The 144,179-nt window shown below is 37.4% G+C and overlaps 1 protein-coding gene across 5 annotated transcripts; it reads left to right on the top strand.

Annotated features, from left to right (window-relative positions):
* Nucleotides 1-36,644: 36,644 nt before the first annotated feature.
* OPA1 (OPA1 mitochondrial dynamin like GTPase) lies at nucleotides 36,645-131,845 on the top strand. Of its 5 annotated transcripts, XM_082393157.1 has the most exons (31): nucleotides 36,657-36,884; nucleotides 40,485-40,803; nucleotides 41,464-41,560; nucleotides 44,268-44,375; nucleotides 45,423-45,476; nucleotides 46,163-46,230; nucleotides 55,526-55,636; nucleotides 60,857-60,910; nucleotides 63,684-63,788; nucleotides 64,959-65,045; nucleotides 65,694-65,807; nucleotides 67,727-67,807; nucleotides 67,931-68,005; nucleotides 68,334-68,405; nucleotides 68,489-68,588; nucleotides 69,302-69,432; nucleotides 72,071-72,143; nucleotides 72,236-72,308; nucleotides 73,585-73,700; nucleotides 74,611-74,675; nucleotides 75,448-75,524; nucleotides 89,172-89,337; nucleotides 92,007-92,159; nucleotides 93,538-93,646; nucleotides 94,148-94,227; nucleotides 97,331-97,471; nucleotides 99,294-99,410; nucleotides 106,172-106,265; nucleotides 106,777-106,887; nucleotides 127,572-127,646; nucleotides 129,699-131,845. In XM_082393157.1, the coding sequence occupies exons 1-30, from the start codon at nucleotides 36,853-36,855 to the stop codon at nucleotides 127,634-127,636; spliced, it is 3,048 nt and encodes a 1,015-aa protein (XP_082249283.1). In that variant the 5' UTR covers nucleotides 36,657-36,852; the 3' UTR covers nucleotides 127,637-127,646; nucleotides 129,699-131,845. The 5 variants fall into 5 exon arrangements, with proteins under 5 accessions (XP_082249284.1, XP_082249287.1, XP_082249283.1 ...); XM_082393158.1 differs by lacking the exon at nucleotides 45,423-45,476 and having other exon boundaries at nucleotides 36,645-36,884; XM_082393159.1 differs by lacking the exon at nucleotides 67,931-68,005.
* The last annotated feature ends 12,334 nt before the right edge of the window (nucleotides 131,846-144,179 follow it).

Genomic DNA, 144,179 nt, shown 5'->3' with positions numbered 1-144,179 from the left:
AACATTGTTTGAAAGTTAATTATTATTTATCAAATAAATGTTAATATAAAATAAATTTCAATAGACTTTTTTTAGAGCACTTTTAGGTTCACACCAAAATTGAGCAAATGGTACAGAGATTTTCCATATACTCTTTAGAAACACACATCCTTCCTACCCCATTGGCATCCCCCACCAGAATGGTATATTTGTCACCAATTGAACCTACATTGATTGACGCATCATTTTTACTCAAAGTCCACAGTTTACGATGGAGTTCACTTTTCATGTTGTCCATTCTGTGGGTTTTAACCATTGTAGTATCGTATAGGGTAGTTTCACTGCCCTAAAAATTCTCTCTGCTCCCGCATTCATCCCTAACCCTCCCATGACCCATGGCAATCGCTGATTCTTTTACTGTCTCCATATATTGTTGCCTTTTAGAATGTCATATAGTTGGAATCATACAGCATGTTGCCTTTTCAGATTGACTTATTTCGCTTAATAATATGCACTTAAGTTTCTCCTTGTCTTTTCCTTGCTTGATAGCTCATTTCTTTTTAGAGTTGAATAATATTCCATTGTCCGGATGCACCACAGTTTATTTATCCATTCACCTACTGAAAGACATCTTGGTTGCTTCCAAGTTTTGAGCACTATGAAAAAGGATGCTATAAACATTCACGTGCAGGTTTTTGTGTGGACAAACGTTTAGGAACAAAAAATTTAATAATCAGGGCTAAAGCAATTAACCAAGAAAACAATTTAGGTAAATATCTTTTGGGTTTGTTATTTATAATCAACTCATTGGATTATGTCATCAGGGACTTGTAAATTAAAATAACAATGAGCAATCACTACACACGTATTAAAAATGATCGAAATCTGGAACACTGACAATATCAAATACCAGCAAGGATGTGGAGCAACAGGAATTCTCATTGCTGATAGGAATGCAAAATGGTACAGTTACTTTGGAAGACAGGTTGGGAATATTTCACAAGATTAAACCTCTTACCATATGATTCAGTGATCACGTTCCTTGGAATTTACCCAAAGGAGTTGAAAGTTTATTATTTAAATCAGTCTCTCTTTCCCTTAATTTTGCCTGTTCAAAATTTCTATTCTACACTATATGTGCCTCACAGGGTGTGATATGACATGGTGAGAGTAGCAGATGTGGATTTGGTGTGGTCTAAATTCGAACCTTGGGCTTCCCTGGTGGCGCAGTGATTGAGAATCTGCCTGTCAATGCAGGGGACATGGGTTTGAGCCCTGGTCTGAGAAGATCCCACATGCCGCGGAGCAACTGGGCCCGTGAGCCACAACTACTGAGCCTGCGCGTCTGGAGCCTGTGCTCCGCAACAAGAGAGGCCGCGATAGTGAGACGCCCGCGAACCACGATGAAGAGTGGCCCCTGCTCGCCGCAACTAGAGAAAGTCCTCACACAGAAACGAAGACCCAACACAGCCAAAAATAAAAATAAATAAATTCGAACCTTGACATTTTGCTGAGAGAGACCATTCATTCATTTAACACTTATTTGATTAACTTCAGTGTGCCAAGACTTGTACTAGATGAAGAACGTAAATTAATAAAATACACCCTGGAAGAGCTAAGTCTATTAAGAAGCAAGACAAACACCAAAATATGAATTCCAAAAGAAGTGCTAATCACAAAGGAGTGGCAGAGGAAGTTCAGGTAGAAAGTTAGGCCAGGAAGACTCTATGGATGTGGGAAGTTCTATGCCAGCCTAGATAAATGGAGATGGATGGAGGAAACGTTTCTAACAAAGAAGACTGAAAACAAAGGCCCAGGGGAGGACCTGCAAGTGAGCCCATTCTTGGGAATCTGAATAATATGCATATATTGATAACTTAGAATTGAGAGGAATGCCCAAGAGGAAATGTTGCTTCAGCCATTCCCTCTCAAATATTCCATCTCAAATAAGAATGGAAAAGAAAAAAAGAGAAGAAAACTAAAAATTAGCTACCTCTTTTCTGATCTGGTATCTCAACTTGCTTTCATTTATCCCAGGAGCATCTCTGCTGCCCTGAGCACCTCTCACCCTCTTTGGGTGTATATAATAAATGCTAAATGGAAATAATGGCATTTCTGGTTTCTGCTGGGACTGTGGGGATGCGGCTACTTCACATACTTAACCCATTTAGATAGTGTGAAGATAAGTGGTGATAATGTTTCATCATATGTTAATTTCCACCTTTCATCTGAGAACTCCACAGCCTGTTACAAACACTATTCCTTGAAACATTTCTATGGAGTATGAAGATGAGTAGTATTATTGTCCCCACTTGAGAGCTGTAGGAACTGAGTCACAAAGGAGTCACAAAGACCTGTCCAAGGTCATGTGTCCTCAACATGGAGTGGAACCCGAAATGAGCACAATGTCTCTGCTTGTCGTCATTGGCAATGAGCTGCCTCAAACTTCCTCTTCAGTCCTCCTTCCTCAAATCTGGTTATTTGCCAAGTGCTTGAGATCTTTAGTTCCAGAGCTTTATCTAAACTCAAGGTTTTATTATGAATTATCCTAATCTGCATTCATGCATAATCTGTGGATGACACTGGAGCAAGCAAAGATGTGATGTGTCGAAGAGGACTTACCTGCCTCAAGGTGGCGATGTGAAGTTTCATTGAATTAATTAACATTTGTGAAACATTTAGCAACCCTTAGGTGAAAGGGTCTAATATAAAGATACAGGGCCTCCCCATTAATTACAGAAGAAAAGAGCAGGTTACCACTGTCTCTACTGCTCAGACGCATTGCTCTCAACTATCCCTGCTTGGCACTGGGTTCTGACCTTCTTTAGGGTGACTTGGGGGGGCCCATTGGTCCACCTTCAGAAGAGCCCCCCTTTTGTAAAAAAAAGCTTTTTGTAAATAGCTTTCTGTTATTTACAAAAATAAAAAATATAAAGCTCTTCTCCGGAGGTAAGGCAGCTTCCCTTCTGTGAAGCGTATTTTAGTCAGCAACTATTATGACAATCCCAGATCATTAAGGACAGTCTACAAAAACAAAAGCCAAAGAGTAAATTCTCAGGCAGAAACTTCATGCCAGTGTACTTAATTTTGAGAACTTCTAACCTGAATTTTTTTTTTTTTTTTTTGGCCACACTGCAGTGCATGTGGGATCTTAGCTCCCCGACCAGGGATCAAACACACGTCCCCTGCATTGGAAGTGCGGAGTCTTAACCACTGGACTGCCAGGGAGTCCCCTAACCCGAAATTTTGAATGTACAAAACAATGCATGTTAAGGTATAACTATTAAGAATCACAGACTGTTACAGCTAGACTGGACCTAAGAAATTACTAAATTACCTTCACTGTTTCTCAGGTGAAGAAAAAGTTCCAGGAAGACTGTATAATGATTTTCCGAGTTCACAGTCTATGAGAGGTGGGCCTCAAATAAAGAACTCGTCTTATATAAGGTACTTTACACTGCACCATATTTCTACCCACTTTTTGTAAAGGAATCAGAATAGGATTCTTTGAACAGTCTCTCTAGCATATTTAAAAGAGGATTTCATTTGGAATGTTCTATTTAAATAGAATGTTTGCAGAATCCACTAATTGTGTAAAGTCAGAGCCATATCACAGAATTGTAGGGTGTATCCAACTACTTAGGCAAGATAGAGAGGACGTGGAGAGGATGTGGACACACCCAATGGAGTAAATATCTGTACTTGGGGAACTGATGGAATTACAGGTGCTAACAAAGTAAGTTCAGTCTAGCAGTTGAACTTTATGGCAATCTTTGCTTACAGCTCAGGAGAGCAGTTGGCCAGGAGAAGGGAGGCCATAAGACAGAAGTGGAAGGGACTCTGTGCTTCCAATGCAGGGGGATTGGGTTCGATCCCTGGTCAGGGAACTAAGATCCCACATGCTGCATGGCACGGCCAAAAAAAAAAAAAAAAGACAGAAGTGGAAACATTTCCAACAAGCAGTTAAGTCCAGCCATGAGGAATATGGGGCAGGTGATATTTGGAAATCCAAACAGGAAGCTGGCTCTGGAGTCTGTCCTCTAGTGGCCAAGCCCAGCCAGAGACTTTGGGCCTGGGGCAGTGTTCCAATTCCGGGTAGGAGCCTGGCAAGAGAAAGGCTAGTCCTTACTCCTAGGAAGGATCTGGGGGTCGAGGCAGGCTGCCAGACAGGAACTTGGGAACAGTAGTACCCACAGGGGATCTTATGTTTGGGAATTAGGCAGAAGCCCAATTTGCAGAATCAGGACACTCCCTCCAGTCAGACTGGTGGGGAGTGTGACTTAGGGCTGAGCGGTGGAGAGTGAGGCTGGGCTGGGTTTGGTACCCCTGCCATAGGATGACCCAGGAACAGGGCTGAGCCTCCTAGTGGGAATCAAGAACAGGTCCTTGCTGGAGATGGAGAGAGAGAGGCAAAACTGGGACTGGCTATTGGGGCTCCCTGTTTACCATCCTCCCTTATGTCCACTTTAGGATGACTTATGCTAGTCATCACTTTCATCATTCATCAGCAACTAAGACCCAGCACAGATGGGAGGACACTCTCAAGTGGATCAACCAGTGATATCTGGGGAGGGAGAAGAGACTGAAATGAACGCCTCATGAAGTTCAGAGCTTTAATTTGTTCATCTTGCATATGTCTTCCAATGCACTAAGCAAATGGGTGATGGAAAGTGTTATTTCCTGATGGGAACACGAGTGGAAATTGGAATTGATGCACTCCCAGTACTCAGACCCGCCCCTGCATGGCACGGCATCAAAGGAGGCTCGCTGAGGTCTTTAGCTCTCCCAAACCCTCCACTAACACTGCCCAAGCATCTCAAGTTAACAATCTAAGGAAAAAGTGAGTTTGCCATGCAAATGCAACTTTAAAATAAGTCGCCCAGCTTCCAGCTCGATCTCTGTTCTAATACAGGTGTTTAGGGGCTGTCACTGTCTTGTCACTGCCCTCCTGTGCAATGCCCCATGAAACAGCACTTTCTTCCCACGTCTGCCACAGGAACGTCCCTATACCTCTTCTCACACTGGGAACTGAGTGGCTTTTTCTCCCTTTAGTCTTTCTCTGGCCCCAGGACACTTGTCATTGGCTGCCTGCTTTGTTGTTGCTATGTTTGTTTATATACCATTCACTCTACAGGGGGCACCTAGAAGAGCAGAAGTTCTATACCAGGGGTGCCTGTCAGTTAACTGGGAACACTTCTAGACTCCATGCAGCCTCCCAGGCCAGACCTACCGAATCAGAATCCTTGGGAGTGGAAACACAGCATCTACACTTTTGGCAAGTAGGGTTTTGTTGTGCTTGTACTACTTATTTTTAAAAAGGAAAATAAAAAATAAGATAGATCTATTGTCATGGCAAGCTGTCTATGATACATAAACTGCCAAGTTAAGTTATAGAACACTGTGTGGAACATAATCCTGTTTTTGTAAAAGCAGAAAATATATATATTTGTGTGTGTGATGTGATGTATTCGAAGGTATTTAATCAAAGAAATCCTTGGACCTGGGATTTTAGCCACTGTTTCCTGTTCCCCTCGGCCACTCACCTCCCAAATCCTTAATGCACTGAAATTAGTTTCAGCCATAGAATCAGATAACTTATATTACGAGTTTACCATGTAATAGTGATGGAAAATTTGACAAGTTACTGAATTACCTTAAGCTTCAGTTTTTCATCTGTGAAATAGAATGCTACTACTACTCTATTCTAGGGGGCGCTTGTTAGGATAAATAAGATAAAGTATACATGCCCAGTCTAGTGTCAGACAAATTATAAGAATATTTTTAAAGGAAAGATTAGTAGAAGTTGAAGATAACTGTACTTGGGAATTTTTTCTTCCCTAAAAACATTTTTATATGGAATACATGCATATATAAATACAAAACATATTTATAAATATTATTTGTATATTTATTCCATATACATACATAAAATTGGAAAAAAGACAATTGAATAATTTTATTTTAGCAGGGAAGGGCAAGATAGGGGTACAGGATTAAGAGATACAAACTGCAATGTATAAAGTAGATAAGCAACAAGGATATGTTGCACAGCACAGGAAAATACAGCCATTATTCTGTAACAACTTTAAATGGAATATAATCTATAAAAATACTGAATCACTATGCTAGACAGCTGAAACTAATATAATATTGTAAATCAACCATACTTCGATAAGAATAAATAAATAATAAAATAATTTTATTAATCTTTCTAAAATAAACACAAACAAATTGATTGTTTGGTTGAAGGATATCAGTCTATTAGGACGAGAGCATTCAGAGCAGGCCAGGCTAAGCCAGAGACATCTGAACCCTGGCCACTGAACCTGCCTACCTGGGCCTTGCTGTGGGCACTGCTACCTGCCACCTACAGGACTGGTCCCAGACTGTGTACTCTGTAACAATAGCTGCATGGCTTTTGGCAGATTGAAGAATCATCCAAATATCCAATTACCTGGGCAAAATACATATGGGAGGGTTAACAAGCTGATAAGAGAAACTCAGCTATGTCCCATGAAATGCATTTGCAGAAACTCATAAAGGTGCTTGAAGAAGCACGAGTTGGTCATTTTCAAGTATCTGACTGCTTGTCATATAGGATGGGAATGACACTGATCTAGTGAAGCCAAGGGAAGGACTAGTATTAACAGGGAGAAGCTGCTGCCTAGTGGTTACAAGTTAGGGCTTCAGTCCTCTTGATTGTGGTGATGGTTTCACAGGTATACACTTGACATATTTTATACTTTATATGCGCTCAGTTTATTGTAATCCAATTATACGTCAATAAAGTAAAAAGCATATGAGCTTTTATGTCCAGTGGTTTGGCTCCAATTATTGCCTTGCCACTTACTATCAGTGTAATCTAAAACAAATTCCTTAACCTCAGGACCTTCAAGATGGCAGAGGAGTAAGACGTGGAGATCACCTTCCTCCCCACAAATACAACAAAAATGCATCTACACGTGAAACACCTCCTACAGAACACCTACTGAATGCTGGCAGAAGACCTCAAACTTCCCAAAAGGCAAGAAAATCCCCACATACCTGGGTAGGGCAAAAGAAAAAACAGAGACAAAAGAATAGGGACAGGACCTGAATCTCTGGGAGGGAGCTGTGAAGGAGGAAAAGTTTCCACACACTAGGAAGTCCCTTCACTGGCGGGGACAGGGAGTAGGCAGGGGGAAGCTTCGGAGCCACAGAGGAGTGTACAGCAACAGGAGTGCAGAGGGCAAAGCAGAGAGATTCCCGCACAGAGGATCAGTGCCGACCAGAACTCACCAGCCTAAGAGGCTTGTCTGCTCACCCGCCGGGGCGGGTGGGGGCTGCGAGCTGAGGCTCAGGCTTTGGAGGTCAGATCCCAGGGAGAGGACAGGGGTTGGCTGCCTGAACACAGCCAGAAAGGGTCTAGTGTGGCACAGCTAGCCGGGAAGGAGTCTGGGAAAAAGTCTGGATCTGCCTAAGAGGCAAGACACCAATGTTTTGGAGTATGTGAGGAGAGGGGATTCCTTCCCCATCTGCCCACAGAAGGCAGAGCACCACCTAAAGGAGCTCCAAAGACGGGCACAAGCCATAGCTATCAGCTCGGACCCCAGAGACGGGGGTGAAACGCTAACACTGCTGCTGCAGCCACCAAGAATCCTGTGTGCAAGCACAGGTCACTATCTACACCACCCCCTCCCCGTGAGCCTGTGCAACCTGCCACTGCCAGGTTCCCGTGATCCAAGGACAACTTCCCCAGGAGAACACACAGCATGCCTCAGGCTGTTGCAACATCACACCAGTCTCTGCCGCCACAGGCTCACCCTGCATTCCAATTATGACTACCGTACCCCTCCCTCTTTGTGATCTGAGTGAGCAAGGGCCCCATGATCAGCCGCTGCTTTAACCCCCTCCTGTCTGGGCAGGGAATAGATGTCTGAGGACAACCTACGCACAGAAGTGGGGCCAAAACCAAAGCTGAACCTCAGGAGCCGTGCAAACAAAGAAGAGAAAGGGAAATCTCTCCCAGCAGCCTCAGGAGCAGCGGATTAAATCTCCACAATCAACTTGATATACCCTGCATCTGTGGAATACCTGAATAGACAACGAATCATCCCAAAATTTAGGCGGTGGACTTTGGGAGCAACTGTAGACTTGGGATTTTTTTGTCTGCGACTGATTTGTTTCTGATTTTTATGTTTTAGTTTCGTTTTCAGTGCTTGTTATCATTGGTGGATTTGTTTATTGGTTTGGTTGCTCTCTTCTTTTTCTTTTCATTATTATTATTATTATTATTTTTACTTATTATTTTAATAATTTTTTTATTCATTATTTTTGTAATTTTTTTTCCTTTCTTTTTTCCTCCATTTTCTTCTGAGCCACGTGGCTGACAGGGTCTTGGTGCTCTGGCCTGGTTCAGGCCTGAACCTCCGAGGTGGGAGAGCCGAGTTCAGGACATTGGACTACCGGAGACCTCCCAGCCCAACATAATATTAGTCAACGAGAGCTCTCCCAGAGATCTCTGTCTCAGTGCTAAAACCCAGCTCCACCCAATGGCCAGCAAGCTGTGGTGCTGGATGCCCAACGCCAAACAACTAGCAAGACAGGAACACAACCCCACCCATTAGCAGAGAAGCTGCCTAAAATCATACTAAGTTCACAGACACCCCAAAACACACCACCAGACGCAGTCCTGCCCACCAGAAAAACAAGATCCAGCCCCACCCACCAGAACACAGGCACCAGTCCCCTCCACCAGGAAGCCTACACAAGCCACTGAACCAACCTCACCCACTGGGGGCAGACACCAAAAACAACGGGAACTATGAACCTGCAGCCTGTGAAAAGGAGACCCCAAACACGGTAACTTAAACAAAACGAGAAGACAGAGAAATATGCAGCCGATGAAGGAACAAAGTAAAAACCCACCAGACCAAACCAGTCTCAGACACCTCTGGGACAACACTAAACACACCAACATTTGAATTATAGGGGTCCCAGAACAAGAAGAGAAAAAGAAAGGGTCTGAGAAAATATTTGAAGAGATTATAGTTGAAAACTTCCCTAACATGGGAAGGGAAATAGTCAAGTCCAGGAAAGACAGAGAGTCCCATACAGGATAAATCCAAGGAGAAACACACCAAGATTCATATTAATCAAACTATCAAAAATTAAATACAAAGAAAAAATATTAAAAGCAACAAGGGAAAAGCAACAAATAACATACAAGGGAATCCCCATAAGGTTAACAGCTGATCTTTCAACAGAAACTCTGAAAGCCAGAAGGGAGTGGCAGGACATATTTAAAGTGATGAAAGGGGAAAACCTACACCCAAGATTACTCTACTCAACAAGGATCTCATTCAGATTTGACAGAGAAATTAAAACCTTTACAGACAAGCAAAAGCTAAGCGAATTCAGCACCACCAAACCAGCTTTACAACAAATGCTAAAGCAACTTCTCTAAGCAGGAAACACAAGAGAAGGAAGAGACCTACAAACACAAACCCAAAACAATTAAGAAAATGGTAATAGGAACATACATATCGATAATTACCTTAAATGTAAATGGATTAAATGCTCCAACCAAAAGACATAGACTGGCTGAAAGGATACAAAAACAAGACCAGTATATATGCTGTCTACAAGAGACCCACTTCAGACCTAGGGACACGTACAGACTGAAACTGAGGGGATGGAAAAAGATATTCCATGCAAATGGAAATCAAAAGAAAGCTGGAGTAGCAATTCTCATATCAGACAAAATAGACTTTAAAATAAGGACTACTACAACAGACAAAGAAGGACACTACATAATGATCATGGGATCAACCCAAGGAGAAGATATAACAATTGTAAATATTTATGCACCCAACATAGGAGTACTTCAATACATAAGACAAATGCTAACAGCCATAAAATGGGAAATCGACAGTAACAAAATAATAGTAGGAGACTTAAACACCCCACTTTCACCAATGGAAAGATCATCCAAAATGAAAATAAATAAGGAAACACAAGCTTTAAATGACATATTAGACAAGATGAACTTAATTGATATTTATAGGACATTGCATCCAAAAACAACAGAATACACTTTCTTCTCAAGTGCTCATGGAACATTCTCCAGGATAGATCACATCTTGGGTCACAAATCAAGCCTTGTTAAATTTAAGAAAAGTGAAATCATATCAAGTATCTTTTCTGACCACAACGCTATGAGACTAGATATCAATGACAGGGAAAAAAGTGTAAAAACTACAAACACATGGAGGCTAAACAATACGCTACTAAATAACCAGGAGATCACTGAAGAAATCAAAGAAGAAATAAAAAAATACCGAGAAACAAATGACAATGAAAACACAATGACCCAAAACCTATGGGATGCAGCAAAAGCTGTTCTAAGAGGGAAGTTTATAGCAATACAATCCTACCTCAAGAAACAAGAAACAGCTCAAATAAACAACCTAAGCTTACACCTAAAGCAATTAGAGAAAGAAGAACCAAAAAACCCCAAAGTTAGCAGAAGGAAAGAAATCATAAAGATCAGATCAGAAATAAATGAAAAAGAAATGAAGGAACCAGTAGCAAAGATCAATAAAATTAAAAGCTGGTTATTTGAGAAGACAAACAAAATTGATAAATCATTAGCCAGACTCATCAAGAAAAAAAGGGAGAAAACTCAAATCAACAGAATAAGAAATGAAAACGGAGAAGTAACAACTGGCGCTGCAAAATACAAAGGATCATGAGAGATTACTACAAGAAACTATATGCCAATAAAATGGACAACTTGGAAGAAATGGACAAATTCTTAGAAAAGCACAACCTTCCGAGACCGAACCAGGAAGAAATAGAAAATATGAACGACCAATTACAGCACTGAAATAGAATTGTGATTAAAAATCTTCCAACATGGGCTTCCCTGGTGGCTCAGCAGTTAAGAATACGCCTGCCAATGCAGGGGACACAGGTTCAAGCCCTGGTCCAGGAGGATCCCACATGCCATGGAGCAACTAAGCCCATGCGCCACAACTACTGAGCCTGTGCTCTAGAGCTCACAAGCCACAACTACTGAAATCCACGTGTCTAGAGCCCATGCTCCGCAGCAAGAGAGACCACCAGAATGTGAATCCTGCACACTGCAAGGAAGAGTAGCCCCCACTTGCCGCAACTGGAGAAACCCCACATGCAGCAACAAAGACTCAACCCAGCTTAAATAATAAAAAGGTTAATTTACTGTATATAAATTATACCTCAATAAACCTGACTTAAAAAAAAGAAATCTTCCAACAAACAAAAGCCCAGGACCAGATGGCTTCACAGGTGAATTCTATCAAAACACATAGAGAAGAGCTAACACCTATCCTTCTCAAACTCTTCCAAAATATAGCAGAGGGAGGAACACTCCCAAACTCATTCTTTGAGGCCACCATCACCCTGATACCAAAACCAGGCAAAGATGTCACAAAAAAAGAAAACTACAGGCCAATGTCACTGATGAAAATAAATGCAAAAATCCTCAACAAAATACTAGCAAACAGAATCCAACAACACATTAAAAGGATCATACACCATGATCAAGTGGGGTTTATCCCAGGAATGCAAGGATTCTTCAATATACACAAATCAATCAATGTGTTATGCCATATTAACAAATTGAAGGATAAAAACCATATGATAATCTCAATAGATGCAGAAAAAGCTTTCAACAAAATTCAACAGCCATTTATGATAAAAACCCTCCAGAAAGTAGGCAGAGAGGGAACTTACTTCAACATAATAAAGGCAAACCCACAGCCAACATCATTCTCAACGATGAAAAACTGAAGTCATTTCCTTTAAGATCAGGAACAAGACAAGGTTGCCCACTCTCACCACTGTTATTCCACATAGTTTTGGAACTTTTAGCCACTGCAATCAGAGAAGAAAAAGAAACAAAAGGAATCTAAATCAGAATAGAAGAAGTAAAACTGTCACTGTTTGCAGATGACATGATACTATACATAGTCCTAAAAATGCTACCAGAAAACTACTAGAGCTGATCAATGAATTTGGTAATGTAGCAGGATACAAAATTACTGCACAGAAATCTCTTGTATTCCTATACACTAACAACAAAAGATCAGAAAGAGAAATTAAGGAAACACTCCCATTTACCCATTTACCATTGCAACAAAAAGAATAAAATACCTAGGAGTAAACCTACCTAAGGAGACAAAAGACCTGTACTCAGAAAACTATAAGACACTGATGAAAGAAATTAAAGATGATACAAACAGATGGAGAGATATACCATATTCTTGGATTGGAAGAATCAACATTGTGAAAATGACTATACTACCCAAAGTAAACTACAGATTCAATGCAATCCCTATCAAACTACCAACGCATTTTTCACAGAACTAGAACAAAAAATTTCACAAATTGGAAACACAAAAGACCCCGAATAGCCAAAGCAATCTTGAGAAAGAAAAATGGAGCTGGAGGAGTCAGGCTCCCTGGCTTCAGACTATACTACAAAGCTACAGTAATCAAGAAAATATGATACTGGCACAAAAATAGAAATATAGATCAATGGAACAGGATAGGAAGTCCAGAGATAAACCCATGCACATATGGTTACCTTATCTTTGGTAAAGGAGGCAAGAATATACAATGGAGAAAAGAAGCCTCTTCAGTAAGTGGTGCTGGGAAAGCTGGACAGCAACATGTAAAAGAATGAAATTAGAACACTCCCTGACACCATACACAAAAATAAACTCAAAATGGATTAAAGACCTAAATGTAAGGCCAGACGCTATAAAACTCTTAGAGTAAAACATAGGCAGAACACTCTATGACATAAATCACAGCAAGATCCTTTTTGACCCACCTCCTAGAGAAATGGAAATAAAAACAAAAATAAACAAATGGGACCTAATGAAACTTCAAAGCTTTTACACAGCAAAGGAAACTATAAACAAGACGAAAAGACAACCTTCAGAATGGGAGAAAATATTTGCAAACAAAGCAACTGACAAAGGATTAATCTCCAAAATATACAAGCAGCTCATGCAGTTCAATATCAAAAAAAAAACAACCCAATCCAAAAATGGCCAGAAGACCTAAATAGACATTTCTCAAAAGAAGATTGCCAACAAACACATGAAAGGATGCTCAACATCACTAATCATTTGAGAAATGCAAATCAAAACTACAATGAGGGGCTTCCCTGGTGGCGTGGTGGTTGAGAATCTGCTTGCCAATGCAGGGGATACGGGTTTGAGCCCTGGCCTGGGAAGATCCCACATGCTGCGGAGCAACTAGGCCCGTGAGCCACAACTACTGAGCCTGCGCGTCTGGAGCCTGTGCCCTGCAACAAGAGAGGCCGCGATAGTGAAAGGCCCGCGCACCGCGATGAAGAGTGGCCCCGCTTGCCGCAGCTAGAGAAAGCCCTCGCACGAAACGAAGACCCAACACAGCCAAAAATAAATAAATAAATAAATAATCCTTCCCTCTACTTTAAAAAAAAAACAAAAAACTACAATGAGGTATCCCCTCACTCCAGTAAGAATAGCCATCATCAAAAAATCTACAAACAACAAATGCTGGAGAGGGTGTGGAGAAAAGGGAACCCTCTTGCACTGTTGGTGGGAATGTAAATTGATACAGCCACTATGGAGAACAGTATGGAGGTTCCTTAAAAAACTAAAAATAGAACTACCATACAACCCAGCAATCCCACTACTGGGCATATACTCTGAGAAAACCATAATTCAAAAAGAGTTATGTACCACAATGTTCATTGCAGCTCTATTTACAATAGCCAGGACAAGGAAGCAACCTAAATGTCCATCGACAGATGAATGGTTAAAGAAGATGTGGCACATATATATAATGGTATATTACTCAGCCATAAAAGGAAATGAAATTGAGTTATTTGTAGTGAGGTGGATGGACCTAGGGTCTGTCATATAGAGTGAAGTAAGTCAGAAAGAGAAAAACAAATACCGTATGCTAACACATATATATGGAATGTAAAAAAAAAAAATTGTCCTGAAGAACCTAGGGGCAGGACAGGAATAAAGACGCAGACGTAATGAATGGACTTGAGGACAAGGGGAGGGGGAAGGGTAAGCTGGGACGAAGTGAGAGAGTGGCATGGACATATATTCACTACCAAATGTAAAAGAGCTAGCTAGTGGGAAGCAGCCACATAGCACAGGGAGATCAGCTCGGTGCTTTTTGTACACCTAGAGGGGTGGGATAGGGAGGATGGGAGGGAGACGCAAGAAGGAGGGGATATGGGGATATATGTATACATATAGCTGATTCACTTTGCTATACAGCAGAAATAAACACACCATGTAAAGCAGTTATACTCCAATAAAGACGTTAAAAAAAATTTCCTTAACCTCTAATAAATCTCTTGTAGTTGATAAGAAGTCAGGTGAGATAATGCATATAAAGTGCTTAGCACAGAGTCAATGTGGCAAAAATTTGCGTAGGAGCCCCCTAGGGACTTCACAGAAGGCCTCCTGCCAGACCTAGGAGGGCAGATTCAGGGTGGTGGGTTTTCAGGGACTTTGGAAAGGCCATCAGAGAGCACTGCAGAGAGGGAGGATCCCAACCGACTTTTGTCAGCCTCACTGTATAAAGTGGGCAACCCCAGCTTTTTTTTTTTTTTTTGGCTGTATGGCATGTGGGATCTAGTTCCCTGGTCAGGGATCAAACCCGTGCCTCCTGCTTTGGGAGTGCAGAGTCTTAACTCTTGGACCACCGGGGAAGTCCAACCCCAGCTTTTTAAATGAGCAGAATTCAGAGTCAGATGATCTTGCCAGGATTTTCTTTGCTTTGATCTTTTTAACCCTTATGATAGAATAGATGGTCTCCAGCTTACACCTTCTCCACAACAGAATATTCCATCCCAATCTGGACAGCAGCTGGCCTACCTCCTTCCTCAAAGCACTGGTGACCCCACTCAGCCTGTATTCTGCCCTCAATAATCTGTGACTGCTCCTGGGTCCACAGCCCCACACTTGATCTGCTGGGGATTCCAGCCCCAGGAAGACATTAGGCATCACAAGAGCCTTGTATCTCTTTCCCTCTAGCCCCACAATGTCACACACGCATATACACACACATGCACGCGTACCGACACACTATCGCAGCGTGAGCCCTGGTCATACTTCCATCAGATGCAGTGGTGACATTTGCCTCACCATTTCTTTCCACGGTATTTCTCACCCCTTTAACCCACTCTTTGGAAGGCCTATTGCTAATTTTTTCAATTCCCTTATGCCAAAACCCTATCTCTTACCCCAGATGTCATCACAAAGCTTAGAGTTGTGGTTCACAATATTTTCAATTCCTATTAAAATATTTAATGACCTGCTTATGTTAAGAATGAAAAGGAGTCTTCTGGAAGATTATTTGTTAATATTTATCAAGTAGAATATATTTTCAACAATCATACCTAACATTCATTGAATGCTTGCCATGTACCAAACACTGTTGTGAGTGGTTTAATTCATCTGATCTCATTTTCCTGACATCAGCTCTCTGGAACACATATTTTTATTATCACCACTTTATTCTACTTCCAGAAATTTTTCCTAAGGGAATAATCTTGGCTATATTCAAAATGTACATATACAAAAATTTATCACAGTATATTTCAAACTGAATATATCCAATATGATGTAATATTACATATCCATGAGATATCAGATTTTTCAGGAATACTTAATAAGATGAAACAGGTAATCAAATATTAAGTGAAAAACAAGATGTAAATTTTTACATGCAACATGAGCCTGATATTATCCATGGATGCATAGACAGACAAGAAAACATAAAGGAGAAATACAACAAAAATCTAAGAGTAAATATCTCTAAGTTGGAGAATTCGTTCCTTTATTTGCTTGTCTGTATCATCTAATTTTCCACAGTAAACACGTTTTAATGTCATAATCAGAAAAAGTAAATGTTATTAAAAATATTTTTGGCTATAGCATAATTTCTTCAAGTTCTAGTTAACTGCTACTAGAGTCCAAGTCTCTTGCTTGTCCCCAATGAGAACTTTACAGTGTCAACCTCTTTGATGGGGCCCATCTGCTAGCAGTTAATATTATTACCAAAGATAAGGAACTGGAAATGTAATGCAAGTTTGTTCCAATTACACAGAAGATATCCAAATAAAAAACCTGTGCGCCTCACATGGTGGCAGGAAATTTATCCTCATTAAGGAGCTACCGAAGCTCCTAAACTGCCCAGAGAAATGGAAATGTAGCTACCATGCATTAGGCCTTCTCTTTCCCACCAGAATATTTCCTTCTTACAGTATTTTTCATCTCAGTGATGTTCTTTGTTTCTTTCCTCCCCACCAGCCCCTGCCTCTCCAAATCAGATTGGCTCCGGTCCTGTTCAAAGCCTGCCCAGGGTCCTCCAGGAAGACTTCCCTCCCTCTAATCTTGTGAGCCAGGTCAGGACAGCCCATCTGAGGTTCTGGGTCCATGGTGGCTTCCTCAGTAAATTAGGGGCACCAGAAGGATCACCACTTTCCTTTGACTGCCAGAGAGCTTCAGCAAACAATTGACTCCAAGACAAATTCTTTCTCTGGTGGGAAACAAAAGTAAAGGCAAAATCTTTCATCCAATTGCAGGGAATAATGTATACTCCTCTTCCACTTTAGCCATTATTTCTGGGCATATTGAAAGGAACGTGAATTTGTAGTCACCTCAAATCTGGACGTGAGGCCAGGGTCTACTACTAGCTGGGGGAGATTTTTCATGGCTGTGAAGAAAGCTCATCCATAAAATAGGACTAATAACTTTACAGGACAGTTGGAAGAATAAAATTATACAAAATGTATAGCTAAGTGAACATAAAGCTAGCACCCTGATCTTTGTTTCTAATACCATTCTCCAACAAAAGGGACCAGGGCTCCTTGGGAAAAAAAAAAAAAAAGGCTGATTCCAGGACTAGGGCAGCAAATATGAAAGACGAGCTTGGAGCCTCTTTTAGGGCCAGAAAGGTAAGAAATGTTCACAAAAACAAAACAAAAACAAAGACAAAAAGAACAATGATGGGGGTATATCAAAAGGGCACTGGAGAAAATGAAAGAGTTCTCAAGGGCCAAAACAGTCTGAGCAACAAAATTTTAAAATTGGATTTGGAGTATAACCCAAAGTGTAAAATGACTATCCATGAGTCCACACTGATATAAACAAAGGATCGAGTAAATAAATAACTGGAGAAGAGACAAATCTCCTAAGCAGAAGAATCCAAATAATGTATGTAGATACTGCCCCCTCCAGGAGGGTTTCATAACTCCCTACTCCTTAAGTGTGGGCTGCTCATAGGGACTGCCTTCCACAAAGCACCGCATGGGAAGGGGTCGAAAGAGTAACTTCGCACTGGAGAAGCCTGACAAACACTAGCCCAGCCAGGTGATCAAGGTCAACATCAACAGTCCTAAATCATGGTGCTAGTACATAACCTTAATGATGAGATAAGAATAGCACTTTACCTCTGTGATATTCTTCTCTCAAACTCATAATACCAGTCTAATAATGAGAAAAAAAGTTAGCCAGATCCCCGTAGAGGGATAATGTACGAAATACCTGACCAGTAGTCCTCAAAACTGCCCAGGTCATCAAAACAAAGAAAGTTTGAGAAACTGTCACAGCCAAGAGGAACCTAAGGAGCCATGACAACTACATGTAATGTGGTATCCTGGAACAAATAAAGAACATTTGGTTAAAACTAAGAAAACTTGAATAAATTACAGACTTTAGTTACTAATAATGTGTCAGTACTGGTTCATTAGTTGTGATAAATGTACCATACTAATGCCAGATGTTAACAATAGGGGAAGCTGGGTTTGGGACATATGGGAACTCTATAGGATTTTCACAATTTTCCTGCAAATCTAAAACTATTCTAAAATTAAAAGTTCATTCTTCAAAAAGCAGTGTGAATACAATGTGTTTGTTAGAGTAACTGGAAGCTGCTTATTTTAAATATATATCAGCCCAGCCTTTATCACCTCATTAAAATAATTGAAGCCACCTTGATGACAATGTCGGGATTTAGATCTAAATTGATGGTATAAACTGGCTTGGATTTTCCCAAAAAACCTTGGTTTAGTGGGATAGCTCTGCCCTCTAGTGGATTAATATTTAATCTATATTTTGTGTCAAACAAAGGAAAGCCTTCACGCTCCAAGTTTGACGTTTCAAAGCCTAGATAAGAATCACACTATACTCAGAGCCCTTAACCTGTTGGACCGTACCCCACTTTGTTCATATACATAGAACTTTACCCTCCTGAGCTGTCTCTGAAAAAAGGGACATCCACATGAAGGAATCAGCTGATGGGAATGTAAATGGTATGGCTAAGTGGGAAGGCTGTTGGACGATGTGAATAGGAAGGCTTAAAAATATTTATATACCTTTACCCAGTAATTTCACTTTTGGAAATTGTTCCCCAAAAAGTAATTAAAGTTATAGGAAAAGATTTAAACTGTTAAAAAAATGTTTCATATAACAGTAAAAAATTAGAAACAAAGTAAGTATCTAACAATCAGGGAATTATGGAAGGAAGGAAGGAAAGAAGGAAGGAGGGAAAGAAGGAAGGAAGGAAGGGACGGAGGAAGGAAGGAAGGAAAGAAGGATAGAAGAAATGAAGAAATGGAGGAAAGAAGGAAGGGGAAGGAAAACTATACCCATACAATGGATTTATTATGCAGTCAGTAAAAACATGTCCAAGAATATTTAATGACATGGTTAAACTGCTCATGATAGAATGTTTAGTAAAACTCTATAACAGTGTCATCAAAACTTTAGGGAATAACGTAGATGACCGTATATACACATACACACGTAAACAACAATACGTATTTCTTAGGTCACAGCGTGCAGAAAATGTAACTTTATTTTTTTTATATCTCAACTTGATTTTTCTTTTATTCCCTCATTTTGCCTGATGGCAGGAAATGAATCTAGTCAACTGAGAAGTAGCTAAGTCACCCTGGGGTATTCCCAAGTACTTTGTATTTAAACAGTTAGTTAAGTTTCCCCCTTCCCTCTTACTTCCGTTAGATTCCATTCCCCGGATGTTGTTGTCACAGAGTGCAGAAAGACTGGCCCTTTCGCTGTCCTCTGTCCCTCACTGGCATCTGCTGAGTCATCATTTATTTACTTGGTCGTCTGCATTTACTAGGCTTGCCTCCGTTGAGACATCTGTGGCTCCACCACGGTTTGTACCTCAGCCTCCTCTCAGCCCTTCTCCACACTTTGGGGCAAATGAAACTCTAGGATATTTTCCCAAGCCTCCTGGGCCACAGGCAACGTGGGGTCCCTGACTAGACTTTTCCTGCTTCATCCACTTCTCCACGACTGCTGTGACGTGTCAGTACGCAGGACTTCTCTGTCAATGTCACTGTCCCTTCAGATTTCCCCAGGAGTCAGGATCCAGGTCTCTGCTTGAGGTCCCCAACAGCACTGCTCTGAGACATCTATCAACTCACAAGGTATGGGAGTGTCTCCGGGACCTACACCACACCGAACTCAATCATACTTCCCAAATCTGTCCTTCCTCAGCTGTGAAATGTTTAGCAAATCCATGATAAAGTGGATTTGAAAACTGGATCTTACATCATTCATTCTTCCAAAGTCTATTATTTATAAAATGAAATTTAGCTTTTGTACCCAAAAGTCAGACTTTAAGACTCAGAAATCCTTGTTTGTCTAAGTAAAATATTTTCTGGGAATTTCAAGTCTGTTTTGAAAACTTAAGTACTGATAATTGTCTCGTTTCTTTCTCTTTGCTTTCCTATTGTAACCTTACACTGAGTGCCCATAGAGAAGTTTTGCTGGTGACTGAACAATCGAAGAAAGGATGGGAGGAAAAAGGAATGAATATATGTACACATAGACACACATATATGCGTGCACAGAAGCATACGTATTTATATAAAGAATAGAAAAATCAATTCAACAAAAGGTTTTAGTGGTTGTCTATACATTTTCCCCCATATTTCCTAAATGCCTAGAAGGAACATGTTTCATGTCATCAGAAAAAGAAAATGATATATAAAAATAAATCTGTGAACAAGGTCTCTGACGCCCATCATCACCACCCACAGTGAAGGAGGTAGAGGAAGGGACCCAAGCCTTCTGCTGGCCTCACTCAAGAATCTCCTCTCCTCAGCCTCTGTGTTACATGATCTTTGACCCTATTGACCACTCTCTTCTTGAAACCATCTCCTTTCCTCGGCTTTCAGAGCACCAAGCTCTCTTAGCTCTTTTCCTAGTTCTCTCATCTATCTAAAACCTAGACCTCAAGTCTGAGTCTGATGCTGTAATAAGATGAGACATTTGGGGGTCCTGGGAGGGAAACAGGGTAATTTGCATGAAGGAGTAATGTCAAAATTTGTGGCCAGAGGATTGACTATGGTAATAAAGATGACGACACATTTACTTGAATCTGACAGGCTCTGTGACTACTTTGACAGATATGGCAGAAGTGACACTGAGGGGTGAGGCTTTAAAACACTGGCAGCTTCCATTTCTGTCAGGAGGAGCCGTTTCTCTAGGAGCCCTGAGCCACAATGAGAAAGGTGAACTAGTCTGAGAATAAATACTCTGCTGCAAGGAGCCCAAACTAACCACAGAGTATGCCATTTGGAGAGAGATAGTAAGAAATGGTGGTTATTTTAAGCCACTAAATTTTGGGTAGTTTTTATGCTGTAATGGATAATTATAACAGATTCCCCCCAATAAAAAGGACCTAATACTACTGTAGCTCACTAGGAGGAGCTATAGTAGGAATTATCTTCATAACATGTTGCAGAATTTCTGTGAGGGAGGGGGCTTTTTTGTTTAGGAAAATACCTTGATAAGCCTGTTAGGACTAGAAGGTGAGAACCTAAGGGGATGAGTTGGTACAGAGAAATAAAAAGATATAACTAAACCTCTTTGAAATGAAAATGGACAGGAATTTGGAGGCAGGGAAGAGCAAGAATAGAGAAGTACATAGTGATAAGGGAAGAGAAATAGAAGAGGGGCGAGTAATGTGGCTGGAAGTTAGAATCCAAGTTGCAGAAATGACTGAAAGACTTTAAAAACATGAGCATCTAAGAAATTTGATTTGGTTCCATATTTGTGATGAAAATCTCTCCATTTCTGCAGAACTTCCATCAAATGTGCTACCAGTATTAGATACCTTTTGTTACATTTTTTTTTTTTAATGGTGGAAATTGAGAAAAATGTCTGAGTGCCACACTCAGACAGACTTGGTGAGAACAGAGACAACAGGGACCAGTTCCTACACTGAATTACTTTAGGATAGTGGTTCCCAACAGGGAGTGATTTTGCCCCCCAGGGAACATTTAGTATTGTCCAGAGACACTTTTAATTGTCATGACTGGGGACAGGGCAGTCATAAGATTCAGACTGGCATTGGGTGGGCAGATTCTGGGGATGCTGCCAAAAATTCCTACAATTCCGCCTAAAATGTCAATAGTCCCAGGGTTGAGAAATCTTGATTTAGGCGACACAAAAGCTCTGAGTCAGATGTGTCCGTGAGAACCCGAGTCTCCCACAGAATTTATAGAAATGTTGGAGAAGATGTTAGACTTTCTACAATCCATGGAATATAATTTGAATCAGTCTTATCTAAATTATCAGGGCAGGATTGTTCTATTCAACATCTGGGTTATGGCATCAAATAAGAAAACTGAATTAGTTATGATTCTTATTTGCAAGTAACAGAAACTAACTCTGGGGAAATTGAGCAGGAAAGGAATGTATCGAGCAATAGTGAGCAGCTCATAGAATCTCTGGAAGAGCTGGGGAACATGGCTTGTTCTTTTCTGAAAAGCATACTGCAGAGCTGTTCCGTGCAAACAGTGGGGCTCCCATCAGTGGCACAGACACTGCTGGAATGAAGGAAGTATGGATGCACTAGAAATTATGATAGGACGGATGCTTCAAAAGAGGAAGGGAAAAAGAAACAACAAAGAAGTTTATTTTAAAAATATATAAATGTCTTTCAGCCTTAACATTTAAAAAATGAAAACTCAGCCATTTGGGCTTAAAGCTTCATTGCCATCTTTGACCCCATAATCATAATCCAAGTCAGAACACATTTGGATAATTACACTTCCTCCTAACCGGCTCTCTGTTTTCAGTTTCCCATCTTTAACGAATCTTACTCTCCACTGGAAGATTAACCTCCATAGAGCACCATTTGGATCATGGTGCTTCCCCACAAAGAAATTACACGTAAGTCCTTTTGCCAAAATAAAAATATCCAATATAATTTGACATCTTCAAAACACTCTGTGATCTCCTCTAAACCTACTTTTCAGTTTTCTCTTCCATTACTCTTCCAAGCAAATGGTTTGCAAATTGAGCCCTTAATATACCATACATTTCCAAATTACTGTGTGACCTGGAGAAAATTAACATATTTCTCTGAACTCATAAGAATAGAACATGAAAATCATATAGTCTACACTGCTCATTGGTAGAACAGAACATGGAAGTCATACGGTCTTCACTGCTCATTGGTAGCACTGGTAGCTGTAAACCCAGTGTCCTGAGGTAACTGGAAGGTAAGCACTAAAGCACAGTCTTTCTCATGTCTTTTTGGCTGATGCAGTGCGATTAATTTCCAAGTCCAACCCTTTATCAAACAGATCTCGAAGATGCAACCCAGCATGTAGAAGGCTGCACTTCACAATAACCTTTCTTCCAGGGCTCTTAAAAGAGCCAGCCCTGATTAACAGCCATAGAACAATCCTAAAAGTTAAAAATACTTCAATCTATTTCAGTCTCTCTACATAGAATGTATATTTTAATGGAGCAGGTATGAATCTCAGAATGTAAACTTAGCTGTGTGATAAATATTGCATTTCTTTAAATCAACTGAATTTTAACTCTGAGCCCGCATTTAGCTGGTGTCTGGGAAATTCTATCTCTGCCAGTATGGTGGTTCTCCTGTTATGGAGATTAAAATTAGGTTACTCTCCCATTATGGAGAATAAAATAAAAATAAGGGGACTTCCCTGGTGGTCCAGTGGGTAAGTCTCCACACTCCCAATGAAGGGGGCCAGGATTCAATCCCTGGTCGGGGAACTAGATCCCACACGCACACTGCAACTAAGAGTCCACATGCCGCAACTAAAAGATCCCGCATGCCACAACTAACAGATCCCACATGCTGCAGTGAAGATCCCACATGCCACAACTAAGACCCAGTGCAGCCAAAATAAATAAATAATAAAATAAATAAATATTTTTTAAAATAAATAAATAAAATAAAAGTAGGTTTCATGGTGTTTTAGAAACAGATGGACATAAGAAGTAAGCTAAAACTGTAAGTTCAATGGAAATATAGATAGTAATACTTAAATAGAAGAAAATATCTCATTCTTAGAGAATAATAACATTGTTATCGTTATAGCTAATGCTTATAACTGGAGAGACAGGCAGTCAGAATAACTGTCCGCCTTCTCCTCTGTAGTTCTCAGCTTTACTGGTGGTTATATTGGCTGTAAGACCAGGTTCTGGCCAATAGAATGTGAGCAGAAGTGAACCTTGACCCTATTGACCACTAGTGGTCACACTCTCAAGTCATTTCTAGCCCTTAAAAATCATACCAGACAATCCTCCATGCTCACCAAAGTGACCTTGAAGGTAGCATGTTTCAGATGGTATAGGCTCAGGTGGGAAGCACCCTGGGTGTCAGTCAGCTGCCTTCAGGAGAGACACCCACCCAACCAGTGCACATCAGACTGTCATGTGAGAAGGGAATAACTCTATTGTGATTAAGTCCTTGAGATGTGGGAGTTTATCTTCTAGAGCAGCCTATCCCATCCTATCTCAACTAATAGAATTATTAAGTGCTTACTATGTACCAGGCACTGCTTTAAATGCTTCATACGTATTAACTCATTTTGTGATGAGATAGACGTATTAACAGGTATGGTAACGTCATGGTAGTAGAATGATGCAGAAGTACAAACCTAAAATGGCCACTGACCCCCATATTCATCACACACATCCTTACAGTATTTCTTCCCCCATCCTTTCTGCTCATCTAAATCTCACCCATCCCCAAGGAGGGAACAAAATGGCAAGCTGGGTAGAGTAAAGGAAACAAAGGAAGAAGAGGTTCTAATTTGTGTTTCTTTAATACAAATAGGTAAATCTAATCCTGCTTGTTAAGAACTTATTGGGGGCTGTGCATTCCTATCATCTCTCCTCCTGGTGTACCCCTGTAAATGAATCACTGTGTGCAGATTCTTTTTGCCTTCTCTAAATGCAAGCACCATTGCTGCTAACGTGGGTCTCCAGACTGGGAGACGGTGGATCTCACTCTTCTGGTGGTGTTTGTAAACCAGATCAGGATTATAGCAGTTGTAGCGGGCTGCTGTGTCAACTGCTCATCTTGGCCCTTCCCACTACAAAAGAAACTAAGACCACCCAAGGTATGAGGGAGTCAGGAGGCTGTCAACAGCAAGAAGGATGTGAGAGCTAGTTCCTCTTCAAGGCACACAGTTCAATCTTCTCCTGCTGAGGAAGATGCCAGCAAGCTGGAAAGGCATCTGGTGCAGATACTACAAGAATGGATTACCATGCAGTGTTACTTAAAGGCAAGTAAATGTTTTATTTCTTGAACAGGCCACACTTGGGAATAGGGTGTTGGTAGAGGACATGTTATTGATCTAAAAGGGAAGCAAGGTGGAAATGTTCCAAAGTGTAGAGAAAAATACCTCTAAGCAGGGGTAAGAAACCTCAGAACCTGAAGAGTGGAGAAAGGGATATTCTGCAGGCTTTGGACATGACATTGGGCCAAAAGAGGACATGGCCAGGGACTTCCCTGGTGGCACAGTGGTTAAGAATCTGCCTGCCAATGCAGGGGACACGGGTTCGAGCCATGGTCCAGGAAGATCCCACATGCCGCGGAGCAACTAAGCCCGTGCACAACAACTACTGAGCCTGTGCTCTAGAGCCTGCGAGCCACAACTACTGAGCCTGCATGGCACAACTACTGAAGCCTACATGCCTAGAGCCTGTGCTCCACAACAAAGAGAAGCCACAGCAATGAGAAGCCCACGCACCGCAACAAAGAGTAGCCCCCACTCGCCGCAACTAGAGAAAGCCCGTGAGCAGCAACAAAGACCCAACACAGCCAAAAATAAATAAATTTATTATTAAAAAAAAAAAAGAGGACATGGCCATATAAGTGGTCAGAGATATAGGAAACTTCAAAACAAAGAAAAAAACTAAATGGCACAAGTTTTCAACTATGGAAAGGTAGAAGAAGAGAAGTAGTGTGTTACTCAAGCATACATGTGCACACCAGTGCTGTCCTGGGAAATGTTTAGCAACTAGCTCTACCAAAAAAGTATGCATCCATATGCATAGTATCAGTATAAACTTTACTAGGAATAAGTGCTTGATTATTTTGATTACTATCGATACTAAAGAACTTACTATCAATTACTAAATATACTAAAGAAGTTGCTCACATCACTGGCCTATGAGTTTACATCTGACATGAATATAAGTTGATATTCTCTATACATTAACAAGTAAGAGAAATGTGAAACAACAAAAACGTATGTCAGAACTTGAATCATCCATGATGATGTGCAAGACTTCTTTCCTGAATCAGATAACAGATTTTTAAATACTGGAAGAATATTTCCTCAATGTTCTGTGCTATTCACAATGAAACAGGCACAGATACAACACACTTTTAAATTGAACCTACAGTATTACCATTTCTCCATCACTTTCTTAAGACTAAACAGTCAACAAAATAATAAATCAAGCCTTGATTGGTAGAGTTTGCTGATTTCTGTGGTGGTAGTAGTAGTATTTTTTATTAGGGGTAAACTAATTACAAACTACCAACGAGATGTCACTGAATGCAGAGTGGGAAGAGATACACAGTAGCACACTATTATATAGTATTTCTACCAGACAGATGTAATAGACATAATAAATAACTATATGTGTAGAAAATAATTCTTTACAATTAATGGTCATAGGTAATTTCTGGAGTTCACCCAAATTCCTAGTCTTCATGATCCTTTTGAATCTGATGGATCTGCTGTTTCTGATCATGCTTAGGTGGAATTTTACGGCGGCTGAGACCCCTCAGAGGTCTTAACCTCTCCCAAGTACAGGACAGGGAGTTAGGGGAGAACATTCTCCTCTGTCTGGCCTCTAGGATCTCTACCCTCCAACTTTTGCTTCAACTCTAGGAATCTCTACCGTCCAACTTTTGCTTTTCCAAGGCCCTTTCTCTACTCCATGCCTCCTCGCAAAATCCTAACACTAGACTTAAGCTTTCACAGAAAGCTTTCACCAGGAGAGCCTTTGAATTCCCCATACTTCCTTCCTCCTAATATATGTGAGGCAAGGAAATTACAAAAGCTGCCTGCCTTTTCAATGGCAGAAGAGAAATAGAAGTCTGGGAAAAACAGTATAAATTCAATTTTCAAAAATGTATTCCACCTCACAGTTTGTCCAACTAAAGCAAGGCTTCAGTTTGAATATCTGCAAGGGAGCCACATTTTCTCAGCCAGTAAGGTCTATATTCGACTATCCGTCCTTGGTGCAGTTTATTTCTAATTAATTACTAAAATACCTGTGAAAATGCAACAAAAATATGAAAATTTATAACAGTGACAAAAAAAAAAACCTGTAGCCAGAATTATGGAGGAATAACCACTAAGTACAAGATATATGCAGCAGAATTAGAGATTTTAGTCATTGGTTAATACACACTTTGTGATAGAAAACAAAGTAAACCCGCTGGCCTAGAAGAGCAAGGAAGAAAAGAAAAAATGAAGCCTGTGAAAAAAATATTGTAGAAAAGAATGGAGGGAGATATATGTAAGGAGGGAGCATGGTGCCTAACACATTCGATGAGTGTCCACTGGTGATAGTAATCACAGTAGTCGTAATAGAAAATCCAGAGGAAGATCATATCCATGATTTTACTGCGTATGAGTTTATTTACTACAGGGACAAGAAAAAAATTTAGACAATAATTTTGCATCTTTAAGATAATGAAAAAACTTGACCTCTAAGGTACAGGCAGAGAAAGCAATAAAGATAAGTGAGGGAAATATAACAAGATTTACAAGGCAGAAGAATATTAAAAAGTACTTAGAAGGCAGGAAAGGCAACGGTACCACTGCAGAAAATGACATTTGTGGACACAGAATGCAAGTTTGAGATTTCTTTTTAGACCGCAGGAAAAAAACGACAAATGTATAAAAATCATTAAAAATAAGAAAATGATAAATATGAAAACAAAGATTAGAAGTACAATTTTAAAACTACAGTTATTTCCAGGTGTGGCTGGGTGGGATAAACCTGATACTTCAGACACACACACACACACACACACACACACACACTCACACACCTTAGTATCAGAGAGAGATCAGTCAAAAGAATTTAAATAGAGCTGTCTAGTAGGCAGGATAATGCCTCCCACAAAGAAGTCCACATCCTAATCCCTGGAACTAGTGAATATGGCAAAGGGGAATTAAGGATGCAGTTGAAATTAAGGTTGTTAATCATTTGACTTTAAAATAGGAAGATAATTCTAGATTATATGGGTGGACCAATGTAATCACAAGGGTCCCTAAATGTGGAAGAGGGAGAAGAGTTAGTGTCAGAGTGATGCTGTTAGGAAGATTCAGGCAGCTATTGCTGGCTTTAAAGGCAGAAATGAGCCAGAGCCAAGGAATGCGGGCAGCCGCTAAAAGCTGGAAAAGGCGAAACAAACAGGCAAAACGGATTCTTCCCTAGATCCCCCAGAAAGAATCCAGCACTATAGACATTTTTTTTTTTAGCCCAGTGAGACCCATTTCTTACTTCTGACCTCCAGAATTGTTTGGAGTAATTTATTACAGCAGCCACAGGAAACTAATGCACCTGGAATAACTTCTGCACAGCACATAGGCTATTTGCCTTTCATAGTCATTCTCTGCTCTTCATTTTTACACTGATGAGACTGCCTGTCAAATGCATTTCATTTCCCTTCTTGTATTATTTTTACAAGAATCATATGATACAGTTTAAAACTTTTATAATGAAAACTTTTAAACACATACAAAGTGAACAGAAAAGTATATAAATGAATTGTGTGTATATATAATGACTCATATCCACCACCCAGCTTCCACAATTATCAACATTTTGTTATTCTTGTTGCATTTAATCTCCCTGCTTCAACCTTCCTCACTCGATTATTTTTTATAGATTTATGCAAAATGTAAATGTGCATATCTGAAATTTGAAATGCACAAATCTTAGCTGTACATTTTGATAAATGGATACATCCAGGTCATCCAGACTCCTATCATATGAACATTTCCATCTCCCTAGAAAGTACCCTAATATTCCTTTCCCACTCCCAACACCCATTTTCCATGTTCTAGAACATCACATGAACGAAACATCCTCTTTTGAGTTCAGCATGTCTGTTAGACTCATTCATGTTGTTACCTGTATTGATAATTCATTCCTGTTTGTTGTTGAGTAGTATTTCCTTGTATAAATTTGCTTATCCATTTTCTTGTTGATGAACATTTGGTTTGGTTCCAGTTCTTGGCTACTGTAAATAAAGCTGCTGGGACATTTTTATACAAACCTTTTTTGCATACATGTGTTTTTATTTCTCTTAGGTAAATCCCTAAGAGTGGAATTGTTGGACCAAAGGGGAAGTGTATGTTTAGCTTTGTAAGAAACTGTCAAATATTTTTCCAAAGTGGTTTTACCATTTTACATACCCATCAGCAGTGCCTGAGAGTTCTTCATCAAACTTGGTATTGTCATTCTTTTTCATTTTAGCAGCTTAGTGGAGATATATTGGGATCTTGTGGTTTAAATTTGCATTTCCCTGATGACTAATAACATTGTGCACTTCATTTATGTGTTCTTTAGTTATTTATGTATATCTTCCTTTGTTCAGTGTTTGTTTGGATTTTTTTTGCCCATTTTTAATTGGGTTGTGCCTTAGTCAATTAGGGCTGCTATAACAAAATGCCATAAACTGGGTAGCTTATAAAGAACAGAAATTTATTTTTCATAGTTCTGGAGGCTGGACAGTCCAAGATCAAGGTGCCAGCATGGTCTCTTTCTAGTTGGTGAGATCCTCCAACCTCTGCCTCCGTCTTCACATTGCCTTCTCCTCTGTGTGTACCTGTGACATCTTCCTCTTGTAAGGATACATGTACTGGCATTTAGGGCCCACCTGGATAATCTAAAATATTGTACTATTCACGTCTCAAGATCCTTAATATAACATCTGCAAAGGCCCTTTTTCCAAATAAGGTAACAATTACAAGTTCCAATGATTAAGACCTGATATCTGCACAGGTGTTTTTGCAAGTATATAGCACCACAATTATTTTTTTATATTCACCTTGTATTCTGAGACTCTTCTTACCTCATTAATTATATCTAGTAGCTTATTTTTTCTTATTGATTTCTTAAGGTTTTCAATGTGAACAATCATTTGAAAATGTTATGCTTTATATTTCTTTTTTTAATTAATTAATTAATTTATTTATTTATTTTTGGCTGTGTTTGGTCTTCGTTTCTGTGCGAGGGCTTTCTCTAGTTGCGGCGAGTGGGGACCACTCTTCATCGCGGTGCGCGGGCCTCTTACTATCGCGGCCTCTCTTGCTGTGGAGCACAGGCTCCAGACGCGCAGGCTCAGTAGTTGTGGCTCATGGGCCTAGTTGCTCTGCGGCATGTGGGATCTTCCCAGACCAGGGCTCGAACCCGTGTCCCCTGCATTGGCAGGCAGATTCTCAACCACTGCGCCACCAGGGAAGCCCTATATTTCTTCTTCTTGCATTATTTCACTGCATGTAATACTTTTAGTCTTAAAATATAAACATTATAAAATAATGTGGATTTAATCATTTGTAAACAATTTCAAGTTCTTGCACAGTTTCCCAAAGGTTAATGTGATTCAGTTTGGGACTTCCCTGGAGGTCCAATGGTTAAGACTCCACGCTTCCATTGCAGGGGAATTAAGATCCCACATGCAGCAGCCAAGAAATAAAAAAGTTTTTAAAAAAGTGATTCAGTTTCACCTTTATAAAGACAATTCTCAAATCTGTATTGCAAGCCTTACCTCCTTCTGGAATTCCAGGACTTGATTTCTAAGAGCCTCATAGATTTTTCAACCTAGATAACTCATTAATGCCTCAGCATTAATCATCAATCCAAAACCAGCATTATCATATCTCCACTCCAAATAAGCTTGCCTATATCTGTGACTGTCACTAGCGCTGTTGATTCACTACAGCTTGATATACTAGTCATCTTTGATTCCTGTCCCTAGTTTCTGCATTTAGTTTTCCATTGCTTTAACTATTCAAAAATATCCTTTTAAATGATCTCTCACCTCTATTCCATTGCTGTACTTAGCTCAGACCCCTCACACTTGACTTTCTCATCTAGCCTTCCCAACCTTCAGTCTCTGTCTTTACAAATTCATCTTTTTCTTTTTTTTTTTTTCCCAGAATTATCTTCCTTAAGCCCACTTGATTAAGCTATAGTTCTGCCCTGTAGCAGAACTTCCACCCCTTACTAGGTCCTCAGTATGTACTCAATCATTGTTTACCTTTGTAAACATTGTTTACCTTTTTAGGTATGTGTCTCCCTAGCCAGACCATGGTTACTTGAGAGCAGGGCTGGGTTTTACTCTTTTTAAAAAATATATCCATATATATATGTGTGTGTGTGCGTGTATATATATATATATATATATATATATATATATATACACACATATATATATGTATGTATATATATATATATAATCCAAATGAGGATTTTTAGGAAATCATTTATAATGTTTGTTGAGGAGGATTATGACATGCTTTTCTGAAGGGTGGGAAGAGTTTGATAACCCTGATGGTGCAGTTATTTGTGACTTAGCTAGTTTCCCTCTCCAGGAAACCACAGAGGAAGAGTGCAGTGTCAGGGAACTTGGGCATCTCCCAGGAAGAACTTGGCAAAAACTTCTATTGTAACAATTTTAACACAAAACTTAAAAAAACAAATGCAAATATTTCAGTTTCCATTAACATCTCCCTTTCTGAAGATCCCTGATTCTCTGAAAAATGTCTTTTTGCAAATAAATATATTAATAAATGTTTTGGGAATTTTAATTGGTGCACTGTTCAATTTCCATCTGAACCTGAAAGTTTAAAATAGTAAAATTATTTCATGACTTCTGGACCAGAAAAACATTTTTAACATCTATTTCCTTAAGTAAATAATACAGATGTTAACAAATTCAGAGTATAAAAGGATTTACAGTGAAAGTAAGTCTCCTTTCCACTCACGACTCACCATCCTCAAGTCCTTCCCCAGACCCTTCCTGTAAAGGATAAAGAGTCCTCCTGTGTCTACTCCTGATACCCTCTGAATCCTCTGCTTTACTTCTGACACTTCTAGTCACCAAAAGTCATTGAGGGTGGTGGGGATTGGGATGGTTCCCTCCCATCAAGCAATTTTCAGATTCTCCAGACACCAGCTGGGTGTTCTATAATTTAATTCAATTGTGACACTATCTACTTGGAGATAGCATCAGATCCTACAGGTTAGGGGCTCAGCTCCACAAGACCGGTTCCCTAAGCCCTCACTTCAGATCCAATCACAAGTCCAGGTTGTTACTGTTACCAAACAAAATTTGGGTCCACATGCCCGCAGTGCAACAAAGCCAATCTACTGACACCAGGTTGTGGTGAAGGAAAGTACAGCATTTATTTGCAGGGTGCCAAGCAAGGAGAACAGGCAGCTCATGCTCAAAAGACCCAAACTCCCTGATGGCTTCCAGGAAGGTTTTTAAAAGCAACATCTGGGTTGAGGGTTGCAGCTCGTGAACTTTAATCTGATTGGTGGTGAGGTAACAAGATGATGTTTCAGGAATCTTATTCATCAACCTTCTGGTTGCAACGAGTCTGGGGTTCACTGCTTGTGGTCAGCATGTAGTCACCATTTTCCACCTGGGTGAGGGTCTTAGTTTCTGCAGAACAACTCAAAGATATGCATCAGATGGTTATGTGTATCCCTTGAGTATGAAATATGACTCTGTTTTATCATTGAACTATTTGCTTTTCCTTTGTTTCTGTATTCCCTCACTTCCCTAATTAGTAATTGCTTGAGTCTACAAAGTGGAACTCAGAGAAGGCCAGGAGACTAAAGCCTTTTTCTATAAACAAGGAACAGGGGCACAGAGAGGCTTTTGTACCCAGGAGGGCCTCATTGGGTTAAGTGTTAAATCTAGGTTTGGTATAATGGGCTTTAGCATAAGTGACACTGTTTGGGGCCTGTGGTTTTTCCCTTTAACAGCAACAAGTTCAATATTATTTTTAAAACACCAAATAGGCTAACACAAGCCAAACAAAACAGGTCAGGGGGATGAATTTAGACCAATGGTGGCATTTTGATTACACAATATTCTGCCCCTTTATTCTCATGTGATACTATATATTGGAAATTGTTCCTTATCAGGACAAAGAGATCTAACTCATAGATTTTCATGGCTAGTATGAATATAATTTATTTAACTATTTCTATTTCTGGCTATTTTTCTTATTAAATTAATTAACAGAAAGGTCATTAGACAAGATGGTTCTAATGTCTTGGCAGTGTCGAGGAGGAAGAAATTTTCCTCTACCCTTCTAGGTTCTTCTGTCTGGCCTTGAAATGGAGCAGGACGCTGTGGGGCGCTCCTTGTACAAAAGCCTTTCTATATCCCCCATTTCTTGTTTGTAGGAAAAAAACTTCAGCCTCCTAGACCTCCTGAGTTCCAAGTGGCAGATTCAAACAGTTTCTAATTAGAGAAGGAAGGGAATGCAGAAACAAAGAAGGAGCAATCAAGAGACAAGAGTGCAGCCATAAAGCAAGGTCCTGGTTCCTCCTCAAGGGATATACATAACTTTGAGTTCTTCTGTAGAAACTAAGGCCCCCACTCAGGTGGAGAACGGTAATTACAGGCTGAGTACAAGATTCCTGGAACAGGGTCCTGTTACCTCACCACCAACCAATCAGAAAAAAGTCATATATCCTGCAGCCTTCATCCTAAATCTTGTTTATAAAACTTCTTCCTCCAAAACCATCTGGGAGTTTGGGTTTTCTGAGCACAAGCTGCCCATTCTCCTTTCATGGCCCTTTCAAGAAACCTTTCTCTACTCCAAACCTCTAGGTTTGTTTGGCATCACTGTGTGTTGGGCACGTGAACTTGTGCTCAGCAATAGTCTAATAATTAAGTTGACATGAGACAATCAAACAAAAGTTTAATAACATGTATACATGGGAGAGACCCGGAAAAACTGTGAATCGCCAAAATGACTGAAGCCTTACCTTAAATATCAGTACCATCCTCAGCTAAAGACAAAAGAAGATGTTGGGGATAGGGGCTTGGGACTTCAAAGGGGAGAAAGGAAATTCACATGGAATTGGAAAAGTAAATATTTCCTAAATAAATGCTGGGCCATTCAGAGACAATTGGATGGAGAGTGGATTCTGATCACTAAGAGTTTTCCCCCACTGCACTTAGTCCATATCTTTTACAGATATCTCTGGTGATAGCTCTGTTCCTACAACAGGGCCTCTGTCTAAATTCCTTAGGCAGCTAAGGGGGAGGTAAAAAGAAACACTTCCTAAGTCTTCTGTTTCTTAAAAATAATCCACTTAAATTAACCTCATGCCAAAGAGAAACATTTTGTGACGGCAAATTTTGTTCCCCTATAGCAGCCTACTAAGCAAAACAAAACCTAAGCCTCAAGGTTAAGAAATCAAAACCTAAAACAACCAATCAGAAACAGCCAACTAGGCTTTCCCAAATAAGGTAACCACTTAAAGTACAGCCAACCAAATAATTTCCTTTCTTCACTTCTGTGTCTTCTCCATAAAAGTGTCAATGGATGGATCACTTCTAACCAATTCTAGCTTTGTTACCGAATCCAATCTCACTCTGCTCACCACAGGACAGGCCAATAAATTGGGAGACGAGGTGTTGAGGCAAGGAATAACGACTTTATTCGGAAAGCTGGCAGGCTGAGAAGATGGCGGACTAGGGTCCCCAAAAACCATCTTATCGGGGTCTGGATGCCAGTCTCTTTTATAGAATCAGAGAGGGAGAGGCGGTGAGGAAGTAAAGTAAAAAGGGCCATGAGTCTTGCAAAACATCTCCCATGGCCTGCATTGAGGAGGGGATATGTTAATTTCTTCTTTCTGCAGCCATTCACAGGTGGGCAGGGTCAGATTGTCTCCCTGTGAGCTGAACAAAGAAAGGCACTTTAGTTTAACATTCAGGCAGAGGGGCAGGGTTCCCTGAGGCAGGCCATCATATATGATTATAATAACAAAGGCAATGAAAAGCAAAGGTTAAAGTCAAAGAAACAGATCCAGCATGGAGTCAAAATTGGCTCTTCCCTGTTACAGCTCGGTACTGCTTGATTTGAATAATTTTTGATCAAGTAAACTCTTAAAATTTTTATTAAGTCAGTTTATCTTTTAATGATGTTGATTCCGATCTTTTGTTATTTCATACAATGCAGAAAGAAACAGCATGTATACATCTTTGCATGACTTGTAAGCAGATGAAGTAGAGGGCCTGGAGAAAGAAAACTACGTATGGCTTTCATGGCATTAGAGAAGGCATTTTGGGCCAAAGCCATTGTGTGAGCTCAGCCTGGCCACAATGCTTCCCCTCAGGTCTCAGTAATTAACGATCTTAAGGTAACAAAAGAATACAGAAACAAACAACTGTTATCAGGCAAGAGAAGCAACAGTAGCAAAGAGAATGTATCAGTTGTAAAGACTCCCAGTTCTGTTTCACTGGTAAAGATTAGCCTGAAGCCTCAACCACCAGATCAACTGGCACCTAAGGGATGATGATGTTGACCTTTTCTGACCTGTGTGACTCCAATCAACTCAAGCTTGGACTCTGTTGACGGCCCAACCCCTTCATGAACATGCACGTTCCCTTAGCTTGCAACTTCCCAAATTTTGCTGTTGGAGGAATCACTGCTTTGGGAGATTCCCAGTTTTCTCCTCACTTGCTGCAAGGAATAAATCCTTTCTTCTCCTGAACTTTGGCTTAGTTGTGTCTTTTGGCTTGACACGCACCAAGAGGAGAACCCAGTTTTTCGGAGAACAGATTCAGTAGGCTAAATGCCTAGAAGTAGAATCACAAAACAAGGACTTTGTAAGATGTAAAGATAACCCATATATGAAAGGAGTTGCCATTATTTGGTTTCCACTTTTTTTCCCATAAAACAACTGGAATTAACAGTAACAAAGGAATTTTTGCATAAATCTACAATCCTGGGAAACCTACATTTTGTACAGATCAGTATAGCAAGTTCCCATTTGTACTTGCCATTAAAACAGTCACCACACTAAATATAATAAAGAAAAGCCCAGAGTCCTTCATTTGGGAAGTTTACTACCATAGGCTGGGTCTATATTTGGTGTTACTGTGAATGGATGCACACTGACTTATGAGTCTGATGATTACGGGGAAAGGAATTTTGTGTGTAGCATGTGCCGGGGGTGGAGTTCTTAAAATGAAGGGGGCATACCCGGCTCTCTGATATTGGGCCACTAATTGACTTCACTACCTTCCACAGGTCACATCCCTTGTATGGGCCCGTTTCCACATAAAACATAAAATGATAAGAGTTGGAATGGGAAAAGGGCATTTAAAGTCATAGAACTGACTTAGAGTACTTAGAGAGATAATGAAGACAGAGAAGAGAAGGGGTCCAGGATCTCAAGAGATCCTACGTTGAGAGGCTGGGAGGAGGAAATGGCAAAGGAGACGGGGGAGTAGCAGGTCCTTGAGAAAAGGTGAATGTGATGTCCTGAAAGCCAGGAGAGGGAAGCCGATTAAGGAGTGTGCTGAGATCCAATATTCTGAGCTGAACGCGGAGCGGTCCAGTGACCACTGGCAATATGGAGTTGTTGGAGGCTTTGACAACAGCAATTTCAACAAATTAGTGTGATTAAAAGCCAGATGAAAGCCGGTTAAGGAGTAAATGAACAAAAGCATTTTTGACGCCTTTATAAACTGCACAAGCTTGTACCAAGCTCTTAGGTCTCCTAATTCATGACCCCTCTTAGATCTGACCTTCAGAGATTCTAAAGCATTTAACTTGTCCAGTACTTCTCCAGCCTCCGGAGATTGCTCTAAGGATATGAAAGTACTTCGTAAACAAAGAGGCCAAACAAAGGAGAAGGGCAAAGGGGCAGCCGTGGATTTTCATTACTCTATTCTATTACTCTATCTGTGTACTGTATTCATTTTGTATTCCCTAGCCGCCTCTATGCTCCTGCAATACCAAATTTTCTAAAAGGTAGCCACCCAGTAAGAATTTATCACTCCGTATTTCTCGCCCTTCAGCCCCTGGCCCCGCACCTCGACCCCTCCCCTCCCCAAGTCTTTAACCAGAGAGGCACGAGTTCACCATGCCACTCTGGAAACAAAAAGGGAGGGGCGGGGCGGGGCGGGGCGGGGCGGGGTGGGGAGAGGGGAGGGGAGGGGAAAATACTGTGGTTTCTACAGAGGCTTTGAGCGCATGCGTGAGTCCTCCCCCGGACCGTTTGTGCTGCCCTCCTAGGAAGGGGCGGGGGGTGGAGGTTTGCCGGACGGACCGAGTACGGGTGCCGAGCAGGCTCTCACGGAAGTCCATTCGCCATTGGGAGGTCCGCAGTGGGTGCTCTGTGCCCTTGTTGCCGAGGGCCTCTTCTTGGGTCATTCCTGGAGTAGGAGCCGGACTGGGGCTGAACCGGAGCTCCCCCCTGGCCGCCTCGGCGCCTGTGTGACCTCCTCGCCGGCGGGATGTGGCGACTACGCCGGGCTGCCGTGGCCTGGTAAGTGCGGGCTCCGACCTGGCCCCGTTATTTCTGGGGCCTCCAGAAAACGAGGTTGTCCCATCACTACATCCAGAATGTGCAGGTAACTCTCAGGCCAAGCAGAGAGCAGTTGGAGGATTCCGGGATATTTTTGAGGACCCGGAGTGACAAGAGCCCTGACTAGGCTTACCTAGGTGCTGGCCCCCGTACTGGCCCCTGTCCGTGTTCCTATGCCCCTCGGAAGATTCTGGGCGCTTTTCAGTCTTGGCCTTTTCTATGTCCTTTTGTGCCTGCCCCTTTCACCCTTCTATCCTCGCTGTTATCTCTGTCTCTGGTGGCTTCTTCTGTCCGGGCTCTATGACTCTAACCATGTGTCACCCTTGCCGCGTCTCTTAATTCTCACTGTCTTTTTCTTCTACCTGCACGCCAGCTTACATTGCTTTTGCAGGTACCTGAGCTCTTCTCTCGGGGTGAAGGGGACTCTGCCTCTTTCCTTAGTACGCTGAGTGAACATGATTTGGAGTCAGATCTGGAGCGGTGACGCATACATGTAGTGTCAGAGATGGTGATCAGAGATGGTGATTAGAGATATTCTCTTAATAGCAGCTCTTTTCAGTGTTTAGGAAGGGAGACTTGCTTTTTGGATGTGAGGTGGTGAATGTAGCACCATCTTTCTAATCACTGTGTTATTGTTGCCCTGGTCTGTGTTAATCCTAAACCGAAAATCATAGAAGTATTTACATTTCTATGGGTTACTATGTGCATTTTAATGAAATTAAATTTGACTTTAATCTTTACACGTAGCTGTGTTCTAGTATCCTTAGATATCTTCAGGTTTAACTCATTGTTGCAGGCATTTGATGAGAAGTAACATACATCAAGCAAGGTTGGAAAAACTTGGTTTTCCTGAATTAACTCAGTCTCTAAACACCTGTCTTGAATTTTTTTCGGAATGTTTTAAGTGGTGTAATTTATAGTGTTTATAAGTGATGGGATCCATTTGTTTTATGAAGGTTAATTTGAGTCTAAATTTAGAACTGAATGGCATACAATAGTTGAAGTTTCAGTCCATTAGAATAATTGAATAAGTTACTTCTAATGTCATGGAATTTTAATTTCTGAGTAAATCCCCAGCCCTTGGTACTGAACTAAGTTATTTACAACCTTTTTATTTCTACTCAGTATTTACTGGGGAAATATATCTAATTTTCTTTAAATAAGAAAAGACTTTGCAGAAAATAGCGTACTTTGTTGGAGCAATTAAGATATGTAGGAAAAACTTTAAAAATTGAGTTTCCAATCGACTAATTATCAACTGATAATTGTTTATTCAATTGGATGCTGTCAGCTAAATTGTTTCTAAAGTTACTGTTGACTCTGTAGTCATGGCTTAAAATGTCTTATGTTGATAGCACAGTTTAGCTGCCTGCAGAAGTAGAGATGCGGACGGTCAGATGCCCCAAGTTCTGGAGTTTGTCTTTTGATGTAGCTCCTATGCATGTTATGAAGGAGTACATTTAAATTCTTACTCTTTAATAAATAAACATTCTTTGACATATATATCTAAATATGTGCTCATAGACATGTCAGAAAACCAATGACCAACATTTATTTAGGTGCAATAAATATTTGCATAAAATTGTTGAAAAAATAATAACATGCTAGGAAACAGTGCATAGGTTAAAAGCAGATGATGGATGAGTGTGAATAGATGATTTCTGGGGTTGGGGTCGGGGAGCCTTGTTTTGCATCACATTTGATTTTTAGTTTGGCCTAATATAGAAGTATATATTCAAATTCCTTTTCCACCATTCACTAGTCATTCTACCTTAGGCAAGACACAGTTAAAAAAAGCAAGTTGGTAAAATAAGGATACTTACCTTACTGGGTTTTTCTAAGAGTTAACAGTAGCATTTGTGTAAACATCTGACATAATGCCTGGCAGTTAGATACCCCTTTCCCCTCACTGTCGTTCGTCACAACATTATTTCAATGTTCCTTGATTCCTATTCCTTAAGATATTTCTACTCCCGTGTAATTAAATGAATTACAAATTTATTCTTTAGTATGGGGCCTGGCCCATAGTAAGCACTATGACTGTGTGTTGAATAAGATAATCAGGCGTATGTTTGTTGGTAGGAGACTTTCATTCTCTGCCAGGAAAGACAGGAGGAAAGAGCTCAGGTAGTAACATGTGCATTTAGATTTTTTTCTCTTTGGGGTGTTTTCCCCCCCCTTTCTTTCTTTCTTTTTCTGGGGAGCCATGAGGTGTTAATAATTTTTCCTTGATTTCCATTCCTGGACCGTCTCAGGATTGTGAAACATAGATGAGAGGGCAAAGAATAGATGTTATAAGCTACTGGAACTTTTGTGCTTAAAAGTAAAAGTTTACACGCCTTTTTTTGTATAGGTGCATCCATAATTCACATTTATTTTCATACCACCATTTTAGCCTAACATTACATGAAATCTTTTCGTACATCTACATGGTCTTCGTATTTATCACTTTAATGGCTATACACAGTATTCTCTTTTGTTTATGTACCATAGTTTATAAATTTATGTTCTTAATGTTAGATATTTAAGTGGTAACATTTTTTGCTATTACAGCACATCTTTTTTTAACAGTTTTATTGAGGTATAATTGACATACAGCACTGTATAGGTTTAAGGCGTACAGCATAGTGATTTGACTTATATGCATCATGAAATGATGACCACAGTAAGTTTAGTGAACAGCCATCGTCTCACATAGATACAAAATTAAAGAAATAGAAAAAAATATTTTTTATGATGCGAATTCTTAGGATTTACTGTCTTAACAACTTTCATATATAACATACAGCCTGTTAATTGTATTTATCATATTGTACATTACAGTCTTAGTATTTATTTCTCTTAGAACTCTAAATTTGTACCTTTTGACTGCCTTCATTCAATTCCCCCTTCTGCCACCCCCTTCCTCTGGTAACCACAAATCTGATCTTTTTTCTATGTGTGTTTGTTTGTTTGTTTGTTTGTGAAGTATAATTGACCTACAACACTGTGTTAGTTCCTATTACACAACATGGTGATTTGGTATTTCTGTACCATTTCAAAATGATTACCATGATGAGTTTAGTTCGGATATGTCACTCTACAAAGATATTTTGTTTTCAACTTTACTGACAGCAAATAGCTGTCAGTAGTTAATAAAATAAGTCTCTACCTTTTTTGTTTTCAGTTTTGATTTCTTGGACCAGGATCATAGCCCACATATAGTAAATTAGGGGACAGGCTCTGGAGTCCCACTGCCTAGGTTTGAATCCCTCCTTTACTCCTTATGTCAGTGGGGACTTCAGCAACTTACTTATGTCTGTCCGCCTTTTCCTCGTTGGTAAAATGGGGACGATACTAGTACTTTTATCATAGGATTATCAGCAGGATCAAATGAGTTAGTTCCTGCTGCAGGAGTGCCTGGCACACAGTAAATGGTTAGTAACTGTGGGCTATCGTAAGGCACAGTGTGATTGGTCATGTGTGCCTGTGTGTTTTCACTTTTGCATATTGCTCTTTTATATCGTTTCCTTTGCATTGTTTCCCCATCTGATCTTTCTCCCACACCTATTTTTCTTTCAGTGAGGTCTGCCAGTCCTTAGTGAAACACAGCTCTGGAACAAAAGGAAGCTTACCACTACAAAAACTGCATCTGGTTTCACGAAGTATTTATTATTCGCATCATCCTATCTTAAAGCTTCAAAGACCCCACTTCAGGACCTCATTTCAGCAGTTCTCCTCTCTAACTAACCTTCCTTTACGTAAACTGAAACTTTCTCCAATTAAATATGGTTACCAGCCCCGCAGAAATTTTTGGCCAGCGAGATTAGCTGCAAGACTCTTAAAACTTCGGTATCTCATACTCGGATCTGCTGTTGGGGGTGGCTATACCGCCAAAAAGGTGAGTTTAACTTTCCTACTGCTTTTCCAATTATTCCAGCATGATTGTTTTAAGGTTTCTTAGCATATGTCATTTTTCTTTAGTGCAGTAGAATGTAATTAGATGTTTAAACATTTATTGTGTGCCTCTGTTATGTGCTAAATTGTTTTAATGGTGCTAATAGGAAAACGCTCTCTGAATCTTAGTTATTATAAGAGATGAAAATGGCCTAGTGGAAGGAGCACTGGTCTGGGAGTAAGAACACTTAGGTTTGATTTTCAGCTTTGCCATTTAGTAGCACAGGCAGGGAAGTAAGTGGCATGCTCATGCAACTACTTCGTAGCAGCTCTGGGACCAAAGGTGGGGTATCCTGATCCCTGGTCTGTCTTCCTTGTATTCCTCAGTGTTGTTTAAAGCCAAATCATGAAACCCATTTGAAATAGGAGTACATTTTGAATTTTTCCGTTTTCTGTATTTAGTAGAGGAACATTTACATGTTTTATATGCTTGTCTGCTAATTTATTTTCAGAAGAGCAGAGGCCACTTTGTTTCTAAAAATTTTGAACATAATACATTGCTCTTAGTAGCTTAGCATGTTTTAACAAAATAAATGTAAATCGTTTTTTTTATCTTTTATATGGCATTCAGATCATTTGATTGGCATACTTTCTTATCTTTCAGACTTTTGATCAGTGGAAAGATATGATACCTGACCTTAGTGACTATAAATGGATTGTGCCCGACATTGTATGGGAGATTGATGAGTATATCGATTTGGGTTTGTATCAACATTAAAATACTTCTCTTGGTTGTATCTTTAGGAAAGAGAAATAGTTGTACTGAGATAGCTCCTTAACTCTAAGTTTAAGATTGTAGCAGTTGTTTGTTTGTTTTTTTGACATCTTTATTGGAGTATAATTGCTTTACAATGGTGTGTTAGTTTCTGCTGTATAACAAAGTGAATCAGCTATACGTATACATATATCCCCATATCTCCTCCCTCTTGCGTCTCCCTCCCACCCTCCCTATCCCACCCCTCCAGGTGGTCACAAAGCAGCGAGCTGATCTCCCTGTGCCATGCAGCTGCTTCCCACTAGCTATCTATTTTACATTTGGGAGTGTATATATGTTAGTACTACTCTCTCACTTCATCCCAGCTTACCCTTCCCCCTCCCCGTGTCCTCAAGTCCATTCTCTACATCTGCGTCTTTATTCCTGTCCTGCCCCTAGGTTCATTAGAAGCTTTTTTTTTTTTTTTTTAGATTCCATATATATGTATTAGCATACAGTATTTGTTTTTCTCTTTCTGACTTACTTCACTGTGTATGACAGACTCTAGGTCCATCCACCTCACTACAAATAACTAGTTTCATTTCTTTTTATGGCTGAGTAATATTCCATTGTATATATGTGCCACATCTTCTTTATCCATTCATCTGTCGATGGACACTTAGGTTGCTTCCATGTCCTGGCTATTGTAAATAGAGCTGCAATGAACATTGTGGTACATGACTCTTTTTGAATTATGGTTTTCTCAGGGTATATGTCCAGTAGTGGGATTGCTGGGTCATATGGTAATTCTATTTTTAGTTTTTTAAGGAACCTCTATACTGTTCTCCATAGTGGCTGTATCAATTTACATTCCCACCAACAGTGCAAGAGGGTTCCCTTTTCTCCACACCCTCTCCAGCATTTATTGTTTGTAGATTTTTTTTTTTTATACAGCAGGTTCTTATTAGTTATCCATTTTATACGCATTAGTGTATATATGTCAATCCCAATCTCCCAATTCATCACACCACCATGTTTGTAGATTTTTTGATGATGGCCTGTTGTAGCAGTTTTATTTTAATGATAAAAGTAATAGAATAGCAGAAAAAAAATTATCCACTAGTTCATCAGTTTAACACAGCTGCCACGATCCTTAGGGATCAGTTTCTTTTAATTGTACCTATTTTGTGTATGTGGTTAATATTTTACTTTCCTTTTTAAGAATTATATAGTCATAGTGAACATACACTTTGCTATCTTGTCTTTTGCTACCTAACACATTTGTCAGCATTTTCTACTCTACTGAGCAGCCTTCTTGAATATCATTTTCAATGTTGTATGATGTTACCCAGAACAGATGCACTGTACTTCACCTAACTAGCTCCCTTTGATTGAGTACCTTGGTTACCTCTACTTTTTGTAACCAGGTTCCTTAAAAGCCTGCTAGTGTCCAGAGTAATTTCTCCTGTTAGTCTTTCATTGTTCCCTTTTTCACATAACAGATGAGAAAAAAAGTATATTTGATAGTTATGATTGCCAGTAACTCATGGTGATCTTTAGAAAAAGATTTTTTCTGATGAAATTATTTTCCTCAGGTCTCTTTTTTAAGACTTTGTGTAGACATTTTTTTAGACTTTAGCTTAGGTGTATACGGGGGTGGATTTAATCTCTGCATGCACTATTCACAGCACTGTCTTAAAGATCAAATTGTTACATAGACAAAGATATTTACAGGAAAAGCACTCCTTCGAATTATTTTTCTAACGTTTATGAGAAGAGCTTTTAACGTTATGCATTCACTAGTCCCACGCTGTAGTGACTGCAAGCCTGGGTTCTGAAGCTAGACTGTCTAGGCTTAAACCTGACTCCCCCACTTTGCTGTATGTGCAGGTCCTATTACTTAACCTCTGTGCCTCATTCCTTGTCTGTAAAATGGGGTTGATGAGAACTGTTTTGTAGCATTGACATGAAGATTAAACAAGTTAATGCTTTTATAGCACTTAGAATAAGACCTAATACATATTCTTATTTTGAGAAACTTTGTGTTTTATCTTCTCCAGAGAAAATTAGAAAAGCCCTTCCTAATTCAGAAGACACCGTAAAGTTGTACCAAACTTTGACAAAATTGTTGAGTATTTGTAAACAAAAATAAATACTTGATCACTTTATAAATAAAGCTAGCAATAATAAAGTAATGGCTTGTCTTGGGTTCAGAGACAGTTTTTTTGAAGTGGTAACAAGTGTAAGTCTTCCTAGGGAATACAAAAGGAGAGAGAAAAGTAATGGAATTCTGTTCTTAAACTTGAACTGGGATTTCATCACTTTTTTTTGAATTCAGGTCAGGTGCTACGAAAGATATTTTTTCTTTTTTCTTTGATTCATTGCCTTTCTGCTGTGACTTCCTCCCAAAAAATACTTCTGATTCCAATCCAGTGTTAACATTTATACAGTGCTTCTGTCTCAAGGCATTTAACTTATAAATCAAAGTTAACCCTCTAAACCATATGTTTGGTGAGTCTTTTTTAAAAATTTTCATGGCTTGTAGAAGATCATCAGAATAACACATTGTTTCAGATATACGTAGCAGTTGTAGTTGGAATAGGGAGAAAAATGGAAAAATATTTAAATTTAAGTTTATATATGATTATTTAAATTGTATGAATGTTTCAATAGTCAAATTCTTATTTTGAGACTATTTCTTTTCTCTTCTCCAGAGAAAATTAGAAAAGCCCTTCCTGATTCAGAGGACCTTGCAAAATTGGCACCCGACTTTGACAAGATTGTTGAAAGCCTCAGCTTATTGAAGGACTTTTTCACCACAGGTAAGGAAGGACGTGTGTTTGATCTCGTTTAAAATGTCGGGAAACACAGAGGAAAAATACTTAAAATGTATTCATTTGTTTATTTCCATCTTTTGTTTATTTATTTATTATTTTAAATTAACATTTTTTAAAATAAATTTATTTATTTTGTTTATTTATTTTTGGCTGCGTTGGGTCTTCATTGCTGCACGCGGGCTTCCTCTAGTTGCGGCGGGCGGGGGCTACTCTTCCTTGCAGCAGGCGGGCTTTTCATTGCGCTGGCTTCTTTTGTTGCGGAGCACAGGCTCTAGGCACGCGGGCTTCAGTAGTTGTGGCACGTGGGCTCAGTAGTTGTGGCTCGCGGGCTCTAGAGCGTAGGCTCAGTAGTTGTGGCTCACGGGCTTAGTTGCTCCACGGCATGTGGGATCTTCCCGGACCAGGGCTCGAACCTGTGTCCCCTGCATTGGTAGGCAGATTCTCAGCCACTGCACCACCAGGGAAGTCCCTATTTCCATCTTTTAAATGAAGATATTTAGTACAAATAAAAGCCAGGTTTTTGATAAAAGGATAAACACGTTTTGTTGCTCTGTGGTTTTACTATTTTTTTAATTTATTTTTATTTTTTGGCCGCGCCATGCGGCACACGGGATCTTAGTTCCCTGATCAGGGATCAAACCTGTGCCCCCTGCAGTGGAAGCACAGAGTCTTAACCACTGGACCACCAGGGAAGTCCCCGTGGTTTTAATTTTTGTTTAGCCCAACAAAATGAAAATTTGCAAGAACTTAAACATGCTTGGCTTTAGTCAGTGAGGGAAAAATAAATCACTTGTTCTTGACAAGTAGATGATACTTCCTATGTGTTTGCTGTTCATAATTGCTTAGAGCCGATTTGGTGATTTTAAAACATTTAATTATAACGGACCATAATGAGTAGAATTTACTAAGGTTAGTCCTGGTGTATTTGCCCAATTCTGCCCTATCATGATATAAATCTGAGGTCTCAGACATCTTTGTTTGCTCATTGTTAAATTTTACATTTCTATTTCCCCCTTTGCTGATTTTTCACAGGTCACAAATTGGTTAGTGAAGTCATAGAAGCTTCTGACCTACTTCTCTTGTTAGGTGTGTAAACAGATATTTTTGCTGATCTTAACATGCCTTTTAAATGCATCTAATAAACTAGCTGCAAATAAAATTGCAGACCAAATTTATAATATTGCTTATGCTGAATTTTAAAGTGTCAGAATTATATTGGGCAAATTCATTATCCTTTAGGTGGAAATAATAAAATAATTTTTTGTGGTAAAACTAAAATTCCTAAATATGTATGTCTATATTATAAGATTAAAGCTATTAAAAAGAAAGTTTGCTTAACCAAAATATTTTCTTGAACCTGATCTGATTGTTTCTGATAATTGAAACGAAAGTCATTTTAGTTTGTCTCATCTGTCTTGTCACAGTTGACATTTTTAATTTAATTTTTTTTACTGTATATGGTCTGTAATGGCAGTAGTGTATGGCTGAACTGTAAGTACTCTCATGTAAAATAATCCTTATCAAAGACTGCCTTATTTTTTATTGTAATTTTCAGTGATATTTTAAAAAATCAGTTAAACATGTCCTATAATGGTTTTGAAAATTTTTTTCTTAGGTTACCACTGCATTCCTTAAAATAAGAATAGCTTCCCAAAAAGTGATTTTTGCTCTAAAAATCCTTTTATCTTTCAACCGACTAAACATAATTTGGAATTTAGTTTAGGCTATTGACTTCACTGGAGAATTTAAAGGACTGCATATTTATCTTTAAGGTTCACCTGGAGAAACGGCATTTAGAGCGACAGATCCCGGGTCTGAAAGTGACAAGCGTTATAGAAAGGTACGTATAAAGGAGCATTCTTCACATAGATAGTCTTGAAAGATTTTTAAAAGTTTTTACCTACCCTGGAAGATCTGAAAATGGTAACATCCAAGAAGCAAACATAAAAGCATCCGGTGGAGGTACTGTTATTATTCTTGGTACAAAATGCAAGGTATTATTCAGCAGTTCTGGAAATATAATTGGAGAAGCCAGTTTCCCTCAAATATGTCTGTGAAATATTAGTTTCCAGGGTTGTCCCCAACAAAGGGTTTTGTTGTTAAATATGTGTGGGGGAAAGCTGGTATAAATAAAACAAGCAGGCTTCTTTTCTTTTCTCTAGGATTTCTCAGACCTTAATATATGCATGTGCATTGTGAATCTCTAAGAGAAGTCAAAGTGTGCAGGGTTTTCCAGATTTATTTAGCAACAAAACCCTTTTTCCATGAATACCTTTTAGGGACTAATGTTTCACGATATACAGTTAGGGGAAATATTAAGGGAATAGCAAGTTTGTTACTAAGGGATAAATAGACTTCTGTTACATTGATAGTCAACAGAATTACGTACGGGGTTATTTAGGATATGTTAATTTCAATTCATGCATTAAAACCCATATGAAACTTTTAGGAGAATTGCTGATGTAGAATAACATGCATTGTTGTGTATTTATATTCATATGTTAACCTGATATTGTCTTACTCTTCACTTTTTTCATCTTTTGAAATTAGTAAGATAACTGATTCCTTGGAAGTTTTTTTTTTTTTTAATAATAACCTAGATAAATAAATATCTGGAAGAAATACTCCATGAACATTTAAAAATTCAATATGAACATTTAAAAATTAAATGATGAAGGTTATTATGGTTTTAAATCATTGAGGTAAATAATCTTATGTTTTTTGGGGAAGCAGGAAGAAAGTAATTCCTATGTGTAGATTTCCATCTTGTTTCCTGTCCTTCAACTTTGAGCTTTTTACATGATATTCCAAGTTTTAATTATATTTCAAAAGATTTTTTTTCTTTTGTCTTTTAACTTGATCTTTTGGAGAAAACATTTTTCAAAATGTGTGTATATATGTGTGTGTGTGTTTGCCTTTTAACTTGATCATTTTTGATACCTTTTCCACTGGCATTATTTTAACCAAGAGATACCCTTGACTATACATGCTACTGGGAAGAAAAATTTGAATAGAAATTAGCCTATGATGCACAGCTTATTTTGAGCCAAGGCCTTGGCCCTTAATGCAGATAGACTTAATGTGCAGAGAAAAGCTAATCTAACTGGGGAGAAGGAACCCCTGTTACAAGTATGGTAGTATGGTTTTTGAGCGACAGGATATCTTGTTGCCTAGATTGGTTAGGGGAGGCTTGCATCTCTGTTCTTTTCTGATATGGCCTAGGATTGTTTTGGTAAATGAGAATCCTGTTTAGGACCTGACAGATAATTCCCTTAAAATCCTGTTAAGGTGATAAATGAGTAGTAACTGATAAATGATCAAGAGCTCTGCAGTATAGAAGAAACAAGAGAACTGATCTCTGGGAATTTATTTATATTTACAGATTTTATTTTATACAGTAGACATGAGAGCAAATTTATTGCTTTATTTTATAATTTACTTTGCTTGAAGACAAGTGCTGTTGTAGACTATTTCTTCTTAACTTTTCCATAATTTATGGTGATTATCTTGCCCATTAAAAACGCACCAATTATTTACAACTATTTGTTATAAATTAAGCCGTTTTCATTATAGGTTAAATCAGATAGTATTAAATGCTAGTCTAAATGTTTACTATACAGAAAAAGTATTTTCAACCTCAACTAGTGGTTTTAAATTTTATTAATATGCAGCATTATGTTTTCAAGGCTTGACTGTTACCTGTGATATTTGAAAATAATGAACTACTCAGACAAGACGCAGATAAACTGACTGTAAGAGACTTGTCTGTAAATTGATGGTTGAATGTAAGCATGGAAAGGGAGACCTTAGCAGAAGCCTTTTTGAAATTATTCTAAAGCATCAAGTTTGAAAATTTGGGCAATAATCAGAGGTGGTAGGATGGCATCCAGAGTTCAGGTGATACCTTTTTGATTGGTTCAGTCTGGTGTCTGAGAGCCCCAAGATTTAAAATGGTGCTCATGCCTTAGCTTAATGATTGTTGGGTTTATACCAAAGTTTCTGGCTAGACTTCTATTAGAAATGTAAAAGTAAATGTGAATCAGATTTTTTTTTATGTGGTAATAAATTAAAAACATTTCGACTAGAAGTAAAAAGAAAAACTTGTTCTTTCTAATAAGAGAACACATCTGGAAAAGTGCTGGCAAGTAGAGGGACAATTAGGAACCTTTCTAAGTCAACTGAAGTGAAAGTGACAGGGAGTTGCAGGAACACAGATGCCAGATTGACTTGAGTCAGGCAGAATGAACCACACAATAGACAGATTACCTGCGGTTCGCAGTCTGGGGTCACTAGACTTTTAGGTGTTCTGGAAAGTTGTGATTGAGGTCTTCAAGAAGTCAAAAAGCATGTATTCCCACATAATGCTACACAGGCTAACTAAACATCAAGTTTCTTTGATTTTGCCTGGATTTATATCTGTTCAGTTTGTGGACAGTAGTTATGTTTATCAAAAGTTCTTGTACGTATTTTTGATAAATAAAAAAGGGAAAAATACTGAAACCACATTTTAGTAAATGCTTTTAGTTAATCAAAAATTTTTAAACTTGTGTTCACTATAGAAAAATATTAGAAAGAGCCCTTAGTGTGACATGAATAATATTCTTGAGACCTGGAGACCTTTAGAACTACCTGAAGACAAATTCGGAATTGGAGTGGCAAGCCTTTTTTAGTGAATTAATGGACTCACCTGGTTTGTAAGTCAGTAGATTTCTGTATATCGGTCATAGTATATATAGGTGACAGGACCACTTAGTGTATCTCCTTTTTTTAGATTCAGTAGCATTGTTGTGTTCTAATGAAAATTAATTTGCTAAATGAGACATTATCTGTGCTTTTGTTCTATCATGTTTCTGATTTCTCATAAACTTCTCATAGAAGTAAGGAGTATGGTCATTCTGAAGGTTACAAGCCCATTTATAATTTATAGAAAATATTTGAAGTCCAAATCATAAAAAGTATTGTTACTCTTTAAAAATAATCATTAAATAGTAATGCTCTTCCTTTCCACGTTACTGTAATTCTTATTTGTGTGGCTTTACTTATTTTATACCTACCCTCTGAAATATCTCTCTTCCCTTTTCTCTGCCTAATTTCCACTCATCCTGAAAGCCCAGTTCAGTTGTCACCTTTGTGAAGGCTTCCATAACCATTTTAGTCCCAATAATTATTCTCTTAACAATTTAAAACATTTGACAGATGAAACAGTATTTACTTTGGCTTTCATTCTTACTGTTTAATAGGCTATTTCTATCACAAAATCTCTGTTCTCAGAGCACCTAGGATAATGCTGAACTCTTAACACAATTTGTCCGTTGATTTAACTCAGTAAAAGTCTAATTTAAAGTAAGCAAATTTGATTAATGCTAACAAGAGTGGGCCCAAAGATTTTATGTAATGTGTCTTTTTGCTCTGATTACCTTTGAATTTCTCCTGGCCTTCAATATTTGACAACTGTTGAGGAGAGCAAGAATGTGAAGGTAGCACTTATACTCGGAATTCTGAGTTGTAACAAAGCAGTGTTGCTTAAGTAGGACTTACATTTCTGGGATTCCTCATGCAACAAATAATGTAAACTGTGGCAAAATGAAATTCTCACAACCAGCACCATGAAGTAGCCGCAGATTCAGGAAACTTAGGTTTCCTGAGCAACTAACAATTGGCAACTATACTTGGTTAGATACTTGTTTTATTCCTTAATAATAAGCATATTGCATTTTTATGTCATTTAAAAAACATTTAATATATACTGTGTACATAACATTGTTTTTAGGCAATAATTTAGAACAAAGGGGATTTGGTAGAAATTGTAATATCGCTAAAAACTATTGGTAATAGACTGATTTGTTCATCTCTTAAAATTATTATTTTTAGAAATTGTCCAAATAGTAAAATAGGATACGATATTTCTCAATTGGAGCAAATTAAACAATTCAAGTAGAAAGACATACTTCTTTCTGATATCCAATAATAAACATATTTTAGTTGGCTCTAAATATCTTGAGCTGAATTATATATTACTGGGAGGGAGAAAAATAGATCTTTTTAGCTAATGAAATAGAACTATTCAAACTTTGAAAAGTAGTTTAGTGCCTAGGAATATTTTTTTTTTTTTTTTTTTTTACACTTTAAGATTTATTTGTTGATTGATTGATTGCTATGTTGAGTCTTAGTTTCTGTGCGAGGGCTTTCTCTAGTTGCGGCAAGCGGGGGCCATTCTTCATCGCGGTGCGCGGGCCCCTCACTATCGCGGCCTCTCTTATTGCGGAGCACAGGCTCCAGACGCGCAGGCTCAGTAGTTGTGGCGCACGGGATTAGTTGCTCCGCGGCATGTGGGATCTTCCCAGACCAGGGCTCGAACCTGTGTACCCTGCATTGGCAGGCAGACTCTCAACCACTGCGCCACCAGGGAAGCCCCATAGAAATATTTATTTTTTTTTATTTTTATTTTTTATTTTTTTTATTTTTTTTAAAATAGATTCCATCCTAATTGTGATTTTTTTTTTTAAATTTATTTATTTATTTATGGCTGTGTTGGGTCTTCGTTTCTGTGCGAGGGCTTTCTCTAGTTGCGGCGAGCGGGGGCCACTCTTCATCGCGGTGCGCGCAGGCCTCTCACTACCGCGGCCTCTCTTGTTGTGGAGCACAGGCTCCAGATGCGCAGGCTCAGTAATTGTGGCTCACGGGCCCAGTCGCTCCGCGGCATGTGGGATCCTCCCCGACCAGGGCTCAAACCCGTGTCCCCTGCATTGGCAGGCAGATTCTCAACCACTGTGCCACCAGGGAAGCCCAGAAATATTTTTTAAATGGAAGGGGAAAGAAGTCTTCACTTTCATGAAGTTCTTTTCTGGCCCCAAGTTACTTCTAAAACTAATAAAGCAGGAGTTGGCAAGCTTTTCCTTAGAGGCCAGATGGTAAATATTTTAGGTTTGCAAGCCCTATGGTCTCTAGGACTACTCAAGTAGCCCACTGTACTTTGTCAACTCCTTCTCTAAAGAGTAATTTACATTTGCCCTCCAAAATATTGTAGTTTTACCATTTTCCTCATTTAAATGTAAGTTGAACGTGAGGGATCAAAGGCACTTTGAAAATAGTGAGACTGTAGAGCTAACAGGTATCAGGTGCAGACTTTGGAGTCACACTGCCTGTATTCAGACTCTCTCCTTCCTATTTTCTGAGCTGTGTGACCTTGGATAAGTTCCTTAGCTTCTCTGAATTTCTGGTTTCCTCTTCAGTAATAGAGGGAACCCTACCTGATAAGGGTTATTGTGAGCATTTCGTAAAGCCCTTTAGCACAAGATCTTGGCACATGATAAAACTAAATAAATATTAATATGATGATAATAACAATGATGATTATTACCATCTAACACTTTGAATTATTCCATGAGTTAGCATATTAACATTATTTGATTAATTTCCTCCCCTTTTCTTAATTCCTGTTGAATCTGTTCTGGGAATTGTGATAAGTGGGAAAATGGACTGTAGGGTTGATGTGTAGCTTATTTACAGAATAGGCAATTTTTAGGAAACCCAATTTAGATTTTATGCTGTAAACTCTGTATGCATTTTTAGGTAAAATTAGGTTATCATTTAATTCATTCAAGCAGCAGACATGGGCCAAGCCCTATCCTAGATGCTGGCCGTAACACATCTAACGTGTCAGGCCTTATTCTGTGTGCTAGGTATAAAAACAAACAAGGTATGGACCCTTTAGAATACTGTTAAAAATATAGTATTGGGTTGGCCAAAAAGTTCGTTTGGGTTTTTCCATATCTTACAGAAAAACCCAAACAAACTTTTTGGCCAACCCAATATTTTATTTTATTTTATTTTATTTTATTTTATTTTATTTTTTTGGCCATGCCTCCCAGGTTGCGGGATCTTAGTTCCCCAACCAAGGATCGAACCCAGGGCCCCAGCAGTGAGAGCGCCAAGTGCCAACCACTGGACTGCCAGGGAATTCCCAAAAATATAGCATTTTAAATGTATTCACATAAGAATGAGTCATAATTTCAAGATTTAAAAAAATATTTTCTAACAAGCTTATCAACTTCTAGAGGTATTTGCAGCATTTTTAGTTGATATTTTGGTTTCTGGAGTTATCACTGATTTTCTTGGTCTGACATTATACTTTTTTAAAAACCCGAGAACACTGTACATGATATATGGGACTATGAGAGCTGCAGTGTCAAATTGACAGTAACCAGGAGATGTATAGAGAGTATTCATCTGTGGTTGTTTACAATAACTATTGTTAAAGACCACAATTAGTACATTTTTAATGTAATATATATCATTTAAAAAACAATTATGTGCTATTTCATGAGAGAAGAATGTCTGAGCTTGGGAAAATATTCATTGAGTAAAAGTGTTCTGTTCATGTAAGGAGGCATGAACAAATGCCTCATCTTGCACAGGAGGCACACACATTTTTCCCTTCCTTATTCCACAAGCCTTAGCTTTAAAAGCTAATCCAGCTGTGCTTAGGGTGAGATTTGATGCCTAAAATTGGATAAAGGTAACCTTTTTTAGTATAGTGTATATAGCTTTTTCTGTGTCTAATTCTTGTTTTCTTCCTACTTTTTTCAGGAGGTAACAGTTAATTTCAACTACCTTCACATAAAAGTGCTTCAGTAACAGACATGGAAGGAAAGTGAGGTGTCACTAGAAAGAGAGGGTGTTTTTCTTGTAATAGATATTAGATATTTACCATACAATTTTTATGTACATATAAGCAGTGGATGAAGAGGGGTGTTTAAGCTATGAATAAACAAGAATCCTGTGCCTGATAGACCAGCACAGTTAAGAAATGTGGAATATTTTCTCACTGCTTTGGCATTTTATAACTTATACTACTGGATGTTATGTTAATTAAAGCACAGGTACACTAATGTGTAAGCCAACATGGGAAGCCTTCTTTAAAAGGGAACTGTTCTGAGAAGTCTAAACACTTGGATGAGGAGAAGAAGTGATTATGATAAATGACTAAATGTATAAAAATGAGTTGGATTACTTTTCTTTCTGCTTGATGAAAGGCAGTGATAAAAAAATGAAAAAAAAGGACATAAAAAATTATGGGAATGATGAGGGTAGTGAGTTGGCATTGCATTTCTTTGATAGATTTATCAATGACCATAAAAGTATTTATTTAAAAGATAACCACAGATTTTTATAAATATATTTTGTACTATTGAATTTGGAAACAAATGTTGACATTTCAGTTATGTTACTTGCCACTTTGATGTTCTCTTACTTTTCATGAAGAAATATCAACTAGTTTCATCCTTTGATTTATATAGTAAGTCAACCAGTTTCATTATGTTGGTATAACTTAATGTATTAAAACTAAGAATCAAACAAAATAAAAATCCCCCTAATTGTTTACAAATATTTCCCTTAATTTAAAGTGCTTTACTGTAATACAGCTTTTCTATTTGTATTTATTTCTTTTCCGGTAAACTTTTTTATTTATATAAATCTTTGGATTATATAAACTAAGTTATTAAACCTCCAGGTGAGTCTACTAATTAAAATTTGAATGTAATGTTAACCAATATTTCATTTTAAGAAACTTTATAATTGTACTATACAAAATAAAATATTTTTGGCAGTTATTTTGTAAAGCTGTGAAGCTATTTGAAACTCCTAATTTAGATTATTTTAATGAGTATTAGTTTTCCTAATTCTTTTTATAATAATTTTTACAACTTGGTAAAAATTGTTCTCCCAGGTAAACTATTCTTGTGCAAGTTAAAGAGTGACCTCATTCATTGGAACTTTGCCTTTTTAGGGTTTCTAACTGAGAAAATATAAGGTTCCTGACATTGTCAATTCCTAGTTGTTTTTTCTCCTACATTTCTTGAGGTTGATTATCTAATAGACAGCAATTAAAAACACTGTACAGAAAATGACATGTATTTTAGTTTCATGTCACAAGTGAATATATTATATCAGATGAACATTTCATGATTATTAAATGGAATGAATTTTAAACATAGAAATGATGATTATTTTGTGCATAGGTCCAAACTGGGTTTTGTTTTATTTTTATTTTCATAGTAACTATATTATCTCCATATCTTAATTATGTTATTTTATTGAACTTGTGCTTTAGTAATTGATATATCCTTGGTTATATTCTCAGAGGCCATTTTTAATTAATGTCAAAACAGCTCATAAAAAGCGAAAATTCAGTCAGACTACTTATTTGATGTTGTATAAAGCTAAAACAGTACCTCAAAAAATTATTTTTTAATTTGCAAAAAAAAAAAAAACCCTTAAATTTTAATCAAGTAAGATTCTGTGCGTAGACATGTAAAATTATGAATTCATGTAAAACCTTGATTAACTTGATGCTCGAAACTACGTTTTGAAGGATCTTTATTTATTTACTTTTTGGCCATGCCACGTGGCATGTGGGATCTTAGTTCCCAGACCAGGGGTCAAACCCACGCCCCCTGCAGTGGGAGCTTGGAGTTTTAACCACTGGACCTCCAGGGAAGTCCCTTGAGGGGTCTTTAATTGAAGACATCAGATGTCAAGGAAAACTGAAGAATAATAATAAGTGATTAAGCTATTATGTATTCTCCATTTAGTCTTATGAAACTTATGGTTGAGAATTAGAAGATTCAGACCTTTGAAATCAACACTGTTCAAAAATCAGTTTTGTTTTTTCCCCCATATGTATCAAGTCAGGAGCATACACTAGTTCGTATTGGCAATTCAAAAATAAGGGTTGAAGTATTTGTTTTCTCAATTTTTCTGTTACTAGGACATTTAGTTAACTATAGTGCCACCTTCCTTGAGCATTCCAGTTAGTCTCGGTTTTATTGTATGTTGATATTATATATCTGGCTCGTTTTATTCAGCAAACAGTCACTTATTACATTTTCCTTTTCACTTATTAAACTATGCTGTTTTATATTTCTGAGACATAATTTTACTGAGGAGAAAAATGGAAATGTAGTACAGAACCCAGTTATATTGTGGCTCTAAAGGTGCATAACTGAGTTTCCATTTTTGTTATAAGCTATCCGTTCCTCTCTGACTTACATCTGTTCCTTTCTTGTGCCCTTTGGTTTAACATTGTTCTCCTCCCCAATTTTCCTCTTCTCCTCGTTGTAAACTCATGGCAGGGTCTGCTTGGTGAGCTCATTCTCTTACAACAGCAAATTCAAGAGCATGAAGAGGAAGCACGCAGAGCCGCAGGCCAATATAGCACGAGCCATGCCCAACAGAAGCGCAAGGTGATGGATGGTTTAAGGGGGCTACTGATATGTTCACACTAATCAGCCGTTTCTACCAGGATCATGTCACCTTAATCCATTCATGGACTCCAATTATGAGAAATTATTTTTGACAAAGTAAAAATATGAAAGATAAAAGAGAGATGCAATTTTCCTAGAGTAGGTAAATCCAAAATATTAAACATAGGAATTTATTTTCTGAAAATTAGATTATCTGTGAGGGTTCATGGATTTGTACTTAGATAAGAATTATGAATTGTAGTTTCCCTGGTCCAGTTATTGAGTCACCTTAAATTTGTATCCAACTTGTCTATTCTCCAAGTTTTCATTTGTAAAATGAAAAGGGTTACTGTGAATGACCATGTTAAATTAAAGAATGAAATGTATTTGTTTTAGTTAAAATGAATCAACAGAGAATTCTTATTTCTTACAGAAGGAAACTATTTTGACTTAACTTTGGGGCAAAGTTATTCTTAGATACTTTGATAAATTTGTATAAAGACTTTCCACATTTATTAATAAAGTCAGCACAAATTTTCACCTTGTCCACTGAAGGATTGAACATTGGAAATTTGATACAATTCTGGTCAATAAAACACAGATTCTGATAAAACTCAGCATAACAGTATACAAATGTTTGGTTATAGGTGCAACCAAGGAATCCTTAAAGATATACTTTTGGCTGTTAGATGATCCTATGGTATAGATCCCAAGGTTAATGTTCTAAAGAGACTAGAGTCAAATGAACTGTATGTAATGATTTAAAAATTATACTCTAAGATCTTGAAATCAGCTATTTGTGTTACATATATTAGATAAGAAAAGTTTTGGAGTTAGGTGCAAATCTTATTCAGGAAAAAAGATTCAGTCATATAATTAGCTTCCTGTAGGTTCTGATATTGAAATCAACCAATATTATAGATAATTAGTGCAATAATTCTGCTGGCTAACCCTGTCGCATTTGGTGGTGGTTAATACTTGAGAATACTCATCATAGTTTCATTTATTTTTTCAGTATCACTACCTGGCTTTTCTCAATTCCATGGCTGTGGAATCAACTCCTATATGTTGTTTAGCTTTCAGTGAATGAATAACATAGGTAGAAATAGAAAACAAGTTATTTTCCTACTTGTGTTAAACCAAGGGAGGACTTACTATTTTTTTTTTGGCTGCGTTGGGTCTTCATTGCTGTGCGTGGGTTTTCTCTAGTTGTGGTGAGTGGAGGCTACTCTTCATTGCGGTGTGCAGGCTTCTCATTGCAGTGGCTTCTCCTGTTGCGGAGTACAGGCTCTATGTGCGCGGGCTCAGTAGTTGCAGCACCCGGGCCCTAGAGTGCATGGGCTTCAGTAGTTGCGGTGCGTGGGCTCAGTAGTTGTGGTGTGCGGGCTCTAGGGTGCGCAGGCTTCAGTAGTTGTGGCGCGTGGGCTCAGTAGTTGTGGCTCACAGGCTCTAGAGAGCAGGCTTAGTAGTTGTGGCACACGGACTTAGTTGCTCCGCAGCATGTGGAATCCTCCCAGACCAGGGATTGAACCTGTGTCCCCTGCATTGGCAGGCGGATTCTTAACCACTGTGCCACCAGGGAAGTCCCAAGGGAGGGCTTACTTTAAATGGTGCTTTAACATTCTCTGTTCCTCATGCTGTTGAGAGTACCATTTAAATATTGTAACAAGTTGGATGCTTAGGCTAAGCCCTCCGTTCCTTAGCTTTGTTACAGAAAGAAGGGGAGGGAGCTACTGTGTTTTGGTATGTTAGTTAGGATGATGAATATAGCTCTAGTTACTAGTAGTTCTTGTTTTTTTCCTAATGGTAAAATAATTTGCAATGAGTCCTATAGATCTGCTATTTTAAGATTCTGAGATACAGTTTAAGATTATTGATGTGTTACTGAATCTGATGATTTAAGCAATATCAATAGTGAATATTGTTTATTTTCTACACTGCCAAGGGTTAATGTTCATTTGGGGCCTACTTCACTAGCCTTTTTTCAGGCTTAGGGTTATCCTTCCTATTCCTAATATTTATTGGATTATCCATGTAACCCTTTTATTCCTCACTTTACACATTTGTAAAAGAGCTACTGGCAGGACTATACCTCCATCTGTTTTGTTTATTAAGGCATACTAAGTAGAGCACGAAACAGGGCTTCTGCCCACTTTGCAGTTACCTTGTGTGAAAGTAAATGAGACTAAAAACAATTTATGCTCCTCTATAATAATATCATTCCTTTTACTGTCCTTAAAGATGGTTTCCTTACTGTATCTTCCCCTTTGTTCCCCCTATAGTTAGTACACAGATGACTTTTCAGCCCTACATTATAATGACCAAAATCCTAATTTGATGAGATTTTTATCATTCCAAGCATTTGAGGTTTGCTTGAGGTACAAAGCCACAGCTACTTTTTGTTGCTTTTTGATCATTATTTCTTATTACACCTTGAAAATATAAGTAGGCCTTCATTATTTATATCTTATTAGTAGCAGCTAATAGATTTACCCTGTATCATCTGAGCAAAGGAGCTCATGCAGAGACAGTAGATTAAGACTGCCATTGATAGGTTTGCCTCCTGTGAATATGTACACATACATAAAAATTTTTATGAGTCTTATGCATTTCTGTATTTCAGAATGTCCACAATTGCTTAGTAGGAAGAAATATTTAAAATTTAAAAATCAGGCTTGTTTTTGTGAGGAGCTAGTAAAGGTTTTTCTCTTTCAGCTTTAGCTTGTTTCTGCAGAGGGTTCCGCTCTTTCTCCATCAATTTTACAGCCCTGGAATTGTAGAAAAGCTCTGGTTTCAAGACTATTGATACCCATTTCTGTCAGGGTGAGTTTTAAATTAATTTCATAATGAAAACTAAATATATTAAACAGCAGGACAAGAATTTACTGTAAGTAGCTGAATTTTACCAGTAAAGTGCATCAAAATAAAATATACCCAGGTTGCTAGTTAAGACCTCAAATAAATGATAGACTAAGAATAGCATGTAGTATTCTCTTAAGAAAATATGTAAAAGTGTCTTATCATTAATCTTTAATATTTATTTTGTGAACCTAAATGTTTTGATTTTGTTTCCTAGAAAATATTAGGTCTAATTCTTGATTCCACCATCACCTGTCTTTTATATAACAACATTAATCTTTTAATTTAACATTAAACTAAGCAGATAGGAAGTGTATTGGTAAAACTGTGCGTGAGTTGTTCCTAACAGTCGTGCCAGAAGGGCACATGATAAATTTAAATATTCCTGAAAATCCAAATTTATGAAAATCTTAACAGTCATTGTTACTAAATACTAATATTAGCATAAAGATTGTATTTGTAATGTTCTAATAACCTTATATCATTTTAACTCTTTATATATCCTTTTTATTTTACCAAATTATCAAGGTAACCTTTTATAGTCCTTGGCTTATAGTAAACATTCTAACTTTGTGTAATTGTATTAGTTTCTTAATTACTGCCCCAGATATAGAGAAATGTCGGATTTTCTACTGTAATTTAGGATATATTGCATGAAATCATTAAATATTCACATCTAAAACTGAAACAGTTTACACTAATATTGTTTATACTTTTCATACTAATTTAACTGCAGTTGGATGAATAGTTAACAGAACAGAGTAAATCAGAGAAACTTTCAAAATGAATTGGGAATATAATCTGCATAACAGAATTTTTATGACCATACTATTACAGTATGATGGCATGCCATATGGTCAAAATATGGAATTATATATTTCTTCATTGGCCTTTAAAATTTTGTTCTTTGGGTTGTGGGCTCCTCCCCAACGTGCTTGTTTCCTCACATTTTAGGAGACGATTAATAATTCTTGTCCATTTTACACAAACACATAGTCAAATGAAAAACACTTCTATCCACAAGTCTCTGGCAAAGTTTGTTTTATATTATTGTTTTTCTAATTACCAAATCAAATTTAGAATTTTTAGACATAGACTTTTTAGGAAAAAATGATACATACCTATCATTTCTAGCAAGTATTGTCATTTTTATTTAAAAGAATTTTGAGGGAAATTTTGATAAATTATTTGGAAGTAGGAATTAAAATCTCAAAATAACTTTATTGCATGGATAAGAGTTATTAACGTCTACCTCAATAAGCAAATCATTTAGAATGTTTTCATATATATTTGCTACCATGATGTCTTGACTGCTTAAATAGCCAATGAATAAAGATGAATAAAGATTTACATGAATTTTAACTTGATTTTTGTCTCCTATGGAATAAAATCATCTCTAAAAATTTTGAGTGTCAGAAATTAGATAATTATTTTGAAAGACTGAGAATGGCAACTTCGGCATCTCACCAAGGAGTCAAAGTACAGTTACATGTATTTGTCATAAATGACATCATTTTAATTACAGTTGATTATTGTGTTTTATATTTGGAATTGTGACTACTTTAAAGCCTGTTATAGAATAAAGTTTTTTGTTGTTTTGAATATTTTATCTTAGAACTATTAGCATTAATAACAATTTGGAGTAGTTTCCCCAATACCTGTGGATTTTATCCTACTTTTGTTTTATGTTCAAATCAATTTTAGTTGCTTTACTCAACTTCATTGCTCCTGATGCACTCGCTTTATGGGTTTTTTTTTTTTTTTTATGGGTTAGCAGATCTTGCATTGGAACTGAATTTAAAAACAAGCATCTGGCTCCACTTAAAGCTCTGAAAATGCAAGTTGTTCTTTGCATTTATTAAACACTTTCCTACTTACAGAATAGAAATGGATAGTGTTTGCTTAAAGATACACTATGACCAATGAACTTTTCAGTAGCTGTAAATGATAACATGTGTCTGACTTCCCGAAACATTTCTGTAAGGATATCATTGCCTTATTTCTCCAAGCATCCAAGTCCCTGTGCTTGAGTACAAAATAACCTATCAAGAATATAGTAACCATATGTGTTGCTTTCTTATTTTTCTAACAAGCCAGCCATATATGACTAGAATGGCAGTAGGAAGATGGTTTCTTTTCAATGTTTTCACTTAATATAAAATTTTGATGAGCTTTTTTTAATTGATGAATAAGATTTTTTTACTTAAATAAGCATTTGATTTAAAATTTGCTTTGATTAAATATCCATATAAAGCCAGTAGTTTTCACTCTTAAAAATGCTTTTTTAAAAACATTAACTTACTGTATATTCTATATAAACCTAATTCTACTCAAATAAAATTATTTATTTTAAACATTTAGGTGTCAGACAAAGAGAAAATAGACCAACTTCAAGAAGAGCTTCTGCATACCCAGGTAATTCTGATGAGTGAAAAGAACCAGAAAGTTTTTCTTATACTCTAAGTTTGGTGATATGGAAATTTATCTTTTTAACAAAGCAAAATTTAGAGTGGTTTAATGATAGAACCTTATTATTATAAGTAGATGCCCCCCAAAATGCAAAAACTAATTGAGAAATAAGGAATAATGAAGGAACTTGATAAGTTTAATTAACTAATTTATGTGTAAAAACCTATTTTTTAGTGAATCTTATGCTTCTAATTTTAAAGAAAAACTACAGCAAAAACTGGAGAAAGTGACCTGTCCTTATATAAATCTAAGCTTGCAATTTTACATTGATAGGCTAATTAAGTAACAGTTAAAGAAATTGGAGTTGAGTTTACCACAGTTCTTCTCTGAAGCCCAAAGCCAATCAGATAATAACCTTTCCAAAGGTATTTATAACACTACTATGAAAAGCTATTCTCTTATAATTGATGATAACAATTATCATTAAAGACTTGTTCTGTGCAGTGTAATTGAGTAGGTAACAGTCTAGTGAAAAATTGCCCTATCACCCACTCTATCTTTAGTTATTCTATGTAGATACAATGATATGCAGTAATTAAGAATAAGTTTAAAAGACTTATTGGCTCTCTCTTTTTAGGGGAAAAAAATACAACAAGGACAATCTAGATGAAATTAGGAACTAGTATATTTTGAGTCCCAGGTTTTCTTAATATCTGTGCATTATTCTTACACTTGACTATACGTTAGAATTGCATGTGCTCTGAGCAGCACTGTATATATTTGTTATGGCTTCCCAGCCAGGTGATTACAATCTGCAGCCAGGGATTAAGAATCATTGGCCTCAGAATGTGGTCTCTGCAGCATTAGCATCAGTTATGTCCTTTGGGAACTTGTTGGAAATGCAGATTATTGGTCCCATCCCATCTGCACTGAGTGGGAAGCTCTGGGTGTAGAACTGAGCAATCTTTGTTCTTAAAAACCCTCAAGTGATTCTGATGAATTCTTAAGTTTGAGAATTACTGGTCTAGACGTCTTTGCAGGATGACCCAGCAGCACATCTCTGTAGGAAGACTGCAGATTGGCACCTGTACTAAAGAGTGTTTCCAGCCCCAGAAAATGTAGACCCCATAATTGACTCCATATTTACCAAGAAGTGAGCCAGTGGAAATCCTACCACCCCTGTATATACCTATTGATATCAACCCTTCAATTTGTACAGTTGTTGTCAGCTGCTAGGCATTGACACAAACACTCGATGGAGAGTTCATGATGTAATAATAGCGTTATCTATATCAGTAGTGTCCAGTAGAAATATAATGCAAGCCATGTACTTTAAAATTTTTACATTAAAATAAGGCTGAAAAGAAATAGATAGAATTTTGATGTTAATAATAAATTTAACCCAGCAGATCTAAAATAATATCATTTAAACATCTAATTAGTATAAAAAATATTCATGTGGTGTTTATGTATTTTTACTGAATTATAGAAATCTGGTGTGTATTTTATACTTAACTCATCTCCATTCAGACTAGCCACATTTCAAGTGCTCAGTACCTGCATGTGGCTAGTGGCTACCATCCATATTAGACAGCACAGATCTAATTCTTAGATAACTACCAGTATTTTGTTATATATACTATTACTACAGATAGATGAACAAATTCTGTAAAATACATTTATAATAGAATCTAGCCTGTAGTTCTACCTGTCTCATACTATATTGTTCAATTACATAATATTTTCTTTAATTTGGCTAAAGCTGGACATTCTCTGAGGATAGAGCCATGATCTCTTGTTATTTACTGTATGCTTGGAAGATTATAACAACCTAACATATTTTCTAAGAAATATTTTCCATTATAAGAGTCATGTTATTGTAAGTTGGGCATAAACATCCAGTTGGTTATAGGAAAGAGTAATTCTTAATAGTTTTCTGAACATTGTTAATGTTTAGAGAAGAAATAATAGTGTACAAACAGAGAAGGCCAATTAGAAAAGGATCACATTTATTTGAGAAGAACATTGTGTAGCCAAGCATCTACTTTGACAAAAAAACCTGTCTAAATGTATTAGTTTTCTTTAAATTGTTCTTATATCAATATTTTAAAAATTAATGTGTAATTTCTGGCCACAGAAACTTACCAAAACTTGGAAGAGTTTGACCCCTCAACTCAGACCTGTATTCAAAACTCTGTGACCTTAGATAGGCTACCAAGCATCTCTGACCTCTGATTCCTAATCTGTATAACCTTTGCCTCACTTGAAGGCTTAACGGGAGTTAATGCAGGTGAAACAGTCAGTAGAGGGCCTGTCACATACTGCATGGTCAGGTACTGTTAGTTTTTTTTATTTTGTATCATTTTTATAAAATAATAATGGGGGATGGGAAGAGTTTGAATTTTTGTCAAATGTCCCTTTAATGAAGACTTAAAATTTTGTTGTAATAGGAAATATTGCTTCATAGAGTATACTTAAGAACTTCCTTCTTCAACTCCTTTCGTTTTCAGTATTTTTAATAATTTCTTCAACGTAAACAGCAAAGACTTTTCCAAACAAAATGCCAATTGAAATAGAAAACTATAATGAAGTTCATTGTTTGAGATAATATTCATAATTTATTTGTTAAACATTTTCATAGATGACTTTTAAATGAAATAATTCATTTTAAGTAGGCAGGAGATATTGCTTCAGGATCTTGGAAGATTTTAATTTACACTTAATGTTATTTTTTAACCCATCTCTTTCTTATAAAGTTATGTGTATTATTTTGTTGCAGTTAAAGTACCAGAGAATCTTGGAACGGCTAGAAAAGGAGAACAAAGAATTGAGAAAATTAGTATTACAGAAAGATGACAAAGGCATCCATCATAGAAAGCTTAAGGTACTTTAAGTTTGTCTTAATTTTTTCGCTCTCAGAACTTTACCACTTCACATTGTGTGTTGATCAATACCGGTTTTTAAGGAACTGCAAAGGGTTCTATCATCCTTTTCTTTCTAACCTGATATGCTTAGGGGATAAGGAGGTCTCTTCCTATGTTAAGACTTTTCACAAATTATAATCTCCAAACATTTATTTTATACTATATCCATAAATTTTCATACTTTCAAGAGTCATTTCTTGTGAATCAGTTTATTTTTTCTGAAATATTTAGTTTCTTGTGAATCAGTTTATTCTATAATATTTAGTTTATCTCTAGGTTTACTTAATTTATACAGCTGTAAAACCAGCAATGTAAGTTGATAGAAAGTTACATGTCTTATTTTCATTGCCTTACTTGTATTGCCACTCAGTGAAGAGGCCACTTTCTCCAGTTTTACAATAGTTAATGTTTTCTTCTGGAAGGTTCCTTAGACATTTTAAAGTATTTTTGAAAAAGCATGCTGGTATTGTTATCAGCACATTGGTAATTACCATTATCAGTTAATTAAATCTTATTATTCCCCACTAAACCAACCTTTATGTGCTAAATGAAATTGAAGTAATTCTTTTAACTTAAATGTCATATAAGTAAACAGAATTTGTACGTAGCAAAACTGCAATAAATCATGGCACATTCATTTTGTAGCCAAGGTCCAAAGATATATAGCCCTGGTTTAACCAACATGTATTAATAGTTCTGACTCCAAATTACGACTGCATAAAACAAATAAATAGCATGACTTTATTTATAAGTCAACACATGGCAGTTGGGAAAAACCACATCCAAGTGTTAATATATATTGAGAATTGTATATGTTAACACTGAGAAATTGTATTTTCTCTCATAAAATGAAATGGCAATGAAAATTCGAAAAGTTTTTTGTTTATTTTTAGGTGGAAGGGATAACAGTTGCTTTCCTTTTAATTATTTCTAGGTGTTGAGAGATGAAAGGAAGTGTAGACCCTCATTTTGTTCCTACTTTGGCATTAAAACTTACCTTTAATTATTAAATGCTTGATAGTAACCTTTTTCCCAGGCCTGTGCATATGTTCAATCATTCCTCAACCACATCTGTGGTTTTTAAAAAATGTTTTCACTATATTATATTATTAATGTTTTGAATTTTATAGAAATCTTTGATTGACATGTACTCTGAAGTTCTTGATGTTCTGTCCGATTATGATGCCAGTTATAATACACAAGATCATCTGCCAAGGGTAAGTGAAAAATTAGTACACAGTGAACTTGCCCATTAGCAAAAAAGCACTGTAGTTTTTTTAAAAGTTACATACATAATACATACACATATGTATAGACAAAGACATAAAATTTTCTGTATAATATTCATGTGTTCTAGGTGATGCCCTAAGCATTGAATATTGTTTGACTCTTTATTTTGGTCCATTGGTTTACTTATATTTATGCATAATAAAGTAAGACTTTAAGATATTTGGCATTATGTATTCATGATATCCATGATATTAAAATACCTGAATGGTGGATAAGATTAGGTACATGAGTGAAATTTAACCTTATAGAATTGAAAATGTCTTTGTAAAGAGTAAACTAGCTATGGAAAAGATTTGTGGAATATTAGTGTTAATGTGGTTTTAAAACTAGTGGTTTAAATTAGCATAAGTCTTTAATAAAAATTTGGCTGTAAATAATGGATCCAGTTAATGTTTTGCTGTTTATATTTTTAGTACACATCCATGTATGAACCATCATTTTTTTCTGGATGATATTTGGAAATCATTTAATTGTGGATAATTTTTAAGACTAAAAATTCTCAGCAGCATTCCAAATCTATTAAATTTAAGTTGGTATCAAAAAATATGAATATGTGGTATTTATTTTGTCTTAAGGTTGTTGTGGTTGGAGATCAAAGTGCTGGAAAAACTAGTGTGTTGGAAATGATTGCTCAAGCACGAATATTCCCTAGAGGATCTGGGGAGATGATGACACGTTCTCCGGTTAAGGTAAGAAAATAGGCCCTCTGGATTAACAGACTTACTGTGGTGGTCATTTTGTAATGTATTTAAATGTTGAATCACTATGTTATACACCGAAACTAACATAATATTGTTTATCAACTCTACTTCAGTTACAAAGGAAAATAGGCCAAATGAAGTTCCTCAGGAAAGTAGTCACTTTAATGAAGTTTGTCCATTGTGTTAAAATGAAGAATTCTTACGAAAGAAATAATTGATATGTAGCATTTGGAATTATTGCTAGTGTAGAAATCAGTAGGTGGCATCCCTCAGGCATGAACAAAGATAAGGAGTTTTTCTTGCTGTAATGTAGACACAAGGATGTGTGTGTATGTTTTAACTCAGCTGATGGATGGAGTAGGTATAGAGTGATTGTAGAAATGGAAAATTGAAGTTACCAAGAATGAAGGCTACCATAGTGGTAGAAGGTGAGACAATGAGGCTGATGCTGAAGTCTTGCAGAACTGAGGTCTGTTTATAATTGCAACAGGCAGTCTAGTGTGATTCAGACAGTGCATTATCTGGGGTCTGGCTGTGATTTCAACCATGTTGTGTAAAACTAGTTTCTTTTTCATTGCTTTGTGTTATTGTGTGAATATACCACACTTTTCGTTTTATTGTTGATGGGCATTTGGAATATTACCAATTTAGGGGGAAAAGAATGAACTGACTATACTTTAGATCATGCTCTGTAATCAACTGTAAAAATATTGTGAACCTACCTTGTACATTGTAACCACCACCCTAATTGTAGTGGCTGTGGCTGTGGCTGATACTATATTTTAGGAAGGAGTTCACTTTCTTCCAGCAGGCAGATATCATGGACAGATTTCCTTGAAACAGACAAGGCTGTTCTCTTTTCAGTTTGCCATTACTTCACTAGCATTTACCAGGACTTCTCCTTGATGGACTCTAAACTCCAGATTTTTGTCTCCCCTTGAAGAGTGAAATTGCCAAAATCTTGACTTAACATTTTAACCTCTTTAACAGCTTCTTTGTTCCTTAATGTGCAAATGCCTTAAAGGGAAATTGTGCATAGAATGTAGGGCTCAGTTTTTGGAGATTTATTTCTGCTGTCCATTTTTCTCTGAGAGTTTGGCATCTTAAATTGTGGCTGCTTGATAACCCTGGAATCCGATTTTGTCTCTTCAACACAGTGAGACTGCTGCAAGTTTTAAACTTCTCTTTCAGGCCACCCTGTGTCACAAATCAGCAAATGCCCTGAGGGAAAATAGCTGCAGGAATATACCCATCCAAATTCCTTTGGGGTCTTGGACTCAGTCCAGGCTGCCATGGTTGCTCCTCTGATGTCTTCAAACAGCTAGGTTTTATTTGTTATCCTCTGTATGCTTAGCTAATCTTAGTAGACAGAATTGTATTTTAAAAGTGAAATCGGATCATTAGAAGCTTGAAAAGTTACAAGTGAAAAGTTAAGGAATGTGAAGTTTAGAAGTTCTCATGCAACCACTGACTGTTGACATATAAGTTGTTAGAGAATTTCTTGCTCAAATGTCACTCCTTGGGTGAAGGCTGCCTTAGTTCCCCTTAGTACTGCTCTCCTCTGTGGCATCCTAGGTTTTGCTACACAGACCTATTCTCTCTGTATATTTCTCCCAGTATATTATGAGGCCTAAACCAGGGACAGTCAATTCTTCGAGTTCCCCCATCTACAAGGCCTGACACAATTGGCTCTCAATAAATAGATGTTGAATAAATGAATTGGCCTTTACCTAAATTTACCTTTGAAGTGAAATGCAGGATTTCCTTTTAGTTTTTCAAGTTTTGAGATTGATGGCTTTGTGCTCGGTACTCTGTATAATGTTGACTGGAAAATGAGAACCATGTAAGTGCTGTGGGAATTAATAAGAATTGTAAATACAGTCTTCTCAATTTTCTGTTAATTTCAGGTGACTCTCAGTGAAGGCCCTCACCACGTGGCCTTGTTTAAAGATAGTTCTCGGGAGTTTGATCTTACCAAAGAGGAAGATGTAAGTAGTATTTGTATGAGGTTTATGTATGTAACTTTTTATAACGTGTAAACTTACAAAAGACAACTAAATGGAATATTTAACTGAAGATTTCCTTAGGATTTTGTTGCTTTCCATTGATAGCTTGCAGCATTAAGACATGAAATAGAACTGCGAATGAGAAAAAATGTGAAAGAAGGCTGTACTGTTAGCCCTGAGGTAAGTGTTGCAATTCATTTCAACAATGTTTTATGGAAATCCAGTGTTTATGGTTTGAAATCATGGTGTTAGCATTGATGTTTAGATTGCAGCTGTTCCAAGATACTTAGTCTTTTTTTTTTCTTTTAATATTCCAAAGAATGTATTGTTTTGTGGATAATTTTCTATGATAATTACTGTTACGGTCAGAAAAAGCATAATTTTTTTCTGAGCTGCATATCTGAATGGATGAGATACAGAATTTTCAAAATATGTGTCACCAAAAAATTCCTAACAAGCTGCCTCCCAAAATTAGTTTTTTGGTTTTGGATTTTTTTTCCCTGCACAGACCATATCCTTAAATGTAAAGGGCCCTGGACTACAGAGGATGGTGCTTGTTGACCTACCAGGTGTGATTAATGTAAGTATCTACAAAATGTGTGTTTTATCTTATTCATATTGTGAAAGACATTTATAATGACATTTAAAACCTTTTTCTTCAAGACTGTGACATCAGGCATGGCTCCTGACACAAAAGAAATTATTTTCAGTATCAGCAAAGCTTATATGCAGAATCCTAATGCCATCATACTATGTATTCAAGGTAAGTCTTATTGAAAGATTTTAATTGCACTAATATTCTTCCTTACTTAGCAATCAAAGCTTTGTTCTACATATGCATGTTACATAAACATACAAAATAAATATGTTTTGTCCTTTCCTCTTACTTGTTCGTTTTATTAGTAAATAGAATTGAAGTTGGTGATATTTTGATAAATTTCACTGTGTAGGCATCAGACATTTTTATTGGCTAGAGCGTCTTTTCATAACTAAGATAAAATATTAAGAAAAATTTTCTTACTATAATGTAGACACAAGGATGTAGCTTGTTGAAGTTTTTAAAACCTACTTTGTAACCATTACAGTGTCTTATTTATTTATTTATTTATTTATTTATTTATTTATTCATGGCTGCGTTGGGTCTTTGTTGCTGCGCATGGGCTTTCTCTAGTGGCGAGTGTGGGCTACTCATCGTTGTGGTGCGCGGGCTTCTCAATGCAGTGGCTTCCCTTGTTGCAGAGCATGGGCTCTAGGCCTGTGGGCTTCAGTAGCTGTGACACATGGGCTCAGTAGTTGTGGCTCGCGGGCTCTAGAGCGCAGGGTCAGTAGTTGTGGTGCACGGGCTTAGTTGCTCCGCGGCATGTGGGATCTTCCCGGACCAGGGCTTGAACCCGTGTCCCCTGCACTGACAGGTGGATTCTTAACCACTGTGCCGCCATGGAAGCCCTACAGTGTCATTTTTCAATTTTTTTTCAGATGGATCTGTGGATGCTGAACGCAGCATTGTTACAGACTTGGTCAGTCAAATGGATCCTCATGGAAGAAGGACAATATTTGTTTTGACCAAAGTAGACCTGGCAGAGAAAAATGTGACTAGTCCCAGCAGGGTGAGGACAAGTTCTTTATACAAGCTCCAGTTATGACAGGGACTGGTTGGGGGAAAAAATAATTTCCTTGTGAAATACAAGTAGTAATGGGATTTTTCTTGGTTCTCATTAAAAACAAAGTATTGTATAGTTATAGTAAATTACTTAAGTGCAATATCGAGGTATAAGTGAAATTCCACAGTTGTAATCAGTTTGCTTCAAATACTTAAAACTGCTAATGTTGCTTACTCTAATTTAATTGAAATTTTGTATGTTGACAGAGAGTCATTAACCTCATTTGTAGTATTTTTTGTTATAGTTTAAACTTTGTTTTTAGTTGATGTTCATAAATTAATGTAAAACTAGTGACAGTTTAAATTCCTTTTGGGCCTTACTTATTTTATCCTGTTTTTTTAAAAAAAAATTATTATTTATTTATGTATTTTTTTCAGATAAACATTACCTTTCTTAACTGATCAAAGACTGTGTGGCAGATTTTCATAATAGAGAAGGCATTGTATGGGGTGTCGGGGCTCAGCATTCTTATCCATGCTCTACCACCAACCAGCTGCATGTCCTCGGGCAAATCTTGTGACTTTTCTGCATCCAGTCAATGCACCATCCAACATATTAGTCTAGTTGATCTCTAGGTCATTTTCATTTCTGAGACTCTGTGACTTCTCTTCATGATATTCAGTGTCCCTTCTCTCCTCCTCCCTTAACAAGGAAAGAATTTTATTTCAAGGTACGATTGTGTGCAAGGTTTATTAGGACATGGCTCTCTACTTAATTATGAAGGCATAAGGTAAAAGTGGGTAAAAGTGCACAATCTGTAGCCAGGTTGCTTGGTTTCACATCTGCTCTACTGTTTGCTAGTTGTGTAACCTTAGGTAAGTTGTTTTACTTTTTCAGTGCTTCAGGCTTTCTCGTCTGTTGGAAATGAAGATATTAATGGTACTGTCTCATAGGTTATGAAAATTTATTGAGTTAAATATCCGTCATAAAGTGGTTGAAATAGTGCTTGGCAAAAAAGTGTTATGTAAATGGTGGCTGTCATCTGTTGTTATTATGTCTTCATCCCCCATGGAACAACTTCAGATATAAGTACCCATCCCTCGGGCCACTGCTTAGAATTTCTCTTTTTCCCATCCGAAACTCTGTAGGACTATGCCTCTGTGATGGGGTTCCCAAGACAGACCACCCTTAGGCTCCCTGATTCCGTAGAAGGACTCACAGGACTCAGTACATAGTCATACTTCCACCTAAGATTTTATTACAATGATAGGATGCAAAGCAAAATTACAAAAGGAGAAGGTGCAAAAGGTGATATCTGAAGGAAACCAAGCTCACGTTTCCAAGAGTTCTTTCCTAGTAGAGTCATTCAGAAAATGCTTAATCCTGCCAGCAGCAAGTTACTCATTAGAGATGCAGCACCTAGGGTTTTTATCGGGGGCTGTTCATGTAGCCACCCTCAAGTACCAAGATTCCAGACGTCCAAAGGAAAGCAGATGTTCAGCATAAACCACATGGATTACACAATGAGCCACTGTTATTTAGGGAAAGTTTTATATCAGTGTAGGGAATTGTTTACCAGTTAAGTTCCCAGATGCCAGCCAAGGACAAGCAGGCCTTTCTGAGGACAGCAGTCTCAGGCCTGCTGCGTTAACTCTTTTCTGTACAGCCTCCGTGACCTTAGCTTTGCCTTATTTTTAAGGGTAAGGCCTGCCCTTGGCAGTATTGGTCCTGATAGGGAGGAGGGGAGAAGTGAGGTAGAAGCAAATTTCTGTGCTTCCTTCCCATTTCCCATCATTCCTTTCATTTCTTTCTCCTCTTCTTTAGGATAAGGAGTTTGCATTTCCTTTGAATACAGTTGAAGCTTCTGTCAGTCTTTTTTATACCAAAGATTCAGCATTAGCTTAGAAATGTAACATCTTAGAGGAGGGATTCTTATCTCAGTATTAATCTGAATGAGCTTCTGGGAGTAGGAACTCTTTTATGTTATGTGTGAATGATAGATCTCTGTGCAAATGTGCATTTTTCTGGAGACAGAGTCTGTAGTTTTTATTTCATTTAGAAAAGGAATTTTGACCCTAAAAGAGTTGAGAACCAATGGATCCAAATTCTTTTTTCTTACAGAGTTAAAAAAAGAAAAAGAAAAAAAAGACCGTCCAACTTTGTCAGAATTTAGTTATTGGGGAAATAATAATAGCAGCTACTATTATTGTGTGCTTCTGCATGCCTGGCACTGTGTTAAGTATCGTATAATCTTTTCAACTACCATTTTGAAAAAGTTAAGTAGCTTACTTAAGGCCACACACCTAGTAAGTGCCAGAGCGGAAATTCAAACTAAGGCCTGACTCCAAAGCTCTATATGTCATTCCAAGTTCTAATTTTGGTACTTACGTTTTAATAATACATTTTTAATATAACAAAATTAAATGTATTTAATTTTTTCCTCAAATAGCAATTGAAATGCATTTCAGTACTTTTGTACAGACATATATAGCAACTGAAATACATTTCAGTACTTTTGTACGGACATATATTTACCTAAACGTATACATATATAGCATTATTAAATTTGCTTTCTAAATAGCATGTTATGCTTTAAAAATTATGTAAACTTGCATCTGTTTATTTTTCCCACTTTTGAAAATAGATTCAGCAGATAATTGAAGGAAAACTCTTCCCAATGAAAGCTCTAGGTTATTTTGCTGTTGTAACAGGAAAAGGTATGCAAAGACAGATTATTATAGTTTTTTGTTGTTTTCAAATAATAAAAATGAATTTTCTTAGTGAAAACTTTACCATCATCTCTCCCTAGGAAACAGCTCTGAAAGCATTGAAGCTATAAGAGACTATGAAGAAGAATTTTTTCAGAATTCAAAACTCCTAAAGTAGGTATCTTGTTTAAATATTTAAAGAATTTATAGTGAGGGAGTAGCTTCAACTATTTTCATTTAAAAGTTTGTTTTATAGCTATCAGTTTAACATTGAATTTCCAGAATTGAATTCCCAAATAGCGATCTGTATTTAATAAGCAAGTCCTCAAGCTACTCTGACAGAATTGGGAGCAGTTTATCACACAGTACAGTACATGCTGTTGTAATAAACTGCCCCTTGGCATATGGGCATTGGAGACCACACTGACACCACTTAAGTTGTTTTACTTATAAGTTGATTTTTTAAAATCAACACTTACATGTTTAAATGCGTGTACACATTTCTCTTACAGTATTGGGGAAAGTTGGAGTGAGGGGTGGGAGTGTGAAAGGGGTGTCCTTAAATAGATATTGACAGAAATTAACAGAAAATAAGATACTGCAGAAAAGCAAAGAGGAAAAGCTAAAGGGCAACTGAATTTTAAAACATTATAACATGTAGAGAGTCTCTTGAACTGGAAGAATGTGTTTGCCTCTATATTAGTATAGTAAGCCAAGGTAGTCTTTTCACATGTAGTCTTGAGAATTGTCTGTTGGGTTGGGATCTGGCATGTGGGTAGAACTATGCTATCCAATACAGTGGTCACTAGCCTTGTGTGCTTGTTTAAATTTATTTACTTATTTATTTTAAAATAAATTTATTTATTTATTTTTGGCTGTGTTGGTTCTTTGTTGGACGCGCGTGTTTTCTCTACTTTCAGCAAGCAGGGGCTTTGTTGCGGTGCGCAGGCTTCTCATTGCGGTGGCTTCTCTTGTTGCGGAGCATGGGCTCTAGGTGGCGTGGGCTTAGTAGTTGTGGCTTGCAGGTTCTAGAGCGCAGGCTCCGTAGTTGTGGCACACGGGCTTAGTTGCTCTGCGGCATGTGGGATCCTCCCGGACCAGGGCTCGAACCCATGTACCCTACACTGGCAGGCAGACTCTTAACCACTGTGCCACCAGGGAAGTCTCTAAATTTAAATTAGTTAACATTAAATAGAAGGAAAATTTGAGTTCCTCAGTCACACTAGCCACACATTTCAAGGGGTCAATAACCCCATGTGACTAGTAGCTACCATATTGGACAGCACGGGTATAGATTATTTTCCTCATCACAGAAAGTTCATTGGACCGCCCTAGTATAAAATGATTAAGTGGCTATTCTCATGTTATAACAAGCACATTCTCAAACTTGGTGATAGTGTTGTCCTTTCTGCCACTTTAATATACTTTAGCTCTGGTTATTGTTTTGTAGGACAAGCATGCTAAAGGCACACCAGGTGACTACAAGAAATCTAAGCCTTGCTGTATCGGACTGCTTTTGGAAAATGGTACGAGAGTCAGTTGAACAACAGGCCGACAGTTTCAAAGGTAAGTTGGATTTTTAAAATAAACTCTCAAATTTAGATATTTTATTAGCTGGCAGTCTTGGGCATCCATCAGGTTCTTTACTTCCTTTTCTTTAACAGTTGCTTTTCATTCATTTACTGTAAGATAGTATGTAGGAAAAGGAAAAATACAAATCTTCAGTTGTATGAGAGCAGGATTTTTCCTTTCAGGGGAAACGGTGCTAGGAGCACATTACAAAATTTAAACAGAAAGTTTGCAGTAGTGTTTGGGAGAAAGAACCTAGTATAACTATAGAGAACTCAGATTCTGCCTTTTTAGAGGAAAGAGAGGGGATGTGTTGGGAAGCAGAGCAGCCAGTGTACTTTCAGCTACATTGTACTGGTTCCTGAATCCCACGCTTTCCTGTTCCATGGCTTTGCTTGCCTCCGTAGTTTCATTTGGTGAGAGTATATCCTCCTTCCCTTTTCTCATTAGGAAAGCCTACCTATTTATCCCATTAGTCCCTCAGCAACCTTGTAAGTATTAGTCTCATCTTACAGAAGAGCAAACTGAGGCAGAGAATAATTTACCTAAGTAACACACCCAGCATCAAACAGTAATAGATAATAGACCCAGGATTTGAATGGGGTTCAAAATCAGGATTGAGTTGGTGGTGTGACTTCAGAGTCCCATGCTCTTAGCAGCTGTACTAAATTGTGTCAGCTGTGAGCTTGGTGGATTGAAAATGGAGAAACTAAAGTCAAAGGGATTAGTTTGGAAAGCTGTTGCAATAATGCTATTCTGAGATATTGAGAGCCCAGAGTACTCAGGAGCTATCTGTGCACACTAAGAAATTCAGTTAATATAGCAGATATGTGAGAGATAGCCTTTAACCACTGCATCTGGAACTGAAGAGAATCCTCAAACTTGAGCATTTTTCCTTCTTCCTCAGCAACACGTTTTAACCTTGAAACTGAGTGGAAGAATAACTATCCTCGCCTGCGAGAACTTGACCGGGTAATATTTATGTACCTCATGTATTTTGTATATATCCAATTTAGTATTGTGCTCTAACAAAATTTATGTTGATGAGCAAAATCTGGTAAGCTAAATTGTTTTGGTTTTAACCATGATTACTAATTTAGAGTTGCAAGAATACATTTCCAGGAACAGTTGTCACTTTTGCAAATAATTTAAATTATTTATTACATAATAATAAAAATAATTAGGGATCATAGGATATCCAAACAAGTGTTCAAAATTTTTTTCTGGGAAGGTGAAGAATAGTCTTTCAAGGTCTTATAAATTAACATATTTATGTAATGTAAACTTAAAAATTATACATCAGCTTTTTAACCTTTTCACTGTTTATACTCTAAGTTAATAGGTCTTAAGTATTGGTTTTCCTTGATTTTAAAATGCCATCAGTTGTAAAACACAGCATCAGATTACTGTTACTAATACACTAAATTAATGTGTGTTGATAACTTTCACATAACGTTTGTTACGTAAAAAACTTACCTGAACAAATGTTCCGTGAAAAACTGCATTCAGAGTTGAGTGAATAAGGTAGACATGTGTGTCAGTTTCTTTGTCCTTATCTGGATATTGGCATTCCTAAAGAAAGAGACTAGAAGAGAAGAGCGTTACTTGCTGGTCAGGCATGCTTCAAACCTAAGCCCAGCCAGTAGCTTGTCAGAGGCCTTCCTTTTAGTTATCTCTGAAAATCATGGCAGGGCAAATTGACTATCTTATGAAAATCTTACTTACGTGTATCTATATTGCCTAGAACGAACTGTTTGAAAAAGCTAAAAATGAAATCCTTGATGAAGTTATCAGTCTGAGCCAGGTTACTCCAAAACACTGGTGAGTATTGGACCTTTTCTCAGACTTTACTATGTGAATTATAATGGAATACTAAAATTTAGATTGATAAAGCAGTGATTTATTGTAGCCTTAGCCTGCCCCCCCAAACACTTAGTAAATAGGCAAGGACATAAAAGTATGTTTTTTTGCAAAATCTAACCACTATTCTAGTCTAACCAATTAAGTATTTTAAGTATAATGAATTATGTATTTATTATGTATCTCTGAGAAGAGATATTCTGAAAGATAGCTTTCTCCATGCTCTTTTGAAATCTTCATTCATCTTAGGTTTTTCCTTATCGTATACTTAATAAATACATAATTTTGATTTCTATAAAATCATTTAGGTAAAAGTTTTATCAAATTGTGCTTTAGCTAAGTATCAAACAGTCTATCAAAACTGGTTGCTCTTGTTGGATTACACATAGAGAACAAAACTACAGAGAAAATTGATTTGTAAATGGAGAAGAGTACATTACTTTCAAATTCTCACATCTGCATAAGAACACCGGTGCTTTTGTAATATGTGTCTGATATGTTTTGTACAAATCACATTTGAAATTGAATCCTATTTGAGATTTGTTTTTTAAATAGCAAGTAAATGCATTCTTTTGAAAAATACTCATGCAAATCGCTTTTAGGGCCAAGTGTCACCTTCAATTTATGTTTTATGTAAATATTGGCACTCTTAAATACGTTGGAATGGCAGTAACCAAAATAGGTTCCATGTACCTCAAGCAAGCTATGTATAAATAGCTTAAATTTTAAATTTTTATAATCGTATTTTAATTAACAAATCCCTTGTATAAAAATTATCTTTATAATGAAGTCTGTAGTATTTTAAGAATTTATTCTTGGAGCAGAACTGCCATTTATTATGAATATTTTCTGTAACTCTTCTGTTTGCTCAGTTGAAGATTATCAAAATTTAACTTAGACAGTAGTGTCCAGTCCTTAAGTTTGTATTCAGTACTACTAGTTTCCTTATGTTGGTGCCCTTTCTTCCTCAGTAGTGAACCTTTTTCTCTCTTCAAGTAGTCAAAATTTGCCTATTTTTAATCTCTCTCCTTATCTAAAAAAGAATTCTGATTTTATCGTATTTGTTGATTGATTAATCATATATATATATATATATATATATATACACAAAAAAAACTTATTATCATTATTATTTGTATTTTAAGCCAGTTCTATGGCTTTCTATAAGTCATCCAGCTTTTGAAGTTTGCAAGAGATAGATATGTGTGTTATATATATGTATGTATGTGTATAGTATATACATATACACGTACACACAGAATGAATAGTACTACTTACCTTACTAGGTTGTATGAAGATAATGTTACAGAAAAAGTGATTTGTAAACTATAATAACTCATAATGCTATTTATGGGAGAAAAATGTGGTGCCTCTGTGAATTTCTGGCATCATCAAATGGAATGGTTAGTTTTGTTTGGACAGAGCAAGTCTGAAATCAAAGTGTACCTACACTTAAGCGAGCCTTGAAGATAAATCTAATTTACTTAACACATGGGTGATGAAGGGAATTTGTGAAGGGACAAGAAACCTATATTGCCAGATTGCCTATTGAGAAGGCAAGGGAGAGAACTAGGACATCTGGCTGCTAGAGATTTATTCTTTGAGCTGCTGGATCTTTTCATCACCACCCCCCCACCCCCACCCCACAGTTTTTCCCCAGACGCTGTAGCTTAACACAAACATAGATCAAAATAGCAGGTCCTAATCTTAGCTGTTTGTGCCACATTGATTTCAACTGCATTGCACCCAAAATGTTTTATTTTTGTGACATAGTTGATGTTGTATCAGGTAGCGTCTTTTTGCTGCTTAATGCCTTATGTGACATTTTAGGATACACCTCTAAGATGTTTATAATTATTTAAGTCACAGGACTGTTTGATCTGTATTTGGTAATATGGAAACACTGTTACAAGCATTTTGTCATTCTATACTTCAATCATATTTTAAGAAAGTTATTGGAGGTGTAGATTTGACATATGATTCATTAGAGTAAGATACAGGCTCTCAGCGCTTTCACACAATATACTTGATCTTTAGGAGTCGATTACGAACACTAAGCAGGAGATAGTTATTTTATCCTTATTTAGAAGGATAGCTGGCAGGATTTATAGAAATACACTTAAAAATGGTATCGCAGTATACATACAATTTTTGGTGAAAAGTATTAAGTTTATTTTGTTGAAGTTAAAAGAATGAAAGGAATATGAGAATGCACAGTTAAGTACCCTAACTCAGATGTAAGGAATCCAAAAAGATTTCTTATAATTTGAGATTTAAAGAGTGAATAGATGCTAGGTAAAGGCAGTGACCAGAATATTGCAGAGGCCAAGAGGTGAGAACAAGAAAAGTGATACAGGTAATTGAAGACAGGTACCTATGGCTTTAGCATAGAAGGAGGCAAGAGGCAGAGATGAAACGGTGGATATAAGCAAGATACAGATGATTAAGGGCCTTAGAAACCATGTTTAGAAGCTTGAAATTTATCCCACAACCAGTGAGGGCCAATGAAGAGGTTTAGGCAGATTTGCATTTTAGAAAGATTTTTGTAGTAGGGAAAGTGGAATACAGGTGGAGAAAACTGAGCAAGGAGACAGTTGACTGTTGAAATAATCTAGACCAGAAGAGATAGTGGCTTGAACTTGAATAGTGGTTGTGCAGGTGGAGAAGAGGAGACATTTTTGAGATATTTGAGAGGTTACCTAGAGGATAGAATTGACAGGATTTAGTGATTGGATGTGTAGGTAATGGAGAAGAGGAGTCAGTTAAACACTGAGTACATCTATATCCAATAATTATATTGCTAGGGCTCTATGGAAATGAAGATTTGTTTGTTTGTTTGTTTTTGTTTTTGTTTGTTTTTTTTAAGAAATCTCCATTTTAATTTTTATTTACTTATTTATGGTTGAGTTGGGTCTTCGTTTCTATGTGAGGGCTTTCTCTAGTTGCGGCAAGTGGGGGCCACTCTTCATCGCGGTGCACAGGCCTCTCACTATTGTGGCTCTCTCTTGTTGCGGAGCACAGGCTCCAGATGCGCAGGCTCAGTAGTTGTGGCTCACGGGCCCAGCTGCTCCGTGGCATGTGGGATCTTCCCAAACCAGGGCTCGAACCCGTGTCCCCTGCATTTGCAGGCGGATTCTCAACCACTGGGCCACCAGGGAAGCCCCTGAAGATATTTTTGACGAAGGTGAACGCATAAGAATCTTCACCATGGTTTTGTTTATAAGTGTAAAAAATTGAAAACTTATGTTTTTATTTGGAATTACATAATATTTGCTTTATCCATAGAGTGGATTACTATGCAGCCATTGAAAAATATAGGATGTCAACATGGAAAACTATGTATAATATACTTTAATATTATATTTTTTAAACAGTATGTGTAATATCACCTGTGTAAACACACACAAATAGTAATGTAGGCATTGAATATTTTTAATGATAAATTAAGCTGTGAATAGTGGTCATTTAGTGAAAGAGAAATTATGGAGGACTTCTTACTTTTTCTGTATTGGTTTTAAATTATTATATGGAGTAAGTCCTCTGCTTTAAAAGAAGAAATTTTCATTTTGAAAAAAAATTTAATTAAAAGGGCATATAGGTAAAGTTCAGGAGATAAAGGGGGTGATAAATAGAACTATAATGGTAATTGTATTTTGTGTCTTAGTGGTATTTATCCCTGGACGATGGCAAAACTTAGAGAAGAAGTCTACAATCACCTAGAATATATACTGGGGGAACTGGTCGATGTGAGTAGAGGACTAATGGTCTGGAAGAGAGATTGTGGGGTAAGGAGAACATAGTTTCCACTTCCTGACTCTGAAGCACGCTCAGCTAATGAGCAGCTTCCAGGCAGCAGAATTTGAGGACAGTTACTGCCTGTAAGGGAGGGTGAGGAAAGGTTTGAAGATGCAAGGAAAAGGGAAAGAATGAGAATATAAAATGGTTTGTTTGTTATGGAACAAGGTATTGGAGGCACAATAAAAGTTATTGTGATGGAGGGGAGGAGGGGGAGTCTGGACAGAGGACAGCAGCTTAGTGATGAAAGGGCAAGTGAGCTGGGTAAGGATAAGTGACAGCAGCCACCTTTGGTGGATTGGGAAGCTGCAGCCTCCTTTGAGAAAGTTACCTAAGGCTTGTCAGAATTTGGTGGTCTGGAATTTTGTTATGATCTCCTCGAAAGGGTGTCTGGGTTGTAGAGTCCTGTCCCGTAGACTCCTAGGAAGAGATTAACAGACCATGTCTGTTCTGAGACAGGAGCAGCAAAAGACCTTCGTGATCAGAGGCTGTATCCTGATTTTCTGTTCATCTTTCAGATATCTTGAGTTTGTGTTTAAAATGTCTGAGTAGATGGCCCTGACAAACTTCTTTTCTTCCACCTTGCTCTTAAAATTCTCCCATTATCTGTCATTAATGCCGTGACTAAATGGACTTTGTCCTTTTGATCCTCAGTGATTTATTCTCTCCGCATACTCTTTCTCTCTCTTTCCTTCTTTCCTTCCTTTTGTTTGTATTGAAATATAGTTGACATACAATATTATGTTACTTTCAGTGCACTACATAGTGATTTTTTTTAACATCTTTATTAGTGTATAATTGCTTTACAATGGTATGTCAGTTTCTGCTTTATAACAAAGTGAATCAGTTATACATATACATATGTCCCCATATCTCTTCCCTCTTGCATCTCCCTCCCTCCCACCCTCCCTATCCCAACCCTCTAGGTGGTCACAGAGCACCGAGCTGATCTCCCTGTGCTATGCGGCTGCTTCCCACTAGCTATCAATTTTACGTTTGGTAGTGTATATATGTCCATGCCACTCTCTCACTTTGTCCCAGCTTACCCTTCCCCCTCCCTGTATCCTCAAGTCCATTCTCTAGTAGGTCTGCGTCTTTATTCCCGTCTTGCTCCTAGGTTCTTCTGACCATTTTCTTTTTGTTTTTCTCTTTCTGACTTACTTCACTCTGTATGACAGTCTCTAGATCCATCCACCTCGCTACAAATAACTCAGTTTCGTTCCCTTTTATGGCTGAGTAATATTCCATTGTATATATGTGCCACATCTTCTTTATCCATTCATCTGTTCATGGACACTTAGGTTGCTTCCATGTCCTGGATATTGTAAATAGAGCTGCACTGAACATTGTGGTACATGACTCTTTTTGAATTATGGTTTTCTTAGGGTATATGCCCACTAGTGGGATTGCTGGGTCGTGTGGTAGTTCTATTTTTAGTTTTTTGAGAAAATTCTATACTGTTCTCCAAAGTGGCTGTATCAGTTTACATTCCCACCAACAGTGCAAGAAGGTTCCCTTTTCTCCACACCTTCTCCAACATTTATTGTTTGTAGATTTTTTGATGGTGGCCATTCTGACCGGTGTGAGATGATATCTCATTGTAGTTTTGATTTGCATTTCTCTAATGATTAATGATATTCAGCATACTTTCATGTGTTTGTTGGCAATCTGTATATCTTCTTTGGAGAAATGTCTGTTTAGGTCTTCTGCCCATTTTTGGATTGGGTTGTTTGTTTTTTTGATATTGAGCTGCATGAGTTGCTTGTATGTTTTGGAGATTAATCCTTTGTCAGTTGCTTCTTTTGCAAATATTTTCTCCCATTCTGAAGGTTGTCTTTTCGTCTTGTTTATGGTTTCCTTTGCTGTGCAAAAGCTTTTAAGTTTCATTAGGTCCCATTTATTTATTTTTGTTATTATTTCCATTTCTCTAGGAGGTGGGTCAAAAAGGATCTTGGCTGTGATTTATGTCATAGAGTGTTCTGCCTATGTTTTCCTATAAGAGTTTGATGGTGTCTGGCCTTACATTTAGGTCTTTAATCCACATTGAGTTTATTTGTGTGTGTGGTGTTAGGGAGTGTTCTAATTTTATTCTTTTACATGTAGCTGTCCAGTTTTCCCAGCACCGCTTATTGAAGAGGCTGTCTGTTCTCCACTGTATATTCTTGCCTCCTTTATCAAAGATAAGGTGACCATATGTGCGTGGGTTTATCTCTGGGGTTTCCATCCTGTTCCATTGAGCTATATTTCTGTTTCTGTGCCACTACCATACTGTCTTGATTACTGTAGCTTTGTAGTATAGTCTGAAGTCGGGGAGCCTGATACCTCCAGCTCCGTTTTTCTTTCTCAAGATTGCTTTGGCTATTCGGGGTCTTTTGTGTTTCCATACAAATTGTGAAATTTTTTGTTCTAGTTCTGTGAAAAATGCCAATGGTAGTTTGATAGGGATTACATTGAATCTGTAGATTGCTTTGGGTCGTATAGTCATTTTCACAATGTTGATTCTTCCAATCCAGGAACATGGTATATCTCTCCATCTATTTGTATCATCTTTAATTTCTTTCATCAGTGTCTTATAATTTTCTGCATACAGGTCTTTTGTCTCCTTAGGTAGGTTTATTCCTAGATATTTTATTCTTTTTGTTGCAGTGGTAAATGGGAATGTTTTCTTAATTTCACTTTCAGATTTTTCATCATTAGTGTGTAGGAATGCAAGAGATTTCTGTGCATTAATTTTGTATCCTGCTACTTTACCAAATTCATTGGTTAGCTCTAGTAGTTTTCTGGTAGCATCTTTAGGATTCTCTATGTATAGTATCATGTCATCTGCAAACAGTGACGGCTTTACTTCTTCTTTGCCGTTTGTATTCCTTTTATTTCTTTTTCTTCTCTGATTGCTGTGGCTAACACTTCCAAAACTATGTTGAATAATAGTGGTGAGAGTGGGCAACCTTGTCTTGTTCCTGATCTTAGTGGAAATGGTTTCAGTTTTTCACCATTGAGGACGATGTTGGCTGTGGGTTTGTCATATATGGCCTTTATTATGTTGAGGAAAGTTCCCTCTATGCCTACTTTCTGGAGGGTTTTTATCAAATGGGTGTTGAATTTTGTCAAAAGCTTTCTCTACATCTATTGAGATTATCATATGGTTTTTCTCCTTCAATTTGTAAATAGGGTGTATCACGTTGATTGATTTGCATATATTGAAGAATCCTTGCATTCCTGGGATAAACCCCACTTGATCATGGTGTATGACCCTTTTAATGTGCTGTTGGATTGTGTTGGCTAGTATTTTGTTGAGGATTTTTGCATCTATGTTCATCAGTGATATTGGCCTGTAGTTTTCTTTCTTTGTGACATCTTCATCTGGTTTTGGTATCAGAGTGATGGTGACCTCGTAGAATGAGTTTGGGAGTGTTCCTACCTCTGCTATATTTGGAAGAGTTTGAGAAGGATAGGTGTTAGCTCTTCTCTAAATGTTTGATAGAATTCGCCTGTGAAGCCATCTGGTCCTGGGCTTTTGTTTGTTGGAAGATTTTTAATCACAGTTTCAATTTCAGTGCTTGTGATTGGTCTGTTCATATTTTCTATTTCTTCCTGGTTCAGTCTTGGAAGGTTTTGCATTTTTAAGAATTTGTCCATTTCTTCCAGGTTGTCCATTTTATTGGCATATTGTTGCTTATAGTAATCTCTCATGATCCTTTGTATTTCTACAGTGTCAGTTGATACTTCTCCTTTTTCATTTCTAATTCTATTGATTTAAGTCTTCTCCCTTTTTTTCTTGCTAAGTCTGGCTAATGGTTTATCAATTTTGTTTATCTTCTCAAAGAACCAACTTTTAGTCTTATTGATCTTTGCTATCTTTTTCTGCATTTCTTTTTCATTTATTTCTGATCTGATCTTTATGATTTCTTTCCTTCTGCTAACTTTGGGTTTTTTTTTGTTCTTTCTCTAATTGCTTTAGGTGTAAGGTTAGGTTGTTTATTTGAGATGTTTCTTGTTTCTTGAGGTAGGCTTGTATAGCTATAAACTTCCCTCTTAGAACTGCTTTTGCTGCATCCCATAGGTTTTGGGTCGTTGTGTTTTCATTATCATTTGTTTCTAGGTATGCTTTGTTTTCCTCTTTGATTTCTTCAGTGATCTCTTGGTTATTAAGTAGTATGTTGTTTAGCCTCCATGTGTTTGTATTTCTTACAGATTTTTTCCTGTAATTGATATGTAGTCTCATAGCGCTGTGGTCGGAAAAGATACTTGATACGATTTCAGCTTTCTTAAATTTACCAAGGCTTGATTTGTGACCCAAGATGTGATCTATCCTGGAGAATGTTCCATGAGCACTTGAGAAGAATGTGTATTCTGTTGTTTTTGGATGGAATGTCCTGTAAATATCAATTAAGTCCATCTTGTTTAATGTATCATTTAAAGCTTGTGTTTCCTTATTTATTTTCATTTTGGATGATCTGTGCATTGGTGAATGTGGGATGTTAAAGTCCCCTACTATGATTGTGTTACTGTCGATATCCCCTTTTATGGCTGTTAGTATTTGCCTTATGTATTGAGGTGCTCCTATGTTGGGTGCATAAATATTTACAATTGTTATATCTTCTTCTTGGATTGCTCCCTTGATCATTATGTAGTGTCCTTCTTTGTCTCTTGTAATAGTCTTTGTTTTAAAGTCTATTTTGTCTGATATGAGAATTGCTATTCCAGCTTTCTTTTGATTTCTATTTGTGTGGAATATCTTTTTCCATCCCCTCACTTTCAGTCTGTATGTGTCCCTAGGTCTGAAGTGGGTCTCTTGTAGACAGCATATATACGGGTCTTGTTTTTGTATCCATTCAGCCAGTGTATGTCTTTTGGTTGGAGCATTTAATCCATTTACATTTAAGGTAATTATCGATATGCATGTTCCTATTACCATTTTCTTAATTGTTTGGGGTTTATTATTGTAGGTCTTTTCCTTCTCTTGTGTTTCCTGCCTAGAGAAGTTCCTTTAGCATTTGTTTTTTTTTGTTTTTTTTTTTTTGTTTTTTTTTTTAATAGCTACTTTATTTATTTATTTATTTTTATTTTTTTGGCTGTGTTGGGTCTTCGGTTCGTGCGAGGGCTTTCTCTAGTTGCGGCAAGTGGGGGCCACTCTTCATCGCGGTGCGGGGACCGCTCTTCATCGCGGTGCACGGGCCTTTCACTATCGCAGTCCCTCCCATTACGGGGCACAGGCTCCAGACGCGCAGGCTCAGTAGTTGTGGCTCACGGGCCCAGCTGCTCCGTGGCATGTGGGATCCTCCCAGACCAGGGCTCGAACCCGTGTCCCCTGCATTAGCAGGCAGGCTCCCAACCACTGCGCCACCAGGGAAGCCCTAGCATTTGTTTTAAAGCTGGTTTGGTGGTGCTGAATTCTCTTAGCTTTTGCTTGTCTGTAGAGCTTTTAATTTCTCCGTCAAATCTGAATGAGATCCTTGCTGGGTAGAGTAATCTTGGTTGTAGGTTTTTCTCTTTCATCACTTTAAATATGTCCTGCCACTCCCTTCTGGCTTGCAGAGTTTCAGTTGAAAGATCAGCTGTTAACCTTATGGGGATTCCCTTATGTGTTACTTGTTGTTTTTCCCTTGCTGCTTTTAATATTTGTTCCTTGTATTTAATTTTTGATAGTTTGATTAATATGTGTCTTGGCATGTTTCTCCTTGGATTTATCCTGTATGGGACTCTGTGTGCTTCCTGGGCTTGATTAACTATTTCCTTTCCCATATTAGGGAAGTTTTCAACTATAATCTCTTCAAATATTTTCTCAGTCCTTTTTTTTTTCTCTTCTTCTTCTGAGACCCCTACAATTCGAATGTTGGTGCGTTTAATGTTGTCCCAGAGGTCTCTGAGACTGTCCTCAATTCTTTTCATTCTTTTTTCTGCTCTGCAGTAGTTATTTCCACTATTTTATCTTCCAGGTCACTTATCCGTTCTTCTGCCTCAGTTATTCTGCTATCGATCCCTTCTAGAGAATTTTTAATTTCATTTATTGTGTTGTTCATCTCTGTTTGTTCTTTAGTTCTTCTAGGTCCTTGTTAAGCGTTTCTTGTATTTTCTCCATTCTATTTCCAAGATTTTGGATCATCTTTACTATCATTATTCTGAATTCTTTTTCAGGTAGAATGCCTATTTCCTCTTCATTTGTTAGGTCTGGTGGGTTTTTGCCTTGCTCCTTCATCTGCTGTGTGTTTCTCTGTCTTCTCATTTTGCTTAACTTACTGTGTTTGGGGTCTCCCTTTTGCAGTCTGCAAGTTCGTAGTTTCCATTGTTTTTGGTGTCTGTCCCCAGTGGCTAAGGTTGGTTCAGTGGGTTGTGTAGGCTTCCTGGTGGAGGGGACTAGTGCCTGTGTTCTGGTGGATGAGGCTTGATCTTGTCTTTCTGGTGGGCAGGTCCACGTCTGGTGGTGTGTTTTGGGGTGTCTGTAGCCTTGTTATGATTTTAGGCAGCCTCTGTGCTAATGGATGGGGTTGTGTTCCTGTCTTGGTAGTTGTTTGGCATAGGGTGCCCTGCACTGTAGCTTGCTGGTCGTTGAGTGGAGCTGGGTCTTGGCATTGAGATGGAGATCTCTGGGAGATTTTCACCATTTGATATGACGTGGAGCTGGGAGGCCTCTTGTGGACCAGTGTCCTGAACTTGGCTCTCCCACCTCAGTGGCACAGCCCTGACGCCTGGCTGGAGCACCAAGAGCCTGTCCTCCACACAGCTCAGAATAAAAGGGAGAAAAAAAAGAAAGACAGAAAGAAAGAAGATAAAATAAAATAAAATAAAGTAAAATAAAATAAAGTTATTAAAATAAAAAATAATTACTAAGAAAAAAAATTTTTTTAAGTAATAAAAAAAAGAACGGACAGACAGAACACTAGGACAAATGGTAAAAGCAAAGCTATACAGACAAAATCACACACAGAAGCATACACATACACACTCACAAAAAGAGAAAAAGGGGGAAAAATATATATATATCATTGCCCCCAAAGTCCACCTCCTCAATTTTGGATGATTTGTTGCCTATTCTGGTATTCCACAGATGCAGGGTACATCAAGTTGATTGTGGAGATTTAATCCACTGCTCCTGAGGCTGCTGGGAGAAATTTCCTTTTCTCTTCTTTGTTTGCACAGCTCCCGGGCTTCAGCTTTGGATTTGGACCCGCCTCTGCATGTAGGTCGCCTGAGGGCGTCTGTTCTTCGCTCAGGCAGGATGGGGTTAAAGGAGCAGCTGCTTCGGGGGCTCTGACTCACTCAGGCCGGGTGGAGGGAGGGGTACGGAATGCGGGGCGAGCCTGCGGCGGCAGAGGCCAGCATGAGGTTGCACCAGCCTGAGGCGCACCATGTGTTCTCCCAGGGAAGTTGTCCCTGGATCATGGGACCCTGGCAGTGGCAGGCTGCACAGGCTCCTGGGAGGGGAGGTGTAGAGAGTGACCTGTGCTTGCACACAGGCTTCTTGGTGGCTGCAGCAGCAGCCTTAGCGTCTCATGCCCATCTCTGGGGTTCGCGCTGATAGCCGCGGCTTGCGCCCGTCTCTGGACCTTGTTTAGGCAGCGCTCTGAATCCCCTCTCCTCGCGCACCAGGAAACAAAGAGGCAAGAAAAAGTCTCTTGTCTCTTCAGCAGCTCCAGACTATTTCCTGGACTCCCTCCCGGCTAGCTGTGGCGCACTAGACCCCTTCAGGCTGTGTTCACGCAGCCAACCCCAGTCCTCTCCCTGCGATCTGACCTCTGACCTCCGAAGCCCGAGCCTCAGCTCCCAGCCGCCACCCGCCCCAGCAGGTGAGCAGCCAAGCCTCTCGGGCTGGTGAGTGCTGGTCGGCTCCGATCATCTGTGCGGGAGTCTCTCCACTTTGCCCTCCGCACCCCTGTTGCTGCGCTCTCCTCCGTGGCTCCGAAGCTTCCCCCCTCCGCCCCCCGCAGTCTCCGCCCACGAAGGGGCTTCCTAGTGCGTGGAAACCTTTCCTCCTTCGCAGCTCCCTCCCACTGGTGCAGGTCTCGTCCCTATTCTTTTGCCTCTGTTTTTTCTTTTTTCTTTTGCCCTACCCAGGTACGTGGGGAGTTTCTTGCCTTTTGGGAGGTCTGAGGTCTTCTGCCAGTGTTCAGTAGGTGTTCTGTAGGAGTTGTTCCACATGTAGATGTATTTCTGATATATTTGTGGGGAGGAAGGTGATCTCCGCATCTTACTCTTCCGCCATCTTGAAGCTCCTCCTCTACCTAGTGATTTGACATTTGCATACATTATGGAACAGTCATCATGATAAGTCTAGTAACCATCTGTCCCCATACAAAGTTATTACAGTATTATTGGTCATGTTCTTCATGCTGTATATTACATCCGCATGACTTATTTATTTTACAACTGTATGTTTTTACCTCTTTATCTTCTTCGCGTGTTTTGTCCTCCTTCCCATACTCTTTTGTTTTCTGGTTGTAAGGGGAAAAAGACCTGAAAATTAGCAAGGGAAGACCTGCAGCTAAGCTCATTGACTCAGTAGACTTAATTTTACAGAAAATATTGAGTGAGTATGAGTCAACTTGCATGGCAGTAAGTGTTAGCTCTCCTCACCCAAGAAAAGTGCAGTTTGGCTTTTGGACAGAAGGGGGTGTTTCTGTTGCCCTGAGCTTTGTAACTGCATCCTAAAAGGTGAGGTTACTCATAAGACTGATCATTTGATAAACAGAGTGTTTTTGTATATTTTAGCACTGTATGACAGTAAAGATTAGTTTGGGAGAAGCCAAATAAGTATTTTCTAGAGATTTCTAATTTTTTCTTGATTGAAGTAGTTTTCTTTTTTCTATTTAGAGAACCGTATTCTTGTAAGATGTCTTTTAAAAGGTAGAATTTTCAACTTGATTATTCATCCTTTATATTATCATAAAATGTTGAACAATTTTACCTAGCAATATCCCATAATGTCTCTGTGCTTTGTGCTGTGGTCTGATAAATTGTTAAAATCATACCAAGAAGTTTACAGTCTTGGACTGTACTTCACAGTCAACACATATAAAGTATGTATTAATATTAGGTAAATGAACACATAAAAAGACACTTGGAATTATTAGTCATTAGGGAAATGCAAATTAAGACCATAATGAGATACCACTGTAAACCTATTACAGTGACAAAAATGAAAATGACTAATCATACCAAATGTTGGCAAGATGTAGAGGATCTAGAACTCTCATACTCCTCTGATGGGAATGTCAGATGGTTCAACTGATCTGGAAAACATTTTGGCAGTATCTTATAAAGTTAAATATATAATTACCATATCATCCAGCCATTCCACTCCTAGATATTTGCCCAAGAGGAACAAGAGCATATGTCATACAAAGACTTGTACATGAATGCTCATAGCAGCTTTATTTGTGATAGCCAACAACTGGAAACAGCCCAAATGTCCGTCAGCAGGTGAATAAGTAAACAGATTTATGCAATGGAATATTACTCAGCAAAAAAGGAAGTGAATATTAATATACACAACAACATGGATGAATCTCAAAGTAATTATGCTGATGAAAGAAGACAGAGAAAATAAGAGTACATGCTACATGACTGCATTTATATTAAATTGTAGAAAATATAAACTAAGCTGCAGTGACAGAAAGTAGATCCAGTGGTTACAACTTTTGAGGATGATGAATAAGTTCATTACCTTGATTGCGGTGATACATAGGCATGTACATATGTCAAAACTTTAAATATGTGCAATTTATTGTAAGTTGATACTTCAATAAAGCTGTTTATAAAAACAATATTATATTTGAATTTGGTGTTCTTGGAACTTTTTTTTTTTAATTTCAGGGAGGAAATCCTTCAGCAGTCTTTGTGGGAAAGAGTATCAACTCATGTGATTGAAAACATCTATCTTCCAGCTGCACAGACCATGAATTCTGGAACTTTTAATACGACAGTGGATATCAAGCTTAAACAGTGGACTGATAAGCAGCTTCCTAATAAAGCAGTCGAGGTTAGGATATAATTTAATTAAATGGGTAAGAAGCATTATCTGAAGGGATTAGGAGCTGTGAATTTTAGGTTTTTATTCCTATCACAGCCACTATCTTTCTCTTTGGTCCTTATGCTCCTTTATTCTTTATTCCTAATCTCTGTATTGGAATTAACCTTAATGCTCCTACCAGTGACTACTGTCAAAAAAATTTACTAATTGGTATGGTGTTGGTCTGAGGGTATTGGTTTTCCTTCCAAAGGTAGCACTTAACAAAACTGGCAAAATTTGTTTGAATGTGAAATATTTTTAACTTCTGTGGTTAGAGATTCCATAAGGAAAATGTTTAATGGATGAAACATTTTATTTGTTGATTTTCTGCAGAGCTCAATTTTACTTAAATAATTATTTCCTTAGTTAGGACCCTGCCAGAAGGTTAGACTAGGAATTGTAAGAAAGTGCCTTAGAGAATGCGTTTCTGATACCCATGTATCTTGGCTCTACCACTTTGTAGCTATGCGATCCTTGGGCTATTTGCTTAATAACCTTCCTGTTTTCTCATCTATAAAATAAGGATGAAAGTGTTGCCTACGTCACAAATTGTTGTACGGAGTCAAGGAGTTAACATATGTAGAATACTTAGACAAAATCTGGTCCATAGTAACCATTTGGTAAATGCCAGCTGCTATTATGATGATTATGATCATCATCCTAGTTGATCTTGCCAGGCACATTACTCTGAAGAATGATTGTTGTAGATAAGAGCCAGTGTGTCCTTTGCTTCAGTGTGAAGTTGCTCACAAAATTAGAATCCGTGTTAAAAATTTTGTTTTTCATACCTACCTTAGAAACAAAATGTCAGTGTCTAATTATTCAGGTGTATTTTACCCCTTTCCTATCTTTCCAGTCCTTGCTTCTTTTTTTTTTTTTTTTTTTTTAAGACACCAATTGTACTTGAACATTTGTTACCTTTTTTTTTGGCTGTGTTGGGTCTTCATTTCTGTGCGAGGGCTTTCTCTAGTTGTGGCAAGTGGAGGCCACTCTTCATCGCGGTGCGCGGGCCTCTCACTATTGTGGCCTCTCTTTTGGAGCACAGGCTCCAGACATGCAGGCTCAGTAGCTGTGGCTCATGGGCCTAGTTGCTCCGCGGCATGTGGGATCTTCCCAGACCAGGGCTCGAACCCGTGTCCCCTGCATTAGCAGGCAGACTCTCAACCACTGCGCCACCAAGGAAGCCCCCAGTCCTTGCTTCTTTATCTCTGTTCTCAATTTCCTCAAGTCTCTTTTTCTAAGAACTCTTACAGCCACTCTATCTAAGCTCCATGTTGCTGACCCCTGGTCTCGACACATTTCCCCCTAAAGTAATTAGAGAGCTGCTGCCACTTCTTCTCCTCACTACTGGCTCTAACATTTTTCTGGACCCTGTCCCATGAAAGCACATTTTCATATCCTACGGTTCAAGCAGCAGAAGTGATCGTAAAAATGGCAAGTGATTCTGTCTTTTGCTGCTTTCTCCCTTCACACATAGGTGTGGTAGAAAGACATGAACCTGCTGAAGGTCAGGAAACAGATTTTAATACCTCACTCTATATTCTTGGAGAGTCACCTTTCTTCTTTTTAAAAAAAAAAATTTATTTATTTATTTATGACTGTGTTAGGTCTTCGTTTCCGTGCGAGGGCTTTCTCCAGTTGCGGCAAGTGGGGGCCGCTCTTCATCACGGTGCATGGGCCTCTCACTATCGCGGCCTCTCTTGTTGCGGAGCACAGGCTCCAGACGTGCAGGCTCAGTAATTGTGGCTCACGGGCCCAGTTGCTCCACAGCATGTGGGATCTTCCCAGACCAGGGCTCGAACCCGTGTCCCCTGCATTGGCAGGCAGATTCTCAACCACTGCGCCACCAGGGAAGCCCCAACAGTCACCTTTCTTTATGCCATAATTTCTTAATGTTTAAAACGAAGAGGGCTAGATATAAAATACAATATTAACTAGCCCACTTAGTCGTAAGTAGGTTTAGTTCTTAATTGCTTTTGACACTGTGCTGTCCTTTCACTGTTCAGATAATTGGGAATTAGCAATAGTACAAGGCTGAATAATACCTGTGTTCGAAAGTATTGACACATTACCTCATGTATTTGCATAAGGGCAAAGATGTGAAAAAACTAAATCATTAAGAAATTTTAAACTTTTTACAGTATGGAAGAGGCAGGCAAACTCAGATGTTGTAGAGAGTGAAGTAAATAAGTAACTGAACCGAGTCTGGTGGCTGATGTGGCCTGTGTGCCTTCTCTGAAGGGACAGGCAGCTCCTGTTCAGCTCCAGCGGGCGAAGGTGTGCAAGAACGTGGGCCCATTGTTGCCAGGTGGTTCAAGTGAGGCTGGAAGCATGGATTTTATAGGAAGTCTCTAAGTTTTTAAATGTTGGTTACTAATTTTTTAAAATTTGAGATGCTGTGTACGTGTAGCGAAACATGTCAGGAGGCCAAGTCTATTCCACCAGCTACCAGTATGAGCTCTTGAGGGCAGAGTTTATATTTGCTATACCTTTTTTTAAAAATGTGATTTCATATGTATTTTCTGATAAACTGATTTATCACATCTACTTGGCTTAAATTCATGTGTTTATTTTTCTTGTTACACGTTAAATGAAAGTATGCAATATAGATGCAGCTTTTTTCTTTTAAATCATTCTAGGTTGCTTGGGAGACCCTACAAGAAGAATTTTCCCGCTTCATGACAGAACCGAAAGGAAAAGAGCATGATGACATATTTGATAAACTTAAAGAGGCTGTTAAGGAAGAAACTATTAAACGCCACAAGTGGAATGATTTTGCAGAGGACAGCTTGGTATGTCGTTTGTATATTAGGGTGCCAGCCTCATATTTTTATATAATTTCTCAAATTGATATTCTTTTATAGAATATTTTTATATGACTATTTAAATTAGGTTCTGAATTGAAAATAATGAAAGAAAGAAATAGATTTACAAAATATAATTGGCCTTTTGATGTTTTTCTGCCCTTCTAAAATCGCCCTCTGCTATTTCTTTCTTGGCTGTCATTTCAGAAGAAAATCAAACCTTGCAGTAAACAGGTTTCTATAAACTTCCACAGAATTTACATGGGCCTGAACTACGGATAGCTGCTTCTCATTTTACCCTCAGTGGTAAAAGGGATTAGATGCATTGGTTTTCAGTGGAGTTGAGTCAGAATGTTAGATTCCTAAAATCATAATGCTAACTACCATGTGTTGGATGCTTAGGAGGTACCAGAAACTCTATGTATTTTGTAAGCATGATTTTAGTTTGTTCTTAAGCAGTTCTATTGTTGTCACTGGCAAAGCTGGGAAAGGAGCCCCATTGTGTCTTAATTGTAAAGCCTGGCTCCTGACCTTCATCACCTGATAAATCTTTTGTTACGTAGAATGTTCTCATCACCTAATCAAACCTTTTTTAACCACCCACTCTGTTCAGACAGTTATGGGAGGAACTGTTGAAAGATAAGATTGAGCAGTTTTCTAAAAATGCATATTTCACTGTGGGCTGATCGTAATTATAGGGTTTTTTTTTTAAGAAATGTTTCTCTTCATATTTGAAAACCATATTCATTCTTGTTAAATGCCTTAATAAGATTGGCTTACTGAGAGAGCGTGGTGCTATTTTCATTCATTCATTAATTCAAAAGCTATAAGATTTGGGAACCAATTTTCTTACAATAAATAACTAACATTTACTTATGATTGTCTAGACCTCTTAAGCTTCCTTCCATTACATTTTCCATTGGTGTTAACAGTGAGATAATGGTTATTGCTTTTTTTTTTTCTCCTCTCCTTTTTGAAAATGCTAACACATAGGTCATATGGCATAAAGAAGCAGTAGAGATGATCTGAATCATTAGCTCCTGAATACCAGGGTTCTAGGGTGTAATTTTATGTAGTTAAATATGTAATTCTCTACCCACCCCCCAACCCCCAACTATCTTCTCGATGGTGAACTCATTTAATTTGGCCTAGGAGAAAATCTCCACTGTTTTATTTTTTAGACAGAAAGCTGACAAATAAGCAGGCAGATAATAGGACCCTCTGCATTTATGTGGGAGGGACATACTTTTATGTTGTAGATACATCTGCTAGTTTGGATATTTGCTGAGCTGTCAATTAGAATTAAAATTACTAAAATGACAAGATATACATCAAAATAGCTTTTTTTCTTTCCTTGTTATTTCAGAGGGTTATTCAGCACAATGCTTTAGAAGATCGGTCCATATCTGATAAACAGCAGTGGGATGCAGCTATTTATTTTATGGAAGAGGCTCTTCAGGCTCGTCTCAAGGACAGTAAGTAGGGACATGGGTTTTTGAGTTTTGAGTATTCTCAGTGGATAAAGAGTCATCTAACTTTAGTGAACATTGGTTTAAAAAAAAACAAAAACTAACATCTCAAGTTCTTTGTCAGTACTGTTCTAGTTGAATATTATTTGTGCAATTCTTTGGTCAACTGCTTGTAACTATTAAAAATGTTAAATTGGACACATGATATTTTTATGTACTTATATTCTAAAAAGCTGTAATTCAGACTGTTTTAGTGTTTGCTACTATACTTATGGGAACTTTATAAGCAATTATACTTTTCATAGATTCTAAACATATGTAATTAAATTCTTTCTTATATATGTACCCTATCAATTATATAGTTTTATTCTTTATTTCAACTGACTTCATATTGACACAGTGTTTTGAAGTGGTTAAGAAAGCAAGATAGTATTAGTTATAATTTATGTACCTGGTAAGTGATAAAATTCCTGATAAATTAAAAAAAATTTTTTTTAATTTTTCTAGCTGAAAATGCAATTGAAAATATGGTAGGTCCAGATTGGAAAAAGAGGTGGTTATACTGGAAGAATCGAACCCAAGAACAGGTAAAAACAAACAAATCTTTGGCATTTTAATTCAGGCATTAAAATATAACCTCTGAATGCCTCTAAGCCAAGCTTAATAATTTCAAATATTTTATATCGGCCTTTCTAAAAGACAATAAATCTTTAGAAAAAACAGTAAACTACAAAAGAAAGTTTAAAAAAAAAATGAGGTAGCTTTTTTAATTAAAAAGAGTGGTTGATTACTTTGTTCAAGTGCCTATTTGAGGTAAAATGAAGATTAAATTTATAAACAGAAGAAAAAATGACAAGGACTTCAGAGGATGTAGAATGAATGTGATTAGAATAAAAGATATAATGACTTTTTAAAAAACCTTATTCTATTAATATTATCACTGGATTTTTCTGTTGTCTATTTAAATTATTTTATTCTTTTGCATTTTTTGCTCCTGTGTTCACAAAATAAGCATAAAAATTCAGACAGGAAGTAGAATTATAGAATTCATATTATAAACATTTAATGATCACTTTAAAAGAACAAAATGGTAAAGGCAAATATAAATAACTTTAGAAATGAATAAATAGAGGGAAAATGTGTAATCATTAAAATCCTCCCCCCCTTTCCCCCACCCATTTTTATTCTTTCCTTGCTGTTATGGCTTCTTTTCCTATTAGCATTGAGTCTTACACCACCATCTCCTTCTTATGTTAATTCCTTAAATAAAAGATTGTAAATAGAATATAGAATCAAAATACATAGATGAAGGAAGTAATGAATAAGAAAAAGAGGTGGCATCCAATTTACTTTCCTTTCTTCCTTCCTTGAATCCATGTAATTAGAGAAATGAGACCATCAGATGTGTGTATATTGAGAGAGCAGATAAAGAGAATGAAAAATTACCAAATGACATATCATTCCTGTTTTCTTCTTTTTTTATTTTTTTGTTTTTATTTTAAATACAGAGTTAATTATATAATCAACACCCTATTTTTTTCTGGTTTTATGCATTTCTTGTTTCATAAGATATCTATCAGATATAAGTCCCAGTTTGTCTTAAAATAGTGAGGGGACAGTCTTCCTCTTCTCTTTTTTTTCTGATATGATTTTTGTGGGAAAATGAGTCACTCAGAGACTGAAAAGAAGCTGAAGAAATGGACAGAGTTAGTGGTTGGGTCATGCATGTATTCAGAGTGCATCAGTTATCTCTGCTGTACAGATGGGCTGTGAGGAGGCAGTCTTTCAGAAAAGAATTCCTAGGGGATTCATCAGAGGTTTCTGACTTTGAGACAGGTAGAGGCATTGATTAGAAAGAACTGGTGTAAGGCAGATAAACTCCAAAGAAAAATGGTGTCTGACCTTTAAGGCTTAGTGAAATTAGGCCTAATTAGGTCTAGAACAATCAGTGATGGCAGAACTTGCCTCAGCAACTAGTAGTAAATATGCTTTGGCCAAACATTCTCAGAGAGGAATGATTCCTGGCTGTAAGTTACTTTCTCAGGAACTTGAACCCATAGGGAATCCCTTCAAGAGAAGCAGAGGAATTAGTTTTACTGCCAATGCAAGGATCTGTAGCCTAGAAGAGGAATTTGGAAACCCTTCAGAGAAGAGCTTCTCTTAGGGTTTCAGGGCAGCATGTGTAAGACTCAGTCAGACTGTAGAACAAACAGAGGCCATAGTTTGGAGTGTAGAGGGGAGGGACAGGAGAACCGCTGGGGAGGTGTTTGTATACGCAGGTTTTGTTTTCTCTGTCAAAGCAAAGCGTCATGTCAGACTCACCGACTCAAGCTCTCCTCTAACCTCTCTAACCCTCCCACTCCCAGTTGAAAACCACTGGTCTAGACTTCATACCTGGAGTTTTCAGTGAGAAACAGATTCTAGAAGTTGAGAATATCCCTGGGTCCCACACTGCAAGTTTAGATAGCTGTGTAACAGTTCCTTTTCTTTTTGAGTTGGCAGGATTTAGCAGGAAAAGAAACTTAAGATTGTCCTTTGCTAAAGATGAGAAATCCATGTTCTGAAAACTATGTTTTGCTTTTATATTGTTACTTTTTCCTAATCTTCTAGGGAAAAACCATTCCTTTGAAACATTTTCACTTTGAGCTAAACTAACGGAAATCTCGGTCAGGATAGATGGGAGAGTGGTGTTCTCCTGAACAGCCAGCGTGGTGGGAACAGGTGGCAGTGAAACAGGACAGGAAGAGTGGGAGAATATAGTCGGAGTTTTCCTTCCTGTCTCAGACCAAATAGCAGAAGTTTAAGGAAACAGTGAAATTTCTCTTTATTAAATTTCTTCTAATGTTTTCAGAGAATATTATTTAGTAGTTCCATTTACGAGCCATTTATTTGTGTTTCAGTGTTATTTTTATATAAATACTCAGATTCCATAGCTTGGTACAGTTTGGGGCAAAGTGCTATGGTAGTAACTTGTTTAGAGTAATTAGTGAAATTGAAGCTAGTTTCCTGTACCATGCAGTTTTGAAAGAATGATGGAAAAAATGAAAAGATAAAGTTAATTTGACACCGTACTGAGTCTTGCTGTCAGACTTACCACTAGTGTGTATGCTTTCCTCATTTGGTGAAGAGATTGTAAACAATTATAGAGAAGAGACTGGAAGTGAATTTAAGAATGTTGGGCACCTCACAGAAGCAATCTAAGAACGATTTTAATGAAAAGACTTTTTAAAAAAATCAGACTATGAATTTTGTATTTATCAGAAAAGGGGCATGTCAACAGGCACAGGGCCTTACAGTCATCCAGTTCTTAGATATGAGGCATTTATAGAACATTATCTCTTCCCATGTATATAGGGCACTTTCTCCTAGATTGAAATCATACCCTAAGGTCAAGAAAGGAAGTACATAGTAAGGTGCCTGATCCTATAACTTGGACAGTAAAACATCTCAGCCAAAGTGTCGATAAAATATAGCAAATAGGGCTAATCCCCTTCCCCCCTTGCCCCCTCATACGTCCAGGTTGTTTAGCATTCATAAGCAGGGGTACTCTGGTTTTCCTTGTTTGTTGTGGTTGAGCTTGTGTCACCAATCGTGCAAAAGTAATATATTTATTAAAATTGGGACTCTGTTTTTATAATTATGCCAAATCATGAACCATCTAAACACAGTCCTCTTTTAAACATTTCAAAGTGTGTTCACAATGAAACCAAGAATGAACTGGAGAAGATGTTGAAATGTAATGAGGAGCACCCAGCTTATCTTGCAAGTGATGAGATAACTACAGTCCGAAAGAACCTTGAATCCCGAGGAGTAGAAGTAGACCCAAGCTTGGTAATAAACTGCTGAAAAGCATGAATTTGCTTCCTTAGTCTTTGTTTCTTGTAGTAAAATGTTACTACTTCTAATGTATTACTTAGATATTTAAGTGCTTAATTGCACTTTGATCGTGTGTACTTTTGCTGACAAAAAGAACTTGGTCATTTTGAGTGTGGAAACAGTTGAAATTTTATTCTCAGTATTGCTTTAAGTATAATGCTTTAATTTGTAAATGGGGGAACTTGAGACTTAGAAAAGGGAAGTTGTCTGGGCAAATTCAGCAGTAAGTTCTGGCAAAAGGGGAGGGACCCCACCCAGATCCCTGCACTATGTTACACTGTTTCAGATTACAGAATGAAATTTTTGCTTAAATGTGGCTCACTTATATGTATGTTTTTTCAGTCAAATGTATCTTAATCAGGTATGAGTAAATTGGATAACGCCTTTGGGGTCTGTCTCATTTTCTTTCTTCATAATAAATATGAAGATATATAATTATAGTTTAGACTACTTTTGCTTACCTTCATGATGCTTATTTGGAGAAAATTTTAAAAAAACAATTGTGTTTCTGGGCCCGTGTTCCCTAGTTAGTTAGGGTGTAAGGGATCAAAACTTCATTTTAACATTAGCTTAAATTAGCTTAAGTGAACCCCATTTAGAAAAGTAATTCTAGTGAGGAAAACAATCATTTAAGAAGTTTCAGGGCCATGCATAGATTCTTTTAAAGATTTATTTGCTATTTATATTTCTGCACTTGAGAAATGAGTATTCTTAATTTAAAATCCACCAGAGGTCAGAACAAGAAAAGAAAACTGATGAGAAGAAACAGTTAAAGCTGCTATACATCTCATTGTTTATAAATTGAAAATAAAATTAAAACTAATGATTACATGAAATTATTAGTTGAATATAGATTTCATTTATCCACATTGGTCCTAGCTCTTACTAACAGTAAGTTCTGTTCGGTTGGATACTTTTGAACTTTATAAGTGGTTAATACAATAGGAGGGACTTTATCTATATCTTAGGATATGGATTGGCTGTATATCTTAATTACTTTCTGTGAGTGAGAAAATATCAGGTTTTTTCCAAGAGAAACTGTGTTCACTGCATTTTATGAAGCTATAAAATAAGTAGCAAAGTACTGTGATAAGAAAAGTGGATGGATTAGATGTCAGGAGATGTGAATTCCAGTACACTTCCATTCCATTAGCTAGTAATATTGCCTTTAGTTATTGGTATAATCTCAGCCCCCTTTTCTCATCTCTCAAATGGTGTTGATGATGCTTGTTCTACTTTCTCAACATTTTTTTTGTCGTGCTCGAAAAAAGACAATGGTGTGGAAGACCTCTGAACACCCTAACAGACTATATAATAAAGTGGTGGGGGTCATATTGCTGAGGGAACAATGAAATTTCATAATGAGAAAGGAAATGTTGTTGGGTTGATGGACATGGTCTGAGACCAGCTTCCTAGTCTGACTCTGACCTCAGACAAGGCTCACAACCTCTTTTTGCCTTGGACACCTTACCTCTAACTAGAGGAAGATAATCTCCACCCTCTCTACTCTACAAGATGATTAATAATAATGCTTGTTAGAAACACTGCAAATGTTGAAGTATATAGACTGGTAAGGAGTCAGAGTACTAGTGATCTAATCTTTATCTTGAAAAAAAAATTTTTAATGGATATAAAAGTTTTATAGAATAACAACATTGCCATTGGTTTTAATTAACTTTTTTATAAGTAAACTTTGTATATGACTTTTCAGAATGTGCTTGATCAACCTGGAGAGCATACAGTAACTCTTTGGTCTGTTTTCTTTTTATTATTTTAGATCAAGGATACTTGGCACCAAGTTTATAGAAGACATTTCTTAAAAACAGCTCTAAACCATTGTAACCTTTGTCGAAGAGGCTTCTATTACTACCAGAGGCATTTTGTAGATTCTGAGGTAAGGTTTCCAAAAACAAAGAGAAATGTATTTTAGTGATAGTTGTTTAATTGCTTAAAAGTAAGCTTGAGGTTTAGCATTATCTTTAAGTCTTCTGATCTTCTGAAAAAAAGTATGTGTAATTTACAGAGTGATCTAACTCTTATTTTTTCAAAGATATTTACCACTTTTGTAGTAATTACATTTTACATACATATCATCCCAGTGCATATTAGATCGTGTGCATATAATAGGCACTACACTACTTTTTAAAGATTTTTTTAAGAATTAAATTTATGTTAGAAAATAATACTTTCCCATTATAGAAAGTAAATGGAATAAATAAATGTTAAAAAAAAAAACATGCAAAAGGAAACAGTATTTTATAATCCCCTGACCTAGAAGTACTTTTAGTTAACATTTTTATGTATATCCATTCACCTCTTTCTATACATGTCGTATGTATGTGTGTGTAGATATATAACATAACCATTTATTTGCATAATGGAAATAATAATGCACTACATTTTTTATCATGCTTTTCCCCCCCATATTATAATTCTTTCTTTATATCATGAAAATCTTTTTTTTGTTTTTGAATTTTATCCTATTTATTTTTTTTATACAGCACGTTCTTATTAGTTATCTATTTTATACATATTAGTGTATATATGTCAATCCCAATCTCCCAATTCATCCCACCACCACCACCCCTCTCCCTGCTTTCCCCCCTTGGTGTCCATATGTTTGTTCACTACATCTGTGTCTCTATTTCTTCCTTGCAAACCAGTTCATCTGTACCATTTTTCTAGATTCCACATATCTGCATTAATATACAACATTTGTTTTTCTCTTTCTGACTTACTTCACTCTGTTTGACAGTCTCTAGGTCTATCCATGTCTCTACAAATGACCCAGTTTCGTTCCTTTTTATGGCTGAGTAATATTCCATTGTATATATGTCCCACATCTTCTTTATCCATTCGTCTTTCGATGGGCATTTAGATTGCTTCCATAGCTGGCTATTGTAAATAGTGCTGCAGTGAACATTGGGGTGCATGTGTCTTTTTGAATTATGGTTTTCTCTGTGTGTATGCCCAGTAGTGGGATTGCTGGGTCATATGGTAATTCTGTTTTTAGTTTTTTAAGGAACCTCCATACTATTCTCCATAGTGACTGTATCAATTTACATTCCCACCAACAGTGCAAGAGGGTTCCCTTTTCTCCACACCCTCTCCAGCATTTATTGTTTGTAGATTTTCTGATGATGCCCATTCTAACCGGTGTGAGGTGATACCTCATTGTAGTTTTGATTTCCATTTCTCTAATAATTAGTGATCTTGAGCAGCTTTTCATGTGCCTCTTGGCCATCTGTATGTCTTCTTTGGAGAAATGTCTATTTAGGTCTTCTGCCCATTTTTGGATTGGGTTGTTTGTTTTTTTACTATTGAGCTGCATGAGCTGTTAATATATTTTGGAGATTAATGCTTTGTCCATTGATTCATTTGCAAATGTTTTCTCCCATTCTGAGGGTTGTCTTTTCGTCTTGTTTATAGTTTCCTTGCTGTGCAAAAGCTTTTAAGTTTCATTAGGTCCCATTTCTTTATTTTTGTTTTTATTTCCACTACTCTAGGAGGTGGGTCAAAAAAGATCTCGCTGTGATTTATGTCAAAGAGTGTTCTTCCTAGGTTTTCCTGTAAGAGTTTTATAGTGTCTGGTCTTACATTTAGGTCTTTAATCCATTTTGAGTTTATTTTTGTGTATGGTGTTAGGGAGTGTTCTAATTTCATTCTTTTACATGTAGCTGTCCAGTTTTCCCAGCACCACTTATTGAAGAGACTGTCTTTTCTCCATTGTATATCCTTGCCTCCTTTGTCATAGATTAGTTGACCATAGGTGCGTTGGTTTATCTCTGGGCTTTCTATCCTGTTCCATTGATCTATATTTCTGTTTTTGTGCCAGTACCATATTGTCTTGATTACTGTAACTTTGTAGTATAGTCCGAAGTCAGGGAGTCTGATTCCTCCAGCTCCGTTTTTTCCCTCAGGATTGCTTTCGCTATTCGGGGTCTTTTGTGTCTCCATACAAATTTTAATATTTTTTTTTTGTTCTAGTTCTGTAAAAAATGCCATTTGTAATTTCATAGGGATTGCATTGAATCTGTAGATTGCTTTAGGTAGTACAGTCATTTTCACAATATTGTTTCTTCCAATCCAAGAACATGGTATATGTCTCCATCTGTTTGTGTCATCTTTAATTTCTTTCATCAGTGTCTTATAGTTTTCTGAGTACAGGTCTTTTACCTCCTTAGGTAGGTTATTCCCAGGCATTTTATTCTTTTTGTTTCAGTGGTGAATGGGATTGTTTCCTTAATTTCTCTTTCTGATCTTTCGTTGTTAGTGTATAGGAATGCAAGAGATTTCTGTGCATTAATTTTGTAGCCTGCAACTTTACCAAATTCATTGATTAGCTCTAGTAGTTTTCTGGTGGCATCTTTAGGATTCTCTATGTATAGTATCATGTCATCTGCAAACAGTGACAGTTTTACTTCCTCTTTTCCAATTTGTATTCCTTTTATTTCTTTTTCTTCTCTGATTGCTGTGGCTAGGACTTCCAAAACTATGTGGAATAATAATGGCGAGAATGGACATCCTTGTCTTGTTCCTGATCTTAGAGGAAATGCTTTCAGTTTTTCACCACTGAGAATGATGTTTGCTGTGGGTTTGTCATACATGGCCTCTATTATGTTGAGATAGGTTCCCTCTATGCCCACTTTCTGGAGAGTTTTCATCATGAATGGGTGTTGAATTTTGTCAAAAGCTTTTTCTGCATCTAGTGAGATGATCATATGGTTTTTATTCTTCAGTTTGTTAATATGGTTTATCACATTGATTGATTTGCATATTTTGAAGAATCCTTGCATCCCTGGGATAAATCACACTTCATCATGGTGTATGATCCTTTCAGTGTGTTGCTGGATTCTGTCTGCTAGGATTTTGTTGAGAATTTTTGCATCTAAATTCATCAGTGATATTGGTCTGTAATTTTCTTTTTTTGTAGTATCTTTGTCTGGTTTTGGTATCAGGGTAATGGTGGCCTTGTAGAATGAGTTTGGGAGTGTTCCTTCCTCTACAATTTTTTGGAAGAGTTTGAGCAGGATGGGTGTTAGCTCTTCTCTAAATGTTTGATAGAAATCGCCTGTGAAGCCATCTGGTCCTGGGCTTTTATTTGTTGGGAGATTTTTCATTACAGTTTCATTACTTGTAATTGGTCTGTTCATATTTTCTGTTTCTTCCTGGTTCAGTCTTGGAAGCTTATACCTTTCTGAGAATTTGTCCATTTCTTCCAGGTTGTCCATTTTATTGGCATACAGTTGCTTGTAGTAGTCTCTTAGGATGCTTTGTATTTCTGCGGTGTCTGTTGTAACTTCTCCTTTTTCATTTCTAATTTTACTGATTTGAGTCCTCTCCCTCTTTTTCTTGATGCATCTGGCTAAAGGTTTATCAATTTTGTTTATCTTCTCAAAGAACCAGCTTTTAGTTTTATTGATCTTTGCTATTGTTTTCTTGTTTTTATTTCATTTATTTCTGCTCTGATCTTTATTATTTCTTTCCTTCTACTAACTTTGGGTTTTGTTTGTTCTTCTTTCTCTAGTTCCTTTAGGTGTAACTTTAGGTTGTTTGTTTGAGATTTTTCTTGTTTCGTGAGGTAGGATTGTATTGCTATAAACTTCCCTCTTAGAGCTGCTTTCGCTGCATCTCATAGGTTTTGGTTTGTCATATTTTCATTGTCATTTGTCTCTAGGTATTTTTTGATTTCCTCTTTGATTTCTTCAGTGATCTCTTGATTATTTAGTAACATATTTTTTAGCCTCCATGTGTGTGTGTTTTTTACGTTTTTTTCCCTGTAATTTATTTCTAATCTCATAGTGTTGTGGTCAGAAAAAATGCTTGATATGATTTCAGTTTTTTTGAATTTACCAAGGCTTGATTTGAGACCCAAGATGTGATCTATCCTGGAGAATGTTCCATGTGCACTTGAGAAGAAAGTGTAATCTGCTGTTTTTGGATGGAATGTCCTATAAATATCAATTAAATCTATCTGGTCTATTGTGTCATTTAAAGCTTGTGTTTCCTTATTAATTTTCTGTTTGGATGATGTGTCCATTGGTGTAAGTGAGGTGTTAAAGTCCCCCACTATTGTGTTACTGTTGATTTTCTCTTTTATAGCTGTTAGCATTTGCCTTATGTATTGAGGTGCTCCTATGTTGGGTGCATATATATTTATAATTGTTATATCTTCTTCTTGGATTGATCCCTTGATCATATTTAGTGTCCTTCCTTGTCTCTTGTAACATTCTTTATTTTAAAGTCTATTTTATCTGTTAAGAGTATTGCTACTCCAGCTTTCTTTTGATTTCCATTTACATGGAGTGTCTTTTTCCATCCCCTCACTTTCAGTCTGTATGTGTCCCTAGTCTGAAGTGGGTCTCTTGTAGACAGCATATATATGGGTCTTGTTTTTGTATCCATTCAGTGAGCCTGTGTCTTTTGGTTGGAGCATTTAATCCATTCACATTTAAGGTAATTATCAATCAATATGTATGTTCCTATTACCATTATGTTAATTGTTTTGGGTTTGTTTTTACAGGTCCTTCTCTTGTGTTTCCCACTTAGAGAAGTTCCTTTGGCATTTGTTGTAGAGCTGGTTTGGTGGTTCTGAATTCTCTTAGCTTTTGCTTGTCTAAAGCTTTTGATTTCTGTGTCAAATCTGAGTGAGATCCCTGCTGGGTAGAGTGATCTTGGTTGTAGGTTCTTCCCTTGCATCACTTTAAATATATCGTGCCACTCCCTTCTGGCCTACAGAGTTTCTGCTGAGAAACCAGCTGACAACCTTATGGGAATTCCCTTGTATGTTATTTGTTGCTTTTCCCTTGTTGCATTTAATATTTTTTCATTATCTTTAACTTTTATCAACTTGATTACTACGTGTCTTGCATGTTATCCTGCCTGGGACTCTGAGCTTCCTGAACTTAGGTGACTATTTCCTTTCCCATGTTAGGGACGTTTTCAGCAATTATCTCTTCAAATATTTTCTCAGGCCCTTTCTTTCTCTCTTCTCCTTCTGGCACCCTATGATGCGAATGTTGATGTGTTTAATGTTGCCCCAGAGGTCTCTTAGGCCATCTTCATTTCTTTTCATTCTTTTTTCTTCCTTGTGTTCCACGGCAGTGAATTCCACTATTTTGTCTTCCAGGTCACTTATCCGTTTTTGTACCTCAGTTATTCTGCTATTGATTCCTTCTAGGATATTATTCATTTCAGTTATTGTATTGTTCATCTCTGTTTGTTTGTTCTTTAATTCTTCTAGGTCCTTGTTAAACATTTCTTGCATCTTCTTGATCTTTGCCTCCATTCTTTTTCCGAGGTCCTGGATCATCTTCACTATCATTATTCTGAATTCTTTTTCTGGAAGGTTGCCTATCTCCACTTCATTTAATTGTTTTTCTGCGGTTTTATTTTGTTCCTTCATCTGGTACGTAGTCCTCTGCCTTTTCATTTTGTCTGTCTTTCTGTGAATGTGGTTTACGTTCCACAGGCTGCAGGATTATAGTTCTTGTTTCTGGTGTCTGCCCTTTGGTGGATGAGGCTATCTAAGAGGCTTGTGCAAGCTTCCTCCCTGAAAATCTTGCTTTAAATAATTCTTTAAAAGAACTGTATAAAGTTCTTAGAATGAACAACCGCACTTTCATGTCACATTTTACAAAGTAACCCCTAGGTGGCGGTAAACTAATGTATTTTGAGCTTTTTCATACAAGCAGAAGTGCTTTTTAAAGTGTTCTTCTGAAAGAGCTCTGTTAATCAGCGATCTTATTTGAGACCCCTAAAATGTTTTTCTTTTGCATTTTCAGCAGCTTAAAAGAAATTTGTGTTTAAATGTGCCTATGTAAAAATTGGCAAGTTGTTTGCATAATTTTCATTGTTAGTAAGACCTCTCTATTGAATAAGCTTGCTTTCTTTTCTTTCTTTCTCTTTCTTTCTTTCTTGCTTTCTTGCTTTCTTTCTCCCTTTCTTGCTTTCGAAAAGGAATATGCTATTTTTTTTTGAAGTATAGTTGATTTACTATTTTATATTAGTTTCAGGTATACAGCATAGTGATTCAATATTTTTATAGATTATTCTCCATTTAAAATTATTATAAAATATTGGCTATATTTCCCTGTGTTGTACAATATATCCTTGTAGCTTATTTATTTTATACATAGTTGTTTGTACTACTTAATCTCCTATCCCTGTTTTACTCCTCACCCAGAGGATAAGCTTTTTTAAAATATCATTAATGTATTTTCATATGCAGCTGAATTTCAAAAATGGCTTGAGTGCACACTCAAAGAAAAGAGGTTAGCCTAAGGACATATTTAAGATAACATGATTGTTAGTTGAACTAAATGCTAAGTAAGGATATATTCTATGAACTTCTGCTTGTATATAACATAATGAAATTCTCTACTTCCCAAGTTTACTTGCTTTGTCATTGGAATCAAAACAAAGCTATGTAGCTGTGGTGCAAATAAAACCCAAATCATGTAGAACTTTGTGGTTCCTGTGCAGAAAAAATGCAGTAGGTCCTATCTACAAGAGGAATATATGTATTAGGTAAATCTGAATATTGTTTATTAAAGCAGAGGCTGTAGGTACTGACTTCAGGAATTTTATGTGTTCATGATTGTGGTTTTCATTTTTAAGTTTGCATCTGGTAATCTTTATTACCTAATATTTCAGTTGGAATGCAATGATGTTGTCCTGTTTTGGCGAATACAGCGAATGCTTGCTATCACTGCAAATACTTTAAGACAGCAACTTACAAACACTGAAGGTAAGCCACAGAAGGACCACTTTCTAATTTGACATGAAAAATAACAGTAATAACATTCCAGTTTAAATAGATGGATGCCAAAATATTTCCTGAATATTAGATTTATTAGAAAACCAGAAATTATAATTTGCCTTTAAAATATTAATGAAAATAAACCATAATTGAAAAAGATGGGAGATAAACATACCAGGAGTCTTTCTTCATTACACAAAAACTCTGTTAGGAAAGGACTCCTAAGCATCACTTAGGTTTTTTGGGGAATCTGTACTTCCATTAAAGTGTTAAGGCTTAAGAATAGGACTTTCTCTGAGGATATGTATTAGTTTCATGTTGATAAAAGTACTGCATAACAGGTAGATATTCTCCCTATAACTGTGAGAAGCCTGAACTTAACAATAGATTTATCGTGATGAGAAAAATAAGAACTTGCTCTCCATATATTGTTAATTTTATCATCCTTGTGCATTCATAAAAATCATGCTTCTCATGTTTCTTTATTTGCTTTAAACAGTCAGGCGATTAGAGAAAAATGTTAAAGAGGTACTGGAAGATTTTGCTGAAGATAGTGAGAAGAAGGTAAAATTGCTTACTGGTAAACGAGTTCAACTGGCTGAAGACCTCAGTAAGTAATCCTTCCTGCCCTCCATCTCACTGCCTTTTTACCTTCCTCATGTCCATTTATTTCTCCATCTCATTTTAAACTTACAGAAAAGTATGTACAAAGAGCTTTTTCCCCCTGAACTGTTTGAAAGTTGCTGACCTGAAGCTCCATCAGTTCCAAGTACTTTAACGTGTGTTTTTTTAGAAACAAGAATTTTCTCCTAGCAACCATCAAAATCGGGATGTTAATAACACTGATAAGTTACTACATCTAATTTTCAGACTCCATGCAAGTTTCACCTGTTGTCCTAATATTGTCCTTCCACACAAGATGTTCCATATTCATCTTGTGCTTTCCCTGACCAAGCTTCCCTTTTTGGAGAATGATATTTAGAAATCAAGAACTAGGAACCAGATATGTTCATCATTATTGAAATATCACTGTTCCCAGACCCACTCGGTGGAGCGAGGGAACAAATACCATGTGTGTGCGTGAGCATATATATGCATATTTACATCTGTATTTCTAATCATATGTATATATCTGTATTGAAAACCATAAGTTGACACCAGTGCTTTCCATTTTAATCTAATAATACCGAGTTCATTCTAATTTTTTCCTTTTCCTTATTTGCAATTCCTTTTTCTGACAATGAGAAATCTGGCTCTAAGTATCTTTAATATATTTACTTATTTTGATCAGTCCTCTTATCTGTAACCAAACTTGCCACTGTCCCCTTCATTGCACAAATGTCCTTCTCACCCAGCTCGGTTCTTATCACCCAACTCCAGGCCACCACCACAATACCTTACCCTGTGTTGACACCCTTTCCACCTCATCTAGGCTCTGACATTCTGTGCCAGGTTGCCCTTCCTCACGGAGTCCTTTTTACTGAGCTCATGCTCTGACACTGCCAGGCATCTCTCTCTCTCATTCTTCCTACCCCCTGCCTGGCTGCACAAGGACTCTTCCTCACCTGAAGCCCAACCGTGCTTCTGTAGAGATACTGTTTTCATCCTGCTTGTGCTTTGGCCGCCTGCACTGACTCTCCTCCTACACGGATCCTCTCCTCACTACTGGGCAGGTCACCAACACCCCCATACGAACACCTTCTTACACCTGGTCTGGCTTTAACACCTATACCAGGGTGATATGGCTCCCCACCGTCAGCCCCCAACCTAGCTGGGCCCTGTTAGTCACTTTGTCACTTGGTTTTTGGGGGCTTTGGCAGGGCACAGAGGGACATTTGCTTCTTCTTTGAATGCTAGTGAATTCCTAGCTTTAAGATGTTTGGATTGCCTATTAAGATTTACTTAGATACTTGAGAACCCAAGGAAATCAGTGAGAAGTTAATATTATTAAATAAAAATAAAAATACTAGTGGTTAGTGCTTCTGTTTGAGTTTACCTTGTTACAAGTTTCCCTTATTTCAGCTTCATGGAACAGTATTTTTTTCTTTAAATGTAAACTTAAATTTACTATCTATGAATTTTCTGATATCCAAAAGATAGCACATGCTCAACCAAAAGCAGTTCTTCAAATTTGAAAACAGTTTCTAAGCTGAATATTTAGCACTACAATACAATCCCTAGAACATGCAAGCGAAACCAAGCAGCGTTTTCCTGTCTTCTGCTGTGTGCCAGAGCAGCATGTTCTCCACTGCTTGTCCTCTCTTCCTCTCTCCTCCCTACTATCTCAGCTTCCTATTTCTTTCTCTTTTTTCCTTCTTTCTTTAGGTAATCTTTTTTTGAAACATATCTCACTTTAACTTTTATTTCCATCTTCTGTTGCTATTCTTTCAGTTTTTTCATGCTGCCTTGGTGGTGTAGTTAAGCCTGTGCTAACTCAGAAGGCCTGTGCTTAAATCTGAACTACCGTGCACTAGCTGTGTTATCTTAGGCAGGGTATCTCCCACAGCCTTAGCTTCTTTGTAAGAATGATACTATGATAGTTTTTTTTACAGGGTAGGGGAATTGGTTCAAAAAACATTTGGAAGTTTCTGGTTCATAATTTCATGCTCAATTAGTACTGTTACAGGAAGAGATGTGTCAGTATCACAGTGTATACAGATCTATTTCTTTTGTATCCCTCAAGACATAGTTATCAGACAGTGAAATACTTCCATGTGTTTTACCAGCATATACATTTTTAAGTGATTAGAAAGTGATGTGTCTTTTCTCATGTTTTATAATAGTGTAACCCCATCATTTTCTACTCCCAATTTGAAACTTGATTGTTTAAGGAAAGTGTATTGCTAACACAAATTTGTGCACTGTCAAGCCACGTCTTACGTTTTCCTGAGGAAGTACTCATATGACTCCCTTGAAATGATTTACTACTTTTGTATATATATAATTATTGCCATGTTAATGTACCAAATAATGTCCTTGGAAGCAAGTGTTTGACCAGTGACTCAGCCTCATCCGTCACACTAAAGGAGATGAGCCATGACTTTGTCCATTAGTTGAAAAAAAGTCTTGAGAGTACCTTTTCTTTACTGTTTATGTTCAGTCTAACACTTGCGAATATGTTCATGGATACTTTCAGCCAGTAAACTTTCACAGTTTAATGGTTACTACTGTCTTACACAGATCAAAGTTCCTAGTATAGCATATTCAGTTAGAATATGTTAAGTCGGTTAATGAAATTTAGAGAAAGGGAGTCAGAGTTTTTGTTTGTTTGTTTTTACTACAGTTTCAGAATGGTACAGGGTAGATTATTGTAGAGATTGGTAGCAGTTTGATGCATCATGTATTTTGCCAGTTTTAAGCTTGCCCAATTTCAAATCATTTCACCACTTTACTTTGGGGATTCGTCAACTGGTTGTCCTTTAAGATGAGTACATAAGTAGTACAGTGTTCTCTCATATTCTGGAGAAAATACACCGTGTTCAGTATTGAAATGAAGCCACAAAGCTAGAGTTAGGAAAATGAAAGAAATGAAAGAAGAACTTGCCTCTTCTAGTCCTAGGAGGGTCATGAGATGAGGAGGCATACAAGGAAGCAGGACTCTGGAGATGCAGTGGATTCCATAGGTGGAGCAGGGGAAGGTCAGGAGGAACCTGGGACATCTTAGGATGTAGAAAGTAAGGAAGTAGTTGAAAGATGATAGGGACATGTCAACAAGATACAGAAGCCAACATGCAGAGGTTCCTGTTGGCCAAAACTAGGACAGTTTGGGCATCAATATAAATAAGGACAGTTATAAATTATAATCCATTGAATAAAACAGGAGTCCATAAATTGATAATTATATAAGTAAATGAATAAAATCAGTGATGAGGAATGGGGTGTTTGTATAATCACACAAACTATCTCCATGCAAAATTAAAAAGGAAAAAAGAGTAACTTTACAGTGGGGAAACCTGGTAATAACCACCTTAATCAAGTGGTCACAGTAATATTATCAGTAGTGGTCAAATCAGAACTGTGTGCCACCTTATAGAATGCAGTGAGAAGAACCCAGTGTCACTTCTATGATTTTCTTACCTTCAGTGTATAACTTAAATTCAATCATAAGGATACATCAGAAAAATCCAAATTAAAGCGCAGTCTACAAAATAACTGGCTTGTAATCTTTAAAATGTATCAAGATCATGAGAGACAAGGCAAGACTGAGGAACTGTTCCAGGTTGAGGGAGACTAAAGAACAGGAAAACAAAATACAATGCGTGATCCTGAACTAGATCTTTTTGCTCTAAAGGACATTCATTGGACAGTTGGTGGGAATCTAAGGGTTACATGGTAGTAATACTTCACTGTTAATTTTTAAACTTTGTTAGATTGGGATTATTTAGGAAAATATCCTTATTTGTAGCTAATACACAGTAGAATATTTGGGTTTGTGGGGCATAATGACAGTAAATGATTCAGGAAAACTGTTCTTTGTAGTATTCTTACAACTGTTCCCTAAGTCTGAGAAAAGGGTAAAAAAGTATTTAATTTTGTTTTTATAGCTGATAATGGATCAAGGATCATATGAAAATAATTTAGAGATAATAAGACTTTTGAAAACATGACCTCTGAAGATGTTGAAAGACTGGGTTGCCTCATGGACAGTTTAGTAAAATACATAGCTAATCTTTCCACCTTATTCCTTTTTTGCATTGTCCAGTCATACTCAGAACTGTCTGGTGTTTAAATATGTTCGCTATGACCTTGATGAAATTCTTTTGATTTTATAGTGAATTTTATCTCAAAGGATTTTTTATAGATACTTAAATACAGCATTAATTTAGATAAAATCTATTTGGATTCCCAGCATAGTTTTTAATAATGTGTCCAGTGTATTTACTGAAACAGACTGCAATTTTAAAACGCTTTCTTTGGAGAGGAAAAAATTGGCATGTTACAGCTCAATTTAAAGTGTTTCTTTCTATAATGATCTGCTTATGATTTATAAGATATATTTTATGATTGTCATTATATAAAATAAGTAATAGTGGTAACATCTCACAGACTTTTTTTTGGAATTTATTCTCCATCCCAGCCTGGAAACTGAGTGTCTGGACACTGGTAACAACTGCTAGTAATGTTGCTAAACTGAGTTTCATCAGAACAGCATGGGATTCTTTTATTGTTTGTCTGTAAATATCGTATCAACAGTTAACTAGCTTATTGTGAGTTTTTGGACCTTGATATCAATTGCATGGGGTTTAGAGCTTAGGTTTCTTTTTTAACTCTTGTTCACTATTCCCTGTGTACATAATCAAAGAATCGCTGATACCCAGGAATTAAAGGGGTATTACCAATCATTTAGATTGTTCTCTTCTTATTTTACAATAAATTCCTTTTCATTTTTGTATCGAAACTTGAATCTATTTATGAATATAAATTAATATTTGAATAAATTTCCTGTGCCAGATATTAGGTTATGTGTTTAACATGCAGTCTCATAGGTACAGTCATTTTTCTCATGTTATAGAAAAAGAAACGTCAGCCTAAGAAACACACAGATAGTAACTGGTAAAGCGAAGATTTGAGCCCAGGTCTTTTAACTACTCTGCTGAACTAATTTGAGAAAAAAACCCCAAGGTGTTAGACAATATAATTATATAAAATGGTCTTTTATATTTGGAAGCTCCCATAGTTAACAGTGTCCTTTACGGAGAGGGTCAAAAAAGACATACATGCTAGTTATGACCGTGATAATCATCATGATCATTATCCTCCTATGTACTTCCTACACTACAAAAACTTTGCAGCTTAAACTTTCAAACAATATGAAAACTTTGATAGCATTAGAACATCTGGGTAAGAGAACACAAAAGTGTAAATGAAGCCAGTAAACAGACTGAAGGAAGTTAATTTTCTTTATGTGACTTGTTAAATTGTCTTGAAGTACACTCAGTTGAATTCCGCCATAGGTAAGTAGTATCAAAGTTGCCCAAAATTCAGACACAGCTTTTCAGTGTAGTGTGTTTGTACTTAGAGACTTAAAATCCAGCTGTAACAGATCCAGAATCTTTACTTGAGCATAATGGCTGTTACTCTAAGTTGAGGCTTTTTGTCGAGCTTGTCTGGGAGTGTTGAAATGTTTTATAATAAGCCTCAGTGTATTTCTTCATATTTCTTGTACTTTACATGAAGAGAAGATATGCTTCAGTCAAAACCGAGTATTTCATATTTACATCTATCTCATTTACTAATGAAATGTGAAAACAGTCATAAACCTTTTTACTTGAGCTACCATTACACAGGCTTATTTTAATGATAATAGTTTGATGTCCTCAATGTTAAAAACAGTGTAGCTTAAAGAGGCTGGTAAATTAGAATTTTCCAATATCCGCAGCTTTTTTTCTCCCGTGGTTAATTTGCTCTGCTGACTCTCTACACGAGGTGGCAACAGCTGGCCTTTTTACTAGAGGTACGGGGATTAGAGAAGCAGTTGCGGCAGCATGCTCGGCCTCTTGCCTCTGTTGACTGTTCTTTATTGTTTGATGCCTGAGCATCTCCCAGACAGCCGGCAATTGTTTCTTGAAACTAAAGTTTGTTTCTCTTGGCAATATACAATGCTGGTGGGGCTTGTCTTTGTGTCTCCTTACTTTCCCAGTCTCCTCTTATCCTCCATCCTATGCTTTCTCTTGATAATTAGAATGGAGTAAAGATACAAGCTTTCTATCTTAGTGTGCAGGAGATTCAGTTTTGATGCTAAAAACTTAGAAATATAGATGACAGATGGAAATTTCTTTTTTCTCTGAGCTACCAGGTAGTAACAAATTATTTTTATAATGAAAATTTTGTTTGTTCTTCATAATTAACGTACTAGTGAATTTTTTAAATTATGGTGATAAAAAGGGAGTAGCAGCAGAATGATCCAGTACTACCATTTTAAAAGCTAAGATCGGAAGAGAAATGCACCTTAGCTGCTTAAGTTTAAGAAGTACCTTCATTATCTCTGAAATATAATTCTAATTTATAAGAGAGTTAAGAAATGTCTTCATGCATGTTAAAACTTGGATTAAAAGTAGTCAGGAAATATCTAGATGGGAGAAGCTTCAGCAAGAATAATTTTGTTGTTCTTTATTTAGGAAAGAAAAATAGCAAGATACTCTTGAATTTAATTTTCATTGGCTCCTCCACATTCCTAAACTTCTGCCGTACTTGCGGAATCCTTGAGGGCCTTTATGGATGAAAACCGTGGCCGCGAAGTAGTGTGAGACTGAAAATCATCCTAGAAAGATTATTGTACTCAGAATCTGGAACTTAAAACTGTAGAAAAAGGAAGTCGTGTGTTTAAACTCTTTTTCCAGAGGTAGGGCTACGGCATGCATATTTTGCCAAGTCTCCACAGGTGATTGTTGCCACACGCCGCCACCACCCACTCTGCCCCCGCACCAGTACTCTGGAGAGTTCTTCATGTTTACAGCGGCACAGTCTGTTATTGTTATTAATGGGCATGAAATCGACATATATCTTCTTTTAGTAGAGTCTGATAAATCATGTGACTATTGAAAATTTGTTATTTGAACTATCTATATAGTTCTATCTATATATATAGAACTATCTATAGTAGCATGTTCATTTTGTTTCTGTAGACATAACCAAAGAAAATGAATTTTAAAGGGATTTAAAGGAGGAGAGGGTAGCACTGAGTTGTAGAATTCCAGGTACCTAGGCAACTGTAAAAACCATAATCTCTGTGGCATCATTTATACCTACATACTGTGATTGTGGTTTTTGGGCCAGTAATTATAGGCACTCAGTACTGCTTTCTCATCTCTCCTGGCTTCTAGCACATTTCTAAGCAGTCTTTCCCTCTTTGTCTCTTTTTTTCTTATGTCTCTCACTGTGCCTTCTTATACATCATTATTATCTCTTGGTCCTGAGCTAGTGTTTCTCCTCCTCCCTGCTTATTTACCTTCCTTCAGTGGTTAAAAACCTTACTGAGGTACTGCCAGTGTTGTTTACTTGAGCAGAAGGCAGGCTTCCTACTATAGACAACTGCAGATCAACCAAAATAACCAATTGAAGAAGAAAAATGTTTCATGTCTATTATGATTGATCTATTCTGCCAAAGCCATTTGCTTCGTTCATAAATTCACCATATTTTGTATATCATATTGAATGTGTTTGCTGAATGTTGGATCATGACGTTTTAATACAGGCTCTTCATTATCCCCTTCTCTTAACTTAAAAAAGAGGGAGAAGAAAGCTTTTTTTCCACTCTGTCTCACCAGAAAACGGCCACCTCATTTCTCTTGTAGAGCAGCTCGCATTTGCTGCATTCACCCCTATACCCCACACATTCCTTTGCTAGCATCTTGCGACTTGCTTTCATCCCTAGCAGAACCACTTCTTACTTCTTTCTAGGTCGCCAGTGATGTCCTAATCCCCGGTCCACCCAGTTCACCGAAACACTCATTTTTGTGTGTGTGTTTATTAGGAATTTTTAAGTCGATTGGAATATTTTTATTCTATCTGACATTTATGTACTTTCTGGAATGGTTAGAAGTGAGTATATTTGAAAAATGGAAAGATTGGAATGTTTCTTTTCTTCACTACAGAATAAATCGCTTCTTTCTGTTTTATGTTATCAATCAGTGTTTGAGGTCTGTAAGGTATCTTCTCAGGGTTAAAGTGATTGAATTTTTAACTTCTGCCTTTGTGAAATATTTTTCCTAGTAAGGTGAAATTGACAAAGCAGCTAAGGAAGAGAGTGAAGGATTATTTTTACCTTGAGTCTGCAGAGATGAAGTAGAGCCTGCCTTTGTGTTGTAGTCCAAAAAAGGGAGAGTGAGTTGACACAAAGAATAAAGTAATCCTCAGGGAGAGTCCTGTGTGTTAGAGAAGCAGTTATTTACATGCACAATTCCACACGATGAGTCCGAATTGTGTGCTTTCCAGGTTATTGATGAGAAAATTCAGACTCAAAATGGGGCTTTTACAATCAAGCACATTTTTCATGCCCTAAGTCTGTCTTTTAAAGACAACATTGATGGATATTGATAAATTGGTACAAGATTAAAAGGATATTTACAGGCTATTGGTATTCAGTGCTTTACTTGCAAGTATATTCTTTTTTGCTTTAAACTCACATTTTAACTGATTAAAAGTGAGAATAAAGATAGGAAAGGGCTCTTCAGTAATTTATGGATTGAATTTTTTTGTTGATCATTTTAAAGTGGTTTCTATTTATGTGTAATGTATTATGTGCTTGTGTGTATATGATTATGTATAAAAAAGACAGCGTACATTTTTAAAGCTAGAAATGAGGCTGTTTTTCCCCATGTTATTAATGCTTACCACTCCCTCAGTGAGACTTTAGGATGAAATAATATCTACGTTTTGGATTAAACTTTGTTTTATTTTTTAATTATGTATTCTCTCCATTCTAAGATGGAAAAAAATGGAATCTAGTTATTGAAAACTAAATCGAATTGCAAAACAATCCATTGATCTGTGGAACAGTATATTAAAAAATAAAATTAAACAAGATATGAATAAATTTTTTAAAAAAGAGAGAACTGTCTTGAAGGACAAATTGATGCACACTGAACTGGTAACCTCTGTGAAAGAGGGTTCTCAGGATAGTTGCAGGAGGGGTTGAGGACAAAAGAAATTTTAATTTCTTTACCATTTTATACATTTCTAAACTGTTTCCAAATGAGCATAATTCAAAGTTACCTTAGAAATTTCATATTCTTAATTATCACATTCATAGAAATGATTAAGCTGATTCATGATATGATCAATTTTAAAAGTGACTGATATCTTCCCAAATAACCTCTTGGTAATTGTGACACCAAGAGACATTTCATGGGGCCACATAGTAATTGGCTGTCATCGTATCATCCTTTGTGGTTGGGGTTTCACTTTGAATTCTTCCTATTTCTAGTAACTGCCCTTCCTGGATCTGTCACCTGCGAATGAATTGAAATCTTTCTTGAACTGATGAAGTTTTCACGCTTGTACAGCCCATTAAAGATAATAGATTTTCTCTGCTTCGTCGTTACCTACTGTGTATGGAATTAGTCCATTTTAATTTCTCTTAGAAGAACTTTTTCAGTCTGTTCCTTAGTTTTAGTCTTTTGAGTTAGATCTTTTTTCTGGGCCAAGGAATTCAGGTCTTTTTTAGTCTCTCCTTTTATTGGTACCACTTCATATTCTGTGTCATGTGTACCTGTCTTCACCCAGTACAACTACCAGAATTTTAGGTGTTTTTGTTTTAATCTTTTTTATCACAAAACTAGTGCATATGCATTGTATAAAGTTAGAAGATATAGATGGCAGAATTTTTTAAACTATTGCCACTGCCGAGAGATAACCACTGTAACATTGTATTCTAACAAAATTTTTAATGTGATCTTAGGGACATAATTTCTGTTACACTTCTGGAACACATTTTTCATGAAGAAATCTTGGGTTGGCTTCCTCTTATACCCCAAATCTTCAATTTGTTGTCATTGCTCCTATTTCTGGTTTCTCATCTATCAGAGTAGGTTCAATTTCTCTTCCTTTTCTTCATACAAACTTATTTCAAAAAGATTCCCTGAGAGGAATAAGCAGCATTAGTAAAAATAAAACCTATAGTACCCATTGCTTTAAATAGGTCAGGGATTCCAGAGGCTATATAGTAACAAAACATGTACTAAGAATCACTCTGCTTTTAAAATTAATCTCCACCTGTATTCAGGACCCTGGCACTTCCTATATGTACTTGTACCTTCATTATGTCTCTCTTTCTTCAAAGATGCTGAAATCATTCCCATCTTAAAACTACTAGATTGATTCTTCTGTGCACTAGCTACGTTCGAACATGATTTTCTTTTACACAGGAAAACTTTTTTTTTCCTTAATAAATTTATTTATTTATTTATTTTTGGCTGCGTTGGGTCTTTGTTGCTGCTCACAGGCTTTTCTCTAGTTGCCACGAGTGTATGCTGCTCTTCGTTGCAGTGCGCGGGCTTCTCACTGCAGTGGCTTCTCTTGTTGCGGAGCACAGGCTCTAGGCGTGTGGGCTTCAGTAGTTGTGGCATGAGGGCTCAGTAGTTGTGGCACGCGGGCTCAGTAGTTATGGCTCGCAGGCTCTAGAGCGCAGGCTCAGTAGTTGTGGCGCATGGGCTTAGTTGCTCCGCAGCATGTGGGATCGAACCCGTGTCCCCTTCATTGGCAGGTGGATTCTTAACCACTGCGCCACCTGGGAAGTCTACAGGAAAACTTCTGAATGTTTGGCTGCTGTCTCTACTTTAAACCATCCACTCTCTTCTTAACTTTGTAATCTTTTATTCTCACTTCTACTGAGATTGCTGACAATCAGGAAAGCAATGAGCCAGGCAAGCATTAGGAATAGAAAGTATTCTCATGTAACTGCATCATTTGGTACTTTGGAATCCAAATTAAATCCTGTTTGGAACTCTATATATGTGCTTTAAGTTTGTATAGAGCTTTGCACTTTACACAGTGTGTTATGTTTGTCTTCTAAAGGCGTATAAGGCTTGTAAGTTATTATCCCCATTGTTCAGATGGGGAAATTGATGTTCACTGAGGGAAATGATTTAGCCAGTTACATAAATATTTATGGCAAAGTTGGGGCTGACAACATGTGTCAGAGATAGTATCTTTTTAGATTTGTTTTGGGATTCTGTTCATTTTTAGTCTGGGTTTGTGCTAGTGGTGACTGTAGATAACCAAGTTCATATAGTTTGGCTTCCTTTTTTATATTATTTTCAGTGTGTTATTTTTAGAGCCTACTCTCCTAGTTCAACTAATCATTAACTCGAGAACAATGAATTTGTCTCCTAAAGAAATGTGTAATGGTTTCATTCTTCAAAAAAGATAACCCAGGCTTATCCATCTATGCATTCTTATTGCTATTTCAATTTTATTCCTTTTCTGTAGAAAAAAAGAAATTGTGACTTATAATTTAAAGGTGATTTTCTAAATTACTGAATGCATGAAATTAATTCTGAAGTTGCATTTATGTCTTTGAGCCTTATTCTGCCTTATGGAACCAATATCAGTAATGATACCAATTTATAAGGTTATAGTGAGAAATAACTGAAAACTTATGAAATCAACCTAAAACAACACAAATGCCTATCAGTTCTCCTTGTGATAAGATTAATAATACTTTGTCCTTATGTAGCATCTTATTTAAGAGATATAATTGTATTCCATTTTTGTTTTTCATCTCACTTAATTCATAACTTTATTAAAGTCTGCAAGTTTTAATTCCATACTTTTTTCTATATACTTTCAGTTTGGCTCATAAATCAGAATTACATTCTCCCTTCTTGTATTATTTTCTTTTACTTTTAAAATTATGTTAATGAGCTGACTGTTTAAGAATCATTCTCATGATTCATTCATCTGTTACACCTCCTTTTTAAAATTTCAGCACTGAAGGTCTTTTGACAAACCAATATTTATAACAGTTTGACAGCAGGATGAGGAACAGCGTTTGTCTTTGTAACAGCTTGAAGAAAGACCCTTTCCAGGACCCAGTCATGCAGTTACAATCTTGACCTCTTTCTTATGCTGGGAACATACATACAGCGGCACCTCCCATGTGTTTTCTTGTCCCATTGACTGTCCATTCACTTCCCATCTGTTTTGCAGTCTTAAAGGAACAGAAAGGGCCCTCTTCTTATAAATCTGTCTTTTCAGGTGATAAATGATGTCCTGTCTCTTTAAGGGCTGCCTGGGTGGTTTTCCTTCTCTTAAAATGTTTCAACTTCCCTCCTAACAAAATTCAGAGTAAAATATGCTTTTAAGAAGAGGAAAATAGAAAAGAAAAAAATGATGAGTTATTTTAAAACCTCAATTGTTTGGGACTGAATATTTTACTGGTCATTACGCTAACGCTTTTTTAACTTTCCCAGTTAATTACCTATATCATAGTTTTTAAATTGTAGTGATATTTAGGTTTTTTTATGGGGAGAAAAAGAAATGTATTCATTTTGAAATAGCGTATTTATTTAAACTTTTTTGAGGAAAAAAAATGTATCATTAATGAGTTACCACATAAAATAACTTAAATATTTTTTCATCATAGTATGAGTTGATAGATGTAATGAATATGGAATATTTTATGTACTGGATACAGAATAAAATAATTCACAGGAGACAATTATAATCTTATGGTAGAATCTATCTATCATTCACATTTAAAAAGACGATTATGAATCCCATAAAAATGTATGATTCTTTTCTGTTGCTGAAAATAATGACTTGAAATATAGATTTTTATATCATTGAGTTTTCTGAGAATTGAGCAGAAGTAAAAATACTTTATTTTTTTCTCTCATGTAAGGATTATTCATAGAAGGTTAAATGTGACAAATATTGTCCTCCCAAAATATTCTTAAATTACTGATTTAAAAAGTATTACCAGTATAAAAAGATTATTTTTAGAATATTATAGTATATTATATGAATCAGCTACCTAGTGGTATATCTTCTACAAACTAGCTTGTTAGTTTATTAATTCCCTGCCTTATTCCCCAAACAGTTTGAGGCAGCTTATAAAGATCTACCCTGTGCAAAAAGTAAAAATACTTGAGTGGAAAAATTGGGTGGAAGGGAAGAGAAAATCCAGGCAAGTGAAATAATGCGAAATTTGGGCTAAGATTGGTGCTCAAGGGTTCTGCGTACTTTGCTATAAGCAAGCTGCATATCTGGCCCTGAGCTTCCTAGTAGTGTTACCAAACTGAACGCTGGTCCACTCGCCCTATGCACAGCAAAGCCAATCAACTGACACTGGGCTGTGGTGAAGGAAAGTACAGCATTTATTGTAGGACCCCAAGCAAGAGCAGGCAGCTCGTGCTCAAAAGACCTGAACTCCGTGCTGGCTTTCAGGAACGGTTTTTAAAGGCAACCGTTAAGTGTGAGGTTCACAGGGTGCCTGATCAGCTCATGGACATTCTTCTGATTGGTTGGTGGTGAGGTAACAGGGTGATGTTTAGGTAATCTCAGTCATCCACTTTCCAGTTCCAAGCAGTCTGGGGTCTACTTGCTTGCCGACAGCATGTAGTCACCTTCCTCCACTGGGTGGGGGGTCTTAGTTTCCACAGAACAACTCGAAGATATGCGTCAGATTGTCATCTACGTCCCTTCAGGAGGAACTAGGAGTCCTGTGACTGTTCTAATCATTAACTGCTTTACTCTGCTCTTTGGAACTCAGGGAAGGTCAAACAAGAAGCAGGGGACATGGAGGGCCTTGTACCTGGGGAATGCTCCGCGAGGTCCTGCTCGGTTTCAGTCCCCTCTTTTCTTTGCTACTTCTCAATCTTCAGGGGGACAGGGACGGGACAAGAAAAGGGATAAAGTTTCGGGTAGAGAGGTTAATCATAAGCCCTGCAGGGGAACTTAGTTTCAGGGGGAGTTGGTTTCAGTAGCTGATGCAAAATGGAAAGCAGAGTTGATCACATGATTTATGATAGCTCTCAGACAACAGCACAGCAGTTGCTTAGCTGAAGCATAGGTATATCTGGTACACACACCTGAGAGAAAAGTCACTAGTCCTCATAAGAGGAACACTGAGTTATATGATATACTGAATCAAATGACTGCACATAATCATGAATTTCATGGGGCTCTTTATTGTAATGTTCCTCAGTGTAGGCCAGTAACAAGCAATTCTGGACAAAATCAGAATGATGCCATCTAAATAAATAACTATTTGGTTTGGCTTATCTAAAGATGAAATATATAGCATCTAGAGAAATAGATGAATTATATGTCCCCCATACAATTTTCCATAAATGTAATTTCTTCTTGTAACTGAGCCTTTTAATAAGTATCAGGTAGCAGAGAAAGTTCAAGATTTTACACCGATCGACACTGACAAGCACCTGGAATGGTGTGACTCTATTGGTTAAGGGCAGGTCCATAAGAATTAATAGCTGAGATGAAATTAGGGTTGCCATCTATTTATGAAAGTGTAAGGGCCTAACCAATATAAAGGCCTGGGTATAAAGCTACTCTGTGTTCATCCATACTGAAGTCTTTTGGAGAATAGGCTTCAAAATTCAAGCAAGTATTTTTTAAGAGGTTTTGATTCTATTAGCCAAAAAGGAGCCTGGTAGAAATGCTCAGTTAAAGTTGTTTTTAAAATTTAGGCTGAATTTATTCACAAGTCGCTTTGAGCTGTTTATACATTCAGCAGACATAAATTATAATTTACTTCACAGACTTTCTTATGGCAGCTTTCTTTCTAAATCATACTGTTTTGGGGTCTGAAATAGCAAAATTTTAAAATAATCATCTTTAATGTTTGGATTAAGTATTGGTTAAGTCAGATCACTCACCAATAAATAAATGAATGAGCAATGAATGAATATTCATGGGCATCTATTACATAGCAAGTGCTGTAGCACTTGCTGAGTGATTTTAAATGACAGACTTTTTTGTTAAGTAGGTAATTCATACAAGCAGTCCCACATTGATTCCTGGGGGAAAAAAAAACAGTATAAAACTGATCTTTCTAAAATGAATTCTGCAACCCTATGAGAATAATATTATCATTTGTGGTTGCATTTTTTACTAGGAGCTTAACATCAAATAAAAAGATACTAAAGAACAAAGAAAAGACCATTTACAAGTTTTAAAAGGTACAATTAAAACATGATCAGTTAGAATAGTACATTTCAGTCCTAAGTTTTAAAGTAATATGGACTTTTTTTAGACTGATTCCCTCATTTTAGAGATAAAGAAACTAGGACCATGATTTGTCTGCAGTCGTAAGATTAAAGGCAAAACCAGGACTAGAAACTTAGTTCCCCTGATCACATTATCGTATACCTGTTAATACATTATGTTTTCATCTTGATAAAAATATGAAATAACTACTCCATTGATTGTTAGGGGCATTAGACCAGGGATTCCTAACATTTTTTTTTTCATCAAACACTCCTTTCATTATTGTATACTCTTGTGAAGTCCATGTTTTATAAGATTTGTCTACAATGCATATAGTTTTAATTTGAAACATAGGATTGCAATTATATCTTTAATCAGCCTAAATAACTAATTGTTACAAGAGTAGATGTAATTCTAGCCCAAACAAAGATTTCCATTTGAACTTTTGAAACAATGGAAATAACCCAGAGAACTCTATTTCCACCTCACAGACTCCTGGAAGTCTGGGACCCCACCCAGCTTTACAATTACTGTCCAAGTCTCAAACAGCTTTCCAGGACATAGGAAACGATGCCTCCTTCTTCTGTAACAAGCAGAAGTATACTGTTTGTCTTCATTAATGAGTCTGTTTAAAAATAATCATACCTATTTGTAGGGGAAAAAAACTACAGGGCCAAGATTCAAGAGATAAGTGTTAGATTTAGCTATACATCTTTCACTCTGTATCTCTTTGGCTCTTCCTTTCAGCTGTAAGAGGTGTACATCTTTTCTTGTGCTAAGTCTAAGATTACAGCTATAGTTTTAAGACTCTTAAATTTGGTCTATTATTCACTTTTTGTTGTTGTTGGTTTTCTTGTTTCCCTAGATGATTCCTTTAAATACTGAATTTCTAAAGAGCCCTTACAGTGTAGTTGTCTAATGAAAAGCAAGCCTGTTTAGGAAGAACATATATAACACAATAAGAAGTGTTCCTTTAATTTTCAGTCTTTTAGTGAACCACTTTTTATAGCAAAATCTCACCTACAAGGTGTCCTCAAGCTTGGTACAAAATGTGTATGCAGTATGTTATAAAACAGTTCTGTTAAGGTACATTTGGATCTTTGGATGTGTGGTTTGTTTAAAATACACTGCATTAGTAAGTTTGCAGCTCGTTTCTTTATGCTTTCTCTAAAAACATCAAAAGCTGTAAAAGGTTTATTTCAGTTCATGTGGTAGTGTTTTGTGTGTGATTCTTTGTTCCTGTTCTAAACTGTTATTAACCACTGAAGTGAACCTTCTCCCGGGTCTGGCCTTTTGGTATTCACAGTGTATTCAAATCCTAATTACAGATTAGTCTATATTTGAGACTTTTAGAGCAAGTATCAGAAGTCTCAAAAAGAAAATGAGAGTAGCAGTATCATTTCATGTGGAGATAAAGAGGCCCAAAACATGAATGAGTGTCAAGTCATCCGAAGAAAAGAAAAAAGAGAAGGAACTTCATTCACTGAGACTGACGGTTTATGAGTTGGGGATTATGGGAATATTCATGACTCAATCAAGAAGCACAATGAATTGATGTTTGAAATTGTTCATCTTTTAAGTAAACATTGGACAAATGGCAAGTAGACTCAGTATTCACTACATGTGGAATTGGCTATTTCAGTGTAACAGAAATAGCAGTTTGTTAATCCCTTCCTGAGTTGGTTTAGTTGATCAAGTAAATCACAAATTTATAGGAATTCTCTAGCTATATAAATATTTATTGCAAATATGTAATAGAAAAAGGAGTTTGCTCTATAATTAGCCATGCTAATATATACACATTTTTCTGTGGGAAAGTAAGTTTTAATGGTGAAAAAATTAAATACCATAATATTTGGGGATTTGAAAGCACTGTAATAGTGAGACATGAATTTGGAAGGATCAGAAAGTGTTAAGTGTTAGTTGCTAACATTCCAACTTGATTTTTACACATAACTGAGTTTTCTGTGCAGCCAGGAGGCATAGTTGGTGTACAAGACAGTGCTGGAACCTTACCTCAGAATTTAAAATGAATGAATTCAAATATGGAAAATAATGCTGCTATATTATTTGTAATATAGCTTCCTTGCAAAGCATGAAACGCTTGTGTGTGATTGTGTCGTCAGCATATTTTAGCCTTCTTAAGGTGCAATAATTAAGTTGTCCCCCACCCCACCCCCCATTTCCCCCCCTCCACCCCCGCAAAATGCTATTGTGTTCTAAGACCTGAGTATTCTCTGTTCTGTGGTGCTTTATGTGGTTCAGGTGACCCACCAGCTCTCCTTGTTCCTCACTGTCAGTGTATACCCTGCCTCCTGTTCTCAGACTTGCTCTAGCTCTTGTGATCCTGGCATAACATCCAGGAAGCATGTTAAGTGCTTTTTTTCCCTTCTTGATAACCTACAGCCCTCATTTTCCATGCCATACTTTTGGGAACTTCATTTATCAAATATTTATTGAGCATATATAGCGAGTCAGGCATTGTTGTAGACACTGAAGATGCTAAACTTTTTTGGGCCAGTTTCCTACTCTTATATTGTTCTCCAAGGGTCTCTCCAAGTGTGTATAGATCTAGTCTCCTCAAGAGGTAATAATATTCATCCGAGTATGGTAACATATTTTTTAGACATTTCTAGGCACAGAACTACTTAGGAGGTGCTCAGTAACTATCTCACTCCCTAATTTTTATCAAAATGTCTTATCTTACATAAAAGGTAAAACTTTCAACAAATACACTTGAAATAATAGCATTTGTTTTGTTACCATTTAGTGTCTGCATATGGTAGCAGATCTAGTATGTATTTCTTAATTGGAGGAGTGTGGACAAGGCTAACTCTCCAGGCTTAATGTCCTCATCTTTGGCAGTGAAACCTGCTAGGTTGTATGAGGACCAAATGAAATGTGGGATCTGACATCACGCAAAACATAGTAGACACTTACAGACTTAGACAGAGGTAGAAAGTAAGCAAGGAATTCTTTTCAAAGGCAGGGTATACTGTGTGTCCCCATGTCACTCCATTAAGTACATTGTGTAAGTGAAGGAATGAATGAAGAAATGAGTTTTTCAATTTAGTATTAAAAGGATACATTTATCACAACTATTCTTTTTTCTTTTAACATTTACCTCCATCCTCTTCTCTCCTCTCCCTGCATTACTTCCTAGTAACTTACTAATGTTTTTTGTGTCATTCTTGAGGTTTCAGTACAGTGTCCTGATATTCCGATTGTAAAATATTTTGTAAAAAAGCTTTTTAAAGGGAAATTTGGTAATTTTTTATTCTGTGTTTTTCATATTTAAATTAATTAGTTTTTTTTTTAACTTTCATTTACGAAAAACATCACTTATCTCTAATTTTAGAAGAATTTGAATTTGATTCAGATTCCACAATTAGGCACATGCATCAGAGTCGCTCTTGGCTTCTTTCAATACAAATAGATCTTGCTCTGAACAGTGTCTTGTGAGTGATGCTACTGTATCACCCACTCACAGATAGTCTGTCCAGCTGAACATAGAGGTCATTGACAGGGCAAAAGGATGGCTAGAGCTGGCCGTTCAGCTGCCTGGATTGTACTCTGATCATGGAGCAGATAGAATGATTTCCTTTCTTCATACAGTATAATTTTCCCAAGTAGAAATAGTTCTCAGTCTCTAATGTTAGAGAGCTGCTAAGGCTCTGAAAACTTGTTTTAGATTTCCCTGTTTTGTGCTATTTAAGCTAGATGATTTTTTAAAGACCCCATCCGTTTCCAAAATTCTGTGAGACAGTTTAGAAAACTTTTTTCCACCTGTTTCCCAACCCCCTTTAAAAATTTTTCAACTGATGACCTATAGTATCTGGAACTCTCTAAATGTTCAATGAAGAAAATAGGTGAACTGTTTCTAAGCAACTACATGAAATAATTTTTAAAATAAGAAATGTGGCCTTATTTTGAGAAAGGAAGTATGTTTACTGGTTTGACTGCTAGTTTAAAAACAAAAAAAAACAGACTACCAAAAAGTACAAACTAAACTTCCAAGAGTTTAATTTTTTATATATAAGGAGTTACTCCTGCCTTTGTGATAACTAAAATCATATTTTCTCAGTAAATAATGATTAAAACAGTAGGGGATCCCCCTCCCCTGGCTTTTTTTGGTGTGTGTTAGTCTCGGTCTAATACCAAGAATTAGAAGTGCTGAATTACTGGAAAAAGAAGATGAAGACATTACGTTCTTTATATGCAACCCTGGTAGGCTATGTTGAGTTCCTGCAATGCTAATAAGAATTTACAAAAAGGATAGTTCTTTTTATTGGCTACTCATCACAAATGCTGTCTCACTGTTAAAAAGGGATACTTATATCTTCAATTGCAGATTATTTATTTTTAAATGATACAGTTTGTATCTTTTAGAAGATACAAATGTTGTAAATCAACTATACTTCAATTTTTTTAAAAATCTGAAAAAAAAAGAATATAAACATCATGATAGTGAGAATATTGTCTTATTCAGGCTTTGCACTATGCAGCCATTCAGTGACTGCCAACAAATAAAGTATGCATGAAGTTCTGGGGGGAAAAATATAAATGTTGACTATTAATACCTCTTACATGTTTTTTTCTCTAAGATATAAAGTAGAATGCTTTGCAGTTTTGCCTCTAGATCAGCTTTGAACCAGTCATTTCACTTTAATTGATAATTCTCACCAACATGTTAAATTGTGTTAACAGGACAAAAATATTTGTTACCATGCTTACTATAACCTGTATTTTAAAATGGGAGCTGCATGATTAGGTTAGTGAAGTAGAATAAATCACGACTTCTGTTTTTAATATTAGGAGATTGGCGTGTCCTGTGAATAGTTTACATTTTGAAGGAAATTTTTATATTTCAGAGAGAAATTATAGATTTTATTTGAACATCTATAAACATGAAAACCTAAAATCAAATAAAATAATGTAAATCTGTCATCAGTGGCTCTGGTGTTTTTAAACTTTCCTCATTCACAGCAAGAAAAGTACGTTTTTATTTTTTAAAGTGTTATTTCCTTTTTCATGTTTGTTGAAAATATTTCCTACAATTTCTTTTGCCTTTCAATTTTAGGACATTTTGACATACAAAGGGTACATTTTAATGTCATAGTGGTTGATCTTTGTAACTCTCCCATTACTTCATACTTAGAAAGTAATTTCCCAGTTGAAGGCCAGTTATATACTCACCTGTATTCTCTTCTAATTTTAAAAAATGGTTTCATTATTTTATATTTTCCTCTGTTCCAGATAATGCTAACTCTGAGTCCTTGGTTAGACTCCAGAGAATCTGACAACTCCTTAAAATTCTATACGTAATGGTATATTTATCTATACTTGCATTTTTCTGTGTAAGGATCCACAGCTTGTATTAAATCCTCAAAGGGATCTGTCACAAACCCCCACGCTCCTCCCCTTCCAAAAATTTAGAAGCTCCTGCTATTACATAATCTGTTCGAACTTTATTTGGCTATAAGATGGCGTGTGGTGCTAAGGTAATTTTCCCTCCTTTTCCCAAGTCGTTAAAGTATCCCAAACCATTTATCTTCTATGATTTGTGATGCCTTTGAAAAATAAATTTGTTTTTAACTAATTTATTATCTCTTTTTATCTCCACAGAGAAAGTTAGAGAAATTCAAGAAAAACTTGATGCTTTTATTGAAGCTCTTCATCAGGAGAAATAAATTGTAATAAGTGAGTAAAAAACTTCTTACTGCATTGGTAATGACTAAACACAAAATTTATATTTTAGACTTATTTTAATAGTTTATCATTCTATTTAACTATATCCAACTTGTTCCTTAATAATAATCTTAATGTAATTAAATAATTTTAAAAGGAGGCATTTCTGAAACTAGATTCTAAATTTTGTATGTATGATGTTCCTTTGAATAACTTGATTGCCTTGTGGCTAAACTAAAAATATCCTCTAGAACTCTTTGAACAGAAGAAAGGTGAATAAAGCTAAGATATTTAATAGTGTGCAGGTGGCTCATAGAGTTTCTGTATGTGAAGAATTGAGCTGTAGCTCTCATTGTTTTATTTCTCATTGTTCATATTCAATGGATAATTGTGTATATGATCACTTGCAAAGCTTTTTATTTGTCTTGACTAAAAATTTTAACAATTTTTCTTAATCTTATTCTCAATGTTTAAAAACATTTAAATAAACCATTTTTCAATTTAAAGTAACTTAGATAGCTGTAGAATTTAGGACTCTTCTGAATGTATGGGCTCTTGTTTAATTCTGTAGTCTGGCATTTTAAGCAGTTCCCAATAAAATATTGTATATTTGAAGACTTCCCTTAGTAGCGGAGTTAACTGTTAATTATTGCTGAAGAATTATAATTAGTAAGTCTTTTATAGAAGAAGTTGAGAAAGGGAAAATGCTATAATTAAGACCTTATCATGAATTTGAAGTATTTAATTACTCACTTTATCTGTGAGCCTTACACTATAGGCAGCCTGCAGCACAGTCAGAAGTGAAAGGAGTAGAAATGTGAAAGATTCATTCTCTCCCTAGGTGCATTCTGTTCAGAAAAGGCCCTTAAATCAGACTACCTACTTTCTTGTAGTGTAGGGGCGATATATTTGAGAAAGCAAGCTAGGAAGGGAAGCACAGCTCAGACCAACATCATTCAGAACAGTATACCAGCAATGAATGAGAGAGGAAGGAGTTAAAAGCTTTAGAATAATGCTTTGTTACTTTGTTTGTTTGTCTCTTTCATAAGTTAAGACTGGTGTATGGATGTATACAAAAATATATCTAGAAACTAAATATCATTCATCTTTAACTCAGACCAAACATAATTCAGTGTTTTTAAGTGTCTTTGTTTGTAAATGTTTTATACAACTTCAATGTATGAAAATGTTCTTTTAAAACCATAAAGTGTTACGATGTCTTCCTCATCATCATAATTACTATCAGTAGTTAATGTTAGAAACAGTTTGAGAGTCTTCTGGATTTGGAGATGCTCTTCATAAACACTAGTTTACTTGATGTCTTTGTTTACACATATGGTTTTTTGGGGGAAAAATTCACAGAAACCCCATTAAAAATATAAGGTATGTTTCTGTCTTTTCAATGAAATAAGGTAGCCCAAAGCCAACCAGTGTTTTACAGAACAGTCATTGTCACTTCCCTAAGCTGATCAGTGTGACATCTGGAGTTACTGTTGCTGCTGGGAACATGCCTTTTCCTGCCAGAGTGTCTGTCTCAATTGCAGGCCAGGGCAGTCCTATGAGGCCGGCTGTGTACAGGAAAATAGTCCCGACTTTCTTTGTTCCCTACTTGTCTCTACTCTCTATGCCCCGAACTGTTACATGTATCTGTGAATTGGACAGATGATCCATTTTGTATCCTGCAAATCCATTTAAAAGAACAAATCTGGCAAAATTGTAGCCTTGCTTCATTCTGACCGTTTAATAAAAGTTACCAAGCATCTTAAGGAATACTTTTGCAATGACAGTTTTAAGATGCATGGAGTTACTCAGCCTGATCATTTTGAGTAACCTATTCTGATACTTGCTGAAGATGAAGTCCAATATTTGATTCATACATCATGTTTGATAAAATTATTTTATATTGTTCTGGTGGTGGATATTTTAAATTTAATAAAACTAGCAAACTTAGGCAGTTAAGCTTCAACATTTTTATGATCATGCAGTAGTAAAATTTACTTAGAAATTTTACATTTGTCTCCCTAGACCTAAATTTATCAATGAAAATTCTGTTTATTTTTACAGACCTCCTACTCATAATATAATCACCTCTGCACACATCTGAAGAAAGAAAACTCCAGAGCCTTTTGTCCTGCCTTTTTTTTTCTTCTGCTATTCCACCTTTCTAAACATAAAGTCATGGAATAAAAATAATTTATGCGTGTTAGAGGCACTTTAACCATCAGCTGCCTTTTCAATGGAAACACAGTGGAAATGGCATTAACATTCTATTTTTTTGTATTCAAGTGACAAATTGGGTTAATTTAACTTGGTATGGCCAGTAGGCTCAGTCCTTGAAGATAAGAAACTCGCTCTCCTGCTTGTTGTCTCACTTGTAGTGGCACTAGTTCAACTAACTCATTAGCTGATGTTACTCCATGTCGGTTTCTTTTCCAGAAAAAGAATGCTAGGTGTTTTGAAATAAAACTGATGGCAATTTTCTAAAGGCTATCAATTGTGTATAAATTGATGGTAACCTGCTGAGTTGTTGTCTGTTTCTGTAATGTTCTGTATCCAGAAACTATTTGACCATGATAATTCAGTTTATATTCTTCACATGAAAGAAAGCGAGTTAATAGAAAAACCCCTCAAATAGGTTAATTTGTATTACAATTCCATGTACATTCAGTGAAAGATTTCAACCCTTCATTGACAGCTTAGAAGTTGCCTTAGAAGCTAAGTGAGCAGCAGCTTACCTATTTGATTCAGTTGATGTTTTTGTACTCTCTCTACCCATTTGAAATTCATTCATTTTGGATGTTGTATACTTGAGCTAGGCTTTCTTGTTAACAGTTTTTTTTACCATTTGACAGAGCTGTTGGTTTGTGACACAGGATAGGGAAGATTAAGAATAATCAATTGACTAATTTCATTTAGACTAATTTCAGCTATTGTCAAACATTTCAGCTAGGCCTCAGGAAAAAAGCCTTCTTTCATAAGACTGTATTTTAAATAGAAATTATTTCAACAATTAGAATAATGTTGACCATCCACCTCTTACTGAATGTTTAAAGAAACATATAGTTTAATTCATTACAGTTCAACTACAATAATATCCTCACATCATTTTCATTTTTTTATATAAATATTTTTTTATTGGCTAAAGGACTTTAAAGCAAAGAAATAGGCCATTTTTTATTTTAAATGTCTTTCTCATTTAACTCTGCTCTTTGCTGCCATTTCATTAAGCCTTTATTATTCTAATGAAAATGCCCATTGTGTGACAGTTTTTATTTTACAGTTTACTTAATTTTACAGTTTTTTGGAATTATGTTTTGGTAACAGTTTCCTTGCCACCTCACTTTTTTTTTTTTTTTTTAATTTAACATCAGTACATTCTTTATTGTGATCTCTATCAAGATCTGACACTTAATATGCAAGGTTAAAGGATACCACAAAGTATTTCCGAAATTGCGAATTCAGGAAATATTTGTTTTAAACTGGTTGGTAAGAAAAGTAGATCCAGTTTTAAGCAGCTAGTAGCAGTATACTTTATTTGGTGGCTGAGTAGTCAAGGACGTTTCTGTATCCTTCAGACCTAGGGATAGTGGGTGAATGGAAAGGGAGTAGAGCTCCCCAGTGTCCTGTACAAAGGTTAGGAGATGACCTTACCGGTTAACTCCCTCTAACCAGTGTTGGCCAGTGGGTAAACACCCTCACGGAAGCAAACATCATGCAATTATTAATTAATATTTTTGCAGTTGTAAAACACGACCACTTTATAACTACAAATCTATTTCTAAAGAAAAAAAGAAATAGGACCATGTCTATCTCTGTGAGCTATGGATAGGGAAGAATGCCCTCAGCTGTATTTCTACAGATTTCGCCCAAGCAAAAAGGCTGATGTTAAGTCATTACTACTATTGCGTCTCTTTGTATAAATTTAAGAAAGGTGTGGGGGAGGGAGGATGGATGTCTCCATTTCTTTGAGATCAGTATTTGTAATTTAAATATATAAATAGATAATAAAAATATTATTAAAAATCCCACATTAGAGTCCAGATATTCCCCGTCCTCCTCAGTAATACAACTTCTTTCATGGATTATACATTTTTTTCCTTTATGGCTATTCTCACACTAAGCATGCTTCCCTCCCCACCCAAAAGCCAGGTATTTATTAAATGCAGATGTTATTAAAAGAAAAAAATAAAATTCAGATTCTCAACAGTAAACCCTGTGTATTGTGTCTGTAGTTCAGAAATTACAAATGATTCAAATATCAACAAATCACTATACAGAAGTATACAAATGTAACAAATAAAAACAAATTCAATATACAGAAGTTAAATTCTAACTAGACCAGGAATCATTTGTTTTTCATGTCAGAATTTGCAAAGAATAGAATGAACAAAGCTCTGTATGGAAGACTGAACAACTGTAAATAGATTATATCTAAAATTTACTCGGTCCGGGTATCAATTTAAAAAATCAAACTGTGTAGGCAAATCATGACAGGAAACGAGCGGTTCTTGCAGCTTCACGGTTGAATTATAGTTCAGCTGAGCTTTAGTTATAGGCGGAGCAATCAGCCTTTCTTAGCGGCTTAATTATATTCTCTTTTCTTTGTATTATACCCCCTTTCCAGGCTTTACTCCAGCAGACTCCTTCCCACAAATTATTTAGCCTCCAGATGCAAATGAATAGTGTAAAAATAAGTAGGGAACATTGCAGAGAGTGGTGTTTCCTGACCTTATAATTTGGGAGTTTTACACATGATGATAAGATTCAGAGTGTAGCTTTAAAAGGTAAATCCCTTAACTAGTTAATAATTTTATTTTTTATTTATTTTAGAGGTATTTATCTGCAAAAAAAAATAATGGTGTTTTAGTTTACCAATAAAGGGGATCAAAGTAATTTTTTTAAAATTTCAGTTCTCTAAGCTGGTATATGCTGTGGTTTCAGGAACTTTAGCAGTATAGAAATGTGCTCATAAATATGCTTACCTTTTGAATAATCATGCTTTGTGTTTAAATATTTAAAACTTAACCTTGTTTTTACTTGCGCACTATGAATGAACTCTGTATTATTTTTAAAAACCTTCACACTATATGTAGATATTACTGAGATTTATATTTTGCCTGTGCTTGATCTAAGGTCATTTGTGTAGATGAGTAATTAAAGATACTGAAATCATGTTATAATTCTCTTATTGGAGAGCAGTTTTTAAGTTGTCTCTGTTTTAATGAGGGAGAGAGAGAGAAACCTGTGCACCTAGGGCAATAATTTGACGCCACAGTATAACCAAATGCATGGTCTAACAAGCCTCTTAAATGTAGCTCTTCTTTGAATGCTTGAATTTCACATGCCTCACATTGCACAGTTGTAATTCATGGTCTAACAATGCTCTTTTTCATGTCTTGATACTTGTCAATACATTTTGGTATTTTCTTTGGTAAAATATATTTTTAAAATGTTTTTAATTGCATTTTGCTGCCATGGCCACCATTTTCTGTCTTTTTTTGAAAAATTTATTTATTTTTGGCTGCATTGTGTCTTCATTGCTGCGCGCGGGCTTTCTCTAGTTGTGGCGAGCAGGGGCTGCTTTTCATTGTGGTGCGCGGGCTTCTCATAGTGGTGGCTTCTGTTGTTGTGGAGCACAGGCTCTAGGCACAAGGGCTTCAGTAGTTGTGGCTCGTGGGCTCTAGAGCGCAGGCTCAGTAGTTGTGGTGCACGGGCTTCATTGCTCCGCAGCATGTGGGATCTTCCCAGACCAGGGATCGAACCCGTGTCTCCTGCATTGGCAGACAGATTCTTAACCACTGCACCACCAGGGAAGTCCATGGCCACCATTTTCATTAATGATGCTAACATGTTCAGTCATATATGAGGCTTACTAACAAGTCATCATTAAGTCTTAGAGCTGGAAGGAACCTCAAAGATCACTTAATTCCATCTACCACCTGATTATGAACTCCCATTTTTTATTTTATAATTCTTCCCAGAACTTTGCTCATAAATGGTGCTTATTAAAGATTTGGTGATCATTAGATGTGTAAAATAAGGCAGAGCATGGGTGTGTCTTCTCCAGGATTCATGTGGTTGGCTGAAATCAAAACCAGGAAAAGACTCTGTAAAGTCGCGATTGCTTCCATAAGTGGAAGACAGTAGCTGGAGTGTGGTATATTTCTGGTGAATAGGTGTCAAGACAATCTTTGACTTCCTTTAGAAGGTTTATAAGGAAGAACATATTTCAGTCATATGAGCAGTTATTTCACTTGTCAGCGTTAACAGACCAATCCTAGTTTGAGGCCCCGAAACTAGTTGCATTTTAAATTGTTTTCATCCTTTGTGCACTTCAAGTTCAAAATCTTCATAGGTCAAGAAAGTTTGAAGAATTTACTTCCTGAAGATTTAATAGGATAATTTATGTGTTTTCTTCTAATACTTTCAGCTGAAGAATTAGTATCTTTGTCAAAGTGAAGTAGCTACCATGTGCTTGTAAATAATACAGATGCATTATTTAATTATATTACAAAATGTGTTTTAAAATAATAATTATTGTTTCAATAAAATTTAAACAATAAAATACCCAATTTGTGATAACTAAGTCATAATTTCTGCACATATTAGACTAAGTTGATAGATGTAGAAAACTTAAGAGTTAAGACAGGTACTCCAAAAGTTGTCAAAGATTGCAAAGCAGAACAGTGTCAGGACAGTTTAAATGTGAGTGATCTTTAGCCCGAAGAAGACAGTTTTATAAAATAAGGGTAAGAAAAACATATATCATAAGGCATTGGGTTAAATATGTATCTTGAAATGAGAGTTGTTACCAGCTTGACAATGAGAGAGTGTATATGATCGCCCTCTGAAAGGGGACCCTCTTGTGTGTTTTGTTCACATTCTGTGGGATCAGTGTTAAGGTTCATTGGGGTCACGTCACTGATAGGGGGTAACTATAGCTTTTAAATGTTTTTAATGAGTTCCTTATTCTTTGTGGTAAAGGATTCTTATTATTTGTTTTGTTTTGTTTTTAACTAATTAACCCAGGTATAGCCTGGTTCCTATCCAAGTATTTGAGAAAATGCAAAAAGTCTTTAAAAAAAAAAAAAAAAAATGTAGGCCATTGACCTCACTGAAGATCCAGTGAAACTGTCAGCAGCCTCCACAGAGGCATATCTTATGGTTGTGTTAAGAATACAAGTTTCACCCCTTAGAGTTCAAAGCAGAATGTCCGTTCTGCTACTTACTCTTGAAGTAACTAAATCATAGCAACAACATGGAAATTAGAATTTTATCCACTGGTCAAAAAATATGTTCATGGCGTACGTGATCTAACACTTGCCAAAAGCTTGTGAGACCTCTAACATTTGGGAGAAAGTATGTAGGGAATAGGTTAACTCCATCTTCTTGCTTTGATAAAGTTTATCTGAGAATTAGGCCAAATCATCAGAAAGCAGTACTACGTGGACTACTTACCTTTACCGACTTCTTAATTTATCTAGTATTATGCCCTTGGCTTTCGCAGACAAATACTGTATGATGCACCTATTTGACAAAATACACAGTACCTTTTGCAATAGTAAAATCTAATGACATGTCTCTGTTATCACTTAAGTGCTTTAAAGTAAGGATTACTAGATAATTCAGTGCCAGCAGAGTTTCCCACTACAGACAAATGCATATGGTGCTTCCCTTCTGTCAAAGAGAACTCAAGACTTCACCTGTTTCTTTTTTTTAAATTTTATTTATTTATTTATTTATTTATTTATTTATTTATTTATTTATGGCTGTGTTGGGTCTTCGTTTCTCTGCGAGGGCTTTCTCTAGTTGCGGCAAGTGGGGGCCACTCTTCATCGCAGTGCGCGGGCCTCTCACTATTGCGGCCTCTCTTGTTGCGGAGCACAGGCTCCAGACGCGCAGGCTCAGTAATTGTGGCTCACGGGCCTAGTCGTTCCGCGGCACGCGGGATCTTCCCAGACCAGGGCTCGAACCCGTGTCCCCTGCATTGGCAGGCAGATTCTCAACCACTGCACCACCAGGGAAGCCCTTCACCTGTTTCTTTGCTTCAGCTACCAGGAAATATTGAAATTAATATACCTCTTAAGGGATGAACCTATCCATTTCTCTGCTCCCTTAGTTTGTGTTCCATTTTTGTTTTTAATCTCTCTTTTCCATACATCTTAACACAGAAGTCGTCATGAGTCATTAACGAAATGCCATACTTACTATTTCTCCATTAAGAACTGTATTTGTCTAGAGGGCTTAAGTCAAAAGTCCTCACACTTGCAGTCAATGATGCTCCAAGTGGTACACAACCAATTCCTCTGATCACAGGAGTTTTGACCTGCTCCGTTTCCAACCTGAGCCGGTTCACCCCTCCTTAGGCAACGTGGTGGTCCCCCACTCCCCGGGAGGTCACCATACAGATGCCGAACTTAGTGCGGACACCCGATTGGCACAGCGCACTACAGCCCGGAACTCATGGGATCAAGCGATCCTCCTGCCCTCAGCCTCCCAAGTAGCTGGGACTGCTGGCACGTGCCACCGCACCTGGCTCACAGCCAATCCCTCTGGATGCCGAATGTATATCATTTTTGTCTACCATCAATGTATATGTAGTGAAAACCAGGAGTCAACTATACCTTAACACAGCACAGCACCGCACACACCCAGTAATGATAGTGAACCCGACTCCCCACCGCCATGAGCAGCAATAATGCGAGGGGCGGTGTTTGATGTGTTTTGGAAGAAAAGGTGCACAGCCGCCTCAGTCACGGCCATTGCAGGGGTGGCAGCACACCCTGAGTGAGAGCCTGTATAAAGGTCTTAGCAGGACTCAGGACACAGTGTAGTGTCACCGGCCATGAGCCTTTGGGGAGCTATCTAGAGACCCCCCTGAAACCTTTTTAATGGTCAGTATCCTATCTTGCCAAGGATTAATCCTGTGAAACGTTTTTGACTTTCCTTTTAAACTTTGAAGAAAAGAACTTAAATCTAGAGCAAAGAACCAGTATGTCTTGTGTTATGCATCCATTATCATGGGCAGTATTATTTCCATTTTTATAGATGAGAAAATAAGCTCAGAAAAGTTAAGTAACCAAGGTCATTCCAGTGAATAGCAGAGTCTAAGTTGGAAAACAAATCTGGTTACAAGCCTACGCACTTATAAAACGTGCTCTCTCTCAAATATACTTCTAGGAAAATGAATTTATTTATAAAATTATGAGTATATTAGGGCACTGATACACCTAGAAAGTGCAAGTCGAGCTAACTTTACAGAAATGGCCTAGGATGGTTTTCCCTAATTATATGAGGCTTCTGTTGCACCACAAGAATCGAAACCCCTGCAGAGATGGTTTCCTCCGGGGCCCTGGGGGACAAGGTGATACTGAGATTCAGGGGGCTCTAATCTCAGGTCTACCCCAGACCTTAGGAGTGAAAATGAATACCCTGCAATTTTCCCTTAACGTGTTAATCATGTTAATTTTCCCATTTTACCTCTACAGATTCTCTAATTCTTTTTGAGTTAGCCCAACTGTTAAGATGCAGAATTATTTTTACCCCAGTTTTCAAAACGTTGATTGAATATTTTATTTTCCCAAATTTTGACTGCCTTTTGATTTCTAATAAATTTAGCTCTTGAAGGGAAAGCTATTAACAGAAGCCTTTACAATCTCTAAGTTTATTTTCAGGAATATCATTTATATTCTTTATTTAATTTTCTTGCCCTGAGAGTTTGTAGTTTCCCAGGACCATTAGGATAGGAATAGGTAATAAATACTTCCCTGCCAACATTCTCGTGAGTTCCTTAGTCCAGTATCAGATCCCCCCTAATATGAGTGCCTAATTGAATATCCCCGCCCTCTGCTGCCTCTGCCATACCGAAGGCTCTCAGCAGGAGCACGAAGCCACGCCCATTTTCATACATTCAGATTTCTCTTTTTAAATATCTGAGACACTTACGTTCTTACTAATTATACTAATTGCTGAATCAGGATCCTGAGACTGTGGGCCCATTCACGTCAAAAGCACTATGTTTTGTCACCGTAGCGGTGGACGGGGCATTAGGATCTCGTTCTCTGGGACAGGCGCCCGGGTTGGTGCGGTTCGCCAGCTGTGTACCCTATGATTGGCTGGGCTTTTGATGTGCAGATACTACAAGTTGGTCACCAACTTGTGTACAATGGGCCTGTTCTGGTTCATGTGAAAATCAACATCCTTTTTTTGTGTTCCCGGGTGACAGGATGCTACAATACTATTAGCATTTGCAAAGAGTGCGCTCTGTCCAAGGGTGTAACCACAGATCGTGTGCTGCTCAGTTTGTGTTTCTCTATTATGTGAGAGACACAAAGAAGCTGAAGGCTGGCAAAGGCCTGTCAGATCTTGTAATGTAGCGCTCGACCCCCAAACTCCACTTGGCCTCCGAGGGGCTCTTGTTCCCGGTCCCACCCCTTCCCCTGAATGGGCTCTGAGGTAGGTAAATGAATTCAGGGGCCTGGTAGGCGGGGGATTCCTTTCTGACCTCATTCCTGTACCATTTGTTTGTGGGCTTGTAGGGGGAGAGGAGGACATTTTGGAATCCTTTGTGTCAAATAATTTTTTTGCAGGTTGGGGAGTTAATGGTAACTTTGTCTGAAGCCACTGGAGCAGAAAGCCTCCACGGCCGAGGCGTGGCATGCTCACCCTCAAAACTACACGATGAGAATGTGGAAATAGGGAAATTTCCACGGCAGATGGATACGCGGCACGTCTGCATGTTCAGCATCTGGTGGTGGGCAGCTTTCATCTTCCCGAGTACATGAGACAGAGCACTTTTTCCTTTAAAAATAGCTTCCTCTTTCTGAGTTACCATGGCTTTTATACAGATGCCTATAGTTTGGATAATCTTTTGTGTTACCAGTTATATATATACTGAAACATTTTTTAAAACCTTCTACCACCTGGCTGACTGTACAGAGTATGGTGTGATTTCTAGAGGAGTTATGTCATTTTTTTTACTGTCGGACTTGCTTTGCTTATCTAGAAAGTGAATTATAGTTTTAGAACAACGATAGCTCTTGTTTTGTTAAAAAAAAAAAAAAAAAAGGGAAGAAGAAGAAGAAAAGAGACCCAGAGAGAAGAAACAATTTGTTCAATCAGTGGTCGAGCTAGAACCCTTGCCTCCTGACTCCCAGGGAAGTATTGTTTCTGTTCCATGAAGATTTAAATCAGGGGCCACAAATGTAATGCCTCCAAAGTCAGTCATTTTGTAAAGGAAGTTGGGGATCCAAATAATCATATGAAACCTCCTGCCTTTTAAATGTTAGCAGCTGATTTTAAGAATCTTTTAAACAGTGTGTGAGTCAGACAGAAACATCTGTTAACACCCTGCCCACCCATGGGTCACCATTTGAAACCTCTGATTTAAACAGTAACTTTCTGCTCACCTCTGGCCTCCACGGATTTGAGTGACAGTATTACTAGGGCTTCTGAAAATAATATGATTTCTGCTCATTCTTAGAGATGCGTAGATTTTTAGCTTCATTTATATACCTAGAGCTCTAGCTTCACTGATGATGAGGCTGGACTGAAGGGAAAATTTTACCGTACGTAAACTCTGGCTCAGAGAGGCTGCCTGAAGTTCCGAGGCTGGCTTGTTGGCCAAGTCTTTCTGGGATTCCAGGAAGGTTTGAGTGCAGAGCCTGGAACAAAGGGCAGGTATTGGATGGGCCGGCCATGTGCTAACAGCCTCTTCCCTCACCTCCTCAACTCTCCTCGATGGCGGTTCCTTTTCATGTTGTGAGCTGCTTGGCAAAAATGTGGGTATGTTCATAAAGGGAGAACTGTATGCCCTACTTCCGGCACATCGGGCAAGTCCGCGCTAAGGGAAAACCCCAATTGAATGAGATGCACGTACTTACATAAAAGTCTTTTGCTCTAAACATCAAAGTTTTTCAAGTTCTGAAGGTCACCCTGGTGAACCTCAGCCGGGGAAAATGGCACTTGTCATGCTAGTTTTTCATAGTTTAAGTGAATTCTGAGTATTCAGAGCACATTTATTTTTAAGCTTTATTGAGGAAGAGGTAGCCCAGAATTTTGGTAATGATTTTGTATTTGTGGTGCAGCTTGAATAAAATCAGCTCACTAACTAAAGGGTGCTTTTTCAAAAAGGAGAGTCTATTGTCTAGTGTGTGTGTGTGTGTTTATTTATCCTGGATTTGTAACCAAGAATTCATCGCTGTTTCCAGAAAAAGAAATCTACTTGGAGAAACTGTACCAGGAAGAAGGCCACTGCTGAGAAGGGCAAGGCCCTGACAAGCACACACATACAGGGTTTGAAACCTATGTGTTTATCTACAGGAGAGCAAAGACAGGGCACAGGCCATGAAGCCAAAGAGCCGTGCTTCTAATCATGCTCTGCGTCCACGTGATGAGTGACCTTATCAGAGCCCCTTCCTCTTCCAGGATGGTCCCAAAGTTCCTACCACTGATTAAACTTGGCATCTAAAGATGTTCTCTCAACACTGAGGAAAAGTGTCTCTTGGTCCAACTAAGTCAAGCAGGACATTTTCCAGATTACATTCTCTTTTAAGTGAAAGGCGTCATATTTGCCTCCAAACCGGGTACAAGGTGTTTCTCTCCTAAATCCTTCTAAATAATGATACCAACATTTATTGAGTGCTTATTATGTGTCAGGCAGTGTTGTAAGCACTTAACCTGTGTGTTGGTTTCCACAACCCTGAGAGATAGGTACTGGTATTTTCCCCTTTTACAGATGGGGAAAAAAAATGACATCTCTGAGTTGTTCAAGCTGTCAGTCTACTTAGCTTGTAAGTGGCAAAGCTGGGATTTCCACCCTGGCAATCTGTCCCCTCGTCTGTGCACTTAACCACTGCACGGTGCTGTAAACTGTTTCTCTACTAGAAATAGCCTGCGTTGCTTAGTAGGAAGCCTGAGGAAGAAGTTGCCGTCGGCAAAGGACGTCAGAGAAGTTTGAGAGGTTGTGACTTCAGAAGGCTGGCATCTGGGAGCTGTAGATAAGAGAGTTCCAGCCCCCTCGGGAATGTTTGCAAATAGAATATTTTTCTATTTCTAGGGCTCAGTGCCACACCTCACCACACCCAAATCCTTGGAAATCAGGCAGCCCAGTCTTGGGATGCTGCTGACTTCCAAGGAGACACCTCACACCCAGCAGCCCCTCCCTGCCGGAGGGAAGGGCAGGAGCTTAATTTGCACTGGAACAGGGGAGGACAAAGACCTGAAACCAAGTAGGTTTTTAAAAAGATTGTGGAGGAACTTCCCTGGCGGCGCAGGGTTAAGAATCCGCCTGCCGATGCAGGGGACACAGGTTCGAGCCCTGGTCCGGGAAGATCCCACATGCCTTGGAGCATCTGAGCCCGCGTGCCACAACTACTGAGCCTGTGCTCTAGAGCCCGTGAGCCACAACTACTGAGCCCGTGTGCCACAACTACTGAGCCTGTGCTCTAGAGCCCACAAGCCACAACTACTGAGCCCGTGTGCCACAACTACTGAAGCCCGTGTGCCTAGAGCCCATGCTCTGCAACAAGAGAAGCCACTGCAGTGAGAAGCCCACGCACCGCAATGAAGCGTAGCCCCCGCTTGCGACAACTAGAGAAAGCCCACACGCAGCAACGAAGACCCAATGCAGCCAAAAAATAAATAAATAAATGAAAAAAATAAATTCAAAAAAATTAAAAAAAAAAATAGAGTATGGATGGGCTGCCTGAGAGGGCACAGTGAGAGTTTTGTGAATCCTTATGTTCATGGCGGGCAGCAAAGGGACTGGCTCACTGTCTCCTACTAGCCCTGCCACCAGGCCACGCTTTACCACGTGGGTATAAGGAAAGTTGGATTGTTGGCATCTTATTCAGTATGGTTGCTTACGTTAGCTATTTTTACGTTTTTCAATTTGAATGGGTTTTCCTTCGTCTTCATTTTATACCGCCACTTTACTGTCTTCTGGGTACTTCTGGGGAGAGTTATCTGGAAATAAAGCAAGTGAACTTTTAAAATGTCCTTGAATCCCAGGATCTAGAAGTAAATTGGTATCTTCGGTAAACCCTGTATATCTGTAAACTATGCACTCTCTTTCATTCTCAGCCAAGCGCCTTGGAAGAGAGATCACCCCATACTCAATCTACAGCTCACTCCAAGCTGGCATTTCCTTTGCAGGCTGGGCCTCCCTCCCCACGTCCTTGCTGCTCCCACCTCTACCCCTCGGCCAACCACCCCTCTCGGAGGCCCCCAGTGACCTCTGTGTTGCTAATCCCCCCAAACGCTGCTATACTTACTTTGCTTGATCCATTAAGGTCATTTAATACTTTGTGACATCTGTTCTCTCTCTCTCTCAACTCTTATTTCTTTGACTTCTGTAATTTTGTGACCCCACTTTCTCCTGGTCTTCCTTATCACAGAATGGTTGCTGATTGTCAGGACTGTCCACAGACCTTCCCGAGTGTGGGCCTTTCCTGGAGTGCTCCCTCAGCACCCTCCTTTTCTGTCTCCTACTCCTCCTGGCTGGTTGACTCCCAGCCACATTTGCTTGTGACTCTCAACTGTCCAGCTCCATCCTGTTCCTGTCTCCACATTCCAAACCCCAGCTCCAGCTCCCTACTTGCATGTCCCTAGGTGTCCTACACTCAACCTGTCCAAAGTGAAGCCACCCCTTTCTCCATTGTATACCTCTCCCTTCTCCAGATCTCACTGTTCTGGTGACAGGCACTGTAACAGCTGCCAAGAAAGACACCTAGGAGTCTCCCTGTCCCTGATAAAAGCAACAAACCCAATCACCAATGTCTACAGTTTTGATCTTAGTATCTTTTGTGCTCATCGTCCTGTCTCTGCACACCTCACATGGCCCCATGGCTCACCTCTCTTCCTGCCGCATGCCTTCATTTTCATTTCTATCTTAAGCATCCTTTACCCTCTTGCCAGAAAGAAGACTCTAAAATGCAAATGTGACCATTTTTGATTAAAACTGTCTCCAGATAACTTTCAAATAAAGTTCAAAATCTTTAGCACACAGCCCATTTCTCTGATAGCAATTCCAACCATCCCCTCAGCCCACATCCATATCAAGAGCCACAGACCTTCCTGCTCTGTCACAGCACCTTCCTGCACACACACTGCTCAGGATGGACTGTCCTCCTTGCTCTGATAACCTTCGTCCATCCATGGGGACCCTGATCCAGCACCACCTCCTCTGGGTAACCTTTGTGACCCCTCCCTTCCTTCCCGACTCCCACCTGAACTGGCTGCTTTTCCATTAGCGCCCCACGCATCTGCCTGTTCTAACACAGCATCGTGTCCTGGGAGTGCCGCTTTACATACATTTCTTCACAAGACTGAAAGGTCTTTCAGGGCAGACACTGGGTATCATAGATCTTCTTATCCCTAACATTTAGCACAGCATCTGGCACATAACAAATATTGAAAAACTGTTCAAATGAGTGAACTGTTCACGTCTGTAAAACATACAGTATATAGACGTTGAGTTACGTATAAGGTAATGCTCACTGCTGTATGTTTACTCAGGTTTGTGTGTTTGTGAGCGTGTGAGTGTCATCTCTTTTTTCATTTGCTATCTGGGATAAATAATTAACTTTTCACTTCAACTGGCAAAAAATTGGCCCAGAATTTGCTGTAATTTGGAAGGTCCTTTGCAACTTTAGTCTTAATTTCCTTGTTGATTAAATAAAAGGGTTTGATTGGCTGTTCACTAAAGGTCCTTCTAATGCTGACATTTGTAAAAACTTTGATTCTATTTTTTTATAATTAATTTTTATTGGAGTATAGTTAATTTACAACGTTGTGTTAGTTTTTGCTGTACAGCAAAGTGAATCAGTTATACATATACATATATCCACTCTTTTTTAGATTCTTTTCCCATATAGATCATTACAGAGTATTGAGTTCCCTGTGCTATACAGTAGGTCCTTATTAGTTATCTATTTTATATATAATACTGTGTATATGTCAATCCCAATCTCCCAATTTATCTCTCCTGCCCCCCCTTGGTAACCATATGTGATTCTATTTTTATATAAAACTGCCTTTTCTAAATAAAACTGCCCTGAATTGGCATACAGCTTTCAGAGCTATTATCTCATTTAATGTTTAAAATATATCAGTATGGTAGATAAGATATTGTGATGAAATGAGTAGAATTCAGTTATTGGCTTATATTAAGCATTTATCTAACCTTAACCAAATAACTAGATTCTAAGCACTAAACTTCTGAAATATTTATCACATTATAAACACAGGATGCATTTCTAATTCCTTTAGCTCTCAGAGCTGTACTCAAAATAGATAACATTTTCAGAAAGAAATCCTTGCCTTTTCCTTTTTGGCATCCGGAGTCTCTTCGAGAATACCTGCCATCTTAGATGCCAAGTCTTCCTCTACACCAGCAGTTAGTTGGTAAGGGTGGGACCCCGGGGGGTACTCAAGACCCTGTCAGTACTCAACAAAGTCAAAATGATTTTATAATAACACTGATATTTTATTTCCCCTTTTCACTATGTTGACATTCACTGGCTCTGCAAAAACAGCCGTGGGTAG

The sequence above is a fragment of the Balaenoptera borealis genome (genome assembly GCF_965194805.1).
Source record: "Balaenoptera borealis genome assembly, chromosome: 5".
Taxonomy (NCBI): domain Eukaryota; kingdom Metazoa; phylum Chordata; class Mammalia; order Artiodactyla; family Balaenopteridae; genus Balaenoptera; species Balaenoptera borealis.
The sequence above is the reverse complement of the archived record's forward strand: the minus strand, read 5'-3'. Positions and strand labels throughout refer to the sequence as shown.

What these genes read in the sequence shown, in the direction of transcription:
- OPA1 (XM_082393157.1), top strand. Translation starts at nt 36,853, where the DNA reads ATGTGGCGACTACGCCGGGCTGCCGTGGCCTG. An exon ending in CAGAATTCAAAACTCCTAAA is followed by an intron (nt 72,309 to 73,584) that starts GTAGGTATCTTG and finishes ATTGTTTTGTAG; the next exon opens with GACAAGCATGCTAAAGGCAC. An exon ending in ACAGGCCGACAGTTTCAAAG is followed by an intron (nt 73,701 to 74,610) that starts GTAAGTTGGATT and finishes CTTCTTCCTCAG; the next exon opens with CAACACGTTTTAACCTTGAA.